Below are 144,179 nucleotides of genomic sequence, written 5' to 3'. Positions count from 1 at the left end.
TAGGTCCCACCAGATGTATCTCCCGAGGGAAATATGGAATAATATTGAATATTAATTATTGAATAATACGTATAGGGAGAAAAAAACAGTTCTATAAGAAAGAACGTAGTTAAAATCAGTTACAACAGATTTAAAGTTGAAAGAAGCAGAGAAAATGTAGAGAAATTTTTTTGTTGTTTTAAAGGGCCAAAGCCTTCAGCAGAGTAAACTGAAGTAAATGAAAGGGATGAAAATATTGAGGATGGAATGAAATGGAGAAATGAGTCTTGTATGAAAAGTAATTCGTCTCCCAAAGGAATGAAAAGTAGTCGTAATTTAAAAAAAGCTTGGAACAGAATGAAAATAATTTTGGCAATGCAGAAATATATGGAGCCACACTAATGGGAAATAGGAAAAAGAATGTTTTAAGAAAAAGACGAAGAAATAAGAATGAGCATGAGAAAAAAAGTAGAATAGAATAGAATAGAATAGAATTGAATTGAATAGAATTGAATAGAATTTTTATTGGCCAAGTTTGATTGGACACACAAGGAATTTGTCTTGGTGCATATGCTCTCAGTGTACATAAAAGAAAAGATACCTTAATCAAGGTACAAGATTTACAACACAAATGATGGTCAGAGGGTACAATTTAACACTTAATGATACAAAATGCAAGGATGAAAGAAAAACATTTTTCCCCTTTTTCCCTCCTCCCAAAAAAAAAACACAAAACACCCCCCTCCCTCCCCCACCCCCCGGCTTCCCGGGTCAATCACAAGGTAAAGTTATACATAAACCAAACATAGAATAAAATTTTCCCTTTTGAATATTAATTATTGAATAATACGTATAGGGAGAAAAAAAACAGTTCTATAAGAAAGAACGTAGTTAAAATCAGTTACAACAGATTTAAAGTTGAAAGAAGCAGAGAAAATGTAGAGAAATTTTTTTGTTGTTTTAAAGGGCCAAAGCCTTCAGCAGAGTAAACTGAAGTAAATGAAAGGGATGAAAATATTGAGGATGGAATGAAATGGAGAAAATGAGTGAATTGAACAGAAATTATAGAATATGTTAATGCTATAAATATTAGTGTCCAAGGAAAAGTGATAAAAAGAAGCAAAAAAGCTGTGTTGTGACCTAGGCCCAAGTAGTTATTATCAGACACAATCAGTCCTAAACAAATGTATTTTATTAAAACAACTGAGAATTACTTCATTCTCAGCTTAGTCCAGATTAATTCCAAAACAAATCCTTCGGAAAAAGTCCTTCGGCCTTATCACAAACCTTTGTCCTCTTTGGCACCCTGCCAAAGGCTTTTCTTGGCAAAGCCCCACGAAGTTCAGAAACAAGAGATGACGGCTAGAAACAAATGTAGGAACGTTGCTTTCCTACAAAGAGCCCAAGAGCCATTGCTGCTCTTTTAATCCTTATGGGAGGGGCCAATCATCTCCTGGCTTTACGCCCGAGTCGTCCTTTTTGCTTTAGCTGTTCTTGTCTTTTGGCAGCTCTTTGCATGCATGCATTAGGAACAGCCTCTTTCTGTTCCTCTGCCTCACTGCTGTCTACCTCTGGAGGCTCCAGAGTCTGTGCATCGCTCCCAGATGGCCCTGGCCCCATCTCTGCCTCTGATGCAGAGCCCTCATCTGGGCTTTCCCCAGAGTCCAGGACTGGCCCATGGTCCTCCCCTGCTCCTTACTGTCCGACTCCGCTGTTAGTTCCGCAGGCTGCTGGCGGACCACAACAAACTGTGAGAATATTGAAAAATAATAAGGCCTGCTGTAATGACTCTCCTTTGGAAGGGACAGATACTGGAGCTGAAGCTCAAATACTTTGGCCAACAAATGAGAAGAGAGGACTCATTGGAAAAGACCCTGCTGTTGGGAAAGATGGAAGGCAAAATGAGAAAGGGATGGCAGAGGATAAGATGGTTAGATAGTGTCATCAATGCAATAAGCATGTATTTGGCAAACTCCAGGAGACATGGGAGGACATGGGAGTATGGTGTGCTATGGTCCATGGAGTCATGAAGAGTCGGACACAATTTAGTGACCGAACAATGACAATAATGACTTGGAAAACAATTATGCAGAAATCAGTGATTCCAGTTCTGTATAGATTGTGCACAATTCCCTGGAATTGGAGTGTGGGATCTGAAATATCTGAGGGGCTGCTTCATGTTTTCATCCAATACATAGATATGTAGTATTAAGTCAGGGAAAAACATAAAGCCATTTCCCTCTAGAACACAATGCGGCGCTTTCAAAGCAGCATTAATGGCAAGGTCATGAGTGGTACTTTTTGCTCCATCGATTCAGACATTGTGTGACCCATGGGAGGTCACTGCATATGTGTGTAGAGCACAATTAAATCAAGGTTAGACAAGCAGGCTTCATTTAATACAAGACTGAGGTGCCAAAAATCTTATTCTAGTTCCTTAAAACTATCAAAAGCTTAGAAGGTTTTCTAAGACCCCAGGCTGGCTGGCCATTCTGGAAGCTGAGAACCAATGTGCCATTAAGCCAGCCTCATAAGCAATGGAGCAATGTGTTCACATATTGACCTCTGCAACTTAGCATTTAATATAAACCCAGCCAATTGTGCTTCATTGAATAAACAAATAATGGCCTTGTGCAATATATTAACTTAAGTACTGCATTGCTGGTTAAGTTGTCTTCATTATCAGAAGGCTAGTCGGGCAGTTCTGTTGCAGAACCTGGATTTTCCTGGCTGTGAAGAGATCTGCTCCATCACATGAAAATAGGAATTTGTTTATAGTCCCTGAAAGGTTAGAATAAATAGAATAATAACAGAGTTGGAAGGGACCTTGGAGGTCATCTAGTCCAACCCCTTGCTCAAGCCTCTCCTATTTGGATTGGATTGATCACATATGGCATAGCACTTTCTCTTTTCTCCTTGCATTGAGGTTCCACTGAAAATATGGAAATATCTACCATTGGCTAATCATCAGCCCATTGGTATATTCAAAATATTTTTCCCCCACCAGTAATGACAGTGCATTTGGATAATTAGCTATGCCCTCAACAAGAGTTAGGACAACATGTTGAAGGGACCTTGATGTTCTTGGAGCTTGGTTGTTTTCTTGAAGATGCTTCATTACTCAAACTAGGTAACAACCAAGCTCAGTGAGCACCAAGGATGCCTCATTTCAACCCTGGACAGCATATTGCTATGATATGAAGACGTTGTAAATGATACAGCAAGGACAGAGTTATGCTACAGATCTCTAATGCGGAACTGTTCCTATTCAAGTTAAAAGGTGCAAATTATCAAGTGATTGACAGATCTGATCTATGCTAATAGTGATATAATCCATTCAGTCATGTCTGGCCCTCAGCAATTCTGTGGGCCTGATCTCTCCACTTCTACCAATATTGCACTACTTCTTTGAGTTGTTCTATGCTCTGGTTCAGGGGTGAAATCTAGCAGGTTCTGAAGAACCGGTAGCGGAAATTTGGAGTAATTCAGAGAACCGGTAGCGGAAATTTGGAGTAGTTTGGAGAACCGGCAAATATCACCTCTGGCTGGTCCCAGAGTGGGGTGGGAATGGAGATTTTGTAGTATCCTTCCCCTGCCATGCCCACCAAGCCACACCCACCAAGCCACACCCACAGTGGTAGTAAAAAAAAATTGGATTTCACCACTGCTCTGGTTGGTGTCAGATTTGATAGTGTCCAGCCACTGTATTCTTTGACAGCCTATTACTAACTCTTCCAAACGTATAATTGATTTCTCCAGTAAATTCTCCGATATGACATGACCAAAATAAGTGAGATGCAGTTCTGAAATTTTTTGTTCTAGTGACATGTCTCGTGTTATCTGCTCCAGTACTTGATTGTTAATCACCTTTGCTGTCCAAGAAATATATGTAGTAGTAATAGTAGTTTAGTCATCGTACAATGAAATTAAATGCCATATTCAGTGTACATTATAACTATAAAAATAAAACACAAACACACTCCCTTCACATTCTATACAATTGAATTGAAAACCCCTGATATTGCATTAAGATTGCACTATATAGTAGAATTCAATATGGTTACTGCCCTGGGATAAAAGCTGTTTTTCAGCCTATTTGTCCTTGTTTTTATTATCATTCTACTGTCTGCCAGTTCAAAAAAAGGGTGCCCAGGGTGACATGGATCTTTAAGAATGTTTTGAACTTTCTTAAGGCAGCGGGAGCTATAAAGCTCTTCCAAAGAGGGGAGCGGGCAACCAATGATTCTCTGGGCAATGACGTTAACCCTCTGGAAAGCTGTCCTATCTGCCACTGTGCAATTGGGAAGCCATATATGGGAGCCTTCTCCAGCACCACAGCTCAAACGAGTCAATTTTCTTCCTGTCTTGCTTTTTTAAGGCCAACTTTCACAAGTGTAGGTAGCTATCAGGAACATGATAGAGAGGACTAACCTATATTTGGTTGCCAGGCTGAGGTCCTTGCTTTTCCATATTTGGCTCTTGTTCATCATTGCTGTGCGACCCAATGCAATCTGACATTTTTATATGATTTGATTTTGATTTGATTTATATCATCCCACTTAGGGTACAAGAGCTCAGGATTACTACATTTAGTAATCCTGATCTCTTGTTTTCCCATAGCAACAGCCTTTTGAGATAGCTTGGGTTGAGAGACAAAGAATAGACCTTGACAGATTTTGAACACTGGACCCTAACTAACAAGTTGCATTAACAGAGGGATTCAATCAAGACCAAGTGAAGTACCACTCTATAAAGCCTTAGAAAGACCACACCTAGAATACTGCATCCAGTTTTGGTCATTACATTATAAAAAAGATGAGACTCTAGAAACAGTGCAGAGAAGAGCAACAAAGATCATTAGGGGACGGAGGCTAAAACATATGAAGAATGGGCATGGCTAATCTAGTGAAGAGAAGGACCAGGGGAGATATGATACCAGTTTTCTAATACTTGAGAGGCTGCCACAGAAAGGAGGGGGGTCAACCTATTTTCCAAAGCACCTGAAGGCCAGACAAGGAATAATGGATGGAAACTGATCAAAGAAAAATTCAACCTGGAAATAAGGAGAAATTTTCTGGCAGTGAGAACAATCAACTAATGGAACAGCTTGCCTTCAGAAATTGTGGAAGCTTCATCACTAGAAGTTTTCAAGAAGAGACTGGACTGGCATTTGTCAGAAATGGTGTAGGGTCTCCTGCTTGAGCGGGATGGGGGGTTGGACTAGATGACCTACAAGGTCCCTTCCAACTCTGTTATTCTATTATTTTGACTAGTCCTTCATTCCTTTTGTTAGGTATTAAACTCTTGGATTTTTCTGTGGTTGCTACAGCTGGATTAGATAATCCAGATCTTGTGGGCCATCTTTCAAACAAGAAAAGCCAAACTTTGCATCCTGTATGATTTTTCATTTGCATGTAGATACTTACTTCCCTTCTCCAAAGATTTTACTGATGGAGAACAATTTATTTTATTTATTTATTTATTTATTTATTTATTAATTAAACTTTTATACCGCCCTTCTCCCGAAGGACTCAGGGCGCCCTTCTCCCGAAGGACTCAGCCAAGATAAAAAGCAATAAATATACAAAGTTAAAAATCAATTTAAAAAACTTATTCAATGGTGGCCGAATTAAAACCGTCAAATTGACAAACCTAAAATACCCCATATAAAATTACAGAAGATTTAAAAATTTAAAATTAAAATTTAGAAATTTAAAAAGTCTAAAAAATCAGTCCAGTCCAATAACAACAGCAACAACAACAACAACAATGTTATGATAACATTAGCAAATTGAATACAAGTAGGCAATTTTTGGCTTCACTGTTCATGACATAGAAGTCAAGGGCTTATTACTAAGCTGAGAAGCACCTACGTCTGGTGACATACGAACATGCAATTAGCCAGAATTTTTACACCTGCCAAAAGAAAATCAAATCTGTGCCTTTCAAGTATTTACAATGTTTTCTGTCTCTGGCAGCCCAAATTAAATAACGTACACTGTTCCTAAAGTCAGGCTGACATTATCCATGTCTTTGTATGCAAAACAAGCTCATAAATGAAACAGGAGCCAGATGGAAAAATCTACTGCTAGTTGGGACATAAATGTAAAATATCCTCCCTTTAAAGAGGAAAATGGGTTACTTTAGATCATGGGAACACACATGTTTTTATGTTTGTTAACTTTTGCTTCTCATAACTCATGACACATTTCATTGTACACAACCCGTTTTTAAATACATCCCTGAAAGATTTCCCTCTGCTTAACAAATGAAGTTTTCCCCCAATGAAGATTTTTCAGTTTCCAAGAAAATGAAAGATACTCCCTAAATTGTAGAAAAGCTAAGGTGTAAGCAGAGATTGTTATTTATTTTCCCTTCTGTAAGAATTTAGAATAACAGCAGTTTTGAAGGAGAAGCATCAAGAAACAACATAGAGAAAGAAATAATTTTCAAATAATGAAGTAAAAGCTTTTGCTGGTACACCCAAAAGTGCTTTTCCAGGAGGCAACTGGACTTCCTTCTTTTTTTTTTCCTTTTGAAGATGTCTCTCTTCTCAACCAAGAAGCTTCTTCAGCTCTGACAGGATAGTGGGGAATGGAAAGATTTATATTCCTTGCAGACAGCTGGTCATTTGCATCTTTTTATCAGGTCATTGAAGCACTTGGAGATTTATCTGTGTCCTCAGGGTCACTGATTTCTGATTTGTGCTCCTGATTTCTGTAGTCTGCAGTTTTTCCTCTGGAAATCCATTCCTACTCCCACACCATTCTGAAGAAGTTCATCCCAAACTGTATAGCTAAAAGTCTGTAGAGATTCTCATCATCCAGGTCATGGTTGCCCCAAAGGTGCTTTTTCAGGAGGCAACTGGACTTTGTTTTTGTTTTTGAAGATGTCCCACTTCTCATCCAAGAAGCTTCTTTGGCTCTGACTGGATGGTGGGCAATGGAAGGATTTATATTCCTTGCAGACAGCTGGTCATCTGTATCCTTTTAACAGGTTATTGAAGAATGCAGATTACCAGCTGTCCGCAAGGAATATAAATCCTTCCATTCCCCACTATCCTGTCAGAGCTGAAGAAGCTCCTCAGATGAGAAGTGAAATGTCTTCAAAAGAAAGAACAAGAAAGTGCAGTTTCCTGAAAAAGCACCTTAGGGACAACCAAGACTTGGATGACTGAGAATCTCTACAAACTTATTGCTGGTGCAATGCAGGAGTAGCAGCCTTTTTTCCCATTTATTGTAATGTTATAAATCTTAATGTGTTATTTTAATGCAAATTTCAATGCAATAATATTTCTATAATATGATTATAAATTAAAGGTATAGCTTTCCCTTGTCCAGTTGTATCCAACTCTAGAGGGCGATGTCATCTCCATTTCTTAGCTGAGGGGGCCAGCATTGTCCAAAGAATCTTCTGTGGTCAATGTGGCCAACATGACTATATGCCAAGGCATATGAAACACTATTACCTTTCCACCAAAGTGGTACCTATTTATCTAGTCACATTTACATGCTTTTGAACTGGAAGGTGGGCAGATGTCAACCCCGGTCTCCTGTGTGACACTGGGACAAGTAACAGGCGCTCACTCCATTGTTCGGTGTTCAGGTCTCGAACGTGGGCTGTCAATTTTCCAGCTGTCAAGCTCAGCAACTTTAACTGCTATGAACATTCTATTATTTAGACAGCTTAAACTATTGAAAATAATACAGAAGTAAAAATTCTATCAGTATTAATAGCATTCAGTGTTGATTTTGAAAGCATAATATTATGACCATGGCATATCATATCAAAGTAGTATTTATGTGATAATAGCTTCAGTTTGAAACGAATTACTTCAGTGTATTATTATTTTGTCAGTGGGTATACAGTATGAGATAAAAAGCAATAAAAGACAGACAAATCAAATTTCAATAGCAGACTTTCTGAGTCAGTCACCCCATTTAGAAATTCGTGAATCTGTTGTTGATTTTCCAAAAAGGATCCCATGAGCCAATGAATAATCTTGCAAAATAGCTGCCACAGGAAGTGTAATCAAATACAAATATTTGTTCACCAGAAGGCTTACTTACAAAAATGGATATCAAAGGCTGGTGTTTTGCTTTGCAGGATGTCTGCTTTCCTTTTAATTATCCTTAATTGTAAATAAAATAGAGAAGTAGGTCCTATGGTGCAGGTAGCTTGTGATGTGCCAAAAGGTGTATCTTTAAGAATCATGATATATTATTATTTTTTGTCTAAGAGAATTTCTTAGGCACCACTACTTTGAAGAAAATCCTATCTTTCCAAGAAAAATGAACATGTGTCCTTTTTACAGATTGTGGCCTGATTAGTACTTTGATTAGAGATCACTGGGAAATTCCAAGGTATAGATTGGACTGGAAATGTAAAATAAATATTTGCAAAAAGGAAATGGCAACTTCTGTGTGGTTGCAAAAGAGAGAGAGAAAGAGAGAGAGAGAGAGAGAGAGAGAGAGAGAAAGAAAAAGAAAGAAAGAAAGAAAGAAAGAAAGAAAGAAAGAAAGAAAGAAAGGGATATGTCCATCTAGTAGCCAGAAGCTGTGTTAGACACAAGGTGGGCAGAATTTTTTAATTAAAATTACATAATTTAATTAATTAGCACAAGTCAATTTAAATACATATATGTGTATCTTGACCTCTACCCTTTTATGAATACAGTGGGAAGGAGTGTGGTATCCAATTTCATATAGTTATTACATACTTATGATTATATATATGTTTATATATCGTATAGTTATTTCATGCTTATGCTTATATATAATGTTGTGACAAATAAATAAATAAATAAATAAAATAAATCAAAAAGAGAGAGTTATGGATGAAGGATGAATTAAAGTAGATTGAAAACAAAAATGAGTGAACGGTGTGATAGGAACGTTTGATGGTGAATCAATCATATTGGATGGACATATGAAGGAAGAGTGAATGAATGGATGAATGAAGGTCAAGAAAAGATGACTATTGTAATTAAAGAAAAGACTTTGGCTAACTTTGTTTCTGCTTGGAAACCACTGTTTGACTTCTTGCTAGAAACAGAAGAAATGAAAATTTAATTTTGGGATTTGACCATTAGCACTGATAATAAAAGTACTATGCTGGCTTTAAAGGATGATCTATAACTGTATCTGTACCAAAAAAAAAAGTTGGAAATTATTATTTTTCCTCCTTTCCTTCTTTTTTCTTCTTTTCATTTCACCAAACACTTCTGACTTGACTTTTTTTTTAAAAAAAAAAACACCTTCCTTTTTCATATCCCCCTCTCTTTTTTTTTGTTCTTTTTCTACTTTATCTTTTATTGAAATTTAATGAAAAATTTGAATCTAGGAAGAAGGCAAGAAAATCATGATTACATTTGAGGAGATCCTTAAAAAGAGACAGATAATTAATGTAAACACATAAAGATGCATATAGATACCCTGAAAGCAAGGTAGAAAAATGTAAGAGGAAGGGAGTGGGGTTTGCTTTCTTTTTATATAGTATAAGTCAGGGTGTCAAACTCAAGGCCCGGGGGCCGGATCTGGCCCAGGGGTACTTTGATCTGGCCCTTGTGGGTGTCATAGAAACAACGAAGGACTGGCCCCTGGTGCCTCTGCCAGCGAAAGCGGAGCTTGGGAGCCCTTTTACTGGCAGAGGGTTGGAGGAGGCTGTCATAGCAGAAAATATAGTTTGGGAGCCCATTTTTGCTGGCAGAGCACTCGGGCCAACATAGGTGCCCCAACACGAGTGACATTGAGCTAGCCATGCCCACCTTGGCCCCCTGAAGTCAAACACAACCCTGATGCAGCCCTCAATGAAATCAAGTTTAACACCCCTGCAATAACAGAATAACAGAGTTGGAGGACCTTGAAGGGAACTTGGAGGTCTTCTAGCCCAACCCCTTGCCTAGGCAGGAAACCCTACACCACTTCAGACAAATGGTTATCCAATATTTTAGTCTTCAACTCATAGTATAGGTAGTCTTCAACTTACAACCATAGTTGAGCCCAATCTTTTCATTGCTAAGCAAGGAGTTGAGGTTTGCCACATTTTAGTGTGGAGAAGGGAAAAGGACCTTCTCCACACTAGACCCATTTTTGTTCTTGATGGCATTCTTCATCAGTGCCTCCTGAGGCAATAGGAAAACCAAGCACATCACAGGTTATGTTTAATTTGGCCCTGAGGTGGAAGCCTTCGGTTGCCAGAGTCCATGGTTCAAGGAACAGATGAGAATCAGCAGAGGATGTTGGGTATGTGTGTGTTCCAAAATGAGTTGACTTCGATAACATTGTAGTTACAACTAGAATTTATTTCTAGCTCTTGGCCAAAAAAACATCAGTCGCGCCGTTGCCATGGTTAATCAATTCATATCTTCCCCCCTTTTCTTTTCTTTCCTGTTTTGTGGCTTTCTGCTGCTTTGCAGAGCATATATTTGCGAGGATAAGCAAAGGTGGTTTTTCTGAGCAAATAAGAGGGGTGAAGACCCTAAAATAAACTAATTAGCTCTGCAAATGAAGTGTGACATACACAGTTGAATCTCCCTTAATCTTGGGATTGATTTGCCAGGTGATTTTTTTTCTTTCCAAATGAGAAGGACAGAACCAAACCAAGCAAAATAAAAGCAGTTTCTTTTTAACCAGGTCATCTTTTCTGAGGTAAAGCTGAATCTCCCATTCGATCATTTTTATAACTGTGATAACAAAGAAACTAATGCTTTAAATAAAAAGAGCCTTAGTTTTGTGGTAAAGCTAAATCTCCCGTTTGATCATTTTTATAATTGGGATAAAAAAGAAACTAATAATTTAAATAAAAAGAGCCTTACAGTATTTAGATGTATTTATTTATTTATTTATAATTTAATTTCTATACCGCCCTTCTCCGGAAGACTCAGGGCAGTTTACAGCCATATTTAAAAACACACAAAGATGCACCCATCACAATCCTTAAACATACAATTTCATCTAGATTATAGAAAAACATCTGTATTTATATTTCTTGATATAGCTATCTCCATGATTGCATTAGCATTTTGGCATCATTTCTAACCATAAAATGTCATTAATAAAATAAAGAAAAAAATTAGTAATGTCGGTGTCCTTTGGTATAATGGCCATTTTGCCAGAAAGAAGTTGCCACTGGTATTATGAAAAAACTAATTTATTCTGTGCCTTTAACCCAAGATGTTTCGTTTTGGAGAACTTGAGATGTTCTAGTAATAAAAAAAAATGAAACTCAAAGATGATCTCAACTGGAATAGAAAAGAAATAATGCTGTAACTTAGATTTCAATTTTCTCTCATTTGTAAGGCAAGAGCATATTCAAAACTGCTGAGGCCCTATTTTCTCCAAAGGGTGATTTATCATATATCATACATAGTCAGAGATAAGCCAAGACTATTAGCTGCCCAAATGCACTGAAAAATCAGGTTTGGGGTATCTGTGGACGGGCCTATCCACAAGTATATACGATAATACTTTTTAAAAGTCCCCACATTTCCCATTACTTGCAGATAAGCCCATATCTGGATAAATTGGTCCCAGCTTTTTTAACCAAAATACAACAAAGGATTTTGTGTACCTGTGGGTCAGCTTATCTGTAGCTGGCGTATTTTGATTAAAACTTCAGCTTTTCCAGAAATGGGCTTATATGATTAGGTGTGATGGATTTCCAGGAGGGAGGGGGTGCATTCCAGACTCCAGAGGAATAGGAGACAACTCAGTCCAGATCCTTTGTGTGAGAGAAAAAGGGTGAAGACAGTCGCTCCTTAACAGTTGCTTGGTCTGGCCAGATTCTGTGGAAGCAATAAAGAACTCATCTTGGAAGAATCTTCTTGTGTCATTCTTGGTTTTTATTAGGCCTGACATAATCTGAAATGGTATAGGTTCTCCTGCTTGAGCAGGGGGCTGGAGTAGATCTCCAAGGTCTTGTCCTCTTCTATTTCTATTTCTATTTCTATTTCTATTTCTATTTCTATTTCTTTCTATTACTATTTCTATTTCTATTTCTATTTCTATTTCTATTTCTATTTCCATTTCCATTTCCATTTCTGTTCTATTCTATTCTATTCTATTCTATTCTATTCTATTCTATTCTATTCTATTCTATTCTATTCTATTCTATTCTATTCTATTCCATTCCACTCCATTCCATTCCATTAATTCAATTCTGTTCTGTTCTGTTCTTTTCCGTTCCGTTCCGTTCCATTCATTCCATTAATTCCCTTCCCTTCCCTTCCCTTCTCTTCCCTTCCCTTCCCTTCCCTTCCCTTCCCCTCCCCTATTCTATTCTATTCTATTCTATTCTATTCTATTCTATTCTATTCTATTCTATTCTATTCTATTCTATTCTATTCCATTCCATTCCATTTCCATTCCATTCCATTTCCATTCCATTAATTCAATTCTATTCTGTTCGGTTCTGTTCTGTTCTTTTCCGTTCCGTTCTGTTCCATTCCATTCCATTAATTCAATTCCCTTCCCTTCCCTTCCCTTCCCTTCCCTTCCCTTCCCCTATTTTATTCTATTCTATTCTATTCTATTCTATTCTATTCTATTCTATTCTATTCTATTCTATTCTATACTATTCTATTCTATTCTATTCCATTTCCATTCCATTAATTCAATTCTGTTCTGTTCTGTTCTGTTCTGTTCTGTTCTGTTCTGTTCTGTTCTGTTCTGTTCTTTTCCATTCCGTTCCGTTCCGTTCCGTTCCATTCCATTAATTCCCTTCCCTTCCCTTCCCTTCCCCTATTCTATTGTATTCTATTCTATTCTATTGTATTCTATTCTATTCTATTCTATTCTATTCTATTCTATTCTATTCTATTCTATTCTATTCTATTCTATTCCTATTTCTATTTCAATCCATTCCATTAATTCTCTTCTCTTCTCTTCTCTTCTCTTCTCTTCTCTTCTCTTCTCTTCTCTTCTCTTCTCTTCTCTTCCCATACAATTTGAAGGGAACATTTTGCCCATTGATTCCAACCCTTTCCCTCCAGGAGGAATTCCAATTATTGCATTCACCCTAAGTCGTTATCCAGTCTCTACTTGTACAGTGTACGTGTCTGATGAATGGGGGCAGGCCGCAATTTTCAGTGATTGGTTTCACCGTCAAACTGCTTTTACTGTTAGAAGGTTGTTGAATGAACTATTAGGAATAGGCGGTACTTCAGACTGGAAAAAATGGTTTGGAAAGCACCTGGGTTCACAGGTGCTTTGAACCTGTGTCTGTCAGCAACTCTTTTAAGAAACTCTCTCTTAAGGAAGCACCAACAGGTGTAACATACAGTATACATGCCTGGTCCCTCCCAATTGCCATTTCAGTTTCAGACCTAAAGTCCTAAATAGCCCTAGTTCTTTCTGTTATGAAATCTCTTTCCTTGTAATTCAAACCAATGATTTCTTATCTGTGTTTTTTGGAATAGATTGGTGACACTAAACAATTCTGATCCATCCCCTGCATGACAGCCCTGAAGATTCTTGAAGACAGATACCAGGTCCTCCAGAAATTTTCTCTTTTTCAGGCTTAACATCCCCAATGTTTCCAATGGTTCCTCTCTTTTTTTTGTTCTTCCAAGCTTGTTTTAATTATGACTAGTCTCCTTTGGACATGAATTCTTGAAATTCTTCAATGCTTGAATTCTTCAATGTCCTTCTTAAAATTGGACCTGAATACAATTTTAGGTTTAGATAGAATAGAGAAGAACGATGATGCCTGCTGAGCTTATACTATACTTCAGATAATGCAGCCTAATCTTAAATTTGATTCTCTTATAGCTATAACACAGGGTCGGTTCATGTGATCCCAGATTCATCTTGCATGTATAGCTGCTTAGTACAAGTCTCTGCCATTTAATTCATTATGAAAAACTTTGCATTTGTCACTAAATTAATCTTGTTAGATTCTGTCCATTTCCACTTGTGAGAATCCTCCCAAATCCTGATAATGTCCTCTGGGAAGTGTTTGCTATCATCCATAAATTTAATATTCTTATTTTCTAATGCCTTAATTACTTCCTGTTTGGATTAGTGCAATCTGCCCCACATGGGACTGCACCTCTGGGAGCTGCTGCAGCTGGTCCAGAATGCAGTGCCCGACATAGTTTTGAGTGGTCTGCAATTAACTCACGTAACAACGCTGTTGCATGAACCGCTCTGGCGTACAATTATTGTCCAGATGCAAGTCAAGGCACTGGTTGTTTATTTTATTTATTAAATTTATACACTGACTGTTTCACTGTCCCAAGTGACTCTTAGTGGCTGACAATAACATAAAAGTATAAATATGAAAGGCATTAAAATTAAGGTTAGTAATAATAATAATCAACTAAACTAACCAACTAACCAAGGCGCCTCACTTGTGGGGTGCCGCAGGGGTCGATTCTCTCGCGTCTCCTGTTCAACATCTATATGAAGCCGCTGGGTGAGATCATCAGTGGTTTTGGGGTGAGGTACCAACTGTACGCTGATGATACGCAGCTGTACTTTTCCACCCCAGGCCACCCCAACGAAGCTATCGAGGTACTGTCCCGGTGTCTGGAAGCCGTACGGGTCTGGATGGGGAGAAACTGGCTCAAGCTCAATCCCTCCAAGACGGAGTGGCTGTGGATGCCGGCACCCCGATACAGTCAGCTGCACTTGCGGCTGACTGTTGGGGGCGAGTCACTGGCCCCGATGGAAAGGGTGCGCAACTTGGACGTTCTCCTGGATGGGCGGTTGTCTTTTGAAGACCATTTGACGACCGTATCCAGGAGAGCTTTTTATCAGGTTTCCCTGATTCGCCAGTTGTGCCCCTTCCTTGACCGGGATGCCCTATGCACGGTCACTCATGCTCTTGTTACCTCTCGCTTGGATTACTGCAATGCTCTCTACATGGTGCTCCCCTTGAAGAGCACCCGGAGGCTCCAGTTGGTTCAGAATGCAGCTGCGTGGGTGATAGAGGGAGCCACTCGTGGCTCCCATGTGACACCACTCCTGCGCAGGCTGCACTGGCTACCTGTGGTCTTCCAGGTGCACTTCAAGGTGCTGGTTACTACCTTTAAAGTGCTCCATGGCTTAGGACCGGGTTACTTACGGGACCGCCTACTGCTACCGATTGCCTCTCACCGACCCGTGTGCTCCCACAGAGAGGGACTCCTCAGGGTGCCGTCCGCCAAACAATGTCGGCTGGCGGCCCCCAGGAGTAGGGCCTTCTCTGTGGGGGCTCCCACCCTCTGGAATGAACTTCCCCCAGGACTTCGCCAACTTCCGGACCTTCGAACCTTTCGCCGTGAGCTGAAGACATATTTATTCATCCGCGCAGGACTGGCATAGGGTTTTTAGTTTTTATTTGGTTTTAATTTTAGTGGGTTTTATTCTTTTAAAGATTTTAATTTGGGCCAAATCGAATAAGTTTTTTAAATAGTATTTTATTCTGTATTTATTATTTATTTATTTATTTATTTATTTATTCATATTTATATACCGCCCTATCTCCCTAAGGACTCAGGGCGGTTCACAGGCAAAATAAAAATACATATAGGATACAAAATAAAACATCAGATTAAAAAACTTATTCAACATAGCCCAATAGTTAAAAATAACAATATACACAATAAAACCCAGTTAAAACCCATATAAATTTAAAACCTAGTCCAGTCCTGCGCAGATGAATAAATATGTTTTAAGCTCGCGGCGGAAGGTTCGGAGGTCCGGAAGTTGACGAAGTCCTTATAATTATATTTGTCTTGTTTTTATTTGGCTGTAAACCGCCCTGAGTCCTTTGGGAGAAGGGCGGTATAAAAGTTTGATTAAATAAATAAATAATAATAATAAACTACTGTTACAACAGGAACATGCCTACCGTTCCTGTCCTATTGTTTTCTTTCATTATATCCAATTAATATAGTTACTACATACTTATGCTTATATATATGTTTATATATTATATAGTTATTTTCATGCTTATGCTTATATATACTGTTGTGACAAAATAAATAAATAAATAAATTAAGAACATAGAGCAAAGGAACTAGACTTTGTGTTTCACTCAATCAACCCCATGTATTCTGTATTGTATCTGTATTGTGTTCTGTAGAGACTTCTGCAACAACCATATCAATATTATTTATTTCCCCCTCTTGTAACCCATCTCTCTTTCCAATATCATCAAACTCATTCCTTTGGTTTGATGACAATGATACTCATAACTGTGTGATTCTCTTCCCTTGATATTGCTATTGCTTCTGTTTCTTTTCACGAAACTGCATCCTTAAACTTGCTATCTTCCAGTGAAGGAACTCTCCTCGCTAGAGCTTTGTATAATTTTTATCGTATTTTGCTTTCTTGTTCTAAAAAGTTCAAGCTCAACTTCTTTATTTCTCCATATTCTGAACATTAGGGTATAAAACCAAATGCCAGGAGCATTATGAGCCAATGTTTTTCTGATACTTGATTCAGTTGAGTTACTTCAACTGAAGCAATTTTCCCATCTCCTTTATATTGCATAAACCTTTATCTGAGATGGTTACTTCAGGTTTTCTTCTCAACCCTCAGTTGTTTCAGTTGAAAGTCCTTCTGACCAAAGTCATCCTCCTTTGGCTAAACACATTTTTATTGGTCCTTGTGAGTTGGAACAGCACTCTACAATCTAGATCAGGGATCTTGCAAACTTGGCTCTTTTAAGACTTGTGGACTTCAACTCCCAGGAGTACATCATACTTCTATTTTACACATTTTTGTGCTCTCTTTTTCTTTCTCTGCTCTTTCCTCAAGATTTTGAAATCTCTTTCTCATTTCTAGTGAGGCATACAGCCCCTTGCTTAATGATTGCCTTGTTTAGGAACCATTTAAAGTTATGACAGTGCTGAAAAAATAACTTTATGACCAGTCCTCACACTTATAACCATTGCAGCATCTCCACAATCACTACCAGTGGGCATTTATGATTATTGCAATGCCTCACGGTCATGTGATTGCAGGTCATTGAAAAACAATGAGTGATTTTGTCAGATGCGAACAGTGTGACTATGTGAGACAACTAAGAGGTAATACAGTAAACAGAGGTTTGTATTTAAATAGTGGTTTTATCTACAAAGAATATATACATACACGTTCTTTAGTCAGACCTCAAACAAACAGCAATCAGCTATTACAGCATGGAAGCATGGAAGCACACAGGGAGACAGATATACACCCCAACCTGGTCACTTCTTTTTACAGGCTCTTAAAGTGATATCAGCCCAATAATCTTGCTGACTTATTTCCAGCACAACATCATTGTATTATTACATCATCATTACATCATCGTGTATCTGATCAGCTCTTAAAGTATTTCGCTCACGGATTTGCTTAACAATAATGGCAGAACTGAGGTTGCAAGTTCATCATAGTCACATGAGGTTTCACTTAAAGTGTGAATTTGTCAAGGTTGAACCACTTTTGAAACATTAGCTTTCTATTTTGAAAAATTAACTTTTTAATTTGAGTCTTATCACTATTCAACTTGCCAAAGAACTGTAGTGGGTGGGGAGAAGAGTGAGAAAGAATGCAGATGGTCCTGGGATAGACCGTGAGAACCAAGATCACTGTTGCATGTGTCCGCCAAAGAAGTGAACTGTTCTCAAAACAAACATACGATTCAAAATTGGACACTATGAACATCCATGGGCAGGGAGAAGGCAAAGCAATTGTTTCACCATGCAAGCATTGCATGGGAAAAACCAGAGCTGGTTTTGATTCTTCAGTACCAAAATGGTGTATCCAATAAAGTTTTGCTTTTGGGATTACGAAGTACATGAGAGTGCCTACTTTTTTTGGATTTGCTAGTCGGACTGTTGACAGAATTTAGTAATAGCATTGCTGGCCCCAATTGTGGTTGTTAAGTAAAGACTACTACACTACCTTGCTTGCTATCATGTACTCTTGTTCCCTGTCTTGGCTCTTTTTTCTTTGACTTTCTTTGTCATGGATGATTCTTCGATCAACTTCTTTTTTCATTGTTTGATTCAGAAAACTGTTATCCTCTTGAAAGAGCTGAAGTATACCACTCACTGTTCTGATACTTTTACTTTTTCTTCAAGGACCACTATAAGTGTGTACTTGCTAGAGTTGCCAAGTTTTTTGGCAGGAACACACACATGTTGTAAGCATCGCAAGTCACAGCTGCAGAATCTTCTCAATTCCTTTTCTGGCTTTGTTACTTCAGGAAAAATCTTTCTGTCCCCTGTTCAGTTTCTTGAGTTAGCGAAGTACAAACTCAGAACTTGCAGTGGATATTTATTAGAGACCACATATTTCCCTTACAGGAAAAAAAAATGGCTGCAATAGAAATGAATTAAACTGCAAATTTCTCTTTGCAAATTGAGAATAACATTACAAATAGCTAAATTCTGCTCATGCGTAAAGTGACCAGATTTCAGCGGGGGCTGAATGGGGGGGGGCTGAATGGGGGGGGCTGAATGGGGGGGGCTGCACATGCACGCTGGGTCTCGCCACCTGGCTGACGGAAGAGGAGCGGCTGCTGCATTGCTTCTCGGCTCTTCCAGGCAGGCTCGGCTCTTCTCTCGGCTCTCGGCTCTTCCAGGCACCTTCTCGGCTCTTCCAGGCAGCCTCCGGCGGGCGAAGTCAAGCGGCGTCTCTCCTCTGACCGCTCTCGTGAGAGTGGGCGATCTCGCGAGAGCGGGCGATCTCGCGAGAGCGGGCGGAGGAGAGACACCGCTTGACATCTGTAACACCCACTCGCCCACCTCTGCCTCCTCCTCCTCCTCTTGCGTTGCCGCCTCCCATTTTCAGAATGGGAGTAGATGGAGTCTGCGTCTGAAGGTGGGACTTTTTAAAAAAATTTTTTTTTAAAAAAAGGGACTTTTTTGAAATGCCGGACACGGGACCAATTATTAAAAAGTGGGACTGTCCCGCCAAAAGCGGGATGTCTGGTCACCTTACTCATGCGCCATCATCATTCCTATTGCTTTCACTGGTGCTGTTAGATTAGCTTTCCCAACTGAAAGAAGAGCGTCGAGAAAAAAGTCAAATTTGGGACTTTTTCTTTAAGGACATTAACAAGGTTGAGGCTCTCGTTTTAAAAAGAAAGAACTAGAAGTCTTTGATACTTCCAGAGAAGAAAAAGATTTTACTCCATGAAGATAAGCTTGAAGGAGAAATTTAATGAATTAACTGCAATCAGGATGCATTTTTCTCTGCTTGATATGTGCAACTGAAAGGAAGGTTTAACCCAAAGCTTCCAGCTCTACTTTTTTGAGATGATGGAGTAGCAGTGAAAAGAGTTTGAGTAAGTTCTTTGAGCTAAAGCAGGTCAAGGAATTGATACTACAGAGATTCCAGGAATGTTATATTTTTGGTAGTCCTTAAATTACGATCGGAATTGGGACTAGAATTTCAGTCATAAGTTGTGATAGACATAATTTGAGAAAGATGCATGACTGGACCCAATTTTACAACTATCTTTACAGTGGTTGTTCAGTGAATCATGTGATCGTGAGTCTGAATCACGTGGTTGTTAAGCGAATTATGCTTAATTTTAATTCGTTTACAGAATTGAGCGGATTCAAATTATTTTGGACACTTTATGCTGCCTTGACAATTCTACAATGCTGAAAAAAGTGGAAGGAAAGAGAAGAGAACAACCAGTAAGAAGGTGAATGGACTTGATTTCAGCTGCAGACGGTGCACTATTGGAAAAAACTGAAGGATCAAGTTGGGGATAGATCATCCTGGAGAAGATTTATGTACACAATCACTAAGAGTCAACACTAAGTTGATGGCGCTTTGGTGGCGCAGTGCAGGTTAATTCTGCCAACTGCCAGAAGTTCGATCCTGACCAGCTCAAGGTTGACTCAGCCTTCCATCCTTCTGAGGTAAAATGAGGACCCAAAATTGTTGGGGGCAATAGGTTGATTCTGTAAACCCACTTAGAAAGGGATGTAAAGCACTGTAAAGTGGTATATAAATCTAAGTGCTATTGCTATAGCACATAATCAGTCAATCAATGAAATTTCCCAGACAACACATCGAAAACAGAAGGTTAATAATAAAGATGAGACTTGCTATAAAGAAGAGGAAAAACACCATTGTTAAACTTTATCCAATATCTGCTTCTTCTGGCTATTAGTTTGCTTAAAGAAATGAGAGAGAGGAGCTGTATTTGAATATGTTCGCCACCTTGGGTTATTTGTAAAAAAAAAAAAGACAGGAAATAATAAACAAACAAATAAATAAATACTGATTTAAATTCCTGAATATATATTTATATGAGGAATTCATCACACTTGCCTAAAATGATTTAGCAAACTTCACCGAATGGTTTGAGTGCTAAAGATTTATTTTTTTATAATGAAACACTTATCTCAAATCTTGTGAAATTTGAATCCATCTTTCCACCCGAAGATCATTATGATGTGAATTTGAGGCCTTTAAGCCTTATAAAGATTCCAGGAACCTCGTAAGTCTCACCCTCTCAGTCAACAAAGAGATATTGTTCATGCCCATTACAGCTGCGCACAGTGGTGGGATTCAAGAATTTTTACCGGTTTTGTGGGTGTGGCTTGATGGGCGTGGCAGGGGAAGGATACTTAAAATAATAATAACAATAGAGTTGGAAGGGACGTTGGAGGCCTTCTAGTCCAACCCCCTGCCCAGGCAGAAAACCCTACGCCATCTCAGACAGATGGTTATCCAACATTTTCTTAAAAATTTCCAGTGTTGGAGCATGCAAAACTTCTGGAGGCAAGTCGTTCCACTTATTAATTGTTCTAACTGTTAGGAAATTTCTCCTTAGTTCTAAGTTGCTTCTTTCCTTGATCAGTTTCCACCCATTGCTTCTTGTTCTACCCTCAGGTGCTTTGGAGAACAGCCCGACTCCCTCTTCTTTGTGGCAACCCCTGAGATATTGGAACACTGCTATCATGTCTCCCCTAGTCTTTCTTTTTATTAAACTAGACATACCCAGTTTCTGCAACTGTTCTTCATATGTTTTAGCCTCCAGTCCCCTAATCATCTTTGTTGCTCTTCTCTGCACTCTTTCTAGAGTCTCAGCATCTTTTTTACATCATGGCGACTAAAACTGAATGCAGTATTCCAAGTGTGGCCTTACCAAGGCATTATAAAGTGCACTAACACTTCACGTGATCTTGATTCTATCCCTCTGCTTATGCAGCCAAGAACTGTGTTGGCTTTTTTAGCAGCTGCTGCACACTGCTGGCTCATATCTAAATGGTTGTCCACTAGAACTCCAAGATTCCTCTCACAGGTACTACTATTGAGCAAAGTACCACATATACGGTACCTGTGCATTTTGGTTTTTTTGCCTAAATGTAGAACCTTACTTTTTTGACTGTTGAATTTCATTTTGTTAGATAGCGCCCAATGTTCAAGTCTGTCAAGATCCTTCTGTAACTTGAGCCTATCTTCTGGAGTGTTGGCTATTCCTGCCAGCTTGGTGTCATCTGCAAATTTGATGATTTGATTAAAATCTCCATTCCCTCCCCACTCCAGGGGACAATTACTGCAAAATCCCCATTTCCTCCTGATCAGCTGGGACTCAGGAGGCGAGGAATAGATGGGGGCAGGGCCAGTCAGAGGTGGTATTTACCGGTTTTCCAAACTACTCAAAATTTTCGCTACTGGTGCTCCAGAACTGGTCAGAACCTGCTGAATACCACCTCTGGCTGTGCCGGCCAAACTAGATAGGTGGGAGTGGCATACAAGATATAGCTCCTAACTTGGTCCTGGTTCCCCACTTCTTTGCAAAGAAGAAGCTCAGCTTCTCGTCCAATGCATACATATCTCTGGGATTTGAGTCTCCGGAACTGTGAGGCCAACTTCCCAACATTCTGCTATGATTATTATCGAGTGAAGTCATCTTTTTCCCTGTTTGCTTTTCTGCTACAAGGTGTTTGACTTGTTTGTCTGTTTCAACTACATCAGGGCAACTCTGTAGTTAAAAACTCTGCGATGCTCTTTTTCTAAGCCAGCAAAAAGCCTCTTTTGGGAGATGTCTGGAGTTTGCTCAGAAATAGAAGAGGTCATGTTAACCTCTTTGTCAGATAAACCATGCCTCTTTAGGAAGATGACATGAATTCTGAAAGATGTACAAGGAGCACAACCACTGATACACATGGAGAGCATTGCTGATTTCATGAAGTGTAAAAATCTATATTTTTACTGGGGAAAGGAGGAAGTTCTCTTCAATTCCCTTGTCCTCAGGGCTAATCCTACCATTAAGCCAACTCTACTAGATTCACAGAGTATCTTTATGTTACGAATCCGTTCTGTGTGCATATATAGGGAAGAGAAAATACTTCATTATCTCTTAATAATTAACCTGCTCAGTAAACTTTGTTGGAGAAATAGCCATAGGCATTATAATGAGTAATACCTTTTAAGCTGCACTAGCAAGCATCTATTGCTTGGATATACTGTTTGAAAAGCTACTAAGATCACCTCAAGAGGACCCAATATCTTATCAGGAGAGAGGACCCCTTAGGCCAGGGGTGTCAAACTAGATTTCTTCAAGGGCTGGGTCAGCATTGTAGTTCTCCTGCACGGGTTGGCTGGGGGGGGGGAGGGACGGTGTGGGGAAGATGGGATGGACCCTGTCAGCAGAGTGCTGCAGGAGATCATCCAGGCTGAAAACGGGGCATGGGGGCAGGCTGTGTGTGTGCTGGCAGGTTGCTTCAGGAGGCTGTTCAGGCCAAAAACAGGGCCTGGGGCCTCCGGCAGAGTTCTGCAGGGGCCCATCCAGGGTGAAAATGGGGAACAGGGGGCCACGTGCAGCCCTCCATGCCCCATTTTGTTCATGGGCTGGTCCTTTGCTATTTCCAGGCCACCACTGTGGGCCAGATGTAAACAACGGATCCAGCCCACAGGCCTTGAGGTTGACACCACTGATTTAGGGTTTGCTGAAGTGTGCCCTCTTCTACTCACCACTCCCTGGTAGCAGATTATCATTCAACCCACAAACAGTTACCCAATAATTACCATTTTCAGAATACAGAATAATAGAGTTGGAAGGGAAATTGGAGGCTTTCTAGTCCAACCCCTTGCTCGACCAGGAGACCTTATATTATTTCAGACAAATGCTTGTCCAATCTCTTCTTAAAAGCCTCCAGTGATGGAGTACAACATCTTCTGAAGGCAAGCTGTTCCACTGGTTAATTGTCCTCACTGTTAGGAAGTTTCTCCTTAGTTCTAGGTTGCTTCTGTCCTTGATTAGTTTCCATCCATTGTTTCATGTCTTGCCTTCTAGAGCTTTGAAGAATAGATTGATCCCCTCTTCTTTGTGGAAGCCCTGTAGATATTAGAACACTGCTATCATGTCACCCCTAGTCCTTTTTTTCTCTTGACTAGCCATACCCAATTCCTACAAGCATTCGGCATTTGTTTTAGTCTCCAGGCCCTTCAGCATCTTAGTTGCTCTTCTCTGCAACTATCAAGTTGAAACATAGTGTGACATCCACAATGGAGGTGAGGTGGGGTTGAGAGATGAGGATGGTAAATAAGACCTTGGTTCAGATCTCAGTTTGACACTTAAAGTAGTTACTCCTTTTCATCTGCTAATAGTCTTCCTATCTCTGTTGCTCTTGGGAGGAATGTCTAAGGCAGGGGTGAAATTGACTTACCTTTCTTACTGGCTCAGAAGTCCACATGCTGTGTGCGCGCGCTGGCTTCCCTCATGTGCATGCACGCGTCCTATGCACGCACAGACCATCTGTGTATGGGCAAAACCTGTGCGTGCGCAGAAGGTAAAAAACATATTACTTCCAGGTTAAAACCAGGAAGTAATGACACCCGGGCGACGGTTGTCGCCGGTGGTTCAGCGATCGTTATTGGATCGCTGAACCACCAGCCACGATCGCGAGATCCGGTCCGAACTGGGAGCATTTCACCCCTGGTCTAAGGGTAATCCAATGACATAAAGATATATTTTAGGTGGGAAATTGCAGTCCTGCAGTCAATTCTTACTCAAGAAAAGAGTAAAATAGGTTTGCAAATTACAGATGAGAAAATTATATCAAACATTTTTTGCCCAGGCATTTAGAAATTGTATTTGAGGCCTTGGACCTCCAGCTGCTGTCTGCACTCTAGCAACAACGATTATATGCATTATTGATCATCGCATTTGGGATTCACTTTTTTAAGACTCTTGCTTATATAGTGCGTGTTTTCTGTAGCTAGATTGGAACATCAGTGCTGCAATCAATTCTACATTTGCAAAAGTTTCTACAAGCTCTGCTGCTTGTGTTTTTATAAAGATGGTGCACTGGATTGAAGTTGAAGTACATATGCAAATATGCATCATATGCTCCATCCTTGAATTGTTTCCCCCTCCCCACCCCATGTATCTGTTAGTGTTTAATTTGGCAGCTTTCTTGCACAGGATTATGGTGATCAAACCCTTTTTAATTTTTCTTCTTTTCACTGCAGATATTACCGTATTTTTCGGAGTATAAGACGCTCTGGACTATAAGATGCACCTACCTTTTTTGGGGAGGAAAACAAGGGGAAAATATCTGCCTCTGCCTTCCAGCAGTTTGCCTCCTTGCAGCAAACAACAAACAGCCTGCTTTAGTTTCATTTTCATTTTCAGCACAGCCTGATTAGCACAAGAAAAAAAAATCTGCCTCCCAGCAATTTGCCTCCTTGCAGCAAACAGAGGAGACCTCTGTAGCAATAGGCAATGGCAGTCCCTGCAGCCTGAAACAACGGAGGGTCGGGAGGCCGATCCAACCGACAAACAGCTGCTTGTGTTAATCAGGCTGTGCTGAAGCTGAAACGGGCTATTTGCTGCAAGAAGGTAAATTGCTGGGAGGCAGAGGCCAAAGGGTGGGGGCTGGTGGGTAGGTGGGACTACATTCAGTGTATAAGATGCACCTAAATTTTCACCCTCTTTTAGGGAGGGAAGTGCATCTTATACTCTGAAAAATACGGTAATTTGTTCTAATTAGGTTACACACCACAGGGTTTGGGTTTCTTCTGGTAATCCATGTGACATTTCATTGTTATTTTTAATTGATTTTCAGAATGTGAGGTAGAAATCAATTTCCATTTGCTTTGATCAATTTTGCTTGTTTTTTTCGCTGTTATTTCTAAAGGAAGAAGTAGTTCAGGAAGACAAACACATCATTACTGTGGGTACTATTTATTACCTCACCAACAAGGCTAATAGCCAATGATCTCCATGACATCCTTGAATTGGTCCAGCCCTTATTCTGAAGCCAGCCAAGTTGGTAGCAAATTCCACATCTCCTGGTCACAAATTCTAAGGCAAATTCCACAAAGCATGGTTTAAAAATCCTCTTTGTCTACCCTGATTTTTCCAGTATTCAATTTCATTGTCAAGACTGCTATATGCTATGCCTAATTTGCCTTCAATCAGATGAACAGCAAATATTTTTAATCCCACCCTTAGTGCCGCCCCCCTCACAAAATGAACCTTGCTCAACTCAGGTGGGTGATTCATGTTTCTGAAAGAAGCAGAATGTCTATGGAGATTCTCAACCTCCAAGTCACGGTTGTCCCACAAAAAGGCAACTAGACTTTCTCAATTTTTTTTCTTGAACTGATGATGCTTCTTGGATGAGAAGCGAAACATTTTCAAGGAAAAAAACCCAAGAAAGCCCAGTTGCCTTTTGGAAAAGCACTTTTGGGACGATAGAAACAGAATTTTCTCTTTGGTTATTCCTTGCTATCCATTAGGTATTGACAACATTAATTTCCCTTAGATCCAAAAAACTTCTTAATAACCTTTAAGCACAGTTTTTTTTGGGGGGGGACCACGTGTTTTCTGGAACGAAATCCTGTGAACTGGAACATATTTTGACACAGTGTTCCAGACGAAATAGACTGGATTTGTGTCCAGATCATGCACAGTACTCTTTATATCGCTTCTGGTTCAAAGGATTGACTTCTGTGAATTCAATGACGCTGAAATGGCACACTGTGGAGGAAACCGGGGCAATCTGGAACATTTGTCATCATTAATTATATTTCTGTTTTGTCCAAGCTTATAATTTTTCATGATGGATTACACGACCTTTGAAAAACATCACAATTGTTAAAAACATTTTTGAAAGCATCACAAAATCAATAGTAAAACAATTAGGACAATAGCAAAATAATTGGAATCATAGAATGTATGAAATTGGGAAGCATCTTTTAATTCATGTAATCCATCCCCTGTTCTGTGCAGGAATCCATTACACTATCCACTTGTTGGAAGAAATGCCCATCTGGGTTCAGTTCCAAGTGGGGAGAAAGACACTGGAAACACGGAGACTGCTTGGAAAGATAGTTTAATGGTGGACAGGGCCACATGTTTTTTTTAAAATTTATTTACATTTATATCCCGCCCTTCTCCGAAGACTCAGGGCGGCTTACAGTGTATAAAGCAATAGTCTCATTCTATTTGTATATTTACAAAGTCAACTTATTGCCCCCCCAACAATCTGGGTCCTCATTTTACCTACCTTATAAAGGATGGAAGGCTGAGTCAACCTTGGGCCGGGCTTGAACCTGCAGTAATTGCAGGCTGCTGTGTTTTAATAACAGGCTTCTTACAGCCTGAGCTACCACGGCCCCTAAACATGGTTTTGAGGTCCTGAGCAAAAAAGGCACATGGGTGTGAGAGAGAGAGAGAGATTTATACACTCTGTTGGGTTGCTAGATGGGTAGAGGGCTAATCCTCCCTTTGTTGGATCTTGGGTGAGGGTATTTGCTTATGAATAGACCTAGCTATCTCTTTATCTCTTAAGTGCTGACATCTGCTGTGGGCTATTGAGGAGGTTGGGGGCTATTAAGAGTGAGTCTGCTTTCTGCCTAAAAAAAATGTGTTTCTCCATTTCTCATCCAGGGAGATATATTATTCTGCCTTTTTAATATTTACTAGAATATTTCGTTTTTTCTAGAAGTGGGGTGGGTGCTAACTTCCTGCACACTAAAATAGTGATAATTCTACCTCTCAATATTGAGAGCCCACAACTGCTTTAATACATATTTAATCATATTTAATTAACACATAGAACATGAGAAAAATGATTTTATATTATCTTTTCTAAAAACATATCTTTGTTATATTATTATTATTATTATTTATTCATTAAACATGAAACTCAGTCAACTGAACATTCAAAAATGCATCACAAATACCATTGACTGGTGCTGATGGTTGATACGGGTTGCTTTACTATTATTATTATTATTATTATTATTATTATTATTATTATTATTATTATTATTATTATTATTATTTTAAATGTATGTTTTCTCACTTTATAGAGTGGGCACCTCAAATAAGGCTGACTGCAAAAGGATCAAAATCACTGAGAAAATATTTTAACTTTAACCTGGGCAATCAGTTATGCCTACCCGGTGATCTCCAAGTATTTGGGGAGTTTGCTATCTTTATGTTCCATTTGGTTTTATTGTGTTCTGTAACCGTTTCTACTATTGTTGGGTTTTTAGGTTGCACCTTGGATGTTTTCACAGCATTATTTATTCTATATGAGCCACCGAGAGTATTTTTAAATTGTTTGAAATATGTGAAATAAATAAATAGTCATTGCAGTGAAAAAAATAGCCTTTTTTAGTATTTCTAGTTTTAATTATCCTCTGAAGTCTGTGTCTGTCTTTTTGGGTTGCAGAACCAAACCAGACAGTTATAGAGGTGCAAATGACAGACTCAATAATTCCTCTGTAGAACTGAATCAGCAGCTTCTTGGGCAGTTTTGAGCTTTCTGAGTTGGCACAGAAAGAGCATTCTTTGTTGTGCTTTTTTGATGACATTTTTGATGGTAGGTGTCCATTTTAGGTCTTGAGATATGGTAGAACCTAGAAATTTAAAGGTCTCTACTGTTGATACCGTGTTGTCTGGTATAGTAAGAGGTGGTAGTATGGGAGGGTTTCTCCTAAAGTCTATCACCATTTCTACAGTTTTGAGTGTGTTCAGTTCCGGATTTTTCTGGTCACACCACAAAGGAGAAGGAGAAGGAGAAGGAGAAGGAGAAGGAGAAGGAGAAGGAGAAAAAGAAGGAGAAGAATGTTTCCTGTGATTTTTTTAAATCAGAAGATGTCTAGAGAAGGAATAATGTCACTAACAGCAGAACATGACCTGGGAATTTTTGTATGGAAGTGCTAGCATAATTGTTTTCTCATAAAAATGGATGGAAATTTGATTTTGGATAGTTTGCTGTTAAATATCAGGGACAGGGACAGGGGAAACATAGGTGAGCTGCAAGCGGCAAAACGAAATCTAGGTGGCTGTGATAAGCACATGCTAACAGACAGGGCATTTTTAATGTGCATTAATGACAGGTAGTCCTTGACTTATGACCACAATTGAGCCCAAAATTTATGTTGCTAAGTGAAACATTTGTTAAGTGAATCTTGTCCAATTTTACGACTTTTCTTGCCACAGTTGTTAAGTGAATCACTGCAGTTGTTAAGTTAGTCACACGGTTGTTAAGTGAATCTGGCTTCTCCATTGACTTCGCTGATCAGAAGGTCGCAAAAAGGGATCACATGACCCCGGGGACAATGCAACCGTCATAAATAGGTTGCCACGGGTCTGAATTTTGATCACATGGTCACGGGGATGTTGCAAAAGTCGCAAGTGTGAAAATGGCCACGACTCACTGTTTCCAGTGCCTTTGCAACTTTGAATGGTCACTAAATGAATTGTTGTAAGTCAGGGAACCATCTGTAAAAAGGATTGGGGCTTCCACCATGCAGTTCTGGTTGTCATCTATTTTGATCCATTGTCTGCAAAGTGCCCTTCGTCTGTTAAATGACATAGAACATGTGCACTTTATGGCCGCTCCTGCAGGTTAATTGCACGGAAATATATTTTTGAAGTGCGGTTTGGCTCCATAAGAACCTGACAGAATTTTGCTACTGTGCCAGATGAAACTGGATAGCATGCCAGCCCTTCTATCTAACTTGACGGTGGCCTTAAAAATCTGCATGCCACCCTGAAATGATCTTTGTAAAGAAATAACGCTTGATGGAATGCTTCTAAAGTTAGAGTTTTAATTAAGAAAAGAAGGAGACATTCTCTTCTAAAGCGGAATGGGCAAAAAAATGCTGGGAAGTAAGGATTATTGAATATGCTGCCTATGGAAATAATGACTCCACAATCTCATCAGGTCTGTTTTAGAAGAGAAAATGTGCCCTGGGAAAATATTGTTGTCATCCTAACACATGTTGTGAGTTTAATTGTGGATTTAATCATTTTATCAGATAAAATGGGGTTGCACATACACATATTCTAATGCAGGGGTCCCCAACCTTGGCAACTTTAAGCCTGGTGGACTTTAACTCCCAGAATTCCCCAGCCAGATTTGCTGGCTGGGGTATTCTGGGAGTTGAAGTCCTCCAGGCTTAAAGTTGCCAAGGTTGGGGACCCCTGTTCTAATGCACATGTATATGTCTTGCAATGCACACGTATTTTATTGAAACGTACACCTATTCTAATATGTACAAGCACTTATTTATGAGTGCATTTCCACAACGTTTAATAATACAAATGCAAGCTTAAGTAGAAACAGAGCAAGCATCCATCTTAATAAATCTTAAGTAAACAAATACGTATGTTGGCAATTATTTAAAACAGAATCAGTTTTGCCCGCATTAAAAGCCTAATAAGGAGGGATGAGAAGCAGATTTCCTCTGAAATTTAAAAGATGAAAAGAAGCAATTGAAAAAAAATGATTAATAACGCCATTAGCATGAAACCGAGCAAACCAAAGTTAGGTGGAATTTGAGGTTTCGTTAATAGGGCCATTTGCTTTTAAAGATCTGAAGCAGCCTTTCCTATTTATGCCTCTCATATGTATTTCAGTTCTCAGAATTCATGGATGCCAGTCAGGTTGGGAAAGGCTAATTTACAATCTCTGCAGCCCCGAAGACTGTAAATCAGGTCTTCTCAAACTTGGCAACTTTCAGATGGGTGGACTTCAACACCCACCCCATATTTACCAAGTAGAAATGATCCTCTCTTTGAAAAAGGCTATTGCCTAGGCAGGTAGCCTGCAAGTGACTTACAACAGTTCATTTAGTTCAAAATTACAACGGGCGCTGAAAAAACTGACTTATGACTGACTTTTTCATGCTTATTACCGTTGCAGCTTTCCCACGGTCACGTGATCAAAATTCAGCCGCTTGGCAACTGACTCATATCTATGACCAATAGTGGGTTTCAAATTTTTTTTACTACCGGTTCTGTGGGTGTGGCTTGGTGGGCGTGGCATGGTTTGGTGGGCGTGGCGTGGTGGGCATGGCAGGGGAAGGATACTGTAAAATCTCCATTCCCCCCCCATTCCAGGGGAAGATTACTGCAAAATCCCCATTCCCTCCTGATCATCTGGGACTCGGGAGGCAGAGACTAGATGGCGGTGGGGCCAGTCAGAGGTGGTATTTACCGATTCTCTGAACTACTCAAAATTTCCACTACCGATTCTCCAGAACTGGTCAGAACCTGCTGAAATCCACCTCTGTTTATTACAGTTGCCATATCCCAGGGTCATGTGATCACCTTTTGCAAACCTCTGACCAGCAAAGTCAATTGTGAAGCCAGATTCATTTAACAACCATGGTACTAACTTAACAACTGCAGTTATTCACTTAACATCCGTGTCGAGAAACATCGTAAAATGGGGAAAAATTCACTTAGCAACTGTCTTGCGTAGCAAGAGAATTTCTGGGCTCAACTGTGGTCATAAGTCAAGGACTACCTGTACTAGCTGAATGCCTGCGAAAGGCAGGGACTGAGGCAGTGAATGGTCTCACATATAGGAGATGACCAGGCTGAGCCCGAAGGAGAGGTCAAACATGTCATCAGTCTTGAGTACCTTTGTGCCCACAAGAGGTCTAATAGTTCCATTTATTCTTTTTTATATATAATTTTATTCATAAACATTTTTGAATACAGTATATTGTTAGGGTATACCATTTACAAGGAAAAGAAAAAAAGACCAGAGAATGGATGATAATAAATAAATATCAACACATAAACTGATAACAACAATAATAATACAATGACACGTACTAATAACAATAGCAATAATATAACCAAATAATTTTAACTGTTTCTTTTTATATTGGCTTATTTACATTTTGGTTGATTGTAGCTATAAACCACCTCTATTATTAATACACATATTCATAGTCTTTCTTCCTCTAATTGCTATCTCTTATCTCTAACCACTCATAAAATCTGTTCCGTGTCACATAATAATCTGTGTCTTCTTTATCTTTTATTTTTAAAGATTTATTTTTAAAGACTGTCCATTTCAGCACAGTCTCAGATTTTTCGAATTACAGCCTCAACTAGCGAGGTGTTCTCATTTTCCCAATATTTGGCAAATATAATCCTAATAATTCCATTTGTTCTTATTTACCGCCAATTTGCTTTGACTGTTAGTAGTTCAGATTCATGTAGAGAGCTTGAGCTTGCAATAAATTGATATATTCATTTGAATATATTTCAATTCATTTGAGCTGCTTCGACTTCCTGATTTCTCCCCTTGACATGACGCAGGGAAGAAAGGCAGAGTCTGTCAGCAGGCAGCTTATTATTATTATTATTATTATTATTATTATTATTATTATTATTATTATTATTATTATTATTATTATTATTATTATTATTATTATTACTTTATTATATTATTATTATTATATTTGTCAACAAGTACAAGGGAACAAGTAACAGTATAGACATACACATGGACACCTGGAAAAATTGGCACACAAAAAAGGATAGAAATAGGCAAAACATAGACATAAACACATAGAATGATTACATATAATTGGGTACAGTAGGACAGGGATAGTAGGCACACTTGTGCATTTCTGCACGCCCCCTTAAATGATTGTGTGCATTTATGGGAAAGTGCGGCTAAAACAGCAACTGGACTGCTTCTTTCATGAAGAAGCCTATGATGGATACCTGGGGAATCAAACATACCTTGAAGCCGGGGTGACGCAGTGGTTAGAATGCAGTATTGCAGGCAAACTGTACCCAAAACCTGGAGTTCAATCCTGACCAGCTCAAAATTGACTTCACCTTCCATCCTTCCGAGGTTGGTAAAATGAAGACCCAGATTGTTGGGGGTAATATGCTGACTCTGTAAACTGCTTAGAGAGGGCTGTAAATCACTATGAAGTGGTATATAAGTCTAAGTGCTATTGCTATTGAAAAGAATCATTCCACTTTATTTAGCAATAAAGTGGAAAGAGAAAAAGACAGGCGTTACTTGGAAAGCTCTTATTTACCTATAAACATATATACACCGTTCTACATGTATCAAATAACATTGTTGAATATCTGGAGAAGAATCTGTATTAAATAGGCACTACTCAACCAGTTCCTAGCAGCCACACCAAAATGTATTTAATTGCATTGTGGTTTTGGAGCACCAAACCTTTGTAACTAACCTAAATTAGTTACAAAACCTCAGAGATGACAGTGGGGGTAGAAAATACTCTGCAGTTGACTAATGTCAGTACTGCAATCTTTCTCATGCTGGAAAGCAGAGCAGAGGGTCTCAAAAAACCTAGAAGGCAGGAGAGAGAGTTTAGAGCAGGGCTGGTATTCAACCGGTTTGCCTAACCGGTAGTTGCAATAACTGGCTGGCCCTGCCCACCCCTCCCCTCACAGGAGTCTCCACGTGGCCTGTTTTGGATGCCAGGTAAGTGCAGCGTCCACGCAGAGGCTCTGGGAGGGCGAAAAATGGGCTTCCCAGAAGTTCTGGAAGTCTAGAAATGGGCCCATTTCCAGCCTTTGGAGTGCCTCCAGAGCCTGTGGGAGGCTGTTTTTGCCCTTCTGGAGGCTCAAAGAAAGCCTCCGGAGCCTGGGGAGGGCAAAAAATGGGCCTCCCAGAAGCTCTGGAAGTCTGGAAATGGGCCTGTTTCTGGCCTCTGGAGTACCTTCGGAGGCCAGGGGAGGCTTTTTTCGCCCTCCCGGAGGCTCGAGGAAAGCCTCTGGAGCTTGGGAAGAAAAAAAACAACCCTCCCCCGCCATGGTGCAGGAAGCTGAGTAGGCCACGCCCACCATGGCCACGCCCACCCAGCAGCTGGACAGAAAACCGGTTGCTAAAAGTTTTGAATCCCACCCCTGGTTTAGAGTAGTTTCCCCTCCCCCCCCCAAAAAAAAACAAGTTTAGCTCGTGAGGATCAATAAAGAAACTTTCAGGGCAGCCAATGAAAGAAAAACAGCCTCCTTTTTCTTCACAGTGTCATTGACATGCTATGCTCCAGTTTTTTTATGCTGGCAGAAAAGTAATATAGGGCATGTTACAAAAGTAACTGATAGGGTTTTTAGATTCCATACCTTCAACAGCACTGCTGACAAAGGACAACTGCTTCACTACCATGAAGTAGGGTGGACTTGGCAAGGCTTGCTTGGTGTCTGGAATCATGCGTCGTTTGAGTGACAGGTCCCAACTGCTCTCTCTCCCTGTGAACTGTCAGGGGAGCTGTCTCTGAACCCAAGTCTAGCAATAGTCGGGATCTAAAAATAGCCTGGCTGACAAGACACAGAACAGGGAACAGTCACAGAGTTGGAAGGGACCTTGGAGGTCATCTAGTCCAAGCCCCTGCTCATGCAGGAGACCTATACTAGGGATTCGAACCGCCAAACTGCCAACCTTTCTGATTGAAAAACTCAAGTGTCTTAGCCACTGAGCTACCGAGCCAGTGAGACATCATGAGACCTGGTGGGCAGCATTAGAATAGGGACTGAGAAAAATTCTCTTCCTGTCGCGTCCCACTCCTCCGCTGACGGCCGGGTCGGGGAAGTCCGTATCAAGCGTGCCTCTGCAGCTCTGCCAAAGTCCTATCAGAGTTCTCAAGGCAGGCAGGAGACCAGGAAGTGACTTCAGCAATCCAAGTTAGACTTTGCCTGACTCAGAGAATGCCAGAAAGCAGATCCTTTATACAGGCCATGGGGTATAGCTCCATGACTCAGCACTTATCCAGGTCTGCCCCTCCCTTCCTTTTGCTGACGTCGCCTCTCTACTCTCCGGAAGCGCGGATCTCTCCAGCCTCCAGCTGTTGGTAATCTTAGCTCATGACTGGCTTCACATTCTTCAGGCTCACATGCTGTGGGGGAGGGGTTTAGTTGCTCCGTTTGCCTGGGCATGGTGCCAGGACTGGGGGCTGAAGGCACGTCAGGCCCTTCGTCTTGCTCGGCCTGTCCGGGCATGGTGCCAGGGCTGGGGCCTGGAGGCATTCCAGGACATTCTTCCGAACTATCAGCGTCCGGCAGGAGATAAGAGGGGCCCGGCTGCGGCAGGGGGAGCGAGCGAGACACAACACTTCCATTTCATTCTAGATCCCTTCCCTGCACCTGAAACCTGGCCGGCTGAGCTACAGGTAGTCCTTGACTTACAATCATTCGTTTAATGACCGTTCAAAGGTTACAATGAAAAAGTGACTTGTGACCACCAGGATCTGTGGTGGGGCAGTGGTTAGAATACCACTAGAATACCAAGGTTGACTCAGCCTTCCATCCTTTATAAGGTAGGTAAAATGAGGACCCAGATTGTTGGGGGCAATAAGTTGACTTTGTATATAATATACAAATGGATGAAGACTATTGCTTAACATAGTGTAAGCCGCCCTGAGTCTTCGGAGAAGGGCGGGATATAAATTCAAATTAAAAAAAAATACAGTATTGCAGGCTGCTGACTGCCCATTACGAAGAGTTTGATCCTGACCCGCTCAAGGTTGACTCAGCCTTCATTCCTTCCGAGGTCGGTAAAATGAAGATCCAGATTTTTTTTGGGAGGGGGGGGCAATAGAGTGACTCCATAAACCGTTTAAAGAGAGCTGTAAAGCACTATGAAGTGGTGTATAAATCTAAGTGCTAGTATAAGTGCTAGTGCTAAGTGCTAGTGTTCTGCAACCGAACAAGAAAAACACAGACTTCAGAGGATAATTAGAACTGCAGAAAAAATAATTGCTACCAACTTGCCTTCCATTGAGGACCTGTATACTGCACGAATCAAGAAGAGAGCCGTGAAAATATTTGCAGATCCCTCGCATCCTGGACATAAACTGTTTCAACTCCTACCCTCAAAACGACGCTATAGAGCACTGCACACCAGAACAACTAGACACAAGAACAGTTTTTTCCCGAAGGCCATCACTCTGCTAAACAAATAATTCCATCAACACTGTCAGACTATTTACTGAATCTGCACTACTATTAATCGTTTCATAGTTCCCATCACCAATCTCTTTCCACTTATGACTGTATGACTATAACTTGTTGCTGGCAATCCTTATGATTTATATTGATATATTGACCATCAATTGTGTTGTAAATGTTGTACCTTGATGAACGTATCTTTTCTTTTGTGTACACTGAGAGCATATGCACCAAGACAAATTCCTTGTGTGTCCAATCACACTTGGCCAATAAAATTCTATTCTATTCTATTCTATTCTATTCTATTCTATTCTATTCTATTCTATTCTATTCTATTCTATTCTATTCTATCTCTGTTGCAAAATCCCCATAGTCATGTGATCAAAACTTGGGCACTTAGCAAATGGCAGGTATTGATGACAGCTGCACTGTCCTAGGTTCAAAGGATCACCCTTTGTAACCTTCCTGGACATCTTTCCGCAAGCAAAGTCAATGTTGAAAGCCAGATTCAATTAACAACCGCATGGTACGTGCAACCAGTGCAGTGATTCATTTAACAACTGTGGTAAAATAAAAGGTGGTAAAATGGGGCAAAACTCACTTTACCGCTGCCTTGCTTAGCAACCGAAATCTGTTGCTCAATTGCGGTCATAAGTAGAGGTCTACCTCTATTTATAGACCCAGGTTTAGAGTGCGAGAGCCACATTCAGAAAGAGCTGGATTGACCGCCTACAGATTGCAAGGACCATTGGGTTTTTTCATCCAGCTTCATACTATGTCTGACACTGGAAGTTTTTAAGAAGAGATTGGACAACCATTTGTCTGAAGTGCTATAGGGTATCCTGCCTAAGCAGGGGGTTGGACTAGAACAGGGGTCTCCAACCTTGGTCCCTTTAAGACTTGTGGACTTCAACTCCCAGAGTCCTTCAGCCAGCAAAGCTGGCTGAGGAACTCTGGGAGTTGAAGTCCACAAGTCTTAAAGGGACCAAGGTTGGAGACCCCTAGACTAGAAGACCTCTAAGGTCCCTTTCAACTATTCTATTCTATTCTATTCTATTCTATTCTATTCTATTCTATTCTATTCTATTCTATTCTATTCTATTCTATTCTACTCTACTCTACTCTACTCTACTTTACTCTACTCTATGTTCTATTCTATTCTACTCTACTCTACTCTACTTATTCTTTTTTACTCTACTCTACTCTACACTACTCTACTCTACTTTCTATTCTACTCTACTCTACTCTACTATTCTGTTCTATTCTATTCTATTCTATTCTATTCTATTCTATTCTATTCTATTCTACTCTACTCTACTCTACTCTACTCTACTCTATTCTACTCTACTCTACTCTACTCTACTCTACTCTACTCTACTCTACTCTACTCTACTCTATGTTCTATTCCTGAGTCCTTCAGGAGAAGGGCGGTATAGAAATATAAATAAATAAATAAATAAATAAATAAATAAATAAATAAATAAATAAATATTCTACTCTATTTTTATTTATTTATTTATTTATTTTATTTGCATTTATATCCCGCCCTTCTCCAAAGACTCAGGGCGGCTTACACTATGTATCTACTCTACTGTACTCTATTCTTTTTTATTCTACTCTACTCTACTCTACTCTACTCTACTCTACTCTACTCTACTCTACTCTACTCTACATTCTATTCTATTCTATTCTATTCTATTCTATTCTATTCTATTCTATTCTATTCTATTCTATTCTATTCTATTCTTTGACCTGTCAGTCAATGCAGAGCAAGAGTGATGTGAAGGAAGGAACAACTGACCCCACTTGGACTTAGCACTAACAAGGCATGGCAAAGGGGACAGTCAGGGATGAAATCTACTTACCTTCCCTGCTGATTCAAAAGTGTGTGCATCACATGCGGTTCTGGAAAACAGGTTACTTCCTGGTAATGATATCCGGGCAGGTGGGCGGAGCTTCACACTGCCCGCTGCTACCGGTTCACTGAACCATGCGCTGCCGCTACCATTTCACCTGAACAGGTGCGAACTGGTAGCATTTTACCCCTGGGGGCAGTGCCCAGAAGCAGCAACCCATGGAGTATGCAAAATGTGGCTTTGGATTAATGATTTGGTAGTTCAGCCTTTAACAGCATCCCTAGTAAGTAAAGATACCTTCTTTGTTTGAGCTGAAGTACTCTTCACACATATTCCTGTCTGTAGAAAATTACCTCTGCATGAAATTGGCTGGTGGGTTCTGGTGGTTACTCTCCTGCCTCTCTTTGCCCCTCTTCCCATGGTTTTTAGACACCTTCAGGCTGTCCAGGGAGAATACCACAATAAGCTCTAGCAACATGATTTCTGAGAATTGAAGTCCACACCTCTTAAAAGTTGCCGGGGTTGAGAAATGCAGGTAGTCCTCGACTTACAACAGTTTGTTTAGTGACAGTTCACAGTTACAACGTCACTGAAAAAAGTGACTTACGGCCATTTTTATGATCTATACAGCATCCTCATGATCATGTAATCCAAATTCAGGTGCTGGACTACTGACTCATATTTATGACGGTTGCACTGTCCTGGGTTCTCCTTTGCAACCTTCTGACAAGCAAAGGCAATGGGGAAGCCAGGTTTACTTAACAACTGGGTTACTAACTTATCAACTGCAGTGATTCACTTAACATTTATTGTGTGTGTGTGTGTGTATTTATATGTATATGCATATGTATATGTATTTATATACACCCACACTCACGATATATACAGGATATATGTATGTATGTATGTATGTATGTATATGTATATATATTAGTTGCCATGCGCAAAGAGAAGAGAAGAGAAGAGAAGGTAATAGGAATTTCCTAAACTGAATAAAATACATTTTAAAAAAAACTACTGTGGCAAGAAAGTTGGTAAAATGGGGCAAAACTCACTTAGCAAATGTCTCACTTAACAAGAGAAACATTGGGCTCATTTGCGGTCATAAGGACTACCTACTGGTTTAGGCTTAAAGCTGGAGACAAGAAGAAGGCTCTGTTATGTGGACACAACTGAAAAAAAAGCTAGCTGCGGCATGTCAGGCGTGAGTAAGGTTGATGTTACTATTACAACCTGCCTTCCATTGAGGACCTGTATACTGCACGAATCAAGAAGAGGGCCGTGAAAATATTTGCAGATCCCTCGCATCCTGGACATAAACTGTTTCAACTCCTACCCTCAAAACGATGCTATAGAGCACTGCACACCAGAACAACAAGACACAAGAACAGTTTTTTCCCGAAGGCCATCACTCTGCTAAACAAATAATTCCATCAACACTGTCAGACTATTTACTGAATCTGCACTACTATTAATCGTCTCATAGTTCCCATCACCAATCTCTTTCCACTTATGACTGTATGACTATAACTTGTTGCTGGCAATCCTTATGATTTATATTGATATTGACCATCAATTGTGTTGTAAATGTTGTACCTTGATGAACGTATCTTTTTTTTTTTTATGTACACTGAGAGCATATGCACCAAGACAAATTCCTTGTGTGTCCAATCACACTTGGCCAATAAAAATTCTATTCTATTCTATTCTATTCTTTCTAAGCCCTGTGCTTTGGGGGACGGACGGACAGACAGACAGACAGAAAGAAACAGTGGGGCAGTCCCCAAGGGGATAAACCCGCTCCCTCTGTGCCTGATGGCTTCATCTATCTACTGCCAGTGATGATGGGTCCCTATCTCTCCTCACTTTTCTCATTCAGTTGATCCATCTCAGGACAAGCCAGAGCAGCAGCGACCCCCAGAGGGTTGTGTGTTGTGAGGGTTGCGAGTCCGAGGGTTGTGACTCTCCGCCCTCTGCTCCCTACAGATGTGCACCTTTGAATTATCCATCCCCTGTGCCTTTTTGACTTTGATAACGTTGCCGCCTGTGGCCCCTCTCCTCCTCCTCCTCCTAAATCTGGAGAGAGAGAGAGAGAGAGAGAGAGAGAGAGAGAGAGAGAGAGGATGCAAAGAAGGGGACACGTGGCTAGTGATTAGAGGTAGTGGAAAGAATCAGAGCAAAGAGGAGGAGCCAAAGGGCGCCCGGGCAGTGAGGCTGGTCCCACCGTCTCGTTTCCTAAGTTCCGCCGGGAGCAGGAATTGGCCGCCAGGGGGAAGCGCAGAGCCTGGGTTTCGGATTCAAGCAGACAGGTTGGTTCGACTTCGCCACTTCTCGCCTTAGCATTCAGTCCGGCGCTCATCCTGGACAGGACAGCGAGAAGTCGGGACGGCTTCTGGAGCCGCCTGGGGCTGCGGGGTGGGCGACCTGGGCTTGCGGGAAGCGCCTCCTCCGTTTCTCGCCAGAAGAACCGCCGTGGCAGAGCAGGACGAGCGGAATCCTTAAGGAGAAAGTTCTTGGCATAAGCCGACGCCGTCGAGTTGGGAGCGCTGATCCAACACCGTCGCGTAGGTGCATATTTTCCCCTCCTTTCCCCGGGGAAGCAAAGCAGGTGCTGTTCCGAAGTTCGGCGGGACTCTCTGCATCCGGGACGGGGCTGATTCTTGGGAACGGACATCAGCCAGCCCGGCATGGAGCGGCGGTGGGGAGCCAAGTACGCTTGAAGTCTTTCGGATCCAGGCCACTTTCTTCCACGCGAAACGGGATCCCAAGTGGAGTAGCCGAGCAACGAGGCTGTCCGCCTGCCCAGCCGGAGCACCCCCTCCCCTCCTCTCCAGCTCCCCCATTTCCAAGAGTAAGCAAACCCACCGCCCCCCCGCCCGTTGGTTCCGAGGATGTGACGAACCGAATGGACATTTGGATGTCCAGGCTGCAGAGGCTGCGCCGCGCCCGTCCCGTCCAGCTTTAAGGCTACTCAGGTGCGCCTTTCGCGAAACTTTCGGGGTGTGCCAGGGAAGATGAAAACCAAGGGAGTGACCAGGGAGCCCTCGGCTGCCTCCACCTCTTCCACCCAGGATGGGTCAGTCCTGTTGGTACCTCCTCACCCATCGGATCGGGATCCTTTCGTTGGAAGGGAGAGGGTCGAGGCCATCGATCTGACCCTGGACGGCCTTCTGTATGCCAGAAGCAGCGAAGACGAGGAGGACGAGGAAGAGGAGGAGGAAGAGGAGGAGGAGGAGGGAGACCAGGAAGGGGAAGAAAACTCGCGTCTCAAGGAACCAGGTCAGCTCTCGGGCTCTTCTTTGACCCAGGAAAATGCCGGCTTGTCGTCGGGCAAAGATGCCCTGGACCGAGTCCTGGATACTTTTCTGACCTCGGCTTCCAGACACACGGACAGCCCTTCGGCGGCTTGGTCATCTTTCTTCGGCTCGGAGATCCCCGAGTTGTCCGCTGGACTTCCCACCCGGCGCTCCCTCGACGGCAAAGAAGAGGGCGCGCCCGCCGCCGCCACCGCTTCCCTGCCGCCGCCGCCGCCTCCTCCTCCTCTTTCTCCCCCGGCCACCGCCTCTCCTTCCCTTTGGAAGGCGGCTAAAGATGCGGAGGGAGCTCCTTTTAAGAGCCCGAGGGGCAGGGCCCCAGCCCCGACGCTGCCTAAAGGAGGGCAGCAGCCTTGCTCGGCGGAGGAAGACTTGGTGGCTGGGGTGGGCCAGGCGGTAGAGCCTCCCTCCCCTGCCCCTTCTTGCAAGCTCCTGGCGGCTTCGACCTCGGGGCGCTCCCCCCTGGCCGCCCCCTCGGGCTACCCCGAGTTTCTCAACGTGCCCATCCTGCCTCTCAACCCGGCTTACTTAGCAGCCCGGACGCGGCAGCTGCTGGACGTGGAAGAGAGCCAGGACTGGAGCCCCTTCTGCGGGCACCCGAACGCCGCTTCCTCGCCCGCCTCCTGCAACCTCCAGGACTTCTCCGGCTTCGTCTACCCGCCCAAAGACGGGCACCAGCCGCCGCCGCTGCCGCCTCTTCCCCCGCCGCCGCTTTACCTCTTGGGCTCCGGCGGGGACTTTCAGCCCAACTTCAAGATCAAAGAGGAGAGCCTCGCGGCGGTCGTGGCTAAAAACAGCAGCGACGGTGGTGGGCATTTGGGCGCCCCGGTGCCCTGCCCGGACTACGTACCGCCGATCGCCACCCCTTCGCTGCAGAAGAATAATAGCACGAGCAGCCTGGAAGCCGCCGCCACCGCCGCCCCGTCCTCCACTCTGGAGTGCGTCCTCTACAAGGCGGAGGTGGCTGCGGCCACGGCCGGCGTCCTCCCGGCCTCATACGGACCAGCGCCTTACAGAGCCTCTGCCAGCTCCATAGGGCAGAGGGAGGCTCTCTCGTTGCCCTCTACCTCGGCCGCCCCGCCTCAAGCCCTGTACCAGCCGATCGGCTTTCACGGCCAGCAGCCGTTTTATTCGCCTTACCTGGGCTACATAAGGTAAGTGGACTTCTTCAGCCACCCTGGCCCAAAGGGGCTTAATTCATTATTCATATGATACAACTCCCCCCCCCAAAAAATGCCCTGTCAGTATGACTGGCACCTGTCAAGTTATGGGAGAACCATAAACAAAGACTATTTAGCGGGGTCATTCTGCCCTTCTGAAGCCCCAGGAGGCACATTAAAAAGCCCAGTGGAAGTTTCTTTTAATTCGATGTGTTCTCAGCAGTGGTGGGATTCAGCCAGTTAGCACCACTTCGGGAGAACCAGTTGTTAACTTTCTGAGCAGTTTGGCAAACTGGTTGTTGAAAGAAATTATTAGGGCAGAGTTCCGGTTGTTAAATGACTTGAATCCCACCACTGGTTCTCAGTATGTGGGAGAGATAGTAATGAGACTCCTCAAAATCTATAATTAACAGAATTACAGAGTCGGAGGGGAACTTGGAGGTCTTCTAGTCCAATCCCCTGTTCAGGCAGGAGACTCTATACCAGGGATGTCCAAACTTGGCTCCTTGAAGAGTGGCGGACTTCAACTCCCAGAATTCCCCAGCCAGCAACTTACTCATATTTATAGCTCAGGCTGGCTGAGGATTTCTGGGAGTTGAAGTTTACCACTTTTCTTTTATGTACACTGAGAGCATATGCACCAAGACAAATTCCTTGTGTGTCTAATCACACTTGGCCAATAAAATTCTATTCTATTCTATTCTATTCTCTTCAAGGGGCCAAGTTTGGACACCACCATTTATAGACAAATGACTGTCCAAACTCTTCTTAAAAGCCTCGGGTGTTGGAGCACCCACAACTTCTGAAAGCAAGTTAATCTTGGGTTGGGATTTGTTCACTGCCCCCTGCCCTTGTCGCTTTTGAAGCCTAGCAGCTACTGGAAATCAGTTTTTCCTACAGCTAGAAAGAATATGCATCTATCAGGGGAGTCGCTGATAGTTGAAAATGGCTTAAGGATGCATCATTATCATTTATCAGAAATAATAGATTGGTAAATTGTGTGTGTGGAATGCTTTGCGATGTGTGAAGAGACAGTTAAAAAAAAATTGGCAAATCTGCATACAAAGCCAGGAGAAGAATTCAGCCCATTCACCGCTGCATGTCTGTGCACATACACATTGCAACACTCCAATATCAGAATAGTTTAAAAATAGCTGTTTTTAAAAAAAACGGTGGCTAGTTTTTCGTCATGGTCAGCTTGACTTTTGGTGGGCATTTCCACAGGGTGTCCTTGGCAAAATTTACACTGCCTTCTGTTAGAGGTTTATCAACTTTCCAATCCAGTTTTCATCTTTTCCTAGTAGTGCCCCAGCCTTAGGAGATCTAACTGTGCTTAGTTCATTGATTTATTTTATTCATTAGAGTTGCATCCCACCTTCATTACTTTATAAGTAGCTCAAGGTGGCAAATAGATTAACAGAGTTGGAAAAGACCTTGCAGGTCGTCTAGTCCACCCCCCTACCCAAGCAGGAGACCCTATATCTGCCTTTACCTAGGACTGAACTCACAACCTCCTGATTGTGAGGCAAGAGCTCCACTTCTAGGCCACAGCAGCTGACATACCTAATACTCCTTCCTATTTGCCCCAATGACAACAACCCTGTGAGGTGGGTTGGGCTGAGAGAGAGAGAGTGGCCCAAAGTCTCTCAGATGGCTTTCATGCCTAAGGTGGGACTAGAACTCAAAATCTCCTGGTTTCTAGCTCAACCCCTCCCACCACTTTACTTCCCTAGAAAATCAGACAGGAGCTGCTCAATACTGCCACCTGCTGTATTGCATTATTCTGTTAGGCTGTTGTAATTGTACTAGAATGTCTTATCTCCCAATAAATGTTCCTTACATGGTTTTCCATTAATGTTGGACTACAAATTCCATCTTCCCTGTTCTGGGAAATTAGAGAAGTTGTCATCTGTCACCCCTTGAAAAATACCAGGTTGGAGAAGGTTAGTAAAATATTAAAGCTGTTCAGTGGAGCAGGACTAGTTGATAACTATGAAGCATTATTAAAGTGTGGATCATAATAAACCCTTCGTTTTTTCCACTTAACTATATTCCAAATGGCCTTTTTCTATTTCTCAGAATTCTCAGACATTTAGTCCCAGCTTATCTGGAGATATCAGGTTGAAGAAAGGGGCTGCCACAAAGATGAGGGTGTCAACAGACGGCAAGACAAGAAACAATGGATGGAAACTAACCAAGGGGAGAAGCAATCTAGAACTAAGGAGAAACTTCCTAACAGGGAGAACAATTAACTATTGCAGGGGTCAGCAACCCGCAGCTCTGGAGCCCCATGTGGCTCTTTCACCCCTCTGCTGCGGCTCCCTGTCAGTCAAAATATGTGTCACAACCACCAATACGCGACACCCTCCAGCACGCGATTTATTGAATTTTTCAACCCCAGGTAGGCCAACCATGGATAAATCCAAGAAAAGAAAAGTTTCAGAAGAAAACAGAACGTTTAATTCAACTACATATGCTAGTTTTGTGGCCGTTCAAGAAATAGTCAGGCACTGGAAGGGTTTTGTGGCTCCCGGTGTTTTCTTTTCTGTGGGAAACGGGTCCAAATGGCTCTTTGAGTGTTTAAGATTGCAGACCCCTGAACTAGTGGAATGGCTTGTCTTCAGAAATTGTGGGTGCTGCATCATTGCATCATTGGAGGCTTTCAAGAAGAGACTGGACAGCCACTTGGCTGGAATGATATAGGGTCTCCTGCTTGAGCAGAGAAAACAGAAACTTCTGTTATTTTGTGTTAAGAAGTCTGGGATAGGAAGGACTCTTATGAATAATAATGGTTATCTGGTTGTTCATTTTAGCTGCTTAAGGCTGTGGCTCCTTTGTAGAACTTGTTTTTGAATGAACAAAAGTAGGCTGCGGTTGTTAATGATTAAATGCACTTTGGCTAATGGCAATAATTCATGATCATGACAACTCATTATTCTGCAAAACCATTTGCATTTTCAGCATGGGAATGTCAGTTACAGCTGTTTGTTATCGGATTTCCTCTTTAAAAAAAAACACCAACAACTTTTGGTCTTACTTGTTGATACTTATTGAAAGTTTTGTTCTGCAGATTTTAAAACATTGAGTTGATATCCACTTTTGGATTAGCATTGGGATAAATTAAGTCCACAGGGACGTTTCCTATTTTTCACACAGTCCTTTGCTGTGTGACCCAAAATTAAAATATTACTGACATCAGAGGTTGTTGTGAGAATAAAATAGACTAAGTAGGAGAAAACCATATGCTCTATGTCACCCTGGAAAAAGAGCAGTTCTGATATATATACCAAAGGATAAATGTGCAAAACCCTTTTCTCTATTCCATTCATCCTTACAATTTGCCATTAACGAATCTCATTAGATTCACTGACGTTACTATTGTAAGTGTCAAAATTTGTTTTTGCTTATTATGAGTCAAGCTTCTACAATACAAATGATGCTGAAAAAAAATACGAACAGCTGGCATAGAGATAACTATGTCTTACAAAAAAAGAAGAAAGGGAAGAGGAGAGGAGGAAAGGTAGGGGAAATAAGAGTAGGAGAGAAGGTTAGATAGGGAGGAAGTAGGGAGGAGGGGGAGAAAGGAAGGGGAAGTAGAGGAAGAGTACGAGAGGAGAGAAGAAAGTAGGTAGGATGAAAGGAGGGAGGGAAAGGAGTGAGAAGGAGAAGAAAGGAGTGCTGTGAAAAGGAAAAGTTGAAATGGGAGAAAGGCAACCCCGAATATATTTGAATATATTAGGATAAAAATTGAAATAGTTAAAAAAAAAAGAATGAAAGAGAATGAACACTAATAAAAATGGAGAAATTAGAACTTGAGGGCGAAAGAAGATATGATTTAATGAAATGAGCAAGGAAATATTAGGAAATGAATTAAAATTATGAAAAAAGAACATACTGGCAAAAATTGTAACTAAGTAAAATATATCTGAATATATTGAATTTTATAAGATATGATATGGCCAATACTCTGTTCATAAATCATGTATATGTGTAGGGGGGGGGAAACTAAAAAATCAATTAAAACTTGTTCTGAAAAAACAAATAACTATGTCTTATGAGAAAAATACAGGCTGTTTGTCCTAAACCATATTGGTAGTCCTTGACTTACAACAGTCCACTTACGTTCAACGTTACAACAGAACTGAAAAAAGTGATGGGTGACCATTTTTCACACTTACGACCACTGCAGCATCCCTGCGGTCACGTGATCGAAATTGAGATGCTTGGGAACTGACCCACATTTATGACCGTTGAAGTGTCCCGGGGGGTCACGTGATCCCCTTTTGCGACCTTCCGACCAGCAAAGTCAATGGGAAAACCAGTTTAATTTAAAAACTGTGTTCTTAACTTAACAGCTGCACTGATCCACTTAACAACTGTGGCAAGAAAGGTTATAAAATGGGGCAAAATTCACTTAACTAATTTTTCACTTAACAACAAAAATTTGGGGTTCAATTGTGGTCGTAAGTCGAGGATGTACTGTACTTAAGAACAAATGTGGTCCCATGACAGTTTGCAGAGTTTGTACGACACTTTCATTGTTTATGATGATCATTCTTTACAATATACAGTATATGTAACTGTTGTTGTTGTTGCTAGTTGCGAAGTCGTGTCCGACCCATCGCGACCCCATGGACAACATTCCTCCAGACCTTCCTGTCCTCTACCATCCTCTGGAGTCCATTTAAGCTCACGCCTACTACTGCAGTGACTCCATCCAGCCACCTCATTCTCTGTCGTCCCATTCTTCTTTTGCCCTCAATCTTGCCCTTAATCCTTCCTTCTCATTAGGTGGCCAAAGTATTTCAGTTTCATCTTCAGGATCTGGCCTTCTATAGAGCAGCCAGGGTTGATCTCCTCTAGGACTGACCGGTTTGATGGCCTTGCAGTCCAAGAGACTCGCAGGAGTCTTCTCCAGTACCAGAGTTCAAAGGCCTCCATTCTTTGGCGTTCAGCCTTTCTTATGGTCCAACTTTCACAGCCATACATTGCAACTGGGAAAACCATAGTGTTGTGTCTGCGCCCCCCGAGCCGGGCCCTCTACCAGAAAGTGACTTGGACAGTGAAGGGGAAGGGCCATCAGGATTTACCTCGGGAGCATCGGCTTCCCTTGCTCAGCTCCAGGAGCCAGAGGCAGGCCAGGTGGAAGAGATAACGAGGCCTCCGTCCCCTGACTCTTTCCCCTCACCCAGGCCACGCCTCCAGACCTGGCTGATGGCAATCAGGCCTGGCTGAACCCTAGGTTTCATAGGCAGGAGAGGTGGGAACAATAGAAGCAGGAGTGTGGCTGGCCTAGGAAGTTCTGAGTCATGGAGCCACACCCCACAGGATATAAAAGAAGCAAGGGCTGCTATATCACTTCATGGCGAGCAAATCAACTGCTTAGAGGGAGAGAATTAGAGCTGAAGTCCTGTTTGTTCCTGGTTTCCTGGCTGACTGATCGGCATCAAGAGAGATAATAGAGACACTTGGCATACGCTCGCTAGTTTGCTGCCAGAGCTGATAGTTGCCAGCTAATTAAGTCATTGCTCATATCTCCCAGACTGCGTAGGGGGACAGAACACATAGCCTTGACTATATGCACTTTTGTTGGTAGGGTGATGTCTCTGCCCCGACTCCACCCCAATGCAAGGGATTTCAGGGTCATTAAAAGACAAAAAAAAAATGGCCACAGGGATTCTGTGAGGTATGAGAACTGGTCGTAAATCACTTTTTTTTAATAGTCCTGTTGTAACTTTGAACGATTGCTAAATGAATGGCTGCACCTGCGTTCATATATTTTAATCCTTTTAAACCATTTTTCTCCCAGCAAGCTTCCTCATTCCGCAGTAAGCAGGGTTAGTGGTTTTATTTATTTTTTTATTGAGATACATCATTCCCACGCACCCAATTTCTTATTTCATGGTGTCATTTGGAGGAGGGATCACCTGGTGTCCTGTTTTCCATGCTGATTCTGCTGCTATTATGTATACGAAAGGGTTAAGGCGGAAAACCTACAGCCGCTTCCTTTAGAACAGGGGTCTCCAACCTTTGCAACTTTAAGCCTGGAGGACTTCAACTCCCAGAATTCCCCAGCCAGCTTTGCTGGGGGATTCTGGGAGTTGAAGTCCTCCAGGCTTAAAGTTGCAAAGGTTGGAGACCCCTGCTTTAGAACTATCCATGTTAATTACCCACAATATTGTTTCCAGTGGTACAGGAAAGATTTATGTCTTTCAGTCTGGATCAGCAGATGGATAAATGGATGGATGGTCTGTCGATTCTTGTCTGTTGTTCATTTCTTTCTTTCTTTCTCTGCTTCCCCCTGCCTTTCCTACTTTTGCTAGTCCGCTGTTTTGATGATCAATAAAGAAACATCAAGTGGCATTTTTATGCCTGCTAAACTGAGTGGGCTGTGCACTTATCCTGATCTGGATATTGGGGATTGATTGGAAGTAACTTTGCTGAGTGCAGAGTTAAACTGGAAATGATTATAACCCAGTGATGGTTAACCTTTTGGGTGCCGAGTGCCCAAAGCACATGCGCGCGGCACGAATGCCCCCGCGCATGCTCGAATCCCCCCAAAATGCAATGTGAGCATCCCCACGCACGTGTGCATGTCCCAGCGCATATGTGCGCATCCCCGTGAATGCAGCTTGCCCTCCCCGTGCATGTGCCCCTCGCATATGTGCCCTGCCCTCCTGCCCCCTTTTTTGGTTTCCAGGTTGGTGCAGGAGGCTTTCCAAGCCCAAAACGGGGCACGTGGGGACCTCGCGCAGCGCCCTTGCACCCCGTTTTGGTTTCCAGGTTGGTACGGGCGGCAGAAATGGAGGAGAAAGATAGGGCGCGCTGGGGGGAACCTGTGGAGATCAAGGAAGGCCCTGCCCCGACGCATGCGTGGCAAAGACCCAAAGACCAGCTGGTTGGTGGGAAGCACGCACATATGCGTAGTGGAACTGGGCTGGGGCGACAGCTGGCATGCCATAGGTTCACCATCACAGCTATAACCAATAAAGTTACAAGCTCTGTTGAGATCTTCATGGGTATGTCCATGCAATTTTTATGGAAATCACATGGGAGTGGTTTGCATTTCTTCTGAGATGGTTTTTGACCTCGCCTTCAATCTTTTGAATTATCTGATGTCTCCCATCCGAGAACTAACCAGGACTGGCCCTGCTTAGCTTCCCTTAAATAGTTTTTTTTTTAGCCTCCGAATGATCCAGGTTGATTTCCTGTTGCTAAAGACCAGAGGGAAGCCTCCTTGCTTCCTTTCGTGGTTGTTTTTTCCCCAATAGGGACCTTCCTCTCAACCAATAATTCTCTCTTCCTCTGCTATTGAGTGTCAGCAATGGGAAGAAGTGATTTATCTCCCAGTGCTTAAGAGATGGCTGAACAGCTGAGTGCTGGGAAATAAATAACACTCCAGGAGCCAGCCGTAATTTACTGTGAGCTGAGCTCCACTTCACACTCATGTTAGTTTTCTTCCTCTAGCAGCTGGATCTTAAAGTCTATTTTGCACATTTCCATCTTCTTCTTTTTTTAAAAAAAGTATTGCTTTGAGCGATGCCAGTGGGTAAAATATGCAAACGAGGTTAAAAAAATATTTGCATATTAAAGTTGGACGCTGGAGGTAATTTATTCCATTTTTTAAAACCTAGTTTTTCAAGAGATGGTCTGAGGGACTAAGCTTCTTTTCCAGGCCTGTTTATTGACAACGAGCCCAAGAACTGGGAGAGAAGACTGAGTGAATTTATAGAGATGGAATATTCTGTTGCTGCTGCTCAGCTGAGTAATTTTGCTCTTAGCTTTGTTGGAAGAAATGTCCTTCTGGGTTCAGTTCCAAGTGGGGAGAAAGACACTGGAAACACGATGGCTGTTTGGAAAGATGGTTTTTAATGGTGGACAGGACCACATGGTTTGAGATCCTGGGCAAAAAAGGCGCATGAAGTAGAGAGAAGGATATATTTATACACTCTCTTGGGCCCTGCCTTAGACTTTCCTCTTCCTGTACAAGAAATGTATCCCATTGGCTGTCAGACTTCCAGAGTGGGGGGGGGGGTAGGGGTCTTAGCTAACTTTGTAGGCTGTCTGTGTCCCAGGCTTGGTTGAGCCTTGCTGGGTGATGTAATCTTCCCAGGTGCCATGTGGTGAGATGGGTAGAGGGCTAATCCTATCATGTCCTGAGGGCCATGTCTTAATCCCATCATCCTGGAGCTGAAGTGGGGGTGGGGGAGCAGGGAGCTGCAAGGAGCTGCTTTGTCTTTAAAAACATGTTTCTCCTTTTCTCATATAATATTCTGCCTCTTTAATATTTCCTAGAATATTTCATTCTTCTAGAAGGTGTGTGTGTGCGTGTTCTAACTTCCTATGGCTTCCTCATTGGAAACCCTGAGCTGGAGGCTTCCTTCCATGAGATGAGGATGTGCTTCTGTGTTTTATTGTAGGGTCCCCTTCTTAATAAAATTTGATGTTTTCATTCTTCTTCTTCTTCTTTTTTTTTTTTTTTAAAAAGAAATATGCAGACATGCAAGAGGAGAAATTTTGAACTGAATTCTTGGATGGTCAAGCCTGCCTTTACAAAAAAAGGCCCAGGCAGTTCTAATACTAGAAGTGCTTATTCTGCCATTTATTTATTTATTTAAAATGTACAACCTTTGGGGCGGGGGGAGGCTTTAATTTGCCTATCACCAGTTCTTCCACCCCATATGTGTCATAGATCAGCGGTCTTCAACCTTGGCCACTTGAAGACTTGTGGACTTCAACTCCCACAAGTCCTCTGGGAGTTGAAGTCCACAAGTCTTAAAGTGGCCAAGGTTGAAGCCCCCTGTCATAGATGGAAGCAGATGAGCATCTACAAAAGAAGTTTAATAGCTCCCTGCAAGAGCTGTTAAATCGGTCCTGCAACCAAAGAGGGTTGACTTGTATTCATAACTTTTTGGGAAAATCTCCCTTATTTTAACAAGTATGTGCTCTGTTTTTTCTAAACCCCTCAGGGTTTGATTGTCCTTTTGTGGAATAAGATTTGCTTCCCTCTTAGTTTTCAGTTTCTTTATTTTTGTCTATTTGGTTTAGGTCTGATGCCGAAGCTGGTCAGAGCCCTCAGTATGGGTTTGAACCTTTGCCCCAGAAGATCTGCCTTATCTGTGGTGATGAAGCTTCTGGGTGCCATTACGGTGTCCTCACCTGTGGAAGCTGCAAAGTCTTCTTCAAAAGAGCAATGGAAGGTATTCTTATAGTGGCTTTTCTTCTTCTTCTTCTGGTTGTGTTAATTTAACATTGATATTTGTTGGTAGACTGGTAGATAATGTATGCCAATAGCATTTCAGCAATGGATAGTATGTGTGTCTGATAATATACTAGGGTGGGCTGCTGGGGGTTCATAGGGGTTCGGGAGAATCTCTAGCTAAGATTCTGTGCAGGTCGGCGAACCCCCAAATCCCACTCCTGGGTGGCCTGGCCCCTCCCATCCCTCCCCACCCAGGAGTCCCCCCTCCCCTCCCCACACGGTCTGTTTTGAATGCAGGTAAGTGCAGGGTGCGCACAGAGGTTCAGGGACGGCAAAAAATGGGCCTACTGGAAGTTTGGAAAGGCTGGAAAGAGGACCATTTTCGGCCTCCATAGGGCCTCTGGAGCCTGGGGAGGCCATTTTTGCCCTCTTGGAGGCTCAAGAAAAGCCTCTGGAGCCAGGGGAGGGCAAAAACGCCTCCCCCCCCCCGCCATAGTGCAGGAGGCCCACTAGGCCACGACCACCATGGCCACGCCCACCCAGCACCCGGGCAGAGAACCCCTTGCTAAAATTTTTGAAGCCCACCCCTGAATATATATGTATGGTATGTGCCTTGGTGGGTGTGTATTTCTAAAAGGAGGTAAAGGAACTCAGGTTTAATACCACAGACCCAGGTGCTGATTGTAGGACACACTACAAATTGCTGATGTAGATGAAGAGAGAGAGGGAGAGAGAAGAAAGAGGTAGGAGGAGGAAGAGGAGGAGGAGGAGCGGGAGGGGGAGGTGATTCAAGGTTGCTTCTATAATATGTCCTTGGGCATATACCCATCATGTTGTTAGAGAACCAGAGGAACTGAAATAAACTAAAGAAGTCATTAAGGATGAATGTGGAAACAGATTTCCAATGATGAAAAAAATAGAAGAAATGGATGTCAGAACTAATCATGGAAATGACCAAGAAGAGAAGTTAAAGCCAAGAAGGCTAAAAGGCCAAAAGGAAATACTTAATGAAGTATTTCGGAGGGTTGTTCGAAGATACAAGTAGAAATATTACAACAACATTTGTGAAGACTTTGAAGACGAAAACAGATATGGAACAAAGGTTCAAAAAGTTATCTGAAATTAGAAGATGATTCCAACTTCAACCTAAAGGATGCTGATTCAAAAAAAATATCAAAGATGGAAGAAATATACTGAAAAACTGTACAAGATGTTAAAAAATGAAATTAAATCAGACTCCAATCTTATTGAGTTAGCTGCATAAAATTATATATCAATGGAAAGATAATTTAATCAAGAATGTAATGCAATAACTTTTATGAAGGATTTGCTATTAGAATAGCAGTTACAGTATAAAGAAGAAAAGTGAAACACGTAGAAAAAAAATGAGATATATAAAAATTATCACCATAGAAAAAACAAGATATACAAAAATGATCATGTCAGTTAATACTTAGTTGGGCAACCTTTAGCATGAATTACGGCCTTACAACGTCTTCCCATGGAGTGAACCAAGTCTTTTAGTTCTGCAGCTGTTATGTGAAACTAAAATTGAATAATTGCTTCTATTAACTGGGTTTTATTGCTGGGTCACTTCTGACTAACAAGTTTCTTTAGTCAGCTCCTTAGATTTTCAATTGGGTTAAGGTCTGGGCTATTTCCAGACCATTCCAGCAGTAAAATATGATTATCTTGAACCCCCCCCCCCAAATAAAAAAGAAGAAGGAGAAGGAGAAGGAGAAGTGGTGTTATTAGCAATCAAACCTCAAAAATATACTTTTCCCAAAAGGTTTCCACAATTTTGGCCACTACTGTAAGTCTAAGTGCTATTGCTATTATACCATACGTAGCAAGATTAAGAATAGGATTTCTTTATTGCTTCCACTCAAAACTTCATAGAATCTTTTTAGGCTACATTCAAGAGCATTATCTTTGATTAACGAGGACATGGGCAGTTAACGTACAATATTGCAGTGGTCAATTATTTACTTAATGATAACATTATATTTAAAAAATCGCTTTAGGAGAGACTTATCTTTTTGTAATACACAGGTGAAAAGCTTCTTTTAAGACAATGTCTGCCTTAATGCATGAATCTATTGTCTGAAAATATAGGGGGGGGGGAATCTTGCTTCAGAAACGCTGGCTTTGCCCAGCTGTAAATTTTATTTGACCTGTAGTTGAATACAGTTTTCCAAAGTGTACAAATATCCATTCGGTAGCTGGCTGGTGGTATCTTTCTTCCAGCAATGACTGTGAAAGAATTGGTCTGGACTACAGTAAGGTTTATAATGCAGAAGGTCAAAGTTTTGGTCACTGACAAGAGCTGGGCAACAAATGATACAAAAAATTTTGCTGCAAGAAAAAAACCGAGCAGTCCCATTTGTTTCGTTTTTTTCTATAGCACAATTTCAACTGTTTTAGACATAGTGGAAGATTATGCTCAAGGCTATTTGAACTCCTTTTTAAAAGTTTATTCCTTCCCCAGCTATATATTTAACATTTACGAGAAGTGTGAGCCCCTTAGACAAAGATTTGGATTATTTATTATTTTGCATAATTTTGGTTTCCCTAGACATGGGATAGAAGCAACATTCCTCTTCCATGGCTCACTCCGGAGTATTAGAACTTGTACCTAAACAGATCTGTGTGGCCAGGGTTACATTTTGCATTCTAGTTATTTTGGTGGGAATCAACACAGCTCACTGTATGAGTGTTGTGAAAAAACCTCTTTGCTTCAGAAGGATTGTGATGAAGCGTCCTAAGAGTATACGTGTTGCTATCTGATTTATTTATTTATTTATTTATTTATTTTATTTGATTTTTATACCGCCCTTCTCCTGAAGGACTCAGGGCGGTGTACAGGCAAAATAAAACCAGCAATACAAATATACAAATTAAAATACCATTTAAAAAACTTATTTAAAATTCGCCTGAAATTAAAATTACCGTAAACTAAAAACCCCGTTTAAAAATTAATAAAATTAAATACAATTTCACATTAAAAATCCAATTTAAGCCAGCCCCGCACAAATAAAGAGATGTGTCTTCAGTTCGCGACGGAATGTCCGAAGGTCAGGTATTTGACGTAGACCCGGGGGAAGCTCGTTCCAGAGTGTGGGAGCCCCACAGAAGGCCCTTCCTGGGGCCGCCAGCCGACATTGTTTGGTGGACGGCACCCTGAGAAGTCCCTCTCTATGGGAGCGTACGGGTCGGTGGGAGGCATGTGGTAACAGCAGGCGGTCCCGTAAGTACCCAAGTCCTAAGCCATGGAGCGCTTTAAAGGTCGTAACCAACACCTTAAAGTGCACTCGGAAGGCCACAGGCAGCCAGTGCAGTCTGCGCGGAGGCGGTGTTACATGGGAGCTACGTAGCTCCCTCTATCACCAGCGCAGCTGCATTCTGGACTAACTGAAGCCTCCGAGTGCACTTCAAGGGAGCCCCATGTAGAGAGCATTACAGTAATCCAAGCGAGAGGTAACGAGCGCATGAGTGACTGTGCATAAGGCATCCCGATCAAGGAAGGCGCAACTGCGAACCAGGCGAACCTGGTGGAAGGCCCTCCTGGAGACCGCCGTCAGATGATCTTCAAGCGACAGCCGATCATCCAGGAGGACACCTAAGTTCGCACCCTATCCTTTGGGGCCAATAACTGCGCCTCCAACAGCCAGCTGCGGCTGCAGCTGACTGAATCGGGATGCCGGCATCCACAGCCACTCCGTCTTGGAGGATTAAGCTTGAGCCTGTTTCTCCCCATCCAGACCCGTCGGCTTCCAAACACCGGGACAGCACTTCAACAACTTCATTGGGGTGGCCGGGTGGAAAAGTACAGCTGGGTGTCATCAGCGTACTGCTGGTATCTCACCCGAAACCACTGATGATCTCACCCAGCGGCTTCATGTAGATGTTGAACAGCAGGGCGAGAGAATCGACCCCTGAGGACCCCACAAGTGAGGCCCTCGCGGTCGACCTCTGCCCCCTGTCAACACCGTCTGCGACCGGTCGGAGAGATGGGAGGAGAACCACCGATATCGGTGCCTCCCTCCCAATCCCCCAACCGGTGCAGCAAGATACCATGGTCGATGGTATCAACGCCGCTGAGAGGTCTAATAGGACCAGGGCAGAGGAATAACCCCTGTCCCTAGCCCTCCAGAGATCATCCACCAATGCGACCAAAGCTGTCTCCGTGCTGTATCCGGGTCGGAAGCCGGACTGGAACGGGTCTAGATAGACGTCTTCATCCAGGTATTGGGGTAGCTGTCACGCCACGGCACTCTCTACAACCTTCGCAACAAAGCGAAGGTTGGAGACTGGACGATAATTACCCAAAATAGCTGGGTCCAGGGAGGGCTTCTTAAGGAGGGGTCTCACCACCGCCTCTTTCAAGGCGGCAGGGAAAACCCCTTCCAACAAAGAAGCGTTGATAATCCTCTGGAGCCAGCCTCGTGTCACCGCCTGAGTGGCCAGTACCAGCCAGGAAGGGCACGGGTCCAGTAAACATGTCGTGCCGTGCAGCCTCCCCAACAACCTGTCGACGTCAGGTTGATAATAAAGAAAAGCAATAAGAAAGAAAGGTAGTAATTATAATGCTGGGGACTTACTTGTGTGGGAAAATGCTTTGTGGAATATTATGAGTCTTTCTGAATAAACATGCTTTTGTGCTTTTAAATATAGGATGCAGAAATACTTTTAGATTTTAGCCCATAAATGTACATGTTGTAGTGCTTTTTTAAAATACCACAAATTATTCTGTTATACTAATGGAAGTAGTCATACTATAATATTAGTGGGTATAGGTCAGGGGTCAGCAACCTGCAGCTCTGGAGCCGCATGTGGCTCTTTCAGCTCTCTGCTGTGGCTCCCTGTTATCAGTCAGCTCCACAGTTGATAGGACTTTCAGTTAGGAAGGTAGAGGAAAAAGGACGCCACGCTAGGAGGAGACCCTATGGTGGAGGTTGTGGGGAGAACCGGACTTCTGGTTGCTCCAGAATTGAATGGGGGGGCTTCCAGTCAATGCCTGGGTGGCTCTTTGAGTGTTTAAGGTTGCCAATCCCTGGTACAGGTAGTCCTCAATTTACAGCAGTTCATTTAGTGACTATTCGAAGTTACAAAGGGACTGAAAGAAATGACTTAGGACCATTTTTCACACTTACGACCATTGTAGCATCCCCACGGTCATGTCATCAAAATTAAGCTGCTTGGCAACTGGCTCATATTTATGACAGTTGCAGTGTCCTGGGGTCATGTGATCACCTTTTTTGCAACCCTCAGATAAAGTCAATCGGCTTAACTACCATCATTCTCTTAACAATCTGTGTTACTAACTTAACAACTGCAGTGTTTATTTAACAATGGTGGGCAGCTCCGATGCAGAGCTCTCGTCCGAGCCTTCCACAGACTCCAGGACTGGTCCATGTTCCTTGCCAGCCTCCTCCCTGTCCGACTCTACTGCCAGTTCCACAGTCTGCTGACGGACCACAACATTCCCCAACAAATCAAAATATAAGAATTAGGAGGTTTTGCTCTTGGGCCAGTCATTCTCTCCTAGCCCAACTAACCTCGGTGTCTCTGTTCTATCTAGAGAAAATAGGAAGAGGAAGGTGTATTAGATATGTTTGCTGCCTTGAGTTACTTGTTAAAAACAATAAAGGTGGGTCCCAAAGGTGCTTTTTCATAGGGCAACTGGACTTTCTGGTTTGTCTTTGAACACGTTTCGCTTCTCATCCAAGAAGCTTGCCTCTTGAAAAAGCATCTTTGGAACAACCATGACCTGGATGACTGTTAATCTCCATTGACAAATAAAGACGGGGAAATACATATATACTGGAACTCTGGGAGTTGAAGTCCACAAGTCTTAAAGGGACCAAGGTTGGAGATCTCTGCTTTAATGAACTGCAAATTTACTGTGGGTTTTTTTTAACCGAAAACTATGCTTACCAGTTTTGAAAGCCATAAAGTTGATTGCTTTCAATAAAACTTCATCAAGATAATCAAGATCGATTGCATTGATTGGTACTATAAAAAAATGTTGAGATTCTAGATCAGGGGTGTCCAAACTACGGCCCACGGGCCAACTGCGGCCCGCGGGTCAGTTTTTATTGGCCCGCAGCAAATTCTGAAAATATAATTGAATATGGCCCGCACATGGCGCTTGAGCTCAACTCTGTTGCACTTCTCAACCAGCCCCAGTACTAGAAAGTCAGCGGCCACCTGGGGCTGCCGCCTTCACCATTCTGCCCGGCTTCCCAGGTGGGGCGGCCTGGTGCAATAGAAGGTTGCGCAACGTCTCGGGTAAAATATGTAATAAAAATCGTAGATGGCTCCTGTTTCTGTATGTGACTCTTCCGTCCCGGCGCTGGGCTGTTGCAAAGAGGGTTTATTTATTTATTTATTTATTTATTAAACTTATATACCGCACCATCTCCCATAGGAGTCAGGGCGGTTCAGGGTTGGGGCAGTTCAGCCGCCGAGCGGCAGGGGGAGCTCGAGCAGTGACGGAAAGGTGGCACCTGTGTAGCTGCGCCACCAAAATGGGTGACTCTGAGGATGAATTTCGGCGGGGGGCAGCGGCGTGCGGGATAGGCACAGGCGCTGCTCCCGCCGCCGCCCCGTCCCCCGTCCCCCCGGAGCGTGGACTGAAGCAAGGCGGTGCCCCTCGGCCGCCCGGGAGGAAGAGGCGGCAGGAGGCGGACGGAGAGCCGCTGGTGGTTCCGGCCAAGTCCCACTTGGAGGCCGGGCCAGGCGGGAGGCGGCCCAGGGCTGGTGAGTCAGGCGGGAGGCGGGGAGTGGGGGGAAGAGGCTGAGGGGATCGCCGCCTGGGAGCCACTGACTGCCACCTGCTCTCCACCTAGAGATGAAGGGCCGCGGGAGGCCGCCGCCCCCGCTGCTACTTCAAGGGCCGGAGGACGCCCGCCGCGGACTCGAAGCCCGGGCTGCCCTACTGCTTTTGGAGGCCCCGGCCGTGCCCCGCACGCCCCCGCTACCCGCCAGCCACTGGAAAGGGGCCCCAGCTAATGCGAGACCGGGCTGGCTGTGGGAGCTGAGCTCGTTGACGGGCAGCCCGGCCGTAGCTCCTTGGGAGGCCGATCAGGTGCTTGGCTGCGGCGAAGCGTCGGGCTCTTCTCCGGGGTCCTCCCTTCCCCTTGGGGGTAGCTGAGCCGTCGTTCTTTTGCGGCGTTTCTGTCCCCGGAGCATCCCGAGGCCGAGTTCGCCTTCAATCCAAAGGACAGCATCACTGCTCCCACTGAGAGCAATGTTCTTCACATTATAGGTGAGTTAGAAATACACATAGTAATCATGTGTCAATATGTCACCTCTTGTGTGTGGCCCGGGCCTTTGCTTATTTTTCTGTATTTGGCCCTCACCAAAAAAACTTTGGACACCCCTGTTTTAGATAAAGTCCAGAGAAGAGCAACCAGGATGATTAGGGGACTGGAGACTAAAACATATGAAGAACTGCTGCAGGAACTGGGCATGGCTAGTCTAGTGAAGAGAAGGACCAGGGGAGACATGATAGCAGGGTTTCAATATTTGAGGGGCTGCCATAGAGAGGAAGAGGTCAAGCTGTTTTCCAAAGCACCTGAAGGTCAGACAAGGAATAATGGATGGCAACTGACCAAGGAGAGATTCAACCTAGAAATAAGGAGGAACCTCTCTGACAGTGAGAACAATCAACCAGTGGAATAGAAGTTGCCTTCGGAAGTTGTGGGAGCTTCATCACTTGAGACTTTCAAGAGAAAATTGGACTGCCATTTGTCAGAAATGGTGTAGGATCTCAAGCTTGAGTGTGGGGTTGGACTAGATGACTTATAAGGTCCCTTCCAACTCTGTTAATCTGTTAATACGCGAAAGTACAGTTATTAAAAGTACAGGGCTGATGGGTTCCTTATTTTCTCTCTCTCTCTCTCTCATTATTTGGATGAGAGATCAGATATGTTTCCAGTGGCTCTGACTTGTATCTTGTGCAAGCCATGGTTTCACACACTCTTGGCCAAACTGGGGCTCTCTAGCAACTCCCAGAATTCTATTCATTGGTCAAGCTGGGTATGAATTTTTGAAGATGAATTCTAGAAGATCTGGAAGATACCAGCTGGGCAAAATCTGTTTTTAGCATGCCCTGTGATGACTCTCATTATTTTGATATTGATAGTATACACATAGTGTGGTTTTTTTGTTTTGTTTTTTTTACATCTTTTTACTGCATAAGATTGAAAATGAAGGTGGATCCTTGCTGACTTTGTTCCTTGCGGCACAATTAACTGCTGGTCTACAGCAGCTTAGATTGTACATTACTTTTAAACAGCTTTCCTCTAGTGCCATTTTTTTTCTGCCCTATAAATACAAGGCAGGTAGGACTGCCTTGATTGCAAGTGTCCAATTTATTTAACGTCACTATTTTCTTTTTAATAAATGTCATGCACTAATGGACGAATCGTGCCTTTCCCAAAGAAAGGGGCTACATCAATCCTGCTGTTAATTCTCAAGTCAAAACACAATCGTTGGGGTAAGAGAGTGAGATGAAAGTCATAAAGGAGGTAGAAATGGCTAAGACTGCCTACTGTCTGAATGAATGAGCAAATAAATGAATTTAACACATTGCTACAGAGGACAACATGTTGCTGGTGACAGGGAGATTATTTGTCTCTTCAAACTGGAAGATGGTGAAGCTAAATGTCATTGGTGTCAACTCACAAAGCATCCCTGGCCTGCTCTTAGAAACATGAATTTTGGGCTCAATTATGATCATAAGTTGAGGACTACCTGTAACAGAGTTGGAAGGGGCTTGGGAGGTCTTCTAGTCCAACCCCCTGCTTAGGCAGAAAATCCTACACTACTTCAGACAAATGGTTATCCAACATCTTCTTAAAAATTTCCAGTGTTGGAGCATTCACAACATCTGGAGGCAAGTTGTTCCACTAGTTATTTGTCCTCACTGTTAGGAAGTTTCTCCTTAATTCTAGGTTGCTTCTCTCCTTGATTAGTTTCCATCCATTGTTTCTTGTCCTGCCTTCAGGTGCTTTGGAAAATAGGTTGACCCCCTTCAGGGATGGGTTCTACTTACCTTCACTACCAGTTTGCAGTGGGATCGGGCACTCGCTTCGCTCGTGCACAATCACTTGCTTCTGCACATTGGCAGAAACTTCCTGATGACATCAGGGTCGGTTGGCGGAGCCTCCCCCAATTTTACTACCAGTTTGCAAGAACCGGTCCGAACCGGGGGCAACCCATCATTGACCCCCCCGCCTTCTTTGTGATTCCCAGCTTCTCATCCTATTTGTCCATCAGAGAAGCCAGTGCTTGGTACAGAACAGCTGCTGATATAGCTGAACCAATCTTGGCTCTCAATAATACAAGACCTAGTGGTTGTGGCAGATTCTGTCCTGACTGCTGGACAAACAAGTTTATTATGTGTTAACTGGTCTATCTGGCTCTTTTCTGACTTGTACTACTGAAGCAAAGGACTGGGGACTTTATAGTATCTCATTCATCTCAATATCAAACTCTACTTACTGTGTCTCCTATTTTAAGATTACTGTGATGTGTAAGGTTTATTGGTAACCAAGAAAAAAAATTTAAAAAGTATCTCTGAATACCAAATGAAGCCCAGCTTAATAAATTGGTGAAATAATGACAATGTCTCTACAACATTGCTGAAGTAGAAAGCTCCCTGTTGATTAATTCTGACTGCATCTTTTTACTTGCCCTTTTGAGTTTCTAGCTCTAAGCTTTCCTGGTGGTGTGCCTCGACCTACAACAGTTCATTTAGTGACCGTTCAAAGTTACAACTGCACTGAAAAATGTAACTTATGTCCGTTCTTCACAGTTACATCCCCACGATCACGATCACAAAAATTCAGATGCTTGGCCACTGGTTCATATTTATGACTGTTGCTCTCCTGCTTGGGCGGGGGGGGGGGTTGGACTAAATGACCTACAAAGTCCCTTCCAACTCTGTTAATATGTTGCTTTTTTAAAAAGGGGTCACATGATCTCCTTCTGTGACCTTCTGACAAGCAAAGTCAATGGGGAAGCCAGATTCACTTCACAAACGGGTTACAAATTTATCAACTGCAGTGACTCACTTAACAACTGTGGCAAGGAAAGTCGTAAAATGGAACCAAAGTCAGTTACCAAATTTCTCAGTTAACAGCATAAATTTTGGGCTCAGTTGTGGTCATAGGTTGAGGACTCTCCGTGCTACTAACCAGGTACCACTCGTTGACTAGCCACTCATTGCTCCCATGTAACACCACTCCTGCACAGTCTGCACTGGCTTCCTGTGGTCTTTCGGGTGCACTTTAAGATTTTGGTTACCACCTTTAAAGCGCTCCATGGCTTAGGGCCCGGGTACTTACGGGACCACCTGCTGTTACCTCATGCCTCCCACCGACCTGTACGCTCACATAGAGGGCCTTCTCAGGTGCCGTCCGCCAAACAATGTCGGCTGGTGGCCCCAGGGCAGGGCCTTCTGTTGGAGCCCCTACGCTCTGGAACGAACTTCCCCCTGGTTTACGTCAAGTGCCTGATCTTCGGACTTTTCGCCGTGAGCTGAAAACGCACCTATTTATTCAAGCGGGACTGGCCTAAAAGTTTCATTAAATTTTAATGGGGGTAATTTATATTTTAAAGTTTGTTAAATTGCTTTTTTAAAAAGGGGTCACATGATCTCCTTCTGAGACCTTCTGACAAGCAAAGTCAATGGGGAAGCCAGATTCACTTCACAAACGGGTTACAAATTTATCAACTGCAGTGACTCACTTAACAACTGTGGCAAGGAAAGTCATAAAATGGAACCAAAGTCAGTTACCAAATTTCTCAGTTAACAGCATAAATTTTGGGCTCAGTTGTGGTCATAGGTTGAGGACTCTCCGTGCTACTAACCAGGTACCACTCGTTGACTAGCCACTCATTGCTCCCATGTAACACCACTCCTGCGCAGTCTGCACTGGCTTCCTGTGGTCTTTCGGGTGCACTTTAAGATTTTGGTTACCACCTTTAAAGCGCTCCATGGCTTAGGGCCCGGGTACTTACGGGACCGCCTGCTGTTACCTCATGCCTCCCACCGACCTGTACGCTCACATAGAGAGGGCCTTCTCAGGGTGCCGTCCGCCAAACAATGTCGGCTGGCGGCCCCCAGGGGCAGGGCCTTCTCTGTTGGAGCTCCTACGCTCTGGAACGAACTTCCCCCTGGTTTACGTCAAGTGCCTGATCTTTGGACTTTTCACCATGAGCTGAAAACGCACCTATTTATTCAAGCGGGACTGGCCTAAAAGTTTCATTAAATTTTAATGGGGGTAATTTATATTTTAAGGTTTGTTAAATTGCTTTTAAATTCCGGCCACCTTGTAATATGTTTTGTTTTAATCTTGTTTTAATGTGTATATTGTGGATTTTTTATATGGCTGTACACCGCCCTGAGTCCTTCAGGAGAAGGGCGGTATAAAAATCGAATAAAATAAAATAAAATAAATAAATAAATAAAGGTCTGATTCTGTTTAACTTTTTGAAGCTCAGACATTGAAGTCCTCTTCACTTTTGGTTTCCAGGAGTGGGACATTGGAGCGTGATACCTCTCCTACCAAAATCCTTGAAACTGTTATTCAAATACAGACAAGCTTTATATTTTACTTGCATCGTTTGTGGAGGAAATAACTTTTAATGAAATAACATAAATAATGTTATTGCACCTGTTCACAGAAGGTCTGTAATTTTGTTATTCTGAATTAAAAACTCTCATTCAGGGTTTTGTTTTGTTTTTTTGGCATGCTAGTCCCTGGAAACTTTGAGAACTGTAGCTGCAATGCCTCTAGCCAATATCAAGTAGAAAATGCCTATTTAAGCAAGCAAACAGTATTAGGTAGCCTAAATGTGTTTGCAGGCCTTTGGTTGTCACCAATATTTATGCCAGAATGAGTTGGAATTAAATAAAAACTGAGTGAGTTACCGGACCAGGATAGAGAAGACATACTGCTATATAATCAGATTTATATCATATTAATCCTTGAAACAGGGGGACGCAGTGGCTCAGGGGCTAGGATGTTGAGCTTGTCGATCGAAAGGTCAGCAGCTCAGCGGTTCGAATCCCTAGTGCTGCCGTGTAACGGGGTGAGCTCCCGTTACTTGTCCCAGTTTCTGCCAACCTAGCAGTTTCGAAAGCACGTAAAAATGCTGGTGGGAAGGTAACAGCATTCCGTGCACCTTTGGCATTGAGCCATGCGGGCCACATGACCACGGAGATGTCTTTGGACAGCGCTGGCTCTTCGGCTTTGAAACAGAGATGAGCACCACCCCCTAGAGTTGGCAATGACTAGCATGTATGTGCGAGGGGATCCTTTACCTTTACCTTTACCTAATCCTTGAAATAATTTACTGGGTGTAAGCATTCAACACAGCTCAAGCTATACTAGCCAGCAGGGCTTTCTTAACGCATGGGCCTGCTGGGCCCTTTCCATGGGCCCCACGAGTATAATCCACATTCTAACCTGTGGATGTTAACCCTTCAATGCACCTTGTATCATATAAATACAGCAACATATTTATTACATTTTACTGCATTTTTAAAATTAATATTAACATGCAAATATATATTTAATTTTATTGACCATTTATATTTTTATTCCTGTGAGTGGTTGTTGTAAGAGGTCCCAGTACACTGCTTTGCCTGGCCGGGGGCCCATAATGCTGTTAAGATAGCCCTGCTAACCAGTCAATCAAAAGTTAATATGCACAAAGGGACACCTATAGGAACTGTGTGGGAGGCGAGTAAAGCTTTTATTAGAGGTATATTGATATACTTGGACAATAGGCAGAGGAATAATAAACAAAGGCAGCGTAGGTACTTGGAAGAAGAAATTCAAAAGAAGCAACAGTTATTAATTCAAAACCCACAAGATCACAAACTTAAAGAGGCTATAAAAATATTACAGAGTCAATTTAATATGTTAATGGCAGACCAGGTGGCAACGAATATACAATATGCTAAACATAATACCTTTTGTAATGCAAATAAACCTGGGAGATGGTTGGCATATAACTTAAGGAAAAAACAGAAAGCACGTGTCATACAAAAAATAGAATATAAAGGTAAAGAGATATATCAACAGGATAAAATTAAAAAGGCATTCTCAGAATTTTACACTGCTCTATATGCAAAAGACAAAATATTGAATAGGGACATTTATGATTATTTGAAAGATTATAAGGTTAATATTCTAACATTAGAACAGAGGGAGGAGCTGAATCGGCCGATAGCTACTGGAGAAATAGTGGAGGCAATTAAACAATTAAAAATGGGGAAAACCCCTGGTACAGATGGTCTTACAGCAAGTTATTATAAAAAATTACAGGATGAAATATTAGGCCCACTTAAAAAATTATTTAATCAGATACAACTAGGGAATACCCCCGTCATGGAAAACATCTTTTATTTCACTGATACCAAAAGAGGAGCAAGATTGCTCTAAACCCGGTAACTACAGGCCAATTTCACTTTTAAATAATGATTATAAGATTTTTGTTAAAATAATAGCAAATAGATTAATGTTAGTTTTACAACAAAGAATTCATACTGATCAATCTGGTTTTATAAAAGGGAGGCAGATGAGGAATAATGTTAGACAGATTATTAATATATTGGAATATTTGGAAAAGAAGAATACTTCAGCAGCACTTATTTTTTTGGATGCAGAGAAAGCCTTTGATCGATTACATTGGGATTTTTTATTTAAATTAATAGAGAAAATGCAATTTGGAGATTGTTTTGTTAGAATAATTAAAGCGATTTATGGAGAGCAAACAGCTCAGATTATAATAAATGGTAGTTTGACAGAAGTTATTAAGATTGCGAAAGGAACGAGACAGGGATGTCCCTTATCACCACTATTGTTTGTTTTGACTCTGGAACCATTATTAGATAAAATACGAGAATTAACTAAAATAGAGGGAATTAAGATTAGACAATATGAGTACAAAGTTAGAGCTTTTGCAGATGATGTAGTGGTTACTTTAACAAATCCTATAAATTCAAGTAGATTTTTGTTGGAAGTAATTGATAAATATGGAAAGGTATCAGGATTTAAAATAAATCAGAATAAAACAAAAGTGATAATCAAAAATATGTCTATACAACAGAAACAAAAACTAGAGGAAATGACAGGATTTGAGGTGGTAAAAAAGGTTAAATACTTAGGGGTTTATATTAGCTCATCGAACAAGAAACTTTATAAGAATAATTATGACTTGCTATGGCAAAAAGTTCAGAATGATATGAGTGTCTGGAAAAAATTGCAGTTGTCCCTATTGGGAAGGATTGCGGCTATTAAAATGAATGTGTTACCTAGATTTTGTTTCTGTTCCAGATGATACCAATAATTAAAAAGGATAAAAATTTGGAGATTGGCAGATTGGGATTAATAAATTTATATGGCAGGGTAAAAAGGCGAGGTTAAAATGAAAATAATACAGGACTCACGGAAAGAGGTGGTTTAAAATGCCTAATTTTAAACTATATTATGAAGCAGTAGCCCTTTCAGTAATAAGTGACTGGTTTAATTTAACAGAGGAAAGAATTTTGAATATAGAAGGCTATGACTTGTTATATGGATGGCATGCGTATTTATTTTATGAAAAAAAAGTGGATAGGGCTTTTAAGAATCATGTGTTGAGAAGTGCTCTTTTTGGTCTGGAAAAATATTCTTATAAATTAGATTACAAGATTCCTATATGGGCGAGCCCTAGACATGCAATAGAGAATATAAATATAGAACAGAAACAGGAAATGATTACTTATAAAGAACTTTTGTATGCTGAAGGAGGTAGATTGCAATTAAAATCATTACAGGTATTAAATGAAGAAGGGAGGAATTATACTTGGTTTCAATATGGGCAAATAAGTGCTAGATGGAAACAAGATCAAAAATTGGTATAATGCAAAGGAGGAAAATTGAATAAAGCAAATTAGAAATCAGACCCAGGAGCATATAAAGAGATTGTATAATGTGTTGCTTGAAATAGATTCGGAAAAGGATTTGGTAAAGGACTGTATGATAAAATGGGCACAGAATATTCAGGAACCAATAATGTTGGAAACATGGGAGAAAATCTGGGTTAGAAATGTTAAGTTTACACAAGCACAGAATTTAAGAGAAAATTTTTATAAGATGTTTTATAGATGGCACTTAGATCCCAAAAAATTATCACGTATGTATCCTAATATCCAAGCGAAATGTTGGAGGTGTGATTGTGATGATGCTACATATTTTCATATTTGGTGGACTTGCAAGAAAATTAAGGTCTTTTGGATAAGAATTTGGTGGATTATTCAAAATGTACTGAAGAAGAAGATAAAGTTCCTGCCACAATTTTTCCTTTTGGGAATTATAACGGATTGTACAGGGATTGAGACTAAACTGATTCTGAATTTAATAACAGCAGCAAGACTGTTGATTGGACAATACTGGAAGAAAGAAGAGGTACCTACAATAGAAGAATGGATACTGAAAGTCATTAATTTGGCTGAGATGGCTAAAATCTCAGCTTTTTTAAAAGACAATACGCAGGAAAGATATTTAATTGAATGGAAAAAATGGATTGATTATCTACAAAACAGATATCAGATTAAGAAATATCAGATTGCCTTTGAATAATTAGGAGGTTATTTTATGTAATGGGGAGGGGGTTGGGAGATGAAAAGCTTTGGATGAGGTTAATTGGATTGGAAGGGAAAATTTTATTCTATGTTTGGTTTATGTATAACAATACCTTGTGATTGATCCGGGAAGCTGGGGGGGGGGGAAGTGAGGGGGGAAGAGGGTTTTCTGGGAGGGAGGGGGGGAAAATGTTTTTGTTTTTTTTTAAACTTTTTCAATTAAAAAAAAAAAGTTATTGTTTCATCAGTCCTAGACATGTTGAAGCCAAAAAGTATTAACAGAAACTTGAATTATGCCAGTAAATTGATCAATCTTGTGCATGAACTTGGAGGAATTTTGGCCCATTCCTCTTTAGGCCTTTCCATGTTAGAGTAAACATTTTTTTTTTCATCCTGTGTTTCTTTGCTGACTCTTTATTGGGTCTGTTTTTCATGACTACCTTTTCTTTGAAATGAATTTGTGTGCCTCAGGAATCCTGTGGGTCCTGAGTCAGAGCACTGAGCCACTTAGCCACAGCCTTATCCTGGATTTTAGCAAAACGTATTCTGGGTATTACCTAAACAATTTTTTCCAGATCAAAGTTGGCACTGATTATCTCCTTCAGATTAGCGTGAGAAGCTTCTTAGGGCCTGTACCACTGGTTTGAAGTTTCACTACATTGCTGACTAGATAATCATGAGAAACAATTTGTAAGAGTTATTGCTGGGCTTGGAGAGCTGCAACACCAAGACTTTTTTTTTTTTAAAGTTAGCATTGGTTTTCTCTTTAGTACTTGGACCTCAAGCTCATGCTATCAACTAGCAATAGCAAAAGCACTTAGATATATATATACCACTCCATAGTGCTTTATAGCACTCTCTGAGCGGTTTACAATGTCAGCCTCCCAACAAACGAGGTCTTCATTTTATCAATCTCAGTAGGATGGAAGGCTGAGTCAACCTTGACACCTATCAGGATTGAATTTCAGGCTGTGGGCAGAGTTAGCCTTTACTACATTTTAACCACCAAGCCACCAGGGCTTAAATGATATTGAAAGTTACTATGCAGGCCCCTTAAAATGAAGCGGACAGTTGTGACTACAGGTATCCTAGCTGGTGAAAGAATGAGTTGCGTCCAATCTGATCATCTTTTAAAAGCTACAAGATGCCATGCTAGTATAGAACATATCCTCTTTTAGAATGAATGTAATACTAATCTGCTGTTGCTGTGGTAGATGCACACCAGGTAGGGGCCAACTCAGGGGTGGGTCCCACTTATCTTCACTACCAGTTTGCAACGGGAGAATGCGCACATGCGTGCTCACTTCGCTCATGTGTGGCACTTCTATGCATGATGATGTCCAGGTGGGTAGGCAGAGTCTCCCTCCACCATTAATACCAGTGTGCAAGATCCGGACCTAATTAGTAGCAACTCACCACTGGGCCAACTATTATATGAAAGGATGTATTTCAGGTGCTTGTATTTTTTAATATTTTTTTTATCTAGCCTTTATTATTTCTGTAAGTAATTTATAGTGACAAACATACTTTATGTCAGAGTTCTCCAACCTTTCTGGGTCGACAGCCCAGAGTGGGATGGGAGGCGGGAAAGAGGGGATGATTTTACGGGGAAGGGCAAGCACATGTGTGTGTGCATGCGCACCAGTGCTTGTGACATTTGTGGTGATGCTCTCACGAATGGGGCAGCAAGTGCCCACAACAACACTCACACAAATGGAGCTGTGTGCATGTGTGCAGAGGCACCCACCGGCTGGCCAAGCACGTGGCCCAGTGGCAGTTAAATCGGGCCATATTTAAGTACCCCATGGGCCAGATCTTGTTGTGTCTTGCCCGCCCTCAGAGCAGCCGGGGCCTTCTTACCTGCTCCCGAACACTGAGGAATGTATGCCTCCCGGCCCAAGTCCTGGCTCCATGCCCACACAAACTGCAGAAGAAGGAGCATCTCCCTGCCCCAGCCCTGACTCCATGCCCAGGCAAACGGAGCAGCTAGACCCCTCCCCCTCCTCCACAGCAGGTGAGCCTGAGGAGGGTTTACTCCCAACAACAGCTGATTGGAGTAATCCTCGCATCAGAAGATTGGAGAGGCGGAGGCAACAGAAGGAAGGGAGGGGCAGGCCTTAATGAGTGCTGAGTCATGGAGCCACACCCCATGGCCTATATAAAGGATCTACTTTCTGGCAGTCTCTGAGTCAGGCAAAGTCGAACTTATCTTGCTGAAGTCACTTACTGGTCTCCTGCCTGCTCTGAGGACTTTGCTAGGACTTTGGGCAGAGCTGCAGAGGCAAGCCTGATTCGGATTTCCCTGACCCAGCCGTCAGCGGAGGAGTGGGACACGACAGATCTGGCCTTGAGTTTGACACCCCTGCACTCAGTGGTGAAATCCTCCGTGGTTTGCCACCAGTTTGCTGCATGCGTACTGCGCTCCAAAAGCACGCTGTGCACCGCATGCAGTGCACACCAAACGCATGCTGTGTGTTCTGCATACACAGTGCACACCAAACGCGCACTTCATGCAGAAAAAGGAGGCTTAAGAAGGTAAGTAGATCAGCGAGGGGAAGGAATAGCTATGCCGCATGATTTAAATCGCGCAGCGCAGCTGATCATTGGAAATACCAGTTCGGACAAATCGATAGCATTTTTTTACTACCAGTTTGCTCGAACCAGTAGCTTTTATTATTATCGGTTCACCTGAACTGGTGTATACTGGTAGCATTTCACCCCTGCCTGTACTATAGGATCATTTGAGCCACATCTTTTGTGCCGTAAGCTTTCTGGAGAAAGCTCTTATTTGCCTTCCTGTACCCAAATGACTGCAGCCTGTTGTGTTGTGCGGACAAGTTCATAGAGAATGTTTGTCTGCATATTGCAAGTAGGGTTATCAGAATGGATATGTCACTCAATTCCATAACCAGCTTTAGTATTTCAACTGTGATTTATGGTAATACTTGATTTCTTGCCAAAATAAAACCATCTACCTTTTTTTTAATTATATGATATATTAACTTTGACTGTTGCTCTTATGTATCTCCTATAACGGCTTGGCTGCAATGACCTATAAATTCCTAAAATAAAATAAAATAATTTAATATTATATTATAATTTAATATAATTAACATACTCCTTTAGTCTTTTTTACTTAGCTGGCTCTGTAGAGCATCTTTCTCTTCTATAGAGGAAACCTTGTGGTATTTCCTTCCTTCCTTCCTTCCTTCCTTCCTTCCTTCCTTCCTTCCTTCCTTCCTTCCTTCCTTCCTTCCTTCCTTCCTTCCTTCTTAAATTTATATGCCACCAACCTAGGGGTGAAATGCTACTGGTTCACACCGGTTTGGGTGAACCACTGTAATAAAAACAACTTGTTCGGGCGAATCGGTAGTTAAAAAAAGCTACCAGTTCATCTGAACCGGTATTTCCAATGATTATTATTATTATTATTATTATTGATCATATTTATATACCGCCCTATCTCCCGAAGGACTCAGGGCGGTTTACAGGCACTTAAAAAACACATAAATACAATATAAAAAACAATTAAAAAACTTATTCTAAAAGCCCAATAATTAAAAAATATAAAAAATAAAACCCAATTAAAACCCCATAAATTTAAAATCTAGCTCAGTCCTGCGCAATTAAATAAGTATGTTTTAAGCTCGCAGCGGAAAGTCCGAAGGTCCGGAAGCTGACGGAGTCCGGGGGGTAGTTCGTTCCAGAGGGTGGGAGCCCCCACAGAGAAGGCCCTTCCCCTGGGCATCGCCAGACGACATTGCCTCGCTGACGGCACCCTGAGGAGTCCCTCTCTATGAGAGCGCACGGGTCGGTGAGAGGTATTCGGTAGCAGTAGGCGGTCCCGTAAATAACCCGGCCCTATGCCATGGAGCGCTTTAAAGATGGTCACCAAAACCTTGAAGCGCACCCGAAGGCCACAGGTAGCCAGTGCAGTCTGCGCAGGATAGGTGTTATCACGGGAGCCACGAGGGCTCCTCTATCACCAGCGCGGACTAACTGTAGCCTCCGGATGCCCTTCAAGGGGAGCCCCATGTAGAGAGCATTGCAGTAATCCAGGCGAGACGTCACGAGTGCGTGGTGACCGTGCATAGGCATCCCGGTCCAGAAAGGCGCAACTGGCGCACCAGGCGAACCTGGTAGAACGCTCTCCTGGAGGCGGCCGTCAAATGATCTTCTAGAGACAGCCGTTCATCCAGGAGGGCCTAAGTTGCGCACCCTCTCCGCCGGGGCCAATGACTCGCCACGATGGTCAGCAGCGGTTAGCTGACTGTACCGGGATGCCGGCATCCACAGCCACTCTGTCTTGGAGGATTGAGCTTGAGCCTGTTTCTCCCATCCAGACCCGTCGGCCTCCAGACACCGGGACAGCACTTGATAACCGTTGGGGTGGTCCGGTGTGAAAAAATACAACTGGGTGTCATCCGCGCCAGCTGGTACTTCACGAAACCACTGATGATCTCACCCAGCGGCTTCATGTAGATGTTAAACAGAAGGCGAGAGGATCGACCCCGCGGCACCCCACAAGTGAGGCGCCTCGGGCCGACCTCTGCCCCCTGTCAACACCGACTGCGACCGGTCGGAGAGATAGGAGGAGAACCACCGATGAGCGGTGCCTCCACTCCCAATCCCTCCAACCGCGCAGCAGGATACCATGGTCGATGGTATCGAAAGCCGCTGAGAGGTCTAATAGGACCAGGGCAGAGGAACAACCTATCCCTGGCCCTCCAGAGATCATCCTGCGCGACCAAAGCCGTCTCCGTGCTGTAACCGGGCGGAAACCGGACTGGAGCAGGTCTAGATAGACAGTTTCATCCAGGTGTAAAGGAAACTTTATGTCAGAGTTCTCCAACCTTTCTGGGTCGACAGCCCAGAGTGGGATGGGAGGCGGGAAAGAGGGGATGATTTTACGGGGAAGGGCAAGCACATGTGTGTGTGCATGCGCACCAGTGCTTGTGACATTTGTGGTGATGCTCTCACGAATGGGGCAGCAAGTGCCCACAACAACACTCACACAAATGGAGCTGTGTGTGTGTGCAGAGGCACCCACCGGCTGGCCAAGCACGTGGCCCAGTGGCAGTTAAATCGGGCCATATTTAAGTACCCCATGGGCCAGATCTTGTTGTGTCTTGCCCGCCCTCAGAGCAGCCGGGGCCTTCTTACCTGCTCCCGAACACTGAGGAATGTATGCCTCCCGGCCCAAGTCCTGGCTCCATGCCCACACAAACTGCAGAAGAAGGAGCATCTCCCTGCCCCAGCCCTGACTCCATGCCCAGGCAAACGGAGCAGCTAGACCCCTCCCCCTCCTCCACAGCAGGTGAGCCTGAGGAGGTTTACTCAACAACAGCTGATTGGAGTAATCTCGCATCAGAAGATTGGAGGCGGAGGCAACAGAAGGAAGGAGGGCAGGCCTTAATGAGTGCTGAGTCATGGAGCCACACCCCATGGCCTATATAAAGGATCTACTTTCTGGCAGTCTCTGAGTCAGGCAAAAGTCGAACTTATCTTGCTGAAGTCACTTACTGGTCTCCTGCCTGCTCTGAGGACTTTGCTAGGACTTTGGGCAGAGCTGCAGAGGCAAGCCTGATTCGGATTTCCCTGACCCAGCCGTCAGCGGAGGAGTGGGACACGACAGATCTGGCCTTGAGTTTGACACCCCTGCACTCAGTGGTGAAATCCTCCGTGGTTTGCCACCAGTTTGCTGCATGCGTACTGCGCTCCAAAAGCACGCTGTGCACCCGCATGTGCAGTGCACACCAAATGCATGCTGTGTGTCTGCGCATACACAGTGCACACCAAACGCGCACTTCATGCAGAAAAAGGAGGCTTAAGAAGGTAAGTAGATCAGCGAGGGGAAGGAATAGCTATGCCGCATGATTTAAATCGCGCAGCGCAGCTGATCATTGGAAATACCAGTTCGGACAAATCAATAGCATTCTTTTACTACCAGTTTGCTCGAACCAGTAGCTTTTATTATTATCGGTTCACCTGAACTGGTGTATACTGGTAGCATTTCACCCCTGCCTGTACTATAGGATCATTTGAGCCACATCTTTTGTGCCGTAAGCTTTCTGGAGAAAGCTCTTATTTGCCTTCCTGTACCCAAATGACTGCAGCCTGTTGTGTTGTGCGGACAAGTTCATAGAGAATATTTGTCTGCATATTGCAAGTAGGGTTATCAGAATGGATATGTCACTCAATTCCATAACCAGCTTTACTATTTCAACTGTGATTTATGGTAATACTTGATTTCTTGCCAAAATAAAACCATCTACCTTTTTTTTAAATTATATGATATATTAACTTTGACTGTGCTCTTATGTATCTCCTATAACGGCTTGGCTGCAATGACCTATAAATTCCTAAAATAAAATAAAATAATTTAATATTATATTATAATTTAATATAATTAACATACTCCTTTAGTCTTTTTTACTTAGCTGGCTCTGTAGAGCATCTTTCTCTTCTATAGAGGAAACCTTGTGGTATTTCCTTCCTTCCTTCCTTCCTTCCTTCCTTCCTTCCTTCCTTCCTTCCTTCCTTCCTTCCTTCCTTCCTTCTTAAATTTATATGCCACCAACCTAGGGGTGAAATGCTACTGGTTCACACCGGTTTGGGTGAACCGCTGTAATAAAAACAACTCGTTCGGGCGAATCGGTAGTTAAAAAAAGCTACCGGTTCATCTGAACCGGTATTTCCAATGATCAGCTGTGCAGAGCGATTTATATTCTAAATTGCATGGCACAGCTGTTCCCCCCCTTGCTGTTCTACTTACCTTCTTAAGTTTCCTTTTTCCACATGCAGTGGAAAAAGGTGTGCACTGGTGTGCACTGTGTAAGCACATGTGCAGCATGCGTTTGGCGCGCGGCACACACGTGCGGGCAGCAGACCGTGGATGATTTCATCACTGCACCAATCTCACTAGGCAAATATGACTCTTCCTTTGTTTTAACTCATGCCGAGAAACATGACTCTTGCCTTGACACCATTTAGAATCTTGCTTTGACACCAGCTGTGATCCTCATTGGAGAAGCCCAAATGATGACTTGTTACAAGAATACGTAAAGCACTAAAACAGAATCTGAAATGGTGGCTTGTAATGGTGACACATAATTTGGGCAACAGAATCAGATTGTCGGTTTCTTTAACCTAATCAGTCTAATCTTCCTCAGTTTGCACACTGAATAAATCACCTAGTTACAGTGCAGAATGTGCTAAGAAATGATTTTGTCCTTCTCTTGATTTCTTTTACTGGCACTTAGACTATTTTTTTGCTATATATAAAAAAAATATTGAAAAAGTACTAATCAAAGGCACTTAGAATTTGGCCAAAAAAAGTGTTAAATATATAGCTAATATTAAATGGCCTTGTGCCGCTTCAATATCATTCTCCAAATTTGGAGTTAAGCAAGCATCTAGCATATGTCTCTCTCTAATAGTCATATATTTTATTCTTCAGAGACGCACAGGAATTTTCATGCAAAGGTCAAACAAATGATAACATTTCCTAACTTCAGCATTCAATAAACACAAATATTTAGCCTGCAATGATGACTATAAGTTTGACCAAAATCCATTCAAGTTGTTCCATAAAACATCTGTTCGGACCAAAGTAAACAGTAACAAATGACCGCATGTTTAGAATTAAAGTATGAGTGAAAAAAAAAAAAGTCCTAATCAAGTGGGTCAATTTAAGTTTAAGTAATATCAACCTGAATCTTAATGAAATGTTTCAGTCAATGGAATAAAAACCGTGCTGGATTTAATTGCTCCCACAATGGTGAATCAATGGTGAACCAGTGCAAAGATTACAAACAAAACATTATTAGTATTGCAGTTAGCAATAGATTTATCCTTCGTTGTTGATTCGATGTTGGTTCAGCATCTGAAAGGCCCCAGTTTTGGGTAGAAGACCTTGGAACAAGTGTGTGCTTCATGGAACTGCATGCTAAACTCTAATGTGTGAATAGTTCTCCCCCTAAAACTCTGCTATGTTTACCTGAGGCTCTTAAATCATGAAGGTTGTGATATGGTAAATAAGGTCCAGTTAGCTTAGAGCAGGGGTGTCAAACTGGATTTCTTCAAGAGCTGGATCAGCATTGCAGTTCTCCATGGGCTGGCTGGGGGGGCGGTGTTGTGGTCCACCAGCAACCTGTGGAGCTGGAAACAGAGTCAGACATCGATGAGGCTGGGGAAGGCCTGGATGAGGGCTCTGCGTCAGAGACTGAGGAGGGCCATGTCTATCGGGGAGTGAGGTGTGGACTCCAGAGCCTCCAGAGACTGATAATAGTGAGGCAGAGGAACAGGAGGAGCCTGTTCCTAATGCACGCATGAGAAGAGTTGCCAGAAGGCAAGAGCAGCTCAAGCAAAGAGGATGACTCAGGAGTAGGGCCAAGAGATGATTGGCCCCTCCCATAAGGTTTAAAACAGACCAGCAATGACGTTTGGGTTTTGCTGGAAAACAACATTGGTAGCTTTGTCTTCTTGCATTTATTTATGTATCGGTATCTTCTGAACGTTTGCCAATAAAGGCCTTTGGCAGTTTGCCTAATTGGACCAAGGTTTGCGATAGGACTGAGGAATTTGTGTTGGGAGGAATTTAATTTAATTTAGTTGAACTACGCTGAGAATGAAGTAATTCTCAGCTGTTTGAATAAAGTTTGTTTTTTCACTGAGTTTCCTACTACTACTTAGGCCTGGGTCACAACAGGAGGGAGACGGGACAAACACCTTCTGTAGCACCCTGCCGGCCAAAATGGGGCCCAGGGGGCCCCCGCACGCAGCTCCCCCATGCCCCATTTTCAGCCTGGATGGCCTTCTACAGCACTTTGCTGCCCAAAACGGGGTGCGGGGAGCCATGTGCGCCCCCCCCATGTCCCATTTTGGTTCCCAGAGGCACCACTGGCCAGTCCTTTGCTGTTTCCAGGCTGGCCCCATGAGCCATATTTAAGGGTGGATCTGACCCACAGGCCTTGAGTTTGACACCCCTGGTTTAGAGGGAAAAGAATACATTTTCTTTGATTCACTAGATGCTAAATTGAAATGGGATCAATGCATGTCTCATTTTCAAAAGGACAGGGCAAGGGAGCTGTAAAATACAGGCCGCTCAGCGGTTAGATGTGCAGTGTTCAATTCAACCCCACCTCTACCACCACAATGCTGATCAAGTATCCAATAATTGAATTTCCTCGATGACGGCTTGTTTCATAGATTATATGTGAAATGTGGGTCTTCAATTATTATAAGTTGGCCAAGAAGTCTTTGTTTGGCAACCTTAACAAATTCAACAGTGAAAAGTATAGCTAACATGATTATGCAGTATATGAAACAACTGCAATATTGACTGCTGTAACCCCAGCAAACTGGTTTTCTACTCTAAAACACCTTCGGGTGTTTGAAGTCCATTAAAAACAAGGTTCTGTGTATTTTGTATGGAAAGGATTTCTTTATGGGAAAATAACCCATTTTTATCTGTGATTGATGTTTGTATGTTGGGAATTTATTTCCTTCCTTCCTCCCTTCCTCCTTCCCTCCTTCCTCCTTCCCTCCCTTCTTTTCTTCCTTTTTTCTTCCTTCTTTCCTTCCTTCCTTCCTTCTTCCTTCCTTCCTTCCTTCCTTCCTTTTTTCTTCCTTCTTTCCTTCCTTTCCCCTTCCTTCTTCCCTCCCTTCCTTTCATCCTTTTTTCTTCCTTCTTTCCTTCCTTCCCTCCTTCCTTCTTCCCAGCAAAAGATATAATAAAGATATTAGTTCCTTCATACAATTGTTGATGGAGAAAAAAAATGTGTTGAATAAAGTGATTCTTGATGGAACTGAGGACAAGATTGCAGTTGGTGCTTCAAATATGGGAAGCGATGCTCACACTTCACGGAGAAATGCCTATTATCAGGACCTAATGTAATAGGAGATAATAAAAGACCAGATAATTTGGAGTTCTTTTATGTTCATTTGTTCCCCCATTCAAAATGATTTTGTCTGAGAAAGATGAATTAGAACCTTGCCATTGGAGATTACTGCTATGTTTATGAAGATCTATCTCTTTCTTTCTGTGTACAGCATCTGTCTCTATCTATCTATCTATCTATCTATCTATCTATCTATCTATCTATCTATCTATCTATCTATCTATCTATCATCTATCTATTTATCTATCTATCTATCTATCTATCTATCTATCTATCTATCTATCTATCTATCTATCTATCTATCTATCTATCTATCTATCTATCTATCTATCTATCTATCTATCTATCTATCTATCTAGTTCTATCTATCTAGATCTATCTATCATCTTTCTATCTCTATTATCTATCTATCTATCTATCTATCTTTCTATCTATCTATTGTCTATCTATCTATCATCTATCTACTTATATCTATCTATTATCTCACAGTGCAGGGAAACCAGTGGTGTCCATGACTCCTCTGAGAGAAAACATTTGATACCCCATTTGCAGTCTGAATTGGCAGACTCTAGTAGCATCTTAAGATTCAGGAGTCTGTCATTTCTAATCCTGTCACAAAACCAGCTGGGTTTGAAATAGTCACTTGGATGAGTCATTCACTCTTAAGAAAAAGAAGGCAATAACAAATAATTTCTGAAAATTCCAGAAAACTGCAGGGATTAGTGGTCTCCAGGAGTCAACATTGACTCAAAGGCATGTACACAACACATAAAAAACAACATATTGTGGAATAGGCTGTTGCTTGCTTTGGGTGGGTGAAGAAAATGAGATGCAGAATGTTTTTCACTTGCTTTCAGTTTTGATTAGGAAAGCTTCAAATGAACACTGATGTAAATAATCTGCTGGAGAAGGATTATTTATAAACAAGCCGAGCTGAATGGTAGTACTAACCCATTTGTTTCTTTGTGTATCATCGGCTGTTGAAACTGGTTGGGTTTAATTCATGGGCTGACAAAGGTCAAAGTTATATGAGATTTCAGTTGTTGACTATAAACAGCCCTTGGAGAATTGAATGGTGGTGCTTTTGAAATATTATAATGACCAGAGAACTCAGGTTTCTTTGAGAAGGAACCTCATTAATCATAGTATTTGTTATTACTGTCTTTTTTCCGAACTGGTGGTCTACACCTCCAACCAGTTACATTCTGTCTAGAAATGATCAATGTTATTATGATAGTTGCATTAGCAAGGTAGGCTTTATTTCTGCTTTGTCTTCTGCTTGAGCAAGGGGTTGGACTAGAAGACCTCCAAGGTCCCTTCCAACTCTGTTATTCTGTAAAGCTTGATGCTCAAACCCACTGTTGAAAAGTCCTAAATGAAAATTTGGAATGAATGGATTTTGAATGGAAATTTGAACCTAGGTTTTCTAATTCCATAGTAAGGCTTTAAAATATTGACAACTCAAGGGTGAAAACTGTCTTTTCGTGCCTCTAATAAGGCACTGTATTGAAAAGTACAAAATGTATGTCTGGGCATATTTTGGGGAGCAAAGGATCTGTTATAAAATATATATTTGTAGTTCATGTCTACAATCAAGCAGTTCACCAATAACAACTGACTGATCATAATAACTCACTTGCAATGTCATGGTGACCCTTGCATTGTTAAAGCCCATAAGATGCTAGGTTTTCCATCTGTTGAGTCATGTTAAGCAGGAACAGATTGGTTTGTTCCTATTTAATATGACCCAAAGCAAGGGGAAAAAAAGAACCCAGCAAAATGTGTCTGCTAAGTAGCCATGCACTTAGCCTCCAAATATTCAAGTATTTCTTGCATTAAACTTCCCACTAAAACAGAGAAGTACCACGGTAGATAATAAAGTTATTTCCAAGATACATTTAATTAATGATGAGAAGGACGGAATAGTCAAAGGGAGATTAAATAACAAATGATCTTAATACTTGTTATCTTGCCAGAATAAATATGCTCTGCGGTTCTTGAAGTCATTATGGTCATTCATTCTGGCTGAAGGCCATTTTATAGGCTGTTCATCTTTTACACCTGCAAAAGGTTCTAATAGGATGAAAATGAAATTGAGTTACATTGATTTCAGGCTGTATTTTAAAATGGGCATTATTGCTTTTTCTCTTAATGACAATCTGGTGTGCAGAATAATATTCCAGTAAATATTCTACAGAGCAATTATTGAGTCTGTCATCTGCACCACTGTGACTGTCTGGTTTGGTTTTGCAACCCAACAAGACAGACACAGACTTCAGAGGATAATTAGAACTGCAGAAAAAACAATTGCTACCCACCTGCCTTCCACTGAGGATCTGTATACTGCACGAATCAAAAAAAGGGCTGTGAAAATATTTACAGATCCCTCACATCCTGGACATAAACTGTTTCAACCCCTACCCTCAAAAGGGCACTGCACACCAGAACAACTAGACACAAGGACAGTTTCTTCCCCTTAATAACATCACTCTGCAAAACAAATAATTCCCTCAACACTGTCAAACTATTCACTAAGTCTGCATTACTATTACTATTAATCTTCTCATCGTTCCTATCAACCATCTCCTCCATTTATGACTCTATGACTGTAACTTGTTGCTGTATCTTTACGATTTATATTTATTGTTTCCTAGTATGATTTGATTGCTTATTTGTACCCTACGACTATCATTAAGTGTTGTACCTTATGATTCGTGACGAATGTGTCTTCTTTTTATGTACACTGAGAGCATATGCACCAAAGACAAATTCCTTGTGTGTCCAATCACACTTGGCCAATAAAGAATTCTATCTATCTATCTATCTATCTATCTATCTATCTATCTATCTATCTATCCATCCATCCATCCATCCATCCAGTGGTGGGATTTAAGTAATTTAACAACCGGTTCTCTGCCCTAATGATTTCTTCCAATAACCAGTTTACTAAACTGCTCAGAAAGTTAACAACCGGTTCTCCCGAGGTGGTGCGAACTGGCTGAATCCCACCACTGTATCTATCTATCTATCTATCTATCTATCTATCTATCTATCTATCTATCTATCTATCTATCTATCTATCATCTATCTATCTATCATCTATCATCTATCTATCTATCTATCTATCTATCTATCTATCTATCTATCTATCTATCTATCTATCTATCGTATAGTGAAAATGTCTCTGTCTATTTAGAGCTGGTGTCCTTTTATTCTGTCTGGAAGCTTGGCTAAATTAGGGGAGAACACTTTGACTGAACCATCGTACTGTACTGATAAGTTGCTTATCTTTTCCCTTTTCTATTTTTATTTCATTTTCATTTCACGCTGGCTGTTTTGATGGCGTAACAGCAGAACTAGTCTCAAATGTCCTGGCCTGGCAAAACGGAAGCAAAAATGCTCTAGAACAGATGCCATTTGTCTTGTCTTTGCCCAATTGGAGCAATTGTCACTCAGGGCGGCATAAAGTCAGCCCACAAGCAAAAAGTGTTAAAAACAACCACTACATTTAATAAGCAGCCAGGATTTTGATTTTTTAAAATATATTTTATTTATACATTTTTCTTTAGTAAACATAAAAACTCAATATCAACATGAACAATGTGTTGTCTGGGTAGAGTTAGTTTTGAAAAATAATAATAGTAATAACAATAAGATTCATAGCATTGATAATACTCATTTAATAATAATAGTAATTGCTTATCCATACTAATAAACCTTCCTTGTATAATCATTCTCGTAAACCTTTGAGTTTCTAACTTCTGTTTCTATTAACTAACTATTGATAAAACTAGTCCCATGTTAAAAAATATTCCCGTTCCTTCCTTCTCCTTTATTCTGAGTGTTAATCTATCCATCTCTGCACATTCTAATTTTTTTTAAATTACACTTTCATCTGTAGGATTTCAAATTTATAGTATATCCATCCAGGTATAAACTCCAATCAACGTGGTCCTAATACACAAAAAACGTACCACATTTTTAGTGCCTTTCTAAAGGCCAGCACAGATGGCTCAACAGGATTTACTTCTCTCCCTCTTCCTCCCTCCCTCCCTCCGTCCCTCCCTCCCTCCTTCTCCCTCTCTCTCTCTCTGTCTCTCTCTCTCTCTGGCTTAATATATGCAGGACAAATCTAGGCTCTGACAGTTCGAGTCCTTGCACCATGTGATGGAGTGAGCTCCCATCACTTGCCTCAGCTCTTGCCAACAAAGTAGTTCAAAAGCATGTAAAAAGGCGAGTAGATAAATAGGTCCCACTTTAGTCAGAAGGTAACAGTTTTCCATATTTCACTGTATGCTCTGTGCTGCTGTGTGATGTCATGCTGGCCACAGGACCACGGAATTGTCTTTGGACAGTGCTGGCTCAATGGCTTACAGATATGGAGATGAACACCAGCTCCCCTAAAATTGGAAATGATTAACACAGTAAAATCTGCAGGGACATCTCTACCTTTAGTACCTGAGGTACTAATACCACTCTATAAATCCTTAGTAAGACCACACCTAGAATACTGCATCCAGATTTGGTCACCACACTATAAAGAAAGATGTTGAGACTCTAGAAAAAGTGCAGAGGAGATCAACCAAGATGATTAAGGGACTGGAGGCTAAAGCATATGATGAATGGTTGCAGGAACTGGGCATGGATAGTCTAGTGAAGAGAAGGACCAGGGGAGACATGACAGCAGTGTTCTAATATTTGAGGGGCTGCCACAGAAAGGAACTGGTCAAGCTATTTTCCAAAGCACCCGAAGGTCAGACAAGGAATAATGGATGGAAACTGAACAAGGAGAGATTAAACCTGGAAATAAGGATAAATTTTCTGACAATGAGAGCAATCAGCCAATGGAACAAAGCATGCCTTCAAAAGTTGTGGGAGCTTCATCACTGGAAGCTTTTAAGAAGAGACTGGACTGCCATCTGTCAGAAATAGTGTAGGGTCTCCTGCTTGGGGGCTAGTAGACTAGATGACCTACAAGATCCCTTCCAACTCTATTAATCTGAATCTTTTATATATTACAACCATTGGGGCATTTTTTTCTACGGTATGAGTTGTGTCCTGAATAAGTTTGCATTAGCTTGCTTTGCATCTCATTGATTTGGTGGAAGAGCAAAGTATGTGCATATGGGGCTTGTTTCCTCTTCAAATTGATGGGATTCAGGAGTTGTTCCTCTTGGCTGGATGATACTGCAGTTCTGAGCATCTATTAAAGCTGTGCTTCAGATAACTTCATTGCACTGCATTTTTTTCTTTTTTTCTTGCAGGTCAACATAATTATCTATGTGCAGGGCGGAATGACTGCATAGTGGATAAGATTCGTCGAAAGAACTGCCCTGCGTGTCGCTTGAGGAAGTGCTGCCAAGCTGGCATGATACTTGGAGGTAGGCACTTGGAAACTTTTTTTTAATATTAATTTTATTGATCTTCTATTAATTACATTTCTTAGTAAACACTGTGTTGTCTGGGTATTTAATTTGCTTAGCAATACAATTTCCATTCTTAATCCCCACCCTTTTCCCCCCAACCACTGATAAAATAAGTTCCATTTTAATAATATTGTATCTTCTTTCTGTTTGATTTTCAGTGTAAGACTATCCATTTCTCCACAATCTAGTATCTTCTTAATTATCTCTTTATCTTGCAGTGTTTCTTCCTTTTTCCAATATTGTGCGAAGATAATCCTCACTGCTAAGACATGTAATATAAAATACATACTTTTTTAATCAAAATTTTCTCATATTATCCCTAATAAAAACAGGGGTAAAATAAAATCTAGATGTTTCTCTATTATCTTTTCTAGCCATCTATGTATTTTTGCCTAAAATTGTTTTGCTTTAACACAAGTCCACCACATAGGATAAAATGTGCTTTTTTTATTATTACATTTCCAACATTTGGAAAAAAAACTAGGTATTTTTAATTACATTTCCAAAATTTGCTAGACATATTTTTAAACATTTTAATAATAATAATAATATCAGAATTGGAAGGGACCTTGGAGGTCTTCTAGTCCAACCCCCTGCCCAGGCAGGAAACCCTACACCATTTCAGACAAATGGCTATCCAACATTTTCTTAAATACTTCCAGTGTTGGAGCATTCACAACTTCTGCAGGCAAGTTGTTCCACTTATTGGTTGTTCTAACTGTCAGGAAATTTCTCCTTAGTTCTAGTTTATTTTAGCTAACCTAGCAGGTGGTAAATGCAATCTATAAAGCATTTTATATAAATTTTCTTTCTAAGAAATTGCCATTGTTAATCTGCAGTTCCTTTCTCATAGATTTTGCCGTCTCTTTAGTTCTATGTTATAGCCAAAGTTTTTTTCCCCATTGTACCACTGTGTCTTTTACTTGTTCATCCTCCATTTTTAAATTTAGTAAGAAGTTCTATACCTTCTTAATTAGGTTTTTCATCAGAGTTCAACAGTGTCTTATCAAAAAGTGTTTGTCCTTGGCACTTGGAAACTTTTGATTCATGGAACAAGATCCTCACAAATACCTCTTGGACTGAAGGCACCACTTAACAGGATCAGAATACTTGGGCTAGAACCCTTTAGGTCTTGCTGGATGACCCATTCTATTGTCTCTAACTCTTAGTTCTTGTGATTCACTTGAATCTTGTGGGATACAGGTAGTCATCAATTTACTTGGGCACTCTGTAACAAAATGAAATTCAATGGTGAAAAAAGTAAGGTTCTGCATTTAGACAATAAAAACAAAATGCACAGGTACAGTATATGTGGTACCTTGCTCAATAGTAGTAACTGTGAAAGGGATCTTGGAGTCCTAGTGGACAACCATTTAGATATGAGCCCTCAGTGTGCAGCAGTTGCCAGAAAAGCCAACATAGTTCTAGGCAGCATAAACAGAGGGATAGAATCAAGATCATGTGAAGTTGTGGTCCGCCAGCAGCTTGCAGAGCTGGCAATGGAGTCAGACAGCGATGAGGCTGAGGAAGAAAATGGGCCAGTCCTGGAGGCTGGGGAGGGCTCTGCGTCAAAGGCAGAGGTGGGGCCAGGGTCATCAGAGAGTGATGTGCGGACTCCAGAGGATTGTTGTTCTTCCAAAATTAAAATTATTTTGTCAAAATAACAATAACAATCCTAAAACATTTTCTTGGCGATATTAATATTTTTAAAAAATAAGGCAGAGATGATTACAAAAGTACAGTTTAATAATGTAATGCGTTTAAATAATAACATGAGTTCATTTGTTCTTAATCTTTCACATTTATCCACTTAATCTCAATTAGATGAACTTCCTTATTATTGGTCGTCTTTAATAAATGTAAATGCTTTTGGCTTTAAAAAGGGACAACAAAAGCTTCCATATAATATTTATAATCAATATCTCCACCATTAGCAGCAATCAATACAACATCATGGAACAGCCATACATAAAATGTAACAGTCAAGCCAAAACTCCAATCACCAAGTTTAATGTTCCTCAAAATAAATTTATGTAAGGTGTTCCATATTATCTTCTATTAATTTTGATCAATAAGCTAAGCACACCCAAATGAAGTAACTGCAAATTCTTACTTTGTTTATACTGATTGATCCTCGTTTATTCTTCATTTAATTATGGTTTGAATTTTAGATTGTAAGGTGTGGATTGTAAGGTCTGGGTGGGGTATGTTCTTATATCTACTATTGGATGCTATGAATAGCAGTAACATTGTCCTTTTTATTAACAACTAACATAATCAACATGCTGCAAGGATATCAGGCTTAAATCATTTGAACATTGAAAAGTAAAGACAAGTTTTAATAAACATTTATAGGATTGAATAACAGCACCCAATTTTATCGATTTTATTGTATTTGATTCAGGTATTTGTCTGATTTTTTTTTAACTATTTAACTGTGTATTCCTGCCAAGTTTTTAGATTTGTAAATATTTCTTTTAGTAGTTAATATTATCAACTGAGTTGATCTCAGTTATGAGTAAAATTCTGTTTTAAAATAGCATATAAAAGAGAATCTTACTTTTTCCCCATATCACCATGTTTCCCCGAAAATAAGACCCTGTCTTATATTTTTTGGGACCCCGAAATAAGCGCTTGGCCTTATTTTTGGGGAGGTCTTATTATTTTGGGGCGCATGAAGGAAACCAGAGGAAATGGCAGGGACCGGCTGTGCATGGATTTAAATATTTTTGGGAGGGCTTATATTCAGATGAGGGGCTTATTTTAGTGCATGCACGCAAAAGCCCGATTGGGCTTATTATCAGGGGATGTCTTATTTTAGGGGAAACAGGGAATTAGTCTCCAGAAGAAAGTGGTTTAGAAAATAAATGATTAAATCAGTGAATACTATCCTAGACAGAAGAGGTAGATTACAGAGGAAAAAATATGACTAGATGTCCTATAGATGTTATTAACATCCCAAAGCTATTGATTGATCTGCTATTGATGGAATTCACATGAAATATAACTATATCTTCATGCTGAACAGTATCTGATTTTTAAAGAACTATGAACGAAAACTGATAAAACTCATATCTACTCACATCAAGAAGCCATGGTGGTGCAGTGGTTAGAATGCAGTATTGCAGGCTAACTCTGCCCACTGCCAGCAGTTCGATCGTGACTAGCTCAAGGTTGACTCAGCCTTCCATCCTTCCGAGGTGGGTAAAATGAGGACCCAGATTGTTGGGGACAATACACTGATTCTATAAATTGTTTAGAGAGACTCTATAAATCGTATGAAGCAGTACAGGTAATCCTTGAGTTACAACAGTTTACTTAGTGACCGTTCAAAGTTACGCAATTATTTATGTATTTATGACACATTCCTGAAATTATGAATGTTGTAGCATCGTGTCAGTCATTCATCCTTACGAACAACTGCAGAGAAACTGTGACATTCACCCTGCCTATTCCTTCCCCTGGCTCCCCACAATTGCTTCCCCCCTCCCATCCTGCTGCCTTGGACTCACTTACCTTGTGAAGATCTGTCTCCTCTCTGCCACAGTTTCTTTGAGAGTGGGACAATTTCACTTCAGTATCCGATCAACGTGCAAATGCTTTTCACATGCTGAGAATGAAATGTTCTGGGGGCTGTGATCTCACGCGACATCAGGCCACCATTCTCTGTAAAAGCAGATGGGTGCCTGAAGTCGCACGAGATCACGGCCCCCAGAAGCAAAATTGCGCTACCTCAAAGTGTCCCATCAGCTTGTAAACATTTTGCACAGAGACAGGAAGCTTCTGGGGGCCGTGATCTTGCATGGCAGAGAGGCTGGGGAGGAGAAAGACTGCTAGATCTTGTCGAGATAAGTGACCCAGCGCAGCACGATGGGAGAGGGAGCAATTATGGGGAGCATGAAGTATCTCTGCGGATCAGGGGAAGCCTTGAGTGGTCTTAAGCAGGTGGCCTGTTCCATCACTAGGTCGCCCCATGGCCTTCCCCACCCTGGATATCTCATGTGCACTTAACGACCTGTGCATTCTCTTAGCGAATGTGTGGGCGAAAGCAAGGAATTTTCATGTTCATTATGCATGATTCACTCCAACGAATCCTCAGGTTGCAAATGTAATTGGCAAGCTTCATTAAATTCGTAACTCAAGGACTACCTGTATATAAGTCTAAATCAGGCGTGAAATGCTCCTGGTTCGGACCGGATCACCCGATCTGGTAGCGATGGCGGCGGGTGGTTCGCAGAACTGGTAGCAAAAATCCCTGGTCCCCCCCCCCGCCCAGCTGAGCCGTGTGATCATCAGAGGTTTTTTTTTTTACTTTTAAAAGCATTTTTCTTCAGCCAAAAAAATGCTTTTAAAAGTAAAAAAAAAGGCTCTGATGATTTTAAAAGCATTTTTAAAAAAAATTTCGGCCGAAGAGGTTGTAGAAAATATGCTTTTAAAAATAAAAAAAAAGTTGGTCACGCCCACCCAGTCACATTACCCCCCACCCTCAATCCATGCCCACAGAACCAGTAGTAACAAATTTTACATTTCACCACTGGTCTAAATGCTATTGTTATTGTTTTGAAAAATAAATGAGAAAAGACCATCTTGCTCACAAAGGTGCCATGCATCAAATGTGCCGTATAAAAGAAGAAAAACATTTCCACCAACCTACATATTGAAACCTAACAGGGATATCGGATAAAGGTGAAAATAAAGCACCTTTCTCATTCGTGCCCTGCTAAGCTTTAGTTTATTAGATTGATAGAATTATGTCTGTGTACAACCAATTAAATTCATTTTTATTTACATTAAATCAATATTTACATTGGCCTGGTTTGGTTACAATACTAAGATACAGTTTGTTTCAACTACAGTTTAAAGAAATCAATATATATTTCATGCAAACCAGTTATGCTTTTTTTTACAGAATGTTGGAATGTTATTTCTCTGCCTCTTGTAATTATTAAGCTGCTAAATGGTGCGTCATGGTGTAGCTATACGGTGTAGCTAGTTTGGTGTACTAGTTAATACTCTACATCCTACATCCTGTGGGATGCTTAAATACGGCTCACGGCGCTAGTCTGGAAATATCAAAGGACCGGCCAGCGGTGCCTCTGGCAGCTAAAACAGGCTGCGTGCGGCCCCCTGCACCTCGTTTTCACCTTCCATGGCTTCCTGCAGCACTCTGCCGGCTGAAACCGGGCTCAAAAACAAGCCCAAAAGTGGGCTGAAAACTGGCTGAAAAACAGGCCCAAAGCAGCCAAAAAACGGGCAAAAAACAAGCCCATGGGAGAAAACTCAAAACTTAACAACTGTAACATAACATAACAACAGAGTTGAAAGGGACCTTGGAGGCCTTCTAGTCCAACCCCCTGCCCAGGCAGGAAACCCTACACCATCTCAGTCAGATGGTTATCCAACATTTTCTTAAAAATTTCCAGTGTTGGAGCATTCACAACTTCTGAAGGCAAGTTGTTCCACTTATTAATTGTTCTAACTGTCAGGAAATTTCTCCTTAGTTCTAAGTTGCTTCTTTCTTTGATCAGTTTCCACCCATTGCTTCTTGTTCTACCCTCAGGTGCTTTGGAGAACAGCCCGACTCCCTCTTCTTTGTGGCAGCCCCTGAGATATTGGAACACAGCTATCATGTCTCTCCTAGTCCTTCTTTTTATTAAACTAGACATACCCAGTTCCTGCAACCGTTCTTCATATGTTTTAGCCTCCAGTCCCCTAATCATCTTTGTTGCTCTTCTCTGCACTCTTTCTAGAGTCTCAACATCTTTTTTACATCGTGGAGACCAAAACTGGATGCAATATTCCAAGTGTGGCCTTACCAAGGCATTATAAAGTGGTACTAACACTTCACGTGATCTTGATTCTATCCCTCTGTTTATGCAGCCCAGAACTGTGTTGGCTTTTTTAGCAGCTGCTGCACACTGCTGGCTCATATCTAAATGGTTATCCACTAGGACTCCAAGATCCCTCTCACAGGTACTACTATTGAGCAAGGTACCACATACTTGTCTCACTTAGCAACAGAAATTTGGACTCAGTTGTAGTTGTAAATTCTATGTGCATGATGACCTGTAGGCTAGAAACTAGGCCTTGGGCACGAAAGACAGCTGGGGTACCTTGAGTCAATCGTTCTCAGCCTTAGGAAGGAAGCTGTCAGTGTTCCGAGTAACATCCACAAAATTCAGAACTCTGAGGCAGGTAGATTCCTCAAAGAACATGCTTATTGGATACATCATATCAGCAAAGCCAGTAAAAGCCAACACTAAAAGTTTCCATGGTTTTTCCCTAATTAAAAGAGCAGATATTTCCCTCCCCAGATGTCCTCGTTCACATTGTCCAATGAAAGTAGCTGGCAGGCTCCTTGGTCACTCCTCTCCTCCTTCAACTGCCCATCTGTTGGGATGACCTTGGTTCTCACAAGAAAACTTTTTGTTCCGACTAGTAGCCAGCTGTCGTGTCCCACTCCTCCGCTGATGGCCGGGTCGGGGAAGTCCATATCAAGCGTGCCTCTGCAGTTCTGCCAAAGTCCTATCAGAGTTCTCAAGGCAGGCAGGAGACCAGGAAGTGACTTCAGCAATCCAAGTTAGACTTTGCCTGACTCAGAGAATGCCAGAAAGCAGATCCTTTATATAGGCCATGGGTTGTGGCTCCATGACTCAGCACTTATCCAGGCCTGCCCCTCCCTTCCTTTTGCTGACGTCGCCTCTCAATTCTCCGGAAGCACGGATCTCTCCAGCCTCCAGCTGTTGGTAATCTTAGCTCATGACTGGCTTCACATTCTTCAGGCTCACATGCTGTGGGGGAGGGGTTTAATTGCTCCGTTTGCCTGGGCATGGTGCCAGGACTGGGGGCTGAAGGCACGTCAGGCTCTTCGTCTTGCTCGGCCTGTCCGGGCATGGTGCCAGGGCTGGGGCCTGGAGGCATGCCAGGACATTCTTCCGAACTATCAGCATCTGGCAGGAGATAAGAGGGGCCCGGCTGCGGCAGGGGGAGCGAGCGAGACACAACACCAGCCTATCTACTCCCGCTCCCTTTCTCCTCTCAGAGTTCGTGGCAACTATGGGGCAGCACAAGATGGCTTCAGCCAGATTCGCTGACAGAAGCAATGGCAAATCTCTTCTGAAAAATCTTGCCAAGAAAACAGCAAGGATTTGTCCAGGCTGTTGCCAAGAATCAACATTGATTTGAAAACAACACACACATCCCAATGCTCTTTTAGCACATTTTATCAGCCTTGGGATCCTACTAGGATTTTCAGTCTGGGGATTTCAGGGCACATAGCCAGTGAGGCTAGGATGTCAGAAATAGGCAGAATGACATTTTTGGGTCCTTATTTGTATTTGTGGGATTTTTGAGGGATTTCAAAGCAGAGTTCCCAACATTTCTGACTTTGTGGACTGGTGGTAGTGAGGGATGGTTTGTGTAAGTGGCCAGCAAGCTTGTGCAAGCAGCGTGCACACGCACCTGCCGCTCACGCCACTGGCACACACATGCACATGCCCACCCACTGCTCATGCAAGTGAGGATGGGCGTGCGTGCACGCACACTCACCAACTGTTTCCGTGGCCCAGTTGCAAATCCTTCAAGGCCCACTAGTGGGCGGCGGCCCACAGGTTGGGGGCCCTTATTTTAAAGGACAAAACAGGCATTTTAATTGGATTAATATTTATGTTTGCAGAGTTTAAGACCCCCCAATTTCCTGTTTATCCCCTCCCAAATATTAAAAGGAGGGGAAAAAATAGAGAGAGAGAGAGAGAGATTCAGGGCTGCAAACTTTATGTTTACATGTTTATAAATCCACAGAATTTGTGAATTGGTGAGAAAGCCAATTCTCACCCAGGTACAGGCTAACAGTGTGATATCTGACAAGCACATCACTTGGTTCCTTTTCACTTTGCCTGTTGGATTATATTTGTGGTAGCATCATTTTCAAATCCAGTAAATCTCAAATGGTTGATTTTAAAAATCAGTCTTCTGTCTATAATTTGGTCTGAAGACGCATTAAAAAAATATAAATACCTTCTCCAAGGGATAAATGATTTCCAGCTAACCCATGAGATTAATATTTAATTTCAAAAGTTAATTAAGTGTGAATGTAATTACCGAGCTATGGAATGTATAACGTTAGAAAAGCAATTTCACTAACCAGATTTAAAATGCTTGATTAATGTATTTCCCTACATATGTACATTTAAACTGCAATTCAGTTACAACATCCACAAATCGTAGTGTGTGCAAGGAGATAAAACCTGTTTTATAGAGGAGTTGTTAAAAGTCTGTTCAATAGAGTTAAAATATGAGCTAATAATGCAAGAAACCGGCTGTAAGCGTAAATCGTTATTAAAGAAAATTACAGCAATTGTGAACAAAATGGGGGAAAGATTAATATGTTTAAAATATCAATAGTTCAAATAAGTTATTTAATACATTTCTCAGGAAGTGGGATGTGAAAGCAATTTATCACTTTTCCATATTCCAGATTTTAGAAAGCAGAAACAGGAAATACATATGAGCCGTGGTGGCGCAGTGGTTAGAGTGCAGTACCGCAGGCAACTTCTCCTGATCATCGGCTGCCAGCAATTTGGCAGATCGAATCTCACCAGGCTCACGGTTGACTCAACCTTCCATCCTTCCGAGGTCGGTAAAATGAGGACCCATTGTTGGGGGCAATGGGCTGACTCTGTTAATTGCTTAGAGAAGGCTGTAAAGCACTATGAAGCGGTATATAAGTCTAAGTGCTATTGCTATATTACATAAGAATTGAAATTGGTTTCTAGTTCTAACCAAATAAATTATAGTCTATGTATACATTTAAACTGGTAACATGGATCTATGATCCATGAACATCCCACAATTGATTATGTGCCAACAAGTCATTTTTGACTCCTAGCAACCACATAGATAAAATTTTCTCCATGATTATCTGTCCCTAATCTGGTCTTTCAGGTCTTCCAACGGTGCACTCATTACCACTGAAACTGAGCCCATTCATCTTGCTTCTAGTTGTCTTCTCCTTTTTCCTTCCATTTTTCACATCTGAAATAGGATAATTTGAGCCTGGTATTTATGCTTCGGGGTGGGTGATGGCTCAGCGGTCAAAAATGCTGAACTTGGCAGCCCAGGTTTGAGACTCAACCGTCGTGCAATGGGGTAAGCTCCCGTTACTTGCTCCAGCCTAGCAGTTCAAAAGCATGCAAATGCGAGTAGATAAATACAGGTAGTCCTCGACTTACAAGAGTTTATTTAGTGACCTTCGAAGTTACAACAGCACTGAAAAAAGTGACTTATGAAAAAAGTGACTTATATTCACACACACTTCACACACGTGGCAGCATCCCCATACTCACATCATTGGTGGGATCCTTCCAATTTAACAACTGGTTTGGTGATTGTGTCCTTTGCACTGTGAGAAGGGTGCAGTTCATCAAAAAATCACTTTCCGCATTAGTGCTAGGGAATTAAAACAGCTGAGGTGCAGCAATCTGCTCTGCCATGCTAATCAGCTGCAAAGGTAAAACGCCCTTTCAGGTAAAATGCACTTTGAACTTCTTCCTTCCCTCCCTTCCTTTTCCTTATTCCCTTCCTTCCTTCCTTTCTCTCTTCTTTCTGTCTTCTTTCTCTCTTTTTCTGTTTGTTTCTTTCTCTCCTTCCTTCCTTCTTTCCCTCCCTCCCTTCCATCTTTTTCCTTCCTTCCTTCCTTCCTTCCTTCCTTCCTTCCTTCCTTCCTTCCTTCCTTCCCTCCCTCTCTCCTTTCCTTTCCTTCCTCCTTTCTTTCCCTCCTTCCCTTCCTCCCTTTTCCTTCCTCCCTTCCTCAAAGCAGCAGCAAAGCTGTGATCTTCATTCCTATTTTATTCCTCAAGTGCTTCTACTGAAGCTTTGTGTCCCTTTTCCTAACCTGACACTTTCCAAATGCATTCATGCTGTAATTCTCAGAAGGTCAAGCCAGCATGGATTAAAGTTTTGGCATACTTTCGGGGAATGCAGACAATTGTAATCCCACCACATCCTCCAGACAGCAAAAGAGAGCGAGAATGAAGAGAAGTTGCCAGTGATAATCCTTTTCCATGAAATCATAACAAGGATCAAATTTCAATCGCCTCCTGTTTTTGACCTGCAGCATATCAATCATCCCTAGTTTAGTCATCCTTCTTCTAAATTATATTTGAATTACCTGCAAAAACGATAAAGGGGATTAGATAATTGCTTATGTACTAAATGTATGTGTAAAAAAATGTATACATCGTATAATAATATGTTTAGATGACCAGCCTTTCAGTCTTTCTCAAGTCAGTTTCAAACACATATAGGATTGATCAAGCTTTTTTTTTAAGTACCTTGACATTTATTTGCTTATCAAAACAATATGAAATTGGTGGGTTCTGTGTATTTGGGAGTCTATAATTCAGAGAAAACCTTCGGTCAGTTCAATCCAACCTTTCTGCCTGTAATTGAGCAGAGAACTGCCAGCCAATCTGTCATCGCTGCTGTCATTCACAATGGCCAATGAGAATGTGTCTTGAGCTGCTCCTCTGTTTCTATTGGACCTCAGCAGGTTGGTGTTCCCTCTCTTCTCTGATGATGTATTTCTGCATTTGTTTCTCCAAGAATGATTAGAGTTATTTTGAGTGGGAAAAGAGGACCAGGAGATTGGTTGTTAGAACATATTCGAGAAGGCATCAACACCCTTGCCAATTATTCTCACAGCAATTCCCCATTCCTGCATAGGTAAAAGTAAAGGTTTCCCTCGCACATATATGCTAGTCGTTCCTGACTCTAGGGGGTGGTGCTCATCTCTGTTTCAAAGCCGAAGAGCCAGCACTGTCCGAAGATGTCTCTGTGGTCATGTGGCCGGCATGACTCAACGCCAAAGGCACACGGAACGCTGTTATCTTCCCACCAAAGGTGGTCCCTGTTTTTTTCTACTTGCATTTTTTACGTGCTTTCAAACTGTTAGGTTGGCAGACACTGGGACAAGTCACCGGAGCTCACCCCATTACGCAACACTAGGGATTCGAACCGCTGAACTGCCGACCTTTCGATCGACAAGCTCAGCATCTTAGCCACTGAGCTACCACATCCTTACTTAGGTCCCTCCTGCATAATCCCGGCAAACTGTTATCATAAGGTCATAATGTTATGTATTTAGAGAAATTGGAGGGGTGTGTGTGGAAACAAATTTATATACCGTACTGCAGTAAGTCCGCATTTCCTGGGCAAAGTCTTTTTCTCCCTCCTGTTTCTGGAAAGACTCTGACCTTTTCTGCCTCTTGCCCAGAGCTGTTTGCTAGTAACTCCCATTTCTGTTGCTTAGGTACCAATTCCATCCTTTCCCCCCTCACTGATAAGGAGAAAATTGGCTGATTTATGTAGGTGTGTCCTGATTGGGGTTTCCTCAAGAGCTGCAGACATCTCTCTGCAAGCGGCCCCTCCCTCTGTCCCTGACTGAACTGGGGTTGGGGCGAAGCATGTTGAAGTCTTTGCTTCTTTGCTTCCAGGGAAGCTTCCAGCCATCTCTTTGCCCCTCTTCTTTCATTCAGGAAATGGCCGTTACTTATTCCCACTGTCACAACATTCTGCCTTGATGTTGTAGGAAGTTAGCACCCACCTCCTCTCCTAGGAAAATGAGATATTTTAGGAAATATTAAAAGGGCAGACTATTTCCCCTAAAAGGGAGGCAGAAACTCAGCCCCCACCACCACCTTTGTCAATGGGCCATTAAGGCCTGGGCCAGTCTATTCTATGTAACGAAGATCTCCCTCCTTCAAGCAGAGCCATATTAAAAATCTCAAAGCCCATTCATTACATCACCCAGCAAGAGTCAACCAAGCTTGGGACTCAGGACAGCCTACAGAGTTGCCCCTGCATGGCCCCATGGGAGCCTGACAACCAATCAGAATACAAGCTCAAATTTAAAAGCCCAGAGAGGGCATAAAACCGAAACACTCTCAGCATCTCTTCCCGTTTTTTCCTTCACCCAAGATCTTCAAGGCATGTGATCCTGTCCACCCAAGGGTGAAATGTGAAATGTAGAATTTGTTACTATCAGTTCTGTGGGTGTGGCTTGGTGGGGGGTGGGTAATGTGACTGGGTGGGTGTGGCCAACTTTTTTTTTTATTTTTAAAATAATTTTTTCTACAACCTCTTTGGCGGAAGAGGTTGTAAAACAATGCTTTCAAAAGCCTCTGGTGTTCGGGTAACTCAGCTGGGATCACCAGAGGAGCCTTTTAAAAGCATTTTTTCTACAACCTCTTCGGCTGTAAAAATGCTTTTAAAGGGTTCTGACGATCCCAGCTGAGTTGCCTGATCGTCAGAGGCTTTTTTTTTACTTTTAAAAGCATTTTTTCAGCCAAAGAAAAAATGTTTTTAAAGATAAAAAAAACCCCTCTGATGATCACGCGGCTCATCTGGGCATGGGCAAGTGGGAGAGATTTTTGCTACCAGTTCTCCGAACCACCCGCCACCATCGCTACCAGATTGGGTGATCCAGTCTGAACCGGAAGCATTTCACCCCTGCGTCCACCATTAAAACCATCTTTCCAAGCAGCCACCATGTTTCCATTGCCTTTCTCCCCACTTGGAACTGAACCCAGAAGGCTATTTCTTCCAATAATGTCTTACACCACCAGCTAGCAATAGCAATAGCACTTTAGACTTACATACCACTTCTTACTGCTTTAGAGCAGTTCACAGAGACAACATATTGCCCCCAACAATCTGGATCCTCATTTTAACGTCCTTGGAAAGATGGGACATTGAGTCAGTCTCAATGTTGGAATCGAACTCAAGACTGTGAGCAGACTTAGCCTGCAGCAGTGCATTCTAACCACCAGCTCATGTGTCTTTGGGTCTTTCAACTTTCCCCCACCAGAAAAGCTGTTGAGATCCTAGAAAGAGTAGAGAAGAGCAACAAAGATGATTAAGGCGACTGGAGACCAAAACATACAATGAACAGTTGAAGGAACTGCGTATGTCTCGTTTAATGAAAAGACGGACCAGGGGTGACATGATAGCAGTCTTCCAATATTTGAGGGGCTGTCACAGAGAAAAGGGGGTCAGCCCATTCTCCAAAACACCTAACAGCAGGACAAGAAGTACAAAAGCTTAACAAAGAGAGATCCAGCCTAGAACTCAGAAACTTCCTGATGATGAGAGCAATTAACCAGTGGAATGGCTTGTCTCCAGAAGTTGTGGGTCTTTAAGAAGTGATTGGACACTGGAGCTGTTTAAGAAGTGATTGGACAGCCATTTGTCCAGAAAGATATAGATAGAATCTCTTGCTTGAGAGGGTTGGACCAGAACACCTCCAAGGTCCCGCCTCTGAAATTCTGTAATTCTTTACAGCTCAAACTGTAACTCAGAGGAAACCCCAACACCTGTCTACTAGAGTTGGCCAAGCTGCACCAAAGCTATCCTGAGCTTATTCTCCCTTTTCCATCTTTTTTCTTCTGCTGCTGACTCATACCACTAAAATGCACATGCCACACCTAGCATGCAAAGAATTCCACTATTTGGCATTTTTCCATAGGCCAGCATGGAGTTATTGCAGGAATCGGAAGGTGAGAAGTGAAGCAAAGCAAAGCAAAAATCCTCACCAATGGAAATACTATGCTCATATATTTCCATTTCTGAAGTCTATTTACAAGTCACAATTGCATTGGCCCAATTGTGTGATCAGGGGCAGTGCAGGCAAATATTTCCTCAATCTAAAGAGTGTACCATTGTCTTCAAGAGTCCTAATAATACTCCCAAGTGAACTGAGCTAGTTTCTTCAAATGCAGAGATAGATCTTTAGATCAGTGTTTCTCAACCTTGACAACTTAATGTGTGAACTTCGACTCCCAGAATTTCCCAGACAGAAAGATTTTAGATCACTGAGATTTGATGCAGAATGAATATTTTTCTTTGTTCCTGAGAATTGTAGAATGAATCGCAATTCTTCTTTTGCAATATCGTAATGGGTTGAAAATGGTCCAGAACTTCCGTGAGTCCAATGGAAACTGCCAGATTTGTTGACCTGATGTTGCCTTGCCTTGTCTGGGTTTGAAAACCCAACTCAAGAGTGGTGGTTTTAATATTTTATTTGGCTGCGCAGCATCTGGATTGAAAGAGCTGGAAGAGATTTGAAACATGAATGGGTGGGTATGTATAATTTGAGAGGAATATTCTCAAGCAGCTGCGTCGCTTCTGGACTCCCAGGATTTCTCAGCCAATAATGTATCTCAGAATTGCCAGATTTGAAAAAATACTGATTTAGATATTCTCTGATGTGAACAACTGAACTAGTGTTTTTCAAACTTGGCAATTTTGAGATGTGATGCATCCATTCCCACCATTAGAGGTTCAGGCATCCAGCATGCTCTTCAAATCACAGTTTGCCATTACTTTTAACTTAATGGTTCCTTTCTTTCCACGCATATAAACCTTGAATTGATCCTTTTAGGAATTTTGCTGAGTATCCTCATCAAATGAGTTATGTTACATGGTTCATGAAATGCTTTTTTCGTGCCTGGTTCCTTTTTTATAAAAAAAAAACTTCTTGGAAACATGGACTGTTTTGAAGTTTTGCCACTCTAGATGTGGACTTTTGACTTTTACGGGGTTTTTAAAAAAATGATTAAATTGAAAATAAATCTGTACATATGTTATTCGTGCAGCTGTTATAATGTGCAAAATCAGATATTTTATTTCTTTGGTGTATGTTCTCATAAAGATTGCTAGTAAAAATGTTTACGGTTTATTTTCAACAGGTTGTTCTGTTATTTTTTCTAACCATTTTTTAATATTTGCCCAGAATTTTTTTGCCGCCGGACAAATCCATCATAGATGGTAATATGTTCCCTGAGTTTTTTTGCATTTCCAACATGTTGAATTATTATTTGGGAACATCTTTGCAAGTCTTGTAGGTGGAAGGTGCCATCTGTAAAACATCTTCAATTGGTTTTCCTTGTATATTTCCTTGTATAAATTGGAAACAGGAAAAGATACCAACAGATGAAGAAGTGATAGGGAAAGTTTTAGAGTGTGCAGAAATGGACAAGTTAGCAAAAGAAATTAAAGAGAAAGAAGAGACAGATTATTATATAATCTGGAATAAATGGTATGAATGGCTTGACTCTAGAAATAAAGGGAAAAAAGGGGGAGTAATTAGAATGTACAGAATGTATTAGAAATGTATAATATGTAAATAATAAATATATAAGAATCTAGAAAAGTAAAGCTATTAGTATTAGATAATTTAATGTAAATAAAGAAAAGGAGATAAGAAAGAAAATAAAATAACAAATGTGATTTGGGGGGAAAGGTATAAAGCGAAAGAAGACCACTAAGAAACACTGTTTAGAAATAGGAAATATTTATATATTGTGTGTTTGTCAGAGTGTGTATCACATTAAAACAATAAAAAAAAATCTGTATAATGGTGGATGTTGCCTGACAGTTTGAAGATATTATTCTTTTCCATTTTCAGTTAGTTTATGTTGAGAGATGGGAAAGCTACACAAGCATCTGATCCAGTGGTGAAATCCAAACTGATTTGCTACCGGTTTGCTGGCTGCGCATGTGCGCTGTGCGTCAAACATGCACTTTGTGCACATGCGCAGAGCGCACCAAAAGGAGGCTTGGGAAGCTAAGAAGAACAGCAAGGGGGGGATCAGCTGTGGCATGCAATTTAGCTTTGCTAGAAAGCCGGATTTCCTGCTTTCTAGCAAACCTAAACCCAGCTGCACAGCTGATCATCGGAAATACAGGTTCGGAGGAACTGGTAGCTTTTTAAACTACCAAACCGGTAGCTCAACTGAACCGGTAGCTAACTACCAGTTCACCCAAACCAGTAGCTCTTTTTTTTAAACTACCGGTTTGCCCAAACCAGTAGTTTTTATCACTATCGGTTCATCTGAACCAGAGCAAACAGGTAGCATTTCACCCCTGATCTGATCCCATCATGACCAAGTCAGCCTATCAACAGAAGCTGTGTTCCTCTTTGTTCTATTTCTTCCCCCTTACCTGATTGCTGATTGGATGCCTCTTTTTGGTTCTAGTGACGTCTAGCTTGTACAGCTGTTTCTTCTAAAGGGCATCCTGGTCCTGCAGGAACTTTCATGGAGAAAAGTGTGCTTAAAAGCAGCGGTCCCCAACTTTTCCTGCTTGGTGGACTGGCGCAGGGGGATAGGGGAGAGGAGATGGTTCCATGCGAGTGGCAGGTGCACACATGAGCACATACAACTCCATTTGCCCGAGTGGCAGGTGTATGTACATGCCACTCATGCAATGTTCTGTCTCCTTCCCCACTTCGGAGCAACGAGCTGGCCTTCAGCCAGTGGATTCATGGTTCTTATCAGTCCTGGCAGAGAAATCACAGCTGCCTGCCAAAGTTCAAACAAATGACTCACAGAGTAAGACTTTCAGCTCTCTTTGAAACGGTTCAGCTAATTTTTGCTTCCCGTGGAATGAGAGCAGTCCCAAAGCTCCTTATATATCCTGTGGGGTGGGGCTCTTGCCCCACCCTTCCCTTTGATGATGTCGCCTTTCTAATCTTCTGAAGCGGGGGTCGATCCAAGCTTGATTATTATTATCAGCTGGGTCTGAAGATGTAGCCTGGGGAAGAGAGGAATCAGGGGATGACGGCCTCATTATGTCCTCCGACTGGTCTGGTTCTGGCTCCTGGAGTCGGGCCAAAGGAATCGGTGCTCCCGAGGTAAACCTTACCGACCCTTCCCCCTCACTCTCGGAGTCACTTTCGGGCATGGGGCCAGGTTCGGGGGTTGGAATCACAACATGCAAATGGAGCTTTATGTGGGAGTTTGTGCTTCTGCCACTCATGTAAGTGGAGCTGTATCCGCGGAGATGGTCACCCACCACTTCCGCGGCTTGGATCCGAATGAGCCGTGACCCAGGGATTGGCGACCCCTAAATAGAAGTTAGAAAGGGAAAGCAAATGAAGTGGAACATTATAAGCATGAAGACAAAGACTGATAGGGATTAATCCAGTGGCGGGATTCAGCCGGTTGTCTTCAGATCGGGTGAACCGGTAGCGGTGACTGCGGGAGGCTCTGCTCACCCGTCCAGATATAATGCGCACCTGCGCATGTGCAAAAGGCTGTGTGCATGTGCAGACGAGGCACGTGCGCTCACATTTGTGAACCAGTAGCGAAGGTAAGTGAATCCCACCTCTGGATTAATCCACCATAGGAAGCCAAAGATCCATGTTTCTGCCTGTAACTGTAGAGAAAGACAACTCTGCTCATTCCGTTTTCACCTGCTCTCTTCCAGCCCAATCTTATATTGCACAAGATGGTATTTATCCAGAAACTCAATCTGTTCTCTTTATGATGCCAGGGCTAACAAATTGGAGAATAACTTTGCAGCTATACTCAGCACATTATCAAAGATGAGCAAACATATCAGTATTCCAACCCCCCGCCATTTGTTTTCTTCTGCCATCAAAATATTGAATCAGACCTATCTGTGGCTTACTTAGCGTTATCCGACATCGGGATCCCTGTTCTATTTGTCTCTTGACAAGCTAGAGTCACCATCCAAGAACCCATAGTTATGGTTCTGACCTGTTTGGAGAGGAACAAGCCAAAGATAAGGTTTAAAGCTACATGAACCATGAACATTATTTCCAGGGCTGTTTTATTACTCTAGCAATCGGGCAGAACCAAGTGATCAAGCAGTGTGTATTACCATGTTTGCTATTCCTTGTTGAGATAAGGTTATAAAGAATTGGAAATAATCATTGTGTAGGAATGTAGCAAATGGATCACTCTTCTCTTATCAAATGTAGAACAATGATTTCTTCCCACAGCAGTGCTAAACATGTCTTCAAGGTTATATGAATAATTGGTTTTACTACCATCACTGTTTTTGTGAATGTATATCTCTATAATAATCCATCTCTTGGAATGAAAAAGAATTATTTTAAAAAAGAATAATTATACCATCTTTCTCCCTTTTATCTCCATAATAATTTATGTAGTATGTTTGGTTAAAAGATGATTATCTATGAGTCAGGAATTTGTGCCTACTTAAATCGAGTATGTAGCTGCTGCTGCTAAATTCCTAAATCCCACATGCAGATAATGGCTGCAAGTAGCTTTGCAGTCTAAATGACATGGGACACCAAGTAAAGAAAACTAGGGAATAAGAAAACCAGCAAATTCAGTGACAAATTCCTAAGCCGATTGCATTTACAAAGCTCTTGAAATAAAATTATGAAGTCCCTGAAGAGCTATGGTGGCGCAGGGGTTAGAAGGCAGTATTGCAGGCTGAATCTGCTGACTGCCAGGAGTTCGATCCTGAGTCGCTCAAGATTGACTCATCCTTCCAGCCTTCTGAGGTCAGTAAAATCAGGAGCCAAATTGTTGGGGGCAATATGCTGATTCTGCAAACCGCTTAAAGAGGGCTGTAGAGCACTACGGTATGAAGCGATATATCAATCCCCATTGACCTCCCAAGTAACCAGAAGCCCCTCTGCTGTACTTCTTCTCTAGACAGCTCTTCCCCACTATTCTATGTAATGATGGTTAGACTAGCTTTTCCAAACAGATCTGACACTCCTGGTGTAATGGTTAAGGTGTTGGATTAGAAACAGGGAGACCTGGTCTATAGTCCATGTGCAGCCATGAAACCTCCCTAGCCAGCGATTCTGTCTAATCCAGTCTACCTGTAAGGTTGCTGTTATAGGGAAGAATAGGCAGAGGATTCAGGAGATAGCCAGGCTGAGCCGAGGGAGGAGTCAAATATGTCATAAGTCTCAAGTCCCTTCGCATCCACAAGACATCTATGTCCACCTTGATTTCCGTTGACTCTTATCTACCACCAATTTGTTTTGACCATTAGTAATTCAGATTCTTGTAGAGAGCTTAAGCTTGCAATAAATCCTTACATTCATTTGAACTGCCTGGGTTTCCTAATTTCCGTGCTTGGCATAGGAAGCACAATATATGCCTCTTTTCTGTGCAAAGGCAAGATATCAATCAAAAATGCATTCTCCAAGAGATTGAGTGTTCTAGGGCAGGGGTGTCAAACTCGCAGCATCACTTTGTCGTCATGTGATGTAGCGTGACTTTTGCCCCTTTCACTAAACTGGGCGTGGGCATGGCCAGCGCGTGACGCATCCAGCCCGTGAATGACAAGTTTGACACCCCTGTTCTGGGGTTAGCCATTATAACACATGTTAATCATATCTTGGGAAAAATGTATCCATTAGCTATTCCCAAGATAAAATATTTGGGGTGTATTTTGAATCCACTCAGTGGCAGTATCCAGATGAATATCTGTTTTGAATTGGTAATGTTTTTACTTGTGGGTAAAGTGGGGGGAAAAAGGGACGCGGTGGCTCAGGGGCTAGGACGTTGAGCTTGTTGATCGAAAGGTCGGCAGCTCAGCGGTTCGAATCCCTAGTGTTGCCGTGTAACAGGGTGAGCTCCCGTTACTTGTCCCAGCTTCTGCCAACCTAGCAGTTTCGAAAGCATGTAAAAATGCAAGTAGAAAAAATAGGGACTACCTTTGGTGGGAAGGTAACAGCGTTCCGTGCGCCTTTGGTGTTGAGTCATGCCGGCCACATGACCACAGAGACATCTTCGGACAGCACTGGCTCTTCAGCTTTGAAATGGAGATGAGCACCGTCCCCTAGAATCGGCAACGACTAGCACATATGTGCGACGGGAACCTTTATCTTTTTAAAGTGGAAAAAGTAGATAAAAGAAGCCAGCTATACATGGGAGTGGCTGTTTACATCTGATGTAACTTTCAAGCTACCAGTAAAATCTATTCACGTATTGGTCTGTCTTTTTTAAAATTAATTTCTAGCTTTGTTATGCTTACAAACAACATGGTGTCAGAACATAATTGAGAAACTTGGACAGTGCCCAAAGCAAGCTGTATTGTGAGAAGGATGGAGCCAATACACAGAATAAGAAAATTACAGGCATCCTTGTTTTTTCATGCCAGATAGAAGACAAACGAATGGTTTGATGCATTCCAATTTGAAGAGGAATCTGAATATATATTGAGAGCAGGAAGACAATGAGCATGGTTTTAAAATTGGAGGAAGAGACACAAATAACCTGTGCCATACTGGTTAAACTAATCTAATAGCTTGAAAGTGCAAGGGATTGCAAGCTTTAGTAGTAGAAGTAATTGAGCATAATGAAAAAAAAAAACTGGGACTAAAACTAAATGTAAAGAAGACCAGCTAATGATAACAGATACAACAACCAGCTTTAGAGTTGTCAATAATTGAAAATATTGAAGATATTGTTTGATAGTTTATGTCCTTTAGTCCCAAAGGTGCTTTTCAAAAGGCAACTGGACTTTCTTGTTTTTTTTCCCTTGAAAACATTTCGGTTCTCATCCAAGAAGCTTCTTCAGTTCATCAGAAGTGCATTTTTCAAAACTGAACAAGCTTCTTGGATGAGAACCAAAATGCTTCAAAGAAAAAAAAACAAACCAAGAAAATCCAGTTGCCTTTTGAAAAGCACCTTTCAGACAATCATGACTTGGATGATTGAGGATATTCTGTCCTTTAGGATCAACCAGCAACAGTAAACAAGCAGCCAAGAAGTATGCAGCAGACTAGCACTAGATACAACAGCCATGAAGACTATGGAAAAGATATTCAAATGAGGCTTATCTACAAAGATCAGAAGTATGCAAGCCACGGTATTTCCTATTACACTCCAAGGAACTTTAAGATCAAGAGTTGAACTTAAAGAAGCAGGCTAGAAAGGTTATTGATGCTGTTGGACTTAGGTGCTAGAGAATGTAGTGGACAGCAGAGAAAGCAATGAATCATTGAGGAAATCAACTTAGAATTCTCATCTGAGGCATAAATGATCAGACTGAAATTATTCTACTTTGGACACATTATATGCTGGTCTCTGAAGAAGGCTTTAATGCTGAGAAAAGTGGAAGGGAAGAGGATGTGCAGCAGTAAGGTGATGGGCTCCATTACAGCGGCAATTGGTGCACCATTATAAGGCCTAACGAATCAGGTTAGGGATAAATCATCGTATTGAAAATAGGGTTAACAGCAACTTGACTTGCATAATCAATCAATTAAGGTAAAGGTAAAGGTTCCCCTCGCACATACGTGCTGGTCGTTGGTGACTCTAGGGGGTGGTGCTCATCTCCGTTTCAAAGCTGAAGAGTCAGCGCTGACCACGTCTCCGTGGTCATGTGGCCGGCATAACTCAACGCCAAAGGCACACGGAACGCTGTTACCTTCCCACCAAAGGTGGTCCCTATTTTTTCTACTTGCATTTTTACGTGCTTTCAAAACTGCTAGGTTGGCAGAAGCTGGGACAAGTAACGGGAGCTCACCCCATTACATGGCAGCACTAGGGATTCGAACTGCTGAGCTGCCAACCTTTTGATCGGCAAGCTCAACGTCCTAGCCCCTGAGCCACCGTGTCCTTTAAACCGCGTCCTTTAAACATGACTTTAAACATAAAGTACATGACTTTAATTAATGACTGCATGAATGGGATCTGGAATAACTGCCCAGTCACATACATTTGGTTCCATTTATCCACTCATTACATTCTATTTTTATTTTATTTATTTTATTTTATTTATTTATTTTGTCGAGTACATGTTAGGTAATATATATAAGCATGAACTGAATACATAAAATGAATACAATTAAAGGGAACATTAGGGCAGGGACGGTAGGCACGCTGGTGCTCTTATGCACGCCCCTTACAGACCTCTTAGGAATGGGGTGAGGTCAAGAGTAGACAGTCTTAGGTTAAAATTTTGGGGGTTTTGGGATGAGACCACACAGTCTGGTAGTGCATTCCAGGCATTAACAACTCTGTTACTGAAGTCATATTTTCTGCCATCAAGTTTGGAATGGTTCACTTTAAGTTTGTATCTATTGTGTTCTCGTGTATTGTTGTGGTTGAAGCTGTTGTGGTCATTGACAGGAAGGACATTGTAGTAGATGATTTTATGAGCTATGCTCAGGTCATACCGAAGGTGGCATAGTTCTAAATTTTCTAAACCCAGAATTCACAATTAATACATTACAAGTCACAACACTATTAAAGAATGAAGGAGACATTTTGGAAAATCTTCTCTCAGATCATTGAGAGAAAAGAAGTTTGAGGGGAAGGGGAAGAGATCATTACCAGAGGACTTTTGGATGAGTTTCAGAAACAAATTGAGTTGCCAAATGAAGTGACAATGAAGGCCTTGCTGTCTATTCCTTCCAAGACTAAGTATTGAAACGAAGTATGAGATCTCTATCACATTCTTAATCTCCCAGCACTTTTTTGTAACTTCCCTTTGCCTTCTTTTCTGAAAGCATAAATATGCTTTAGTAATTTACTGATCTCTTAAATTTTGCTTTTTAAATTTATACAGTTCATTTATAAGTATAAAAACATCCATTGGCACCAGACTGCTTCAAAACTCATCGAATTTGGCATCCAATGTGTTCTGAAGCAGAAATCTTGTCCCAGCACTTGTCTTTCTCCTGGTAGTCAACCTGCAAGAAAAAACTTGCTGATGTCAGCTACCTCATGACTCACTCTTTCTTCATGCCAAAATTGCAGTTCACGTGGTCAGTCACATGGTTTACCCGTCGGTTTTAATGTTTGGTGCATATTATTCCAGAATGAATTACCGATGAGGACCACTGTATTTTAAAAAAAATATTCTTCTATAAAATGGTATCCAGTTTATGTATAAAATGTGCATTTTGTAGCAAACTTGCAAATTCAGTGCACAATTGAGCTTTCTTTCCCCTACTTTAAGTTTTATTTTACAAAAATGCCTACAGAGCCAATGTGAGGTCAAGACATATTTTGCTCTGTGGGCGGTTAGCTTCCCATCAATTTATTTTAATTAAATGATTAATTAAATGATTGATTTTAATTATTTTAATTATTATTATTAATTACTAATTAATTATTTTAATTTTAATTCCCATCAATTTATTTTAATTAAATGATTTAATTAAATGATTTTAATTAAATGATTGAGACAGGGATAGGCCCAGAGTGCTTGTGTGCCTGTTGGTGCCAAGGGGCACCATATTGTGTTCTTCTGGCTTGTATCATAATAAAGTTGTGGGCCAGAATATTTTATTGTTGTTACTTTTTCTGCAGCAGGCTAATATAGCTCTTTGGAAGTTATAATAAAACCCGTGCCAGTTAATTACATTCATCCAATTAATGTCATATCTAGTTTTATTCAGGGTAAATTCATGGTTTCTAAGTTTTGCAGGCTACATAAAATTGGATTAGCTGAGCTAAATTTACTGCTGGCAGAAGCTGATTGTTGAGCTACGTGAGTTGTTACCCAATGAATACTGTTAAGGGTAATCTGGGTTCACAACCAAGGTTGTGGACTGTTGAGCAGAGCATTCTACGCATGAAAACGACTGAGACTGGTTGTATACAATAACAGTCATTTGCAGGCAAACTGGGTTTTGATATTCCTTTACTTTTAGGGAAAAGGCAAAGTCATAGTCCAAAAACAATTCCAGGTCATACACATATAAAGTCAGTCAGTCATTCTTCTTACCAATGTAGACTTGTAAAACAAACAAGGTCTTCTTTCAGTTTAGCAAAACACAGTTCAATTCACAACAGTCAGTATCTTGAGGAATCAGTAACTAGCCATGATCAAGCAACGATCATAAAGCTCACATATAGTTACAGCATGTCTTCAGCTTACAATGCTGTAGCGTCTCTGTAGATTCCCCAACAAGCTATAATTTAATAGTCCTTTTATACATTGGCTACAGAGCTCAACCAATCAGGATGCTTGCATGATGCAGCACAGCCGTAAAGCAATATCATGCCTTTCTATAAACATACATAGTTAGTTTATATATTGCCTGGCCAACTAGTTAGGCAAATAACAATTTCCTGACAAATACTATCCATTGTGCTGGCCATAATACCATATTGTTAAGTTGCTACGTGATTACTTTCCCACAACTCCAACATGAATCAGATATAACATAGGGGTACCTTATAACATCTCCACGTTTTGAAAAGATATATGCCATTTTTTGTTCAATGAATAACAATGACATCTGCTTAAGGCTGCACAACGAATACTAGTTGTTGATTGATGCAGACAAAGCTAGCCAGATTTCAGCATTAGGAATAGAATAAAATCAATGATTTCCTTCTTCTTTCATTGTTTCAAAGGAGATTTGCTATTTTGGTACTATTGCTGGGCGTATTGTTACTCAAAACCCAGGAACAGGAGAGTATGTGTCACAAATTAGTGCAGATTGCTCTAAAAATTGAGCCAAATTAGAAAACGACTCTTTGTTCAAAGCAGAAGAAAAAGCTCTCCTGTTTCATAAAAGTTAATGTATTTAGTGCGCCCGTACCTATGCATAGATATGCATTCACTGACCAAGCAAACAAGGAATCAGAATTAGAATCAGAAGAGAATAGAGCTGCAAGGTACCTTGTAGGTCTTCTAATCCAGTCCCCATGCTCAAGAAGGAGATCCTAAACCAGTGGTGGGTTTCAAATTTTTTTACTACCGGTTCTGTGGGTGTGGCTTGGTGGGTGTGGCATGGCCTGGTGGGCGTGGCTTGGTGGGCGTGACAGGGGAAGGACACTGTAAAATATCCATTCCCACCCCATTCCAGGGAAACGATACTGCAAAATCCCCATTTCCTCCTGATCAACTGGGACTTGGGAGGCAGAGAATAGATGCGGGTGGGGCCAGTCAGAATTGTTACTACCGGTTCTCCGAACTACTCAAAATTTCCAGTACCGGTTCTCCAGAACTGGTCAGAACCTGCTGAAACCCACCTCTGGCCTATACCATTTCAGGCAAGTGACTGTCCAATCTCTTCTTAAAAACCTCAAGTGATGAAGCAAACAAGTTTCACAAAAGAAGTGGAGAGAGAAGATCCTTTTTTAAAAAACAACAACAACAACACCCTTTTCCCCTCTTTTTGCTTTGTCTTTCAATCCAAGCTGATCTTTACTCAGACAAGCAACTCTGGTGAGCTTCCTGCCAAAGCAAGCAGAGAGGGAATATTTGCATGGAGACTTGGTTAAAAAAGAAAGCAAGGAAGTCTCTAAGCAACATGGACAGTGAAGGAACCACCATTGTGAGCTCTATAGCGTATACAATTTTAGCCTTCCTGCCTACAGAGGACTAAAACTACACCTTCTACAAGTGTAAAATTGTTGTTTTATTAGAGGAGAAAGTGAAAGGGCTTGAGGAAAGAGGGAAAATGAGAGGTTCCTGAACTGGACAGCTAAGCTCTTCAGAAGAGGCAGAGAGGTGAAGAGAATACCTAAGGACAGAAACAAAACCCTTTGGCAGAAGCAAACACGTGGATTAATGTGAACCAAAGAAGCAAAAGGATTAGGAAGCACTCGGGTGCTAAGGAACTAAGACAGAGGTGTCCAAACTTGGCAACTTTAAGACTTGTGGACTTCAACTCCCAGAATTCCTCAGCCAGCAAAGCAAATTCATTGACCCATTTGTTGGTTTTCTTGTTATTCTCGGTAGCCTTTTCGAGCACCAAAGTTCCAAATCATCAACATTTTTAGCTAATTTAAATAAATACAACTTCTAAGATCAGAAGAAGACTACTGAAGGAACTAGCAGAGCTGATCACAGAACCACTGTCAGTAACTTTTTGAGAACTCCTGGAAGACTGGTGAGATCTCAGAAGACTGGAAGAAAGCAGATTTCATCCCCCTTTTCCATAACAGGAAGAAAGAGGACCTATGGCTTGATGCCCATACTGGGCAAAGTTTTCAAAGATTATCAAGCATCATCTTTGTGAGTACTTGGATAGGCATGGTAGAAGTAACAGGATCCAGCACGGACTTGTCACAAATAGTGACAGGCTAACCATATTTCCTTGTTGGATACAATGATTGGATTAATAGATTTAAGGAGACCCTATAGGGATATTGTAAAAGGTACACGGTGGCTCAGTGGCTAAGACACTGAGCTTGTCGATCAAAAGGTCGGCAGTTCAGCGGTTCGAATCCCTACTGCCACATAACATAACTTAGCAGTTCGAAAACATGTAAAAAATGCAAGTAGAAAAAATAGGGACCACCTTTGGTGGCAAGGTAACAGTGTTTCATGTGCCTTTGGCATTTAGTCATGCTGGCCATATGACCACGAAGACGTCTTTGGACAATGCTGGCTCTTCGGCTTTGAAAGAGAAATGTGCACTGCCCCCTAGAGTTGGGAACATATACATATATGGAAGGGGAACCTTGACCTTTACCTCTAAAATAGTAACATATGAGCTGGATGGCATCACTGTTAGATTCCTTCCCAGTTGCCTCAATTATTATAGCCAAAGAATGCTTATGAATAGCTTCTCTTCAGTTTAGAAGGAAATATGCAGCAGAATGCCAAAGATTTCTGTCCTGGGACCTTTGTTGTTCAGCATTTAAATCAATGACTTGGATGAGGGAATTGAGCTGACACACAGAGTCTGCAGATAAGACAAAACTGGGCAAGAAGATCATAAAAATCTAGACAGACATTGTCAGTATTATAACAACAAAGCTGACATCATGTTAAGAAAGACAGACTTGTCTAAGAATAACCCCAAGGAGAGAAAAATGTGCAAAATAGGAAACAAGCCAGGGGTGAAATCCAGCAGGTTCTGACAGGTTTTGGAGAACCCGTAGCAGAAATTTTGAGCAGTTCTGAGAACTGGTAGTGGAAATTTTGAGTAGTTTGAAGAACCGTCAAATATACCTCTGTCTGGCCCCAGAGTGGGGTGGGAATGGGGATTTTGCCGTATCCTTCCCTTGAGTGGGATAGGAATGGAGATTTTGCAGTCTTTCCCCTTCCACACCCAACAAGCCACGCCCTCTAAGCCACACCATGCCCACCAAGCCACGCCCACAGTAAAAAAAATTGGATTTCACCACTGAAACAAGCTATTCTCAGTTGAATTCAGACAATTCTATGTGTCAGTCAACAAAGAGTGAAAGGGACCACCAAGCACCAAGTTCTTCGTTGCCTGCTTGTAACAGTATCATGAATGAAGGAAGTGATAGCTGATGAGATGTGTGGTGAAAGACTGCTGTGATGAGATAAAATGAAGGACTGTATAAGGACTATCCATGTATGCCACCATCCTACCAAGCACTTTGTCTTCACTATCCCCTCCATTAGTTGGCCAGTATAGTAGTGGGACTTGGGAAACGTGAATGTGAAGGCATAAACAAAATGTGGAGACTCTAGAAATAGTGCAGAGAAGAGCAACAAAGATGATTAAGGGACTGGAGGCTAAAACATGAAGAACGGTGTCAGGAATTGGGTATGTTTAATTCAATGAAAAGAAGGTCCAGGGGTGACATAATAGCAGTGTTCCAATATCTCAGGGGTTGCCACAAAGAAAAGGGAGTCAAGCTATTCTCCAAAGCACCTGAGGGCAGGACAAGAAGCAACGGGTGGAAACTAATCAAGGAGAGAAACAACCTAGAACTAAAGAGAAATTTCCTGACACTTAGAACAATTAATCATTGGAACAACTTGCCTCCAGAAGTTGTGATTGCTCCAACACTGGACATTTTAAAGACGAAATTGGACTACCATTTGTCTGAAATGATATAGGGTTTCCTTCCTGAGCCCTTCCGACAAGAAACAATGGATGGAAGCTAATCAAGGAGAGAAGCAACCTAGAACTAAGAAAAAATTTCCTGACAGTTAGGACAATTAATCAGTGTTACAACTTGCCTCCAGTAGTTGTGAATTCTCCAACACTGGAAGTTTTTAAGAAGATGTTGGATAACCATTTGTCTGAAGTGGTGCAGGGTTTCCTTCCTGAGCCGGGGGTTGAACTAGAAGACCGCCAAGGTCCCTTCCAACTCTGTTATTCTGTTATTCAGTTAATAAAGGTACGAGGCTGACAGATACTTTCTTTACATGTTTCCTTGTGTGAGATCCCAGATTTTAAATGTGTAACAGCAATGAACTGAATTGAATAAGAAACATAAAGTTCTGTGTCAGGTAAAAAAGAAAAGAAAAGGAAGGCCATAAGTTGAGGATGAGGAAGGCTTGGGTTAGCAGTAGTATATGTAAAAAAGAGCTAGATGTCTTCATGTTGATCATATATCTTTTATTTATTTATTTGATTAAATTTTGAAAACGTTCATCTCCTTCACAGAGTGCCTCATTAATGTAGAATCGTAAAAAAAAAAAAAAAAAGGAAGCCAGCACACTTTCTAAAGTGGAGAGCAAACCCATGAGCTTCCAGCCACATATCCGATTCTGACCTGGGTCAGTCTGCATCTAATGTTGAGTGTCCAGCAGTCAAATGTAGCCTCTGCTTCCTTTGCCAAACCAGCTAAGCGTGTGGCTGTTCAGCTGTTACCAGTCAGATACATAGACTTGATTATTCCTGCCGGGGATTCTGAATACCAGAAGCCTGGTAGACATGAATGCAAAGGAAGCTGGGATGCTCCAGATCTAATCAGTCTGAAAGAAAAGGAGGCCATGGTCGGGTTTTCCAAGCACATTGAAACATAAAGAGCCATGGTGGCGCAGTGGTTAGAGTTCTGCTGATTGTGGCTCGGGAGTTCATGGCTTCCATGACGGCCTTGGACCTGACTCAAGTAGTGGATGGCCCCACTCACATCGGGGGTGGCACTCTGGATCTTATTTTTATCTCTGGTCAGTGGTTGAATGATCTGGATTTGAGAGATGTAGTCATAGAACCTTTGTCATGGTCAGATCACTCTCTCCTTCGCCTGGACTTTCTGACCGCCACTCAACACCGCAGGGAGACGGAGCCACAACGTTGGTTCCGTCCCAGGCGCCTGATGGACCCGGAGAGGTTCCGGACGGAGCTTGGGCCACTTCCTGAGGGTCTGGCTCACGGCACGGCAGAGGAACTAGCCGCAGCCTGGCAACGGGCTGCGGCTGGGGCTTTAGACCGTGTCGTGCCACTGCGGCCACTGACCCGGCGCAGATCCCAACCGCCCTTGGTTCTCCGAGGAGCTGAGGGGATGAAACGCCGGAGAAGACGCCTAGAGAGCTCCTGGAGGTCTAGCCGTTTAGAGGCTGATCGGACACTAGTTAGGTCCTATACTAGGACCTACCTAGTGGCACTGAGGGAAGCGAGGCGCTGCTACGCCTCCTCCCTCATTGCGCCGGCAGATAACCGCCCAGCCGCCCTGTTTGGGTGACCCGCCCTCCTTCACCAGGGGAGCGGATGACCCGCTGCAGGGACGTGCTGAGGAGTTTAACGGTTATCTATACGATAAAATCGCTCAGCTTCGAGACGGTCTAGACCAAAATTGCGACGATTCAGATGAGGCGCCTGAGGGTGGTCTTGGTGACATTTTCTGGGATGAGTTTGACCCTGTGGCTCCGAGGACATGGACAGGTTGTTGGGTAGGCTGAATGCCACCACGTGTTTACTGGACCCGTGCCCTCCTGGCTGGTGCTGGCCACTCAGGAGGTGACACGAGGCTGGCTCCAGGCGACATGAGTGCCTCCTTGTTGAGGGAGTCTTCCGCCGCCTTGAAAGAGGCGGTGGTGAGGCCCTCCTCAAGAAGCCCTCCTGACCCGCTGTCTTAGGTAATTATCGTCTGTCTCCAACCCGCGGCGAAGGTTGTAGAGAGTATGGTGGCATATCAGTTTCTGCACCTGGATGAAACTGTCTATCTAGACCTGCTCCAGTCCGGTTTCCGCCCGGCTACAGCACAGAGACGGCTTTGGTCGCGTTGGTGGATGGCCAGGGATAGGGGTTGTTCCTCTGGCCTGGTCCTATTAGACCTCTCAGCGGCTTTCGATACCATCGACCATGGTATCCTGCTGCGCCGGTTGGAGGGATTGGGAGTGGGAGGCACCGTTTATCGGTGGTTCTCCTCCCATCTCTCCGACCGTCGCAGACGGTGTTGACAGGGGCAGAGGTCGGCCCCGAGGCGCCTCACTTGTGGGTGCCGCAGGGTCGATTCTCGCCTTCTGTTCAACATCTATATGAAGCCGCTGGGTGAGATCATCAGTGGCTTCGTGTGAGGTACCAGCTGTACGCTGATGACACCCAGCTGTACTTTTCCACACCGGCCACCCCAATGAAGCTATCAAGTGCTGTCCCGGTGTTTGGAAGCCGACGGGTCTGGATGGGGAGAAACAGGCTCAAGCTCAATCCTTCCAAGACAGAGTGGCTGTGGATGCCGGCATCCCGCACAGTCAGCTGAGTCCTCGGCTGACTGTTGGGGCGAGTCACTGGCCCCGATGGAGAGGGTGCGCAATCTGGGCGTTCTCCTGGATGAACGGCTGTCTTTTGAAGATCATTTGACGGCCGCTCCAGGAGAGCTTTCCACCAGGTTCGCCTGGTGCGCCAGTTGCGCCTTTCTAGACCGGGATGCCTTATGCACGGTCACCACGCCTCGTGACGCCTCGCCTGGATTACTGCAATGCTCTCTACATGGGGCTCCCTTGAGGGGCATCCGGAGGCTCCAGTTAGTCCAGAATGCAGCTGCGCTGGTGATAGAGGGAGCCCTCGTGGCTCCCGTGTTACACCTATCCTGCGCAGACTGCACTGGCTACCTGTGGCCTTCCGGTGCGCTCAAGGTGCTGGTGACAATCTTTAAAGCGCCCATGGCATAGGGCCGGGCTATTTACGGGACCGCCTACTGCTACCAAATACCTCTCACCGACCAGGCGCCTCACAGAGAGGGACTCTCAGGGTGCCGTCAGCTAGGCAGTGCTGCCTGGCGACACCCAGGGAAGGGCCTTCTGTGGGGGCTCCCACCTCTGGAACGAACTCCTCCAGGACTTCGCCAACTTCCGGACCTCCGAACCTTTCGTCGCGAGCTTAAAACACACTTATTTATCTGCGCGGGACTGGATTAGATTTTAAAGTTATGGGTTTTAAGGGGTTTTTATTATTTATACTATTTTAAATTTGGGGCAATAGAATAAGTTTTTTAATTGTTTTTTAATCTGTATTTATATGTATTTTAACTGCCTGTGAACCGCCCTGAGTCCTTAGGGAGATAGGGCGGTATATAAATTTGAAAAATAAAATAATAAAATAAATAAATAAATTGCTGGCTGCCTGCAATTTGGCAGTTCGAATCTCACCAAGCTCAAGGTTAACTCAGCCTTCCATCCTTCTGAGGTCGGTAAAATGAGGATCCAGACTGTTGGGGGGAATATGCTGACTCTTTAAACTGCTTAGAGAGGGCTGGAAAGCACTGTGAAGCGGTTGTTGTTGTTAGTTATGAGGTCGTGTCCCACCCATTGCGACCCCATGGACAACTTTCCTCCAGGCCTTCCTGTCCTCTACTATCTCCCGGAGTCCATTTAATCTCAGGCCGACTGCTTCAGTGACTCCATCCAGCCACCTCATTCTCTGTCGTCCCCTTCTTCTTTTGCCCTCAATCTTTCCCAGCATTAGGCTCTTCTCCAGCGAGTCCTTCCTTCTCATTAGGTGGCCAAAGTATTTGAGTTTCATCTTCAGGATCTGGCCTTCTAAAGAGCAATCAGGGTTGATCTCCTCTAGGACTGACCGGTTTGATCGCCTTGCAGTCCAAGGGACTCACAGGAGTCTTCTCCAGCACCAGAGTTTAAAGGCCTCAATTCTTTGACGCTCAGCCCCCCTTATAGTCCACCTTTCACAGCCATGCATGTGAAGCGGTATATAAGTCTAAATGCTATTGCTAAAGCAACTCTCTGTTTATTTTCTGGTTTGGAAAAGAGACTTATTTGATGTTGAAAGGAATCTCTCCATCCCTAGGAGCTGGAAGGGAAAGATCATGTTGCATTTCAAGAGGGCAGTGCAAGTTCAGAAACAAAACCCCTCCATATAAAAAAAAAAATTCTGGCAAATGCAAAGTTTTGGTTTGGCTTACACGGCCATACCCTACACCTCAGTGCAGGGTCAACAGTTTGAGTAAACACTGACCTGTCTGTTATCAACCATAACTAGAAATGGAAAATAATTCTGAACTGCCCCTGCAATTCTTAATTAAGGAGAAACTTCTTAACAGTGAGGACAGTTAACCACTGGAACAGTTTGCCTTTAGATGTTGTGGGTGCTTCATCGCTGGAGGTTTTCAAGAAGACATTGGACAGTCACTTGTGTGAAATGGTAGAGGGCAGGGGTGTCAAACTCAACGCCTGCAGATCGGATTTGACCTGCAGGGTGCTTAAATCCGGCCCGCGGGGCCAACCTGGAAATATCAAAGGACTGGCCCGTGGTGCCACTGGTGGCTAAAATGGGCTGCGGGCATCCCCCCTCGTGCCTTGTTTTCACCCTCCATGGCCTCCTGCAGTACTCTGCTGACCGAAAATGGGCCGAAAATGGCCGTTTTCGGCTGGCAGAGTCTTGCAAGTGGCCATGGAGGGCAAAAACAAGGCACGGGGGGGCAGCACGTGGACCCCCACGTGACCCATTTTGGCTGGCAGGGTGCTTCAGGAGGCATCCATACCCCTTAATCCCCTCCCCCCCCCCGGCCATCCTGCGGAGGAGAACTACAATGCTGATCCAGCCCTTGAAGAAATCCAGTTTGACACCACTGGCATAGTGTCTCCTGCTTGAACAGGGGCCTAGATTAGAAGACCTCCAAGGTCCCTTACCACCCTATTCTGATTGATCCACTGATTGATTGATCGATTGATTTCTTGCAGTAACACCCTTCAGAATAATTCAACAAGGGCATTTGTGCTCTAGTTTAATTTGTAGAACCAGCCTTAAGCATTTTTCTTTGTAACTGTAAACATTGCATTCCTGCACTTCTTCAAGAGTTGGCACCTGGTTAACTCTGTCACTATTTTCCTTACAGTATGGTTCTCTATTGTTCCACCTCTGCTGGGAAACAATAGCTTTCCCCATGAGGTCACTGTAATTTCATTAGTGATCAAAGGGACAAATGAAAGGAGCGTTCTTCTCCCTCGCCAAGCTGATCAAATCATAATTGCACATGATTTTTAGTTTACTTAGTTATATTAATTATGTTATGGCTATGACGCTTAAGGCAGAGTCAAGAGTTAGCAAAACACAAACAAGGACAGTCATAAACTCTTAAAAAGTGTCTCGTATGGCCACTTAACTCTTATAAAGTATGGAACTTCCAGCATATGTATTTTCCTGCTAAAAGAATATGTTTACTTCTTGAAGTGAGCAACCAATTCTGTGTACGCTCTAAAATCTAGGTGAAGGGTGACCTCCTTACTTACAAATAAAAGGAAAGAATCCAAGTATAGAATCTATGTATGAGTAATGCAGCAAGTATTAGACTCAGAGTGTTATTTTTGAAAATCTTTCCTGTGGAATGAACTGTAACTCAGCTGTACAGATACTGTGACACTTGGAAAATTCCCTCAAGATCTAATGAACTTCAGTTCGTTCAAGGGAGATTCTAGACTCTAGAAAGAGCAGAGAGAAGAGCAGCAAAGGTGATTAGGGAACTGGAGGGTAAAACATATGAAGAATGTTTACTGGAACTGGGTTAGAATAGAATAGAATAACAGAGTTGGAAGGGACCTTGGAGGTCTTCTAGTCCAACCCCCTGCTTAGGCAGGAAACCCTACACCACTTCAGACAAATGGTTATCCAAAATCTTCTTAAAAACTTCCAGTGTTGGAGCATTCATAAGTTGTAACACTGATTAACTATTCTCACTGTCAGAAAATTTCTCCTTAGTTCTAGGTTGCTTTTTTCCTTGATTAGTTTCCACCCATTGCTTCTTGTCCTGCCCTCAGGTGCTTTGGAGAATAGTTTGACTCCCTTTTCTTTGTGGCAGTCCCTGAGACATTGGAACACCGCTATCATGTCTCTCCTAGTCTTTCTTTTCATTAAACTAGACATAATCAGTTCCTGCAATTGTTCTTTATATGTTTTAGCCTGTAATCCAGTCCCCCCTCATCTTTGTTGCTCTTCTCTGCACTCTTTCTAAAGTCTCCACATCTTTTTTACATGGTGGCGACCAAAACTGAATGCAGAGTATGTCTAGTTTAATGAAAAGAAGGACTAAGGGTGACATGATAGCAGTGTTCCAATATCTAAGAGGTTGCCATAAAGAAGAAGGAGTCTGTGTATTCTCCAAAGCAGGGGTCTCCAACCTTGGTCCCTTTAAGCCTTGTGGACTTCAACTCCCAGAGTCCCTCAGCCAGCAAAGCTGGCTGAGGAACTCTGGGAATTGAAGTCCACAAGTCTAAAGGACCAAGGTTGGAGACCTGCACCTTGAAGGCAGCACAAGAAGTAATGAGTGGAAATCAACCAAGGAGAGAACCAACCTGGAACTAAGGAGATAATTCCCGAAAGAACAATTAATCAGTGGAACGACTTGCCTCCAGAAGTCGTGGGTGCCCCAACACTGGAGGTTTTCAAGAAGACATTGGACAGTCACTTGTGTGAAATGGTAGAGGGCAGGGTGTCAAACTCAACGCCTGCAGATCGGATTTGACCTGCAGGGTGCTTCAGGAGGCATCCATACCCTTAATCCTCCCCCGGCCATCCTGCGGAGGAGAACTACAATGCTGATCCAGCCCTTGAAGAAATCCAGTTTGACACCACTGGCATAGTGTCTCCTGCTTGAACAGGGGCCTAGATTAGAAGATCTCCAAGGTCCCTTACCACCCTATTCTGATTGATCCACTGATTGATTGATCGATTGATTTCTTGCAGTAACACCCTTCAGAATAATTCAACAAGGGCATTTGTGCTCTAGTTTAATTTGTAGAACCAGCCTTAAGCATTTTTCTTTGTAACTGTAAACATTGCATTCCTGCACTTCTTCAAGAGTTGGCACCTGGTTAACTCTGTCACTATTTTCCTTACAGTATGGTTCTCTATTGTTCCACCTCTGCTGGGAAACAATAGCTTTCCCCATGAGGTCACTGTAATTTCATTAGTGATCAAAGGGACAAATGAAAGGAGCGTTCTTCTCCCTCGCCAAGCTGATCAAATCATAATTGCACATGATTTTTAGTTTACTTAGTTATATTAATTATGTTATGGCTATGACGCTTAAGGCAGAGTCAAGAGTTAGCAAAACACAAACAAGGACAGTCATAAACTCTTAAAAAGTGTCTCGTATGGCCACTTAACTCTTATAAAGTATGGAACTTCCAGCATATGTATTTTCCTGCTAAAAGAATATGTTTACTTCTTGAAGTGAGCAACCAATTCTGTGTACGCTCTAAAATCTAGGTGAAGGGTGACCTCCTTACTTACAAATAAAAGGAAAGAATCCAAGTATAGAATCTATGTATGAGTAATGCAGCAAGTATTAGACTCAGAGTGTTATTTTTGAAAATCTTTCCTGTGGAATGAACTGTAACTCAGCTGTACAGATACTGTGACACTTGGAAAATTCCCTCAAGATCTAATGAACTTCAGTTCGTTCAAGGGAGATTCTAGACTCTAGAAAGAGCAGAGAGAAGAGCAGCAAAATTAGGGAACTGGAGGGTAAAACATATGAAGAATGTTTACTGGAACTGGGTTAGAATAGAATAGAATAACAGAGTTGGAAGGGACCTTGGAGGTCTTCTAGTCCAACCCCCTGCTTAGGCAGGAAACCCTACACCACTTCAGACAAATGGTTATCCAAAATCTTCTTAAAAACTTCCAGTGTTGGAGCATTCACAAGTTGTAACACTGATTAACTATTCTCACTGTCAGAAAATTTCTCATTAGTTCTAGGTTGCTTTTTTCCTTGATTAGTTTCCACCCATTGCTTCTTGTCCTGCCCTCAGGTGCTTTGGAGAATAGTTTGACTCCCTTTTCTTTGTGGCAGTCCCTGAGACATTGGAACACCGCTATCATGTCTCTCCTAGTCTTTCTTTTCGTTAAACTAGACATAATCAGTTCCTGCAACTGTTCTTTATATGTTTTAGCCTCTAATCCAGTCCCCCCTCATCTTTGTTGCTCTTCTCTGCACTCTTTCTAAAGTCTCCACATCTTTTTTACATGGTGGCGACCAAAACTGAATGCAGAGTATGTCTAGTTTAATGAAAAGAAGGACTAAGGGTGACATGATAGCAGTGTTCCAATATCTAAGAGGTTGCCATAAAGAAGAAGGAGTCTGTGTATTCTCCAAAGCAGGGGTCTCCAACCTTGGTCCCTTTAAGCCTTGTGGACTTCAACTCCCAGAGTCCCTCAGCCAGCAAAGCTGGCTGAGGAACTCTGGGAATTGAAGTCCACAAGTCTTAAAGGGACCAAGGTTGGAGACCCCTGCTCCAAAGCACCTTGAAGGCAGCACAAGAAGTAATGAGTGGAAATCAACCAAGGAGAGAACCAACCTGGAACTAAGGAGATAATTCCCGAAAGAACAATTAATCAGTGGAACGACTTGCCTCCAGAAATCGTGGGTGCCCCAACACTGGAGGTTTTTAAGAAGAGTCTGAACAACCATTTGTCGGTATGGGTATAGGGTTTCCTGCCTGAGCAGGAGGTTAGACTAGAAGATCTCCAAGCTCCCTTCCAACTGTGTTATTCTGTTAGATAATTGGAACTCTCCAAGGTTGACGATAGGACTCCTTGAGAGCCGAGAATAATGGTGCAAGATTAGCTTGCCATACCCAATAACCCCTTGGTTGTTTTCTGCTCCTTTTGATCTCTGCCTCCACAGCATTCCAGAATTGCTTACATCAATGAATAATGTAATCAGCCGATTGTGTAGTTTTCCATGATGGTTGTAGTTATCAATAAGTACTCTAATTGTGATCCCCGAATTGTAAGTCTATTTTTGCACCCATTTTATTTTCTTCCTTCCTTAGCTTGGGGTTGAATAAACAGCAGGTGAAGACATGCTGTTCATGTGTTAGGTGTCCAGTTTAGTACTGACCTAAATTTAAGGCCACAGTTGGGAACTAGAATTTCTGTTGCTAAGTAGGGCAGTTGTTAAGCAATGCAGGTACTGCAGTTGTTAAGTGAATCAAGCAAATTTGGCTCCCCCCCCTCATTCAGAGGTGGGATTCACTTTCCTTTCCTACCGGTTTGCTAAAACTCATGCACACAGCCTTCTGCGCATGTGCAGTAGTGATGCATTACATACAGGCAGGTGGGCGGAGCCTCCCACAATCACTGCTACTGGTTTGCGTGATCCGGAGAGAACTGGCTGAATCCCACCACTGCCCTCATCCATAGGAAAGGTTGCACATGTTGCATGATCCCAGGGCCCTGCAACCATTGTAAATATATGCTGGTTACCAAGCACATGACTATGGGGATGCTGAGTGAAAGTCTGACTCAAGGGCTCCCTGTAGAACAGAGGTGGGGAACTATGGCCCCTTTAATGATTTGTGGACTTCAACTCCCAGAATTCCTGAGCCAAGTCATAAAAAGGCCATTGTTTCCCACCTCTGCTGTATAAGATAGCTTTCCAACTGAAGATTGGGACATCACACTGATGAGCAAAAAAAAATGTTTCTGCAAATAGAGAAACAGAAAAGACTTCTTTCAATAAAATATCCATCTAAAGCACTTATCCTTTAAGTAGATAAATATGTCTGCTGGAAAAGTATAAATGTAAAAGGAATCTGAGAGCTGAGAGCTGACTTAGTTTCCCAAGTCAGATTTTTAACAAGATGTTACTTCAGATTCCACATTGAAATCTTAATATATCACTCTGCTTTGTTCTCTCAGCCTGGGTACACTCCTTCTGGAATGAACACAAAGCACTCTTGCTTTAGAAAACTACAGGGGCAGAGTGACCTTGCAGGCAGAATCATGATCTTCTGTCAGGAAATGACAAATCGCTAAACATTTTTTTCACCTGCTGGAAAGATTATGCACATTTAGTAGTACAAGTTTGCTTAGGATGAATTGTCTGATGCAGTTTATTTTCACTTCTCTTTCTTCATGATGGAAATGGGTGGAGGGCTGAAGGAGAGACGGGATAAATCCAGAATGAATTCTTTTGGAAGACTGTTATAAATCTCCTTCCTCCCTTTTTCTTCCCATCGCTGTTAAAGAAACCAACATATCCCAAATTCGGAATTTTCTGAAAGTGAAAACAATTAACCAATGCAATGGTTTGCCTCCAGAAGTTGTGGATGTTCCATCACCGGAGGTTTTAAAGAAGAGATTGGACAGCCGTTTGTCTGAAATAGTACGTGTATCATCCCACTCATTTCAGAGAATATTTCTACCTTGCATCTTTCAGAAGAAAGTTTGAGAGAGAAACTCTAAAATGTGTTAAAAGACTAATATTTCTTTTTAATCATTCTTGTTGCGGATGTTAATCTGACTTGTGCCCTGCAATTTTTCTACTTAGAGCCATCAAAAATGGCAGCTGAGTTTGCCATATTTCTTCCAGCTTAGCTGCAGAGAGTTCTCATCAGCTTTTTCCATCCAATAATAAAATTAGCTTTGGGGTCCTTTTTTTTTCTCCAGCAGAACCAGTGGTGAGATCCAATTTTTTTTTACTACCGGTTCTGTGGGCATGGCTTGGTGGGCGTGGTGTGGCTTGGTGGGCGTGGCAGGGGAAGGATGCTGCAAAATCTCCATTCCCTCCCCACTCCAGGAGAAGGATACTGCAAAATATCCATTCCCTCCCCACTCCCGGGGGAAGGATATTGCAAAATCTCCATTGCCACCCCCCTCTGGGATCAGCCAAAGGTGGTATTTTCCAGTTCTCCAAACTACTGAAAATTTTCACTACCGGTTCTCCGAACTGCTCAAAATTTCCACTACCGGTTCTTCAGAACCTGTCAGAAACTGCTGGATATCACCTCTGAGCAGAACCCACTGGGACATTAGTGCACACCTTAAAGCATTAATAGTAAGGCGTGTTCAGCAATAATTGGCCAAATGCCATCTTGGTTAACCAGGGATTGAGAAGCACTAAAAGAAATTCAGGGTTGGCTGGTTGAGATTAATCAAGAGTATTTCAGTGTTTTTTGCTGGTTGCCTGAGCCTGAATGTAAGCATTAGCAATTAAAAGGGTTGTTTGGTGGGCCAGTGTAATGGGAAGAATGAATAATTTTAAGAATTAAGAAATAATAATAATAATATTTTAATTTTTATACCGCCCTTCTCCCGAAGGACTCAGGACGGTGAACAGCCAGATAAAAACAGTACAATACATGACAATAAAATCACTATTTAAAAAACTTATTCGATATGGCCTATAAAATTAAAATATAAAATACATAATATAATATAAAACCCCATTTAAAATCCAATTAAAAAACCCATTTTATGCCAGTCCTGCTCGGAAGAATAAATATGTCTTCAGCTCGCGGCTGAAACAGGAGAAACAGGAGGAAGAACCCTACCAAGGTAACAGGCAGTTAAGTGAAATCTGAGTGAAAGTGAATGAAAGGCAAAGAGTATCTGGGTTAGCTGATTTGCATCCCTTCCTTCTGATAAGGTTAAAGATATTTATGGGTACATATCCATAGATCGTTATTCCATTTTTTTTCCACATTATTTCATGTGCCGCTTGAATCTAATATCATTGTGGAGGGTTTTTTCCCCCCTTACTTTAGATTAGTCCAGCACAATTTCCCCAGAAATAGTTGTCACTCTTTGCTTTGGAGTTTATCCTTTGCAAGATTTGTTAAAATTGCAGTCTTTAAAGATTCAGAGTCCTAGATTAACTGCACATTGTTGCTAACCAAGAGGCGTGGAGACCGACCAGCCATCTAACCTAAGTCTCATCACAACTATCTGGTTATTTGTTCAATTCCATTCCATTCCATTTCATTGAATTCACTTCCCATGGCCACCAATCTCAACATGGTGACTCTGGGCAGCTAACGGTCATTAAAAAGCACAACGAACATCACAGATGAAGTATATAAGTGGCCACCAAAATAAACTTAAAGTACAAGCCAACAGTTACTTTGTACCCAACAGTTTAACTAGTGTTCATTATGTTCCCTATTCAATGGGAAGTTTTGATACTGCCTGTGGGATCTTCTATTCTAACTGCTTAATATTTAATATTTTCCCCTAATTGCTCTCTCATGCCAGTGAGCAAACTCATCCATTCCCTAAAACTTCTTCCTTCGTTCCCTCCTCCCTCATTGTTTCAGAGTTGCGAGACTTGTTCCAAACATAAATTTGTTGCCATGTTTGGGAACTTGTATGTACTTTTGTTTCCAGAAAAGAAAATTATAGGCTTTACTACATGTGTGATGGGAGTGCACAAACTTTCTCCAAGGATTGAGACTCTTTGGTCCTCAAATGTTGCTGAGCTTTACATTCCATCATCTGACAAGGTTACTCATGTTGACTATGACTGCTGGCCTAGCATTCTGAACCAAGATTTTTGGTTTGCTGTTCTATAATTTTCAGTCTGTGAACAGAATGTGTCTAGATTAGCTACTACAATTGGGAAGCTTGCTAAGTATTTGGTATTTAATTTCCAAATTAAATTCTCAGCAATGGCCAGGTTGGGGAACTCCTGATGGCAGTGGACGTCAACAAAATAGATAAAATTAAAAAAAAAATATCGTTGGGAGTGGCCAATGATAGATGTAGCCTCTTCAACCTTCCTAGTTCAATTGACAATAATAGAATATTAAATGCTGAAGCGATAAGCAACCATTATTAGTCAAGTTCATCCACAATGCTGTTCCTGCAGAGCAGGGGTGGGCTTCAAAATTTTTAGCAAGGGATTCTTTGCCGGGTTGCTGGGTGGGTATGGCCATGGTGGGCGTGGCCTAATCGGACTGCACCATGGCGGCAGGGGGGGGAGGCGTTTTTGCCCTCCCCAGGTTACGGAGGCTTTCCTTGAGCCTCTGGGAGGGTGAAAATGGCCAGGCTTTGGAGGCCCTCTGGAGGCCGGAAACAGGCCTGTTTCCTTCCCAAACCTCTGGTAGGCCCATTTTTTGCCCTCCCCAAGCCTCCGTGCATGCCTTGCACTTACCTGCATCCAAAACAGGCCGCGTGGGGACTCCTGCGAGGGATGAGATGCGGTGGGTGAGGCCAGCCAGGAGTGGGATTTGGAGGTTTTCTGAACTGCACAGAATCTTAGTTAGAGGTTCTCCCGAATCCCTGCGAACCCCCAGCACTCCACCCCTGCTGCAGAGTCTCATGAAGATCATAGCCCCATCCTTTTCTCATCATAAATATTTGCACCAGGTAAGTTTCAAATAGAGAGAGGGAGATGGCTGTGGTTCCACAGATAGGTTGAGACAAAGGGCAAACTATTTATGAGATAAACCCATGAGATATCCGGGCTTGGTTTATGATTAACCCAGAATCTAGGGCATTTGGTCCATTTTTAAAGTGCATTGTGCTGATGTAAATACCTTGCTTATTGAACTAAATGTCTAACTCATAGAATCATCTATTGTAATGTCCTTCCGGTTAAAGACTACTTCAGCTTTAATTGCAACAATACAAGAGCAACCAACAGATTTAAACTTAATGTTAACCGCTTTAATCTAGATTGCAGAAAATATGACTTCTGTAACAGAATCATCAGTGCTTGGAATACTTTACCTGACTCTGTGGTCTCTTCCCATAATCCTAAAAGCTTCAACCAAAAACTTTCTACTATTGACCTCACCCCATTCCTAAGAGGACCATAAGGGGCATGCATAAGCGCACAAACGTGCCTACCGTTCCTGTCCTATTGTTTGTTTGTTTTTCTTTTCTTCTTCCTATATATATATATTGATGCTTATACCTCCTAATATTTACTCATATATATGTTTATATACTATATAATCCTTTTTATATGATGTTGTGACAAAAATAAATAAATAAATAAAAAATAAAATAAAAAAATGGCATATTCTATAGATGGGGCATTTTATTTGCTCTGTGCTTATGTTTCTTCTAACATCCCTCTATCCTTGGATTGCAGGTCGAAAGTTTAAGAAGTTCAATAAGGTCAAAATGCTAAGAGCCTTAGATGTTGTCGCACTCCAACAGCCAGCAACCCTTCCAAATGAAAGCCAAACATTGGTGCAGAGGCTTTCTTTTTCACCAAGTCAAGACATTCAATTTATCCCTCCACTGATCACTGTCTTACAAAGCATTGAGCCTGAAGTCGTCTACGCAGGTTATGATAACACAAAACCAGAGACTCCAAGTGCTTTGTTGACCAGCCTCAATCAACTGTGCGAGAGGCAGCTCCTCTGTGTAGTCAAGTGGTCCAAGTCATTACCCGGTAAGAAGGATCTTTGGATGTTGGAAATTGTGTCACCCGGTTCCATTGTTTTCAGGGCACTGTGGGCAGTTCTGAGCAACGTTGTTTATGAAGAATGCTGGACATTGGATACCATAATATTGGATGCCATAATAAATTGTTTTCTTTTACAAAAAATAAAATGTATGAAATACACACACACACACACACACACACACACTTATATTATTTATATTTATATTTACATAAAAATTACATTTTGGATTCTACATAAGGGTGATAAGCCAAGAGATCAAGTTTGGGAAGAAAGGAGGAAAGAGTTAGATATATATGAGCCATAGTGGCGCAATGGTTAGGGTGCAGCACTGCAGGCTACTTCTGCTGACTGCCAGCTGCCTGCAATTTGCCAGTTCAAATCTCACCAGGCTCAAGGTTGACTCAGCCTTCCGTCCTTCTGAGGACGGTAAAATGAGGACCCAGATTGTTGGGGGCAATAGGTTGATTCTGTAAAACCACTTAGAGAGGGCTGAAAAGCACTGTGAAGTGGTATATAAGGTATATAAGTCTAAAAGCTATTGCTATATTTAGCTATAGTATCAAGAATTAATTGAAATCTATATTGCAATCTAAGAACACCTACTATCTTACTACCTTACTATTTTACTACCTTAGTGAGACCACACCTGAAATATTGCATCCAGTTTTGGTCACCACACTACAAAAAATATGTTGAGACATTGGAAAAAGTGCAGAGAAGAGCAACTAAAACAATTAAAGGCCTGGAGACTAAAACATGAAGGTTGCAGGAATTGGATATGGCTAGACTAGAGAAAAGAAGGACTAAGGGGGACATGATGACAATATTCCTGTTCTGTCCTCCCTCGCCTCCGTCCGAATGATGGCTCAATTAGCCGTCACTATCAGCTCTGGCAGCAGAATAGCCAGCGTCTGCCAAGAGTCTCCATTATCTTCCACGACGCTGGTGAGTCACCCAGAAACAAACTTTAGCTCTTAATCAGTGGATTTGCCTGTTACAAAGAGACACAGCAGCTCTGGCTGCCTTTTATATCCTGTGGGGTGTGGCTCCATGACTCAGCACTTCCTAGGCCTGCCCCACCCTTGCTTCTGTTGTTCCCTCCTCTTCTGCCTACGAAACCAAGCCTGATTGCAGTCATCTGGGTCTGCAGATGTGGCCTGGGGGGGAGGGGAAGAGTCAGGGGATGGGAGCCTCGCTATCTCTTCCACCTGGCCTGTTTCTGGCTCCTGGAGCTGAGCCAGGGAAGCCGGTGCTCCTGAGGTAAGTCCTGACGGCCCTTCCCCCTCACTGTCCAAGTCACTTTCTGGCAGGAGGCCCGGCTCGGGGGGCGCAGACACAACAATTCCAGTATTTGAGGGGCTGCCACAAATTTTATTTTCCAAAACACCAGAGGGCAGGACAAGAAACAATGGATGGAAACTAATCAAGGAGAGAAGCAATCTGGAATTAAGGAGAAACTTCCTTAAGTGAGAACAATTAACCAGTGGAACAGCTTGCCTTCAGAAGTAGTGGATGCTTCAACATTGGAGGTTTTAAAGAAGAGACTGAACAGCCACTTGTCTGAAATGGTATAGGGTCTCTTGCTTGAGCAAGGGGTTGGACTAGAAGACCTCCAAGGTCCCTTCCAGCTCTACTCAAAGTATCCTAAGGAAGCACAGCTCTTGATCTAGTAGTTGAGATGTTGGTCCACGAATGAGAAAACTGAAGTCTAGTCCACTCTCAGTCCAAGAGGCTCAGTGAGTGATTTTGGACCATTCCGTCTTTTGCAGCCCAGTTTATCACACAGCATTACTGTGTGATATATACCTTTATATACTTTATATACCATCTTGAGCTCCTGAATGAAGTGGGAAATATAAATTTGATACACAATATTAAACAGTAGTATGACACAGCTGAAGAATATTAGTTCAGGAAAGATTGGTTCAGAATGGATACAACTAGGGTTTAGATTATAAGAAAAGGTTTTTCAGAATGTTTAGTGGCATAAGCTATCCAGCTTATGGGGCAGCATGATAGCTCAGCAGTAAGACACTGGGCTTGTCAACTGGAAAGCTGGCAGACCAAGTTTGAGGTCTGAGCACCACACAATGGTATGAGCTCCTATCCTCACCCCAGCTCCTGCCAATCTAGCAGTTTGAAAGCATGCCTAAACTATCCAGCAGCAGACCAATGTAAGGAGATGGAACAGGGGTGAAATGAAAAAAATGCTACCGGTATTTCTGACGATCAGCTGTTCCGCATGATTTATATTCGCTAGAAATTCTGCTTTCTAGCGAATCTAAATCACGTGGCACAGCTGTTCCCCCTCCTCTCACTGTTCTACTTACCTTTGTAGACTCAGAAAAGGCTTCTTAATCCTCCTTTTTCAGCACTGTATGGTAGCGCCTGCGGTGCACATGTGTGTGAAGTGCACGTTTGGCATGTACCGCGCATAAGCGCATGAAGCAAACCGATAGCAAAGCGAACCAGTAGCACACATCGGAGCATTTCACCCCTGAGATGGATGTTTCAAAATTCTGGGCAGGAATGGAGATGTTGCAGCTGTTGGTTGGAGTTGCTGATCTTGGGGTTCCATTTGATTGCTTTTCTCATATTGAATCTTTCCATACCTTGTCTGGGTTTTTATCTGCATGTTCTGCATTTTTCCATTTTCAGTATTAAGACTGAAGCAGGAAGACTGGCAGATTCCTGTGATTGTTAAATATTACCTTTTGATAACAAGTTTTAAAAGTAGCATTTAATAGAATCCCACAAAACAGGGCTGATGACGGTAAATTCCTTTTCTGGATAACATCACTTAGCTTTTGATAAAGACCAGCTTTCTAAACTATGTAAGTTGGATAAGAATTCCCATTGCCAGCACCCACTGTGGCTAGTTGACATGATGGATAAGGATGACAGGAGTTATAGCCTGGGTGATATAAAATGTTAAAATGCAGGACCAGTAAACAGAATCTTGATGGGTTGAATTCAACCATTCCAGTCCATATTTTGGCTTTCACAAGACTCTTAGTGATTGGAGCCAAGACAATGTTGTTTTTAAAAACTTCAATGATTTAAAAGTTAAGCTAGTAAGATATATCCTTATAAAGTATTGTTATGTTTCAGATGTTTTATTAATACAACAGTAGGCAGATATAGAGCGCTGTTAAGTGGGATGGGTTAGATTTTTGGAAATCTACATATGACTGACTTTGATTATATAGTTTACTTTAGAACAATGATGGGAAAATATCATATCTTAACCCTATTTGTCTTCATTTGTTCACCTTGGGTTTTTTTCTGATTGCTTCTGTGAATAAGTAAAGAATCGAAGGATTAAATTTGTCTTGAAGAATGATTCTGCTACCTGCTAAAAACTTTGCCAAAATAGTTAAGTCACATAAAAGACAGTGGTGAAATCCAAATTTTTTTACTACTGGTTCTGTGGGCGTGGTGTGGTTTGGTGGACATGGCAGAGGAAGGATACTGCAAAATCCCTATTCCCTTCCCACTCCTGGGGGAAGGATATTGTAAAATCTCCATTCCCACCCCACTCAGGGGGCCAGCCAGAGATGGTATTTGCCGATTCTCCAGACTACTCAAAATTTCCGCTACCGGTTCTCCAGAACCTGTCAGAACCTGCTGGATTGCACTCCTGATATAAGATGTTTGAAAAAACGTCATTGTTAACTGTAGTAGAAACTTTCTTGCCATTTCATCTTTGCAAGCATTAAATATGAATCTGAATGACTAGAGAAGACATCTTAGGTAGGAGTTGGGGGTGAGTAAAAGATTCCATTTTTAATTATACAATATAACTTGATTGTGTCCTGTTGATTCCTGGATTTTCCTGGATTTAATGTCACTCTCAGCTGCACTCTAATTACCGTTTCTGTATGAATTCTGAGCCAGGAGAAAAAGGAGATTATAGTTTGGTCCTCTTATTTCCTAAGTATGTGTAACTTCTTCTGTGGTGATAATGCAGTTTTGGCCATTTTAAGGTATGTAGACTTTTAACAACCAGAACAATTACTCAATTCTGGGAGTTGAAGTCCACACATCTTAAAAGTGCCAATACTGAAACACTGGCCTAGTCTAAGCTAAGTGAGGGGAGCCTTCTCATCATACATGGTAGTAAACCAAAAATGCGACAAAATCTAATTACATATTTAGCATCCCTCTTCCTTTTTTTTCCTTTCTAGGATTCCGGAACTTACATATTGATGACCAGATAACTCTTATTCAGTATTCATGGATGAGTCTAATGGTCTTTGCGATGGGATGGAGATCATATAAGCATGTCAGTGGTCAAATGTTGTACTTTGCTCCTGATCTAATATTAAATGAGTAAGTATGATTCATGGTATTGTAAGTGATCATTTTTTTCAATTAATAGCGTGCTTTTGTATTTATAAAGCTTTAAATGGGGCCAACAGTTTAAAATAAAAGATAAAACAATGGTATTCCAATAAAAACAACCAAAATCATTATTAATGTTAAATTTTGCTCTTGCTTTCCTTATTTATATATTCTTTCTCCCAAGTTGTAGCTCTAAGTATCTGAAATGGTTTAACAGCACAGCATTGTCATTAAAGTAATTCAGTCTCCAGAATAATATTAAGAGTGGGTTAGGAATTAGGGAACTATTATCAAGACAAGGAATTATTGAGACAAATAAAGCAGAGTTTTCATTTGTTGAGGTGGTAATTTGATCAATGTTTTAACTGTTTCATTAGCAAAAAGCAGTTTTAAATTAGTGGACTGGGATGTAAGTGCATGGCTATGTAGGTTTTGGAAGTGACTTGATTTTGATGCGTTATCATATTAATTGTGTAATGCCCCTATTAGCAGCTTATGTGCAGTGCATTGTTCATTGACTGTCTCAGACCAGGACAGATTCCTGCTTGAGTTTAGAAAGAGTGCAGAGAACAGCAACAAAGATGATTTGGGGACTGGAGGCTAAAACATAGGAAGAACGGTTTAAAAAATTGAGTATGTCTAATTTAATGAAAAGAAGGGCTAGGGGAGACATGACAGCAGTGTTCCAAGAGGTTGCTGAAAAGAAGAGGGAGTCAACCTATTCTCCAAAGTACCTGAAGGCAGGATAAGAAGCAATGGATGGAAACTAATCAAGGAGAGAAGCAACCTAAAACTAAAGAGAAATTTCCTGTCAATTAGAACATTTAATCAGTGGAATGACTTGACTCCTGAAGTTGTGGGTGCTCCAACACTGGAGGATTTTAAAAAGAGATTTGTCTGAAATGGCGTAGGATTTCCTGCTTGAACAGAGGGTTGGACTAGAGGAACTCTTAAGGTTCCTTCCAACTCTGACTAATAAAAGTATCTTCAAGTAATAGAAACCTCTTGGGTCTTCAAAATAATGGCTAGATCTGAGAACAGCTCAGATTCTTGTAGCTAGAAGGCAGTATCACTCAGAATTAGCATTGTTGCATTGCCCAGTTGAGATGAATGATCTTCAGCATCCCAATTGTTTCTTCGTTGGCCCTCTTCTGATGCAGTTCATTACTGTATTGCTCCTACACAAGAATGACAGAATATTATGTATACAAAGATATACATAATATCTTTGTATATATCTTTGTATATATATAATATTATATATATATATATATATATATATATATATATATATATATATATATATATATATATATATATATATATATATATATATATATATACATATATATATATGTTTTCTGAGGTTTTCACGGGTGTTTGTATATAGGTCTTTGGTTGTTCGGGTTTTCTCCCGTGTAAAATTGGAAGTGTCTTGGCCAAGACACTTCCAATTTTACACGGGAGAAAACCCGAACAACCAAAGACCTATATATATATATATATACATACATACATACATACATATATATCTTTGTATACAAGCTCCCACCCAATCAGTTCAAACCCCCACTAGCAGTTAAAAAGGAAGAAACAGCTGCAATCACACATTGCTCCCAGAAGCACAAAGCTGAAGCCTGAAGATGACGAATGAGACTTCGTTGAAACGTCGCCAAGATACTTCCAATTTTACGTGGGAGAAAACCCGAATAACCAAAGACCTACATACAAACACCCGTGAAAACCTCAGAAAACAAAAGATATACATATGTCAAGTAAGCAGATCTTGTATAAAAAACTGTTGTGGCCTGTCGGCTGCCGGCCCCTGAGATGAGGAGGAGGCGTGGGACAGGGTCAGCATTAAGACAGCCTGAGAGCTCCGAGGTGGAAGAGGGAATGGAGTTGTCAGAGAGAGAGAGAGAGACAGAGGCGGAGCCTGGGCCGTCTGTCAGCCCTCAGATGGAGAGTCAACAGCCTCCAAGTCTGGAGATGGCTGATGAGGAAGAGAAGGAACAGCTGGGTCGTGTGCTTGACGCGTAGATGCTCAGAAGGCAGAGGAGAGGAGAGCAGTGGAAATCTGTGGGCCGATCTTTGGGATAGAAGAGCCACTGCTGCTAGCGAAGCCCCACTCTAGCTCTGGGGATAAAAGGCATGGGGCAGAGATGAATAGATGTGGCAGACAAGTATTCATCTTCCTGCTGGACAGACTTGTTAGTTGCTGTGAGAGAGAAACATTTTGCTGGGGCTGCTGGCTTTCCTAATAAAGGAATATTTGAGTTAACTTCAGAGGGTTTGTCATGTTTGGGGAGCTGGGTCAGAACAAAAACCTACCTCTGATATATTGGTACTACAACTTCTAGCATGTCTATATTATCCACTAGGCACAATAGGCACAAGGGACTATGTAACGTTTTCAAGAAATCCAGAAATATAAAAAGTAAATTTCGACTAACCAAAAGTTCATATATTTAAATTCTTGTTTTATTAGACGTGTATTTATTCTGACTTGTTTCCTGCAACTTATTAAAGAATATAAAGGTACCAACCCTCAATTTACCCCCACACTTGAGCAAAATTCTGATCATATAAGTACCGGGATTAAGTGCGAAAAATGTTCATAAGTCACTTTTTTGGGGTGCCTTTGTAACTTCGAACAGTCACTGAACAAATGGTTGTAAACTGAGGAGTACCTGTACCTTTATAACTCTTAAGCTTCTGGGTTTTAACTGGAATTGGGATCTATTTAGATAAACAAGCTTGAGGCCTACAACAATAGATAATGCAGCCTCGTCTACTGTTGACCTCCCCGCATTCCTAAGAGGTCTGTAAAGGGCATGCATAAATGCACCTGCATGCCTACCATCCCTCTCCTAATGTTCCTTTTTACTCTTACTCTTTTCATGTATCCAAATTATGTTTATACTTTTACCTGTTATCGTATATATGATTGACAAAATAACAGAAAGAAAGAGAGAGAGAGAGAGAGAGAGAGAGAGAGAAAGAAGAAAGAAAGAAAGAAACAGAAAGAAAGAAAGAAAGAAAGAAACAGAAAGAAACAGAAAGAAAGAAAGAAAGAAGACTGATTCTCCAGGTTGGAAAAGGTTGGTTTAAGACAATCTTCCCAGCTCAGCCTTTTTGTCAATGAATCTTGATTCTGGCTTGCTATAAGGATTGCCTTCCAAGTTGTGCTATATTGCGAAGTGAGGACCTTAAAGATTCCCACAGACTTAATTTTTTTAGCTTTGGCTTTTCTTTTCTGGGTGATGCGTAAGACAGAGGATGAAAGAATCATCGTTCTATTCCTTGTGCCTGTCCATGTGGCAAATTCCGCAAGAGTTTGTCAAGCTACAAGTAAGCTGTGAAGAGTTCCTTTGCATGAAAGCCCTGCTGCTCCTGAATACAAGTAAGCCACATCTGCCTTACCCCCCCCCAACTTCTTCTTTGTGCAAATTGTTGTTAAGTTGTACCCAGTCGCACTGAACCAGGCGCCTGGATGAAAAGAAGCAAGGGTTTTCAATAACATAAGAGCATCCGGTTGTGGGGTTGGCCTGTTGCGTGCAAAGCATCTGTTTATCAGTTCATCTCTCTCTAAGATTACCGTATTTTTTTTGGAGTATAAGATGCACCTTAGTTTTTGGGGAGGAAAATAAGAAAAAAACTGATTGGCAGGTGGATTGGCCTCCTGGAATACCCCCAATCAGCTATTCCCAGAGGTGAATTTTAACAACAGGTTCCTTGGTTGAGAGCTCTGGGCCTTGCTTTTTTTTGGCTTTTTTTTCTGCCTTTGAAACTCCATTTCGGGAAAAAACTTTTTTCTGCCTCTGAAAGCCTCCAAAACAGAATTTCAGAAAAAAAGCCTCTGAAGCTCCGTTTGGGGCCTTTTTTTTTTTTTTTGTGGAAGTTCTGTTGGGGGCTTCTTTTCTGAAGCTGTTTGGGGGCTTCTTTTCTGAAGCTTCGTTTCTGATGCTTTTTTCAGCCCCTGAAACTTCCCTTTGAGAACCTGGGCGGGGATACATTCAGAGTATAAGACATACCCCAATTTTCACCCTCTTTTTTGAGGGGGGGAAAGGTGCGTCTTATACTCCGAAAAATACGGTATGTTGTCTTATGAGGACTTCAGCAAATGTGAAGAAAGGAAAGTAGTCTGCCAGAGTTAACACAGCAGAAAGAAGTCAAGGCAAGCGTCCCAGGGCAGCAGAAATATGGGCCTTGGCTGAGCTTTCTGTCTGAAAAATATCTCAGCCAAAAGCAGAGGGTTGGCAGATGAATGGAAGGAAGGATGGATCCATGCATGCAACTGCAGTCTTACGATCCACCCAAAGCAAAGGGTTTCAAGAAGATTTTTTTTAAAAAGTGTAAATCTATCAAAAAATACAAAGAAGTGCTGTGTGGTCTATTTCCCCCTAACCCTCTGTTGCTGGGGTGGGCTTTTTGAGATGTCCACATGGATTAAACCAGTGGTGGGATTCAAATAATTTCAGAACTGGTTTGCCCAGGGTCAGGTTGGCTGTCATGGGAGGCACGGCCCATCCCTGATCCTCTAGCTTCGCCACACATGTGGGATGAGCCTTTCAAGACAGCCAACCTGACCCTGGGCAAACCAGTTGTTAAATTACCCACCCACCCTTCTATCAAAGTGGATCCTGTGTGTTGCGCTGCAATGGAGAAACGGACAATGGATTGGTTGACATGAGGGAAGGAGGAGGCCACTCCGTTACCTGTTTCTCCATTGCAGCGTAGCGTCCAGGATCCACTTCGATAGCGAAGGTGGGGGGGATTTAACAACCGGTTTGTCCAAACCGGTGTGAACTGGCTGAATTCTACCACTGGATTGAACCAGGGGTGAAATCCAGCAGGTTCTGACAGGTTCTGGAGAACCGGTAGCGGAAATTTTGAGCAGTTCGGAGAACCGGTAGCAGAAATTTTGAGTAGTTCAGAGAACTGGCAAATACCACTTCTGGCTGGCCCCAGAGTGGGGTAGGGAATGGGGATTTTGCAGTATCCTTCCCCCAGGAGTGGGGAGGGAATGGGGATTTTGCAGTATCCTTCCCCTAGAGTGGGGCGGGAATGGAGATTTTGCAGTATCCTTCCCCTGGAGTGGGGTAGGAATGGAGATTTTCCTTCTCCTGCCATGCCCACCAAACCACGCCCACCAAACCACACCATGCCCACCAAGCCATGCCCACAGAACCGATAGTAAAAAAAATTGGATTTCACTACTGGATTAAACCAGTGCAAGGTGGTATATGATGTATCCAATGCTATGCTGCTGTTGGGCTCATGATACCCAACCACTTTGAATAAGATATGGTGCTTAAATTAGGGCTGAGCGGGCACTGGGGAATATACCTGTCTGCAACAGTTTTAAGAAGCTGTGTCTTTTCTCAGAATGACACAACTGTCCTCTTCAGCTACAGCAGAGTCCTGGAAAAGACACGGCTACTTTGAAGACTTGTAGACTTTGAAGATACTGAAGGACTCTTTTTTTTTTTGTATTTGAATCCAAAAGGTTGCACTGCATTGTGCAGATAAGGCCAAATTGTTCATTTTGCAGATGTTGGCATCTGCTGCATGGAGATATGACTCAGGATTTAATTGTTCTTTATCTCTAACGGACTGGAAAAGCCATGATCTCAGGCTAGGCTAGGGGGGACTCCTCCTCTTGGTGGGTGGATAGTCTACTTTCCCCCCCTCATATATATCATCATTTTTGAATGACAATAGAGGGCTGAGGTAATGGGGAGCATGTTTGTGAACATGTAATAATAATAATGATGATGATGATGATGATGATGTGGTGACTGGGTATAAGGTATTTTGAATATAAATATAAATGTTTTAAATTGATAAACCTTTAAGCAGAACAGAGACAAAAACAACCAAATATTGGTGATTCATCCCCACCCCCAGTTTAGAAATAGCAATAGCACTTATATACCGCTTCACAGGGCTTTACAATCCTCTCTAAGCAGTTTACAGATTCAACATATTGCCCCCCCCCAACAATCTGGGTCCTCATTTTACCCATCTCGAAAGGATGGAAGGCTGGGTCAACCTTGAGCTGGTCAGGATTGAACTCCAGACTGTGGGAAAAGTTTTCCTGCAATACTGAATTCTAGCCACTGCACTACCATGGCTCTTATGTAATAACCTTTCGCTCCAAGTTAGGAAAAAGTCGCAATAAATTATTGATGAGAGAAAAGACATTGAATTGCAGACTGGGAATCTGAAATCTTCTAAAAATAGACCCCATGATAAATGTATCGGTCTCAAGTTAATAAATCAGCACTCTGAAAAATAACAACTAGAGATCTGGATTGTGCTGTTGTCCATTTTCAGACTCAGCTTGTCCAGCAAATGTTTCCTATTTTCCTACCTTTTTTTCCTTATTTCCAAAGCCTTCAGAAAGTTGCGCTGCCTACCCGATGCTTTGTTCCAAAGACATTTCAGCTTTACAAAGACAGTGCAGTGTTCAGAAAGCTATGCTGTCTTTCCAAAGGCGTCCTGAAGACAGCGCAGCTTTATGAATATAGTGCTTTAGAAAGAAAGGAAAAAAAGTGGGATATAAGTTGAATCCAAAATGGAAACAACCAAAGGTAAGAAAGGTCCTTACAGGGAACTGGGAGAGAAGATAGCTGGGTGAACAAATACTTGCTGGTGCTTGCTGGGGAGCAAATGAATGTTTGCTGAAGCTTGTTGGGCAGGAGAGCACATGGGATTGGGGGTGAGAACAGGGGTGGGATTCAGCCAGTTCGGACTGGTTCGGGTGAACCGTTCACTCTGATGATCAGCTGAGAGCGAATTGGTTTGCTCCAACAATCAGCTGGGCCTGCCCACCCTCCCCTACGCTATACCGATCTATATTTCCTTTGTTTGAAGTCCAGCTGATAGGCGTGGCAGAATGGATTGCCGCGCCACAGCTGTTTTATTCACCGGTGCTGCAGTAGAAGGTACATTTCAGAGCTGTTTTCAAATGTACTGCGCATATGTGTGTTTGGTGCGCGTGCACCGCGAACCGGTTGCTACACCAGTTGAATCCCACCACTGGGTGAGAAGGAAGCTGGGCAAATGAATGCTTATTGGAACTTACTGGGGAGGGCTGGGGCAGCTGAGGCTTCCTGGGGCATAGCAAGCAGCCCCAGATCTGCTAGGTTTGAGGTTGCTTGCCGTCCTGCAAGGCAGGGTACAGGGTAGTCAAAAACAATTGGGGAGAGAGAATAGGCAATGTGGGGAGTTGAAGGCAGTCTCTTATTTTATTCAGGCTTGTGGCTGGGAAAGACCAAGCTCGGAATGGCTTGAATTGGGGTGGGTGTTCACTTACTATCCACAATGGAGAATGCTGGGATTGTTTGTCACCAGTTACATTCTCCAACAAAGCAATTTTGCGGGTCGTAGAAGTCACTCCCTTCAACCGTTGCGGGTCTCCGTGGAGATGGCCTTGACTTCAGCCGGCTGGGATGCGTTTTGTTTTGACTGAGGTGTAAATTCCTCAGTGCAGCTGTGAGGTGCAATTTCCCATCTCCCTGCCTTTGACAACTCAGGAGCAGGTCAGAAAAGCTTCGCGAGTCGACGCTGTCATTCATTCACCTCCTCATTTGCACACCTTAACTGTGACCTTAACTGTGGTAAAAATGTAATAGCAATAAAAGGATTGTCTCTGTTTCGTGACTACTAGGAATCAGTAAAGGAGTTTGATTTGAGCATTAAAGTCTCAAAACTTGGCTAATGAAGAATACATGTTTCAAAATGATTGAATCTGAATATACTGAACAGCATATTTCTGTTGTTTAAAATTTGAGTCTCAGAGGTAAAATATCCTTTTCTCCCCCCAAAATACAGTTCCTTTGGAAGGACTCAGAAGCCAAAATCAGTTTGATGAGATGAGATCCAGTTATATCAGAGAGTTGGTCAAAGCAATTGGGCTGCGACAGAAAGGGGTTGTAGCCAGTTCTCAACGTTTCTACCAGCTCACAAAACTTATGGACTCCATGCATGATGTAAGTCTTCTTTTAAAATTACGTATATTATAATGATGTAATATATTTTGATACTATCTTGGGAGCTGTGATATTACTCTTGTTTTGTGCCAGATGATCCGATATTCTAGAGCAGGGGTGTCAAACTCAGTTTCATTGAGGGCTGCATCAGGGCTGTGGTGACCTTGGGGGGGTGGAGGGGGTGGCCAACTGGGTGGGCGTGGCCAACCGGGTGGGCATGGCCAACTGGGTGGATGTGGTCAGTTTGACGCCATTCCCCAAATAGCTGCTATGTTTCCCCTTCACATTGGGTAGACCGGGCCAAAGCTACATTGGCCTGATCTTTCCTCTTCGCACTAGGTAGACCAGGATGGCCCCACAGATCTGACCACATCTGGCCCGCCGGCCTTCAGTTTGACAGCCCTGCTCTAAAGAGAGGAGATGCAAGTGAACCTCTGCCCTCTATTTAATTTTTGTTTTGCTTTTATCAATTGGGAAAAAAAAAAAGTAAAAAAAGGGAAACAATGCTTGGAGTTACAAAGAAAATAAAAATAAGAATACAGAAAATACTAGAAAAAGAAACAAAACCATGCAGGGCATACGTTCTCAAAGGTGTACACACATAAAAAAAAAAATTCCCCATCAGCACAATAATAATATTTAATTATAATCATCCACAGTTAAATTTCAGCATCACTTTTCTAAATTATTCTCTTGGCCTGTCAACTGTAAATCTATTTTCAATCCTATTTCCATCTTGTCAGATAAATTTTGTTCTACATCTGCCATTTCTTTAAGAGCATCTTTTGAACATAGTCTATCCATAGAAGCAGACTTCGTTACCAGCATTGTTGGCATTGTGCCTATTTTCTGATCCCATTCTTTGAAATTTTTCCTTCAGTATTTTTACTGTTATATTTTGCAACATTTTACAGGCTTATAAATGTTTTCTTTGCTGTAAATTTTAGTCCCTTATAGTGTCCATTTTTTGAAAGTCATGCAATTGCTTATTTCTGTTAACCTTTTGTAAAAATCAAAAGAGGACCTATTTCCCACAAAAAAGTGTCCTTTATAACTAACCAAAATCTCATTGTAAAAGTTTTGATGTTCCACAAAACCACAAATGCCTTGGATGTGGCTCATTCTCACAATTATCTTCAGATCGCAATCTTTAATGTCACCGAATTAGGGAATTCTTCAGTATATGCAAAGTAACCAAACTAACTGTAGTTACTTTTTTTAACTGAATGTTTTTAAAAGGTAAAGAATCCCTTGAGTTAAATCAGGGGTCTTCAACCTTGGTCCCTTTAAGATTTGTGGACTTCAACTCCCAGAGTCCCTCAGCCAGCAAAGCTTAAAGTCTTAAAGGGACCAAGGTTGGAGACCCCTGAGTTAAACTTAACACCTGGTAATTACCTGGATACCTCATGCAAGGTTTCCTAGGAGCAATGCAAAAGTAATTCACAATGGCATTCTTTTGAGACTGTACCTATATTCAACTTCTCAATTTAGCCCACAGCTCTGAGAATTCCTGGTAGTCTGTCATCCAAGGATTAATTAGAATTTTTTTTTCCTGATCACTCAAGCTAGGCAGCTTGTAATCATTTTAGCTGGACTTAATTGCATGAGATTAATTAACGTTAAATGGAATTAACAAAGTAGAATATTTAGCTTTTGTTCTGGCCTCATTCCATTTCTGGAGCAAGCATGCCGTTTGGCATGTAAGTCACCGACCAGCATGACCCTTGACTTTCCCTGATCTCCCCTTTGCCAAAAAATAAGTGTTAGGATAAATAATATTGTATTCATACGTTGTTCTTGCTCCAAATGGAGTTGTATACTATGATTTTAGTAAACCAAAGTGGTGGGTTCTGCTTTAATTCAACTATAACTTTTGGGAGGTTTTCTGGATTCATATGGCACATTGAATCAGAAAATGACCCTATGGGTTTAGTTCACACAAATCCCTAAGCCAGGATTTTCTCAACCTTGGCAACTTTTAAGTTGTGTGGACTTCAAGTCCTTGAATTCTCCAGCCACCTGGGAATTGAAATCCACACAAAGCTACCAAGTTTAAGAAATGCTTCCCTAAACTATGCTGTGGTTGGTTGATTCAGTATTATAAGCTTCTATTTTCATCAGCCTTTGGTCAGATATCAGATAACTGAAATTTAAAGCATAATAGCAAGGATAAATGACTCTAGGATTTGTAAGAAGCCATTACAACTTCAGATTGATAAAATACATATTGAACAAATGATTTTATTATATAATTACCCAGTGGTCAGTTTGGATTGGTAGAGTCAGATCTAACACATATTTGTTAAGAATCTGCCATTTGCCAATGATTAACAATATGGGAAAGTGCCATGCAGTTCTTTCAGACCACACCCAGCTATCTTCACACAACCCCACTAAGTCATCCTTTGCTAAAAAATAAATAAAAAGAAATCATGGTTTACAGATCGCAAGCATGGCATTAATCTGCAGCAAGCAATCCCATTTTGGCTCCGCATCATGCTTACCCGTTGTATATGCCAATAATGTAAGGTTAAGGGACCATTTGACTCAGGGGCCATTTGACCTGATGTGATGCAATTTCCATCTCTTCTCTCTGCCCTCCTCTCCCTCTTATTTTAATATAGCTTGTGAAGCAACTTCACTTATACTGTCTCAACACATTTCTTCAGTCCCGGACGCTGAGTGTTGAATTCCCAGAGATGATGTCAGAAGTGATAGCTGCCCAGCTTCCAAAGATACTGGCCGGAATGGTGAAACCACTTCTCTTTCACAAAAAGTGACCTGCCTCTCCATCTGTCTATCCACAACCCCTCCCACCCACCCCCATCTCTGGTCTCTCTCTCTCTCTCTCTCTCTCTCATCATTTGTAGAGATAATATACAGAAATTGTGTATTTTTTTAAAAATTGTTGAAGAATATTTTGGGTGGATGAGATTGAACAATGTTGGCATATCCCCAGTTCTGTGTCATTTTGTATGCCTGCATTTTATGGATTAGACCTGGATTAAGTCATACTTAAGAGGAGACACATTGAAACAGAGATGTCAAACATGGATCAGTAATTGACACTGATTTCATGGACCTCTTTGGTGTCCGGCCAAATCTAAAACCAGTGTACTTTGTTTGCAAACCTTACTTGCTGAGCCTTTCACATATCATGAACTTTTTAAAATTCCTTTGCAAATATTTTTGGCCTAAGGAATGACCAATACTTGTCATGAGAAGTGTTTTATAATAGGCCTGATTAAATTTCTGCTCAGATATCCATTTGAGACAAGTTTTTTTTTAAAAGAACAGGAAGTCACCTTGTACATTTTCCCTTCATATTATTCCTTTTTAAATTGCTATAATGGAGTAAAACTTCAGCTTTTATTACGTTTCTGTCTCTCTGTGTGTGGTTATATGTGTATATGTATATAAATATGCCAGAACATGGTAAAATTAAAATAGAAATCATCTTCGAAGCTCGGAATATATTCCCTTTATTTTTCAATTTGTCTTACTTTTCAACACCCGAGAAAAGGAAATTTGCAAAATGAGATTCTCATTTCTATTGTATTAGTAATGTGCGCACATTACATTTATTGCCTGGAATCTAAGATCACACCACAGGTTGGCATGGCAAAGTGAATTTCTGACTTTGTTCTTCATTTCAGATCTCCAAAACACAAGATCACAATATAGGAATTATCCTGCCTTAAAAGCTTTTTCTCTGAAAGCGCATTGATTTTGGTGGAGCTAATTGACTAACTTCACACATTGCACTAAGCCATATTGTGAGTTGTTCAGTTTTATTTTAACCATTTAGTGTCAAACTCACGGCATCACGTTGTCATCATGTGACGTATCGCAATTCCCCCCCCCTTTGCTAAACTGGGGGTGGGCGTGGCCAACACGTAACGCAGCCAGCCCACGGGCAGTGAGTTCGACATCCCTGATTTAGAACATTATTGAACTTAGCCATAGTTCCTAGTTTAACATGTTTTGTGAAGCAGCCAATCATGGCTAATTCAACAAGCAATTCATAGATTACTGTAACATAGGAATTCAGTGATTGATCCTCCTTATTGATTTCTTTTATACTTTGCCTTTCCTCAAGGAACTGAAGATGGCTTACACAGGAATCATCAACATTATATTTCCCCAACACCATCCTGTAGAGTATAGGCTGAGATAGTCACCCAATGATGATTCAGCTGGACCTGAATTTGGGTCTCTTCATCTTAATCCAACACTTTAACAAGCTTTGGGCCGTCAACCAATGATGGCAATGTCAATCACATGACATCAATGGCCATCTTGACTTTGTTGATACCTTCATGAATGCATATGAAACCATTTCAGCAGTAAAATCTCCTATAGAGGCAGTAAGTTATGCGTGTTTAAGATGGTAGCCTTTAATTTCTAGTATGACGTGAAACGTGAGCCTTATCTCAACAATCACCAGACACCAGCAAAATGTGAGAATGTGTCTTTATCGCAGAGGGGGGGGTGCTTTTCCTCCACCATTCCCTCTAGTTAGGGCACACTAATCTTAATATTTTTTAAGTGTAAAGTCTCTTTACAGTGCGGTATTGACAGAGTTATTTTTAATTTATTTTTGCATTAATCAAGGATTTTATATTTCCTTCAAGTAATGTCAATGCATTACATTTATATCCCACTTTGCTACCAGGAGCCGAAGGCAAGATGCTCAGGTATCTGTACAATAGGGCAAAATCTGTCATAATTTCCATAAACCCAAAATAACATGGTTGACCATGTTGCCTAAAGAGGAGAAGAAATATTCTTTGAGACGACTTCCGGTATCCGGTGGCAACGGACGTCTGGAAGGCTTCTCTTGCCTCCAGTGTCCGAATCCGGCCGCCGCCGAGGCCCTTAGGGGCCAGGTGTTCCGAAAAGGACACCTGCCGTACGGACGGCTCGCCAGGGTCTCCCAGCCGATATACAGGACTGGGGACCGATGCTGGCGCGTCCTAGGCTCGGCGGGTGCGGAGGCCACAGGCCGCGCCATTACTTTGGTCGTCGCCTGGGCGCTGTGCCCGTGACACCGGGCTTTGGTCTCTCTCTCTCATCATTTGTAGAGATAATATACAGAAATTGTGTATTTTTAAAATTGTTGAAGAATATTTTGGTGGATGAGATTGAACAATGTTGGCATATCCCCAGTTCTGTGTCATTTTGTATGCCTGCATTTTATGGATTAGACCTGGATTAAGTCATACTTAAGAGGAGACACATTGAAACAGAGATGTCAAACATGGATCAGTAATTGACACTGATTTCATGGACCTCTTTGGTGTCCGGCCAAATCTAAAACCAGTGTACTTTGTTTGCAAACCTTACTTGCTGAGCCTTTCACATATCATGAACTTTTTAAAATTCCTTTGCAAATATTTTTGGCCTAAGGAATGACCAATACTTGTCATGAGAAGTGTTTTATAATAGGCCTGATTAAATTTCTGCTCAGATATCCATTTGAGACAAGTTTTTTTTTTAAAGAACAGGAAGTCACCTTGTACATTTTCCCTTCATATTATTCCTTTTTAAATTGCTATAATGGAGTAAAACTTCCGCTTTTATTACATTTATTGCCTGGAATCTAAGATCACACCACAGGTTGGCATGGCAAAGTGAATTTCTGACTTTGTTCTTCATTTCAGATCTCCAAAACACAAGATCACAATATAGGAATTATCCTGCCTTAAAAGCTTTTTCTCTGAAAGCGCATTGATTTTGGTGGAGCTAATTGACTAACTTCACACATTGCACTAAGCCATATTGTGAGTTGTTCAGTTTTATTTTAACCATTTAGTGTCAAACTCACGGCATCACGTTGTCATCATGTGACGTATCGCAATTCCCCCCCCCTTTGCTAAACTGGGGGTGGGCGTGGCCAACACGTAACGCAGCCAGCCCACGGGCAGTGAGTTCGACATCCCTGATTTAGAACATTATTGAACTTAGCCATAGTTCCTAGTTTAACATGTTTTGTGAAGCAGCCAATCATGGCTAATTCAACAAGCAATTCACAGATTACTGTAACATAGGAATTCAGTGATTGATCCTCCTTATTGATTTCTTTTATACTCTGCCTTTCCTCAAGGAACTGAAGATGGCTTACACAGGAATCATCAACATTATATTTTCCCAACACCATCCTGTAGAGTATAGGCTGAGATAGTCACCCAATGATGATTCAGCTGGACCTGAATTTGGGTCTCTTCATCTTAATCCAACACTTTAACAAGCTTTGGGCCGTCAACCAATGATGGCAATGTCAATCACATGACATCAATGGCCATCTTGACTTTGTTGATACCTTCATGAATGCATATGAAACCATTTCAGCAGTAAAATCTCCTATAGAGGCAGTAAGTTATGCGTGTTTAAGATGGTAGCCTTTAATTTCTAGTATGACGTGAAACGTGAGCCTTATCTCAACAATCACCAGACACCAGCAAAATGTGAGAATGTGTCTTTATCGCAGAGGGGGGGGTGCTTTTCCTCCACCATTCCCTCTAGTTAGGGCACACTAATCTTAATATTTTTTAAGTGTAAAGTCTCTTTACAGTGCGGTATTGACAGAGTTATTTTTAATTTATTTTTGCATTAATCAAGGATTTTATATTTCCTTCAAGTAATGTCAATGCATTACATTTATTGCCTGGAATCTAAGATCACACCACAGGTTGGCATGGCAAAGTGAATTTCTGACTTTGTTCTTCATTTCAGATCTCCAAAACACAAGATCACAATATAGGAATTATCCTGCCTTAAAAGCTTTTTCTCTGAAAGCGCATTGATTTTGGTGGAGCTAATTGACTAACTTCACATTGCACTAAGCCATATTGTGAGTTGTTCAGTTTTATTTTAACCATTTAGTGTCAAACTCACGGCATCACGTTGTCATCATGTGACGTATCGCAATTCCCCCCCCCTTTGCTAAACTGGGGGTGGGCGTGGCCAACACGTAACGCAGCCAGCCCACGGGCAGTGAGTTCGACATCCCTGATTTAGAACATTATTGAACTTAGCCATAGTTCCTAGTTTAACATGTTTTGTGAAGCAGCCAATCATGGCTAATTCAACAAGCAATTCACAGATTACTGTAACATAGGAATTCAGTGATTGATCCTCCTTATTGATTTCTTTTATACTCTGCCTTTCCTCAAGGAACTGAAGATGGCTTACACAGGAATCATCAACATTATATTTTCCCAACACCATCCTGTAGAGTATAGGCTGAGATAGTCACCCAATGATGATTCAGCTGGACCTGAATTTGGGTCTCTTCATCTTAATCCAACACTTTAACAAGCTTTGGGCCGTCAACCAATGATGGCAATGTCAATCACATGACCTCAATGGCCATCTTGACTTTGTTGATACCTTCATGAATGCATATGAAACCATTTCAGCAGTAAAATCTCCTATAGAGGCAGTAAGTTATGCATGTTTAAGATGGTAGCCTTTAATTTCTAGTATGACGTGAAACGTGAGCCTTATCTCAACAATCACCAGACACCAGCAAAATGTGAGAATGTGTCTTTATCGCAGAGGGGGGGGGTGCTTTTCCTCCACCATTCCCTCTAGTTAGGGCACACTAATCTTAATATTTTTTAAGTGTAAAGTCTCTTTACAGTGCGGTATTGACAGAGTTATTTTTAATTTATTTTTGCATTAATCAAGGATTTTATATTTCCTTCAAGTAATGTCAATGCATTACATTTATATCCCACTTTGCTACCAGGAGCCAAAGGCAAGATGCTCAGGTATCTGTACAATAGGGCAAAATCTGTCATAATTTCCATAAACCCAAAATAACATGGTTGACCATGTTGCCTAAAGAGGAGAAGAAATATTCTTTGAGACGACTTCCGGTATCCGGTGGCAACGGACGTCTGGAAGGCTTCTCTTGCCTCCAGTGTCCGAATCCGGCCGCCGCCGAGGCCCTTAGGGGCCAGGTGTTCCGAAAAGGACACCTGCCGTACGGACGGCTCGCCAGGGGTCTCCCAGCCGATATACAGGACTGGGGGACCGATGCTGGCGTCCTAGGCTCGGCGGGTGCGGAGGCCACAGGCCGCGCCATTACTTTGGTCGTCGCCTGGGCCGCTGTGCCCGTGACACCGGGCTTTGGATTTATAATTG

At 42.0% G+C, this 144,179-nt stretch overlaps 1 protein-coding gene across 1 annotated transcript; it reads left to right on the top strand.

Moving 5' to 3' along the window:
* The first annotated feature begins 39,839 nt into the window (after positions 1-39,839).
* PGR (progesterone receptor) lies at positions 39,840-139,492 on the top strand. Its single transcript, XM_058186323.1, has 8 exons — positions 39,840-41,439; positions 50,494-50,645; positions 81,460-81,576; positions 123,366-123,671; positions 127,875-128,019; positions 131,304-131,434; positions 135,871-136,028; positions 138,653-139,492. Exons 1-8 carry the CDS (start codon positions 39,986-39,988, stop codon positions 138,806-138,808), a joined length of 2,619 nt encoding a protein of 872 aa, XP_058042306.1. The 5' UTR covers positions 39,840-39,985; the 3' UTR covers positions 138,809-139,492.
* The last annotated feature ends 4,687 nt before the right edge of the window (positions 139,493-144,179 follow it).

This window comes from Ahaetulla prasina, chromosome 5 (genome assembly GCF_028640845.1).
Source record: "Ahaetulla prasina isolate Xishuangbanna chromosome 5, ASM2864084v1, whole genome shotgun sequence".
In the NCBI taxonomy this organism is placed as follows: Eukaryota; Metazoa; Chordata; class Lepidosauria; order Squamata; family Colubridae; genus Ahaetulla; species Ahaetulla prasina.
Note: the sequence above shows the minus strand (reverse complement) of the source record. Positions and strands in the feature narration are given on the sequence as shown.

Coding starts and splice junctions, on each gene's coding strand:
- PGR (XM_058186323.1), top strand. CDS start 39,986: ATGAAAACCAAGGGAGTGACCAGGGAGCCCTCGGCTGCCTCCACCTCT. Junction 41,440..50,493: donor CCTTACCTGGGCTACATAAG/GTAAGTGGACTT, acceptor TATTTGGTTTAG/GTCTGATGCCGAAGCTGGTC. Junction 131,435..135,870: donor CCTGCTGCTCCTGAATACAA/GTAAGCCACATC, acceptor CCCAAAATACAG/TTCCTTTGGAAGGACTCAGA.